At 42.6% G+C, this 144179-nt stretch overlaps 1 protein-coding gene across 3 annotated transcripts; it reads right to left on the bottom strand.

The window, feature by feature from the left end:
- Nucleotides 1-45034: 45034 nt before the first annotated feature.
- LOC148183267 (SMAD family member 2-like) lies at nucleotides 45035-132501 on the bottom strand. Of its 3 annotated transcripts, XM_088061355.1 has the most exons (11): nucleotides 132450-132501; nucleotides 120577-120869; nucleotides 78062-78151; nucleotides 76732-76925; nucleotides 76096-76230; nucleotides 64587-64661; nucleotides 62860-62913; nucleotides 53514-53726; nucleotides 51655-51792; nucleotides 51347-51491; nucleotides 45035-46926 (listed from the first exon to the last, which is right to left on the bottom strand). In XM_088061355.1, the coding sequence occupies exons 2-11, from the start codon at nucleotides 120810-120812 to the stop codon at nucleotides 46803-46805; spliced, it is 1404 nt and encodes a 467-aa protein (XP_087917481.1). In that variant the 5' UTR covers nucleotides 120813-120869; nucleotides 132450-132501; the 3' UTR covers nucleotides 45035-46802. The 3 variants fall into 3 exon arrangements, with proteins under 3 accessions (XP_087917481.1, XP_087917482.1, XP_087917483.1); XM_088061356.1 differs by lacking the exon at nucleotides 78062-78151; XM_088061357.1 differs by lacking the exons at nucleotides 120577-120869; nucleotides 132450-132501 and adding an exon at nucleotides 103364-103642.
- Nucleotides 132502-144179: the final 11678 nt, after the last annotated feature.

Below are 144179 nucleotides of genomic sequence, written 5' to 3'. Positions count from 1 at the left end.
ACCCCGGCGTTTTTCCATGTAAAGTTTTCGATAGCATTTGTAACATGGCTTTGCTGGGGTCCCAAAAGGGAAAAGGATAAGTGACAGAAGAAGGAATAATAGGGGTCCAGTATGGCTTACACCCCCACCCATCCTGCCTATGAGGTTGCAGCTCACAGCAGGTGTTTTATATTCTTCTTGGTGGCGAGTTATAGAAGCCAATCTGGTCTTGCCCCCTATTTCCTTGTCACTTCCTCTTTTGTAATTTCCAAGCAAATTTCTTTTGACACCTTTTAGCAGTAGTATCCCACCGTTCCTCAGGTATTTCCCACTCAACAGGCACCAGTAATTCCCATCCACAGAGCAGAGTTATTATTTCAGTTGCCTGCAATTCTGTTTGGATAGAGGATCTATTATGTGTTCGACACTCCCTACAACAAGAACGCCGATTGTGTGAGCTGCAATACCAATTTTTCCCACAACTTAAACACTTATATTTAACCCAGCTAGCATGTCCCGTATTGGGATGATTTATACAAGGTATATGGTGTGGCACTGATGGAAGTTGTGATTCTCCCCCTTCTTTATACAGATCACAGGCCAAAGCAAAAATATGAGGATTTCCTGACCGAAACAGCCCCGATCCTCCTGTTTGGAGAGGGAGTATTCCTCCCCAAGGTGGATATCGAAGGTGTCTCAGAACTTGTCCAGGCAGGACTTGAAACCACTGATACAGGCTTGGTCTCACTTCCCAATTAGGCGTGATTCTTTGCTCATCCCTTGGATCCTGTGGATTGTCCCAGTTCATTACCACCCAGCCCCCGCTTTAGAGTCAATTTGGTATCACCCGGTTCAGAAGTTATAATCCACTCCTCAGGTCTTTTCACAGGTCCCTTGATTCTACTGGCGTGGATCCAACCTCGCTCCCTGGTCCGGATTGCGGCCTCCGTTGTCAGCAGTACCTGAAAAGGACCTTCCCATTGAGGAGTTAAAGATTGTTCCTTCCATGTCTTTACCAGTACCCATTCTCCTGGATGAATATTATGAATTTTGAACTCCAAAGGGGTGGTTTGAGGGATCATTCCTTTTAGCCTTAGGTTTTCAAGTGTTTTAGCAATTGTGGTGACATATTTTCTGACACTTATTTCCCCTACTTCATAAGTGGCAGTTTCATGTCGGGTGGTAAGGAAGGGTAGTCCAAACATCATTTCATAGGGTGACACTCCCAGGTCTGACCTGGGTTGTGTTCGAACCCTTAATAGAGCCAGAGGTAAACATTTTACCCAGGACATCTGGGTTTCAATCATTAATTTTGTTAAGGTCTTCTTTAAAGTTTGATTCATTCTTTCCACCTGGCCTGAACTTTGTGGGTGCCAGGGGGTATGCAATTCCCATTTTATTCCCAAGGTTTGGGTTATTTGCTGTAAGACTTTAGATGTAAAATGTGTTCCTCTATCTGAGTCTATTTTATTAATCATTCCATACCTGGGAATAATCTGTTCCAAAAGAGTTTTACACACCACATTAGCTGTGGCCCTGGCAGCGGGAATAGCTTCCACCCAGTGAGTTAAGTGGTCTACTATTACCAATAGGAACTTCCATTTTTGGACTTGGGGAGGTTCAGTGAAATCCACTTGAATACTTTGGAATGGCCGTAAGGCTAATTCACGGCCACCTAATGGTGTTTTTCTCATTATTTTTCTATTTACCTTTTGGCAAGTTATGCAGTTTTCAGTTATTTGTTTTGCTACCCCAAAAATTCCAATGCATCCAAAATCCCTTAGAAAGTGATCACACAAAGCCTGAGTACCCCAATGAGTTTTCTGATGCATATCTTCTAATATTTTTCTGGTGAGTGGCTTATTAAGTAACTGTCTCCCATCAGGGAGTTTCCACTTTCCAGACTGATCCCGTTCTCCCCCTATCTTAAGCAATTCTTTTTCTTCTTTCTCACTAAATTTAGGGATTTCCAATTCTTCCCTGTCTGGGGTTAAAATTAACATTACTCGTTTGTCCCCATTTTCTGCCGCTTCTTTAGCCTCCTGATCCGCCAAGTTATTCCCTCTTATTTCAGGTGTCATTCCCTTTTGGTGTCCTTTGATATGTACTACAGCTATCTCCTCAGGCAGTTTTAACGCTTCTAAAACTTCTAAAATAAGTCCCTCATGTACTAGTCCCTTCCCTTTTGAGTTTAGTAACCCCCTTTCCTCCCAAATTTTCCCAAAGGTATGAATTACTCCAAAGGCATACTTTGAGTCAGTATAGATGGTCCCCTTTTTATGTGCTAAATGCTCCAGTGCTCTTTTTAGAGCATATAATTCACAAGATTGAGCAGACCAGTTTGAAGGTAGACTTCCTTTTTCGATGGTCTGCATATTTTCCCCATCAACTACAGCATATCCCGACATTCTTTTTCCTTGCAAGCATCTGGATGAACCATCAACATATATTTTTTTTCCCTCCAAAAGGGCTTGTTCTGCTAAATCTTCCCGAACTTTAGTTTGGCATTGTATGATTTCCAGACAATTATGTGCCAAATCATCTTTTGGTTCCCCATACAGAAATTGGGCCGGATTAAGACTCCTGCTTGTTTCTATTGTCAAATCATTATTGTCAATTAAGATTGCTTCATATTTTAACATCCTGGAGTCTGTTAACCATTTTTCAGCTTTTTGATTTAGCACATTTCGGACAGCATGGGGTGTGCATACAATTAATTTACTTCCAAAGGTGAGCTTACGGCTTTCCTCCACCAAAATAGCAGTAGCTGCTATTGCCTGAATACATACTGGCCAGCCATGGCTCACTGGATCCAATAATTTGGATAAAAAGGCTATTGGTTTCTTCACCCCCCCCCCATTCTTGAACTAAAACCCCGTGAGCTACTCCGTTTTCCACATTAACGTATAAATGAAAGGGTTTTTCAAAGGAGGGTAGGCTTAGGGCTGGTACTGAGGCTAGTTTCAATTTCAATTGTTCTAATTTATCATCATCATCTTTAGTCCATCTTATATTGTCTCCCCCTGTCAATTTCTCATACAAAAATTTTACTGCCTGTGTGTATCCTTCAATCCACAATCTACAATATCCTAACAGTCCTAGCAGTTTCTTAACCTCTTTCTTTGAAGAGGGAGGAGGAAGGGATAGGATCCCTGCAATTCTTTCAGGATTTAATTTCCTGCTACCTTTGCTTATCAGGTGACCAAGATATTTTACCTCTGATTCCACAAACTGTAGCTTTCCTTTTGATACTCTGAGTCCCTTTTCCCCAAGAAAATTCAGAAGTTTTATAGTAGCTTCTCTAACTTCAGCTTCTATTTCTCCTGATATTAGGACATCATCCACATATTGGATGATTTGTATTCCTACAGGAGTGGGGAAAGTTTGTAGTATCTCTTCTAAGGCTTGCCCGAATAGATTTGGGGACTCTGTGAATCCTTGTGGTAATTTTGTCCATCTTAATTGTTGCTTTCTCCCGGTATTTGGATCTTCCCATTCAAAGGCAAAAATATCTCGGCTTTCTTCTGCCAGTGGGCAGGCCCAGAAAGCATCTTTAAGATCCACCACACTGAACCACTGATGTTGAGGTGGGACTTTACTTAAAAGAGTATAAGGATTAGGAACCACAGGGTAACGGGCTCGTGTTCTTTTATTTACCTCCCTTAAATCTTGCACTAATCTGTAATTTCCATCAGGTTTCTTTACTGGGAGTACAGGGGTGTTATGAGGAGATTTACAAGGTTCCAATGTCCCATCCTTTATCAATTCTTCTATTACTGGCTTTAAGCCTTCTCTCCCCTCCAAAGAAATAGGATACTGGCGTACACGTATGGGACGTTCTTCCCTTTCAATAGTGACCCTTATGGGGTCAATATTCAATCCACCCCTATTTCCTTTTCCAGCCCAAACTTCTTTGTTAATTTTCTCTTCATCTTTTTGGCCAAGTTTTAACACTTTGGCTGTCATTTTCCCTTCTACTGGGATAACCCCAATTCCTAATTGTATCTGTAAATCCCTTCCCAATAAGTTGCTGCCAGCCCCAGGAACTAGTAAAACATCTCCTATTCCTGTTTTTGTTTCTCCTTCTATGACCACATTTTTAATGACAGGAACTTTAAACCCTTCCCCTTTTGCCCCTGTTACTTTTACAGTATCATTACTTATATCACATCCCTTTGGAATATTAACAACACAAGTCCTTTCTGCCCCAGTATCAACTATAAATTCTAATGTCTCCTCTTGGGGGCCCACTTTTAAAGTTATCAAAGGCTCCAGATGGTATTTGTCCCCCAAAAAATAGAGCCAGTGACTCCCCTATTCTTCCTCTGGGGGTGTCTCTTGAAATATCTTTAGATCCCTCCTTAAGTGAGGGCATTCTCGTTTAAAATGCCCTTCCTTTTTGCAATAAAAACAGGTATTCCTGGGTTGTCCCGGGAATTTTGATTGTGCTGGATTTTTATTTCTTCCCTTTTCCCCACTTCTAGCCCCTGAGTGTTTAGGAGGAATTCCTGAGGGTTTTTGATTCAGATTTTTCTGGAAAGTGTTTTCCCTCATAGTGGCTATCATAGAGGCTCACAGCCTCAGCATATCTCGCTTTTCTGATTTTAAGGTATTAATTACAATCTGCCAAGTTCGACCGAGAGACACAGTGTCCTTGCTCTTTTCCGTAATTGCCGTTTCCCATATCAGAGCCGATATATCAGTCCGTTCTTGCACCGCAAAAAGCAGTGTGGGCACTGCAAATGCCCATGACAATTAGCCCATATAATGAGCATATTCAGGTCCTTTTCCCTGGCTGCTCTGCCTCGTTTAACGAGGATGCAGAGAAGCAGTTTATCCGCCACCGCAAATTCCACATCCATGCTAGCGGCCCGCGGCAGGGGGGAAGGTTGCTACCCTTCTACAACACCCCTGCCTTCGGGCTCCACCAGTGACTCGCCCCCATTGATTCGCGAGCCGCCTATCTGGTACCCATCCAAGGCAGCATCTATCTGCACTCAGATCTGCTCCACCAACCTCGGTCCAAGGCTCCGTCCCACCGTGCGTGGATCCACTGAAGCCCCCCTGCCCGCAGGGGGTCCCGTTCAGAGCGCCAAATATTGAAAGACCGCCAGCTATTCACCAGTCTTCACAGAAGTAATCGTGAACGCAGTCTATTTCTATCTTTAGCACACCTTTTATAGGGTTCTATAGGGTCTGCAGGCAGAGTAAGCTACTATTGGCTAACACACACAGTTTACATTTTTTCTCCTACACACAAGGATATTGTTTTGCTTTACTCTCTCTTCTGCATGAAGGTTTCAAGGACTTTAGCCTTTAATATCACGACTTATTTCAAAGGCTGGTTTGTGCATACAGGCCTTTACTAATATATAAAATATATCAACACTTCTCTGTGTGCGTTTCCAGCGCAAAGGAATGGGGAACTGCCAGAACAGAGGTCAGTGCCGCCCCTGGAGGCAGAGTCGGGTACGATTCCGTGTCCTCATTGTGGCAGGGCTGTGCCGTACCCCATGGGGATTGACAGGGCGGGCCCAGGCTCCGTGCTGACTGCTACGCATGTGCGGGCGGGTGCCTTCCCGGGGGACGGGGATTTGACTGACTCTCTCTTGGTCCCTGTCCCGGTGGGCGGGGCGTCCGTACCGCTACGTGCAGAGCAGCCGGCGCTGACTTGTAGGCTTTGCGTCCCCGGTGAGACTCTGTTGGGGGCAATCCCGGACCCATCTTCACCCTCGCCAGGTTTGTTGGGTGTGGGGGGTAGTGCCGGGTGCGGCACAGACGCCTGGCTGGCTTCTGCCGTCTCTGTGCTGTGGGTCTCCCCTCCCGTGAGCCCGGGACAGCCCCTGGGCAGCAGGGCGGGGCAGTGCCACAGCTCCATGAGCTGCGCCCCTCCCTGCACCTTGCTCTTCCCCGGCGCTGGTGGAGGGCTGTGCCGAGTTGGCTCCACTGGGTCCCGTGTAGAGTTCCTGGGCATCACCTGCGCCCGCAGCTGGAGTGGGGGCGCCCGTCGTCTCCCACGGCTGAGTCGGCCGCAGCTGATACGGACCCTGCATTGTTTACTCTTGGCACAGGTGGTGATACGGCCACCAAGAAGCCAATGGCCCCCAGGGGCAAAGGGCCTCTGGCTGGTGGGGCTTCTTCAGCTGGCCTATGGACCTTATGCCCCTGCCAGATAACCGTATGGCCGCGGGACCAGGCACAGCTTTGGGAGGTGGTGAGGTCGAAAGTTGATGAGGTGGCTGGTTATGACTCTGAGCATAGCTCCCTGGAAGGCGGGGATGACACCTCTGATCCTGCTGGTGCTGCTACGGCTATGACGCCGAGCGCTGTTGTGATGTCCTCTGGCCAGGTGCCTGCCCCTGTCTCGAGGGAGTCTGTGATACAGGACGTAGCAGGCGAGGCCGTCCTTACGGATGGTTATCAGGCATTCCCTGTGCTTGAGGGTGCGGCTCAGAGGACCCATCAGTCATTATCCTGGAAAGCTTGGGCGAATCTCTGTGAGACGGCTGAGAAACATGGGTTTAGGTCAAATGAAGTTATGCAGGCCCCTTGGGGCCTTGTTGGTGATGTCCTGGTACCTTATGATATCCGAACTTTAGCCTGTGTGTTGCTATATTTTATATATTAGTAAAGGTCTGTCTGCACAAACCAGTCCTTGAAATAAGTTGTGATATTAAAGGCTAAAGTCCTTGAAACCTTCCTGCAGAAGAGAGAGTAACGCAAACCAATATCCTTGTGTACAGGAGAAAAAATGTAAACCTCTTTGCATTAGCCAATGGTAACTTGCTTAGGCCTCGGACCCTGTAAAACCCTATATAAGCTTGCTAAAGATAGAAATAAATGGCGTTCACTTTTACTTCTGTGAAGAGTGGTGAAAAAGCTGGCGGTCTCTCAATATCTGGTGCCTGAACAGGGACCCCCTGTGGGCAGGGGGCTTTGGAGCCGGCAGAGCGGATCTGGGCGAGGAAAGCCACAGACGCGGATCGGTACTGGGTAGGCAACCTGAGCGCGGTGAGATGCGGTGCGGTTAGACATGGAAATTCAGGTTACTGGGGGAGACCGAAGTGCGGAGGAGTAAGTGAGGGGTCACGACCATCCCCCCGCCATCTGCTGCCAGCATGGAAGTGGAATTTGCAGTGGCGAAAAAACTGCTTCTGAGTATTCTTGTTAAACGAGGCGAAGCAGCCAGGGAAAAGGACCTGGATATGCTCATTATATGGGCTAATTGTCATCGGCATTTAGTAGTGCCCTCTCTGCTCTTTGCAGTAGTGGTATGGACGGATATAAGGGCTCTGATGTGGGAAACAGCAATCGCGGAAAAGAGCAAGGACACTCTGTCTCTCGGTCGAACTTGGCAGATTGTAATTAATACCTTAAAGAACAGAAAAGCGAGATATGCTGAGGCTGAGAGCCCCGTAATTCTACCTGCATCACAACAGCAGACGCCTTTACCTCCCACTGCTGAACAAGCACTCCTATCTATGCTGCCCATGGAAAGAGGGAGGGAGAGTCAAAGAGAAGAAAATAATGAGAAAGAAATTCCACAGCAAACACTGAAACAACGAACAGAATCTGTTCAGCAACGGCAGGATGTGATACGTCCTGAACTATTTGCTTCACTTTTGGAGTCACTCTTAACATTACAATCTTATTTAAGTTCCAACTTTATTACCCTGGAAGAAAAGAAGCCAAATTTAGATTGGTTTCCACCCGAACCAGGGGGACATGGGAGAGCACTGAGGTGTGCGCAGAGAACAAAGGCACCCTGGGGGCAGAGGCAGTGCAGAAAAAGCTCCAAGACCACGCTGAACAATCACAGAAACAGCTGAGCAGAAACAGGTGGCTCAGACAGCTTCAAAGAGAGACAAATAGCCAAAAAATCATGAACTATATGGTACCTAGTTTGAAATTCATCACTGTAATTAAAAGTTGGTAAGTTGCAATGGTCACCGCTGGTACCACCGGGCCCTAAGAGACTTTTCGTGTAATATCGCCTGCTTTTGTAAAAATCGTGCCTTTTTTCCTCTATCAGTGAACAACAAGAGAGATTGAGAGAAACAACTGCATTTGTTAAAGTTAACTTTGTGAGGTATTTTTTTTCTTTCTCTCCATTTCTCCTCTCTGCGAGAATATGTGGGGGATGTGAAGAAAGATAACAGCAGCAGAGAGCCGCAGCAGAAGCAGGCAGTCCACCCCCCTGCTCCCTCTCTGAGAAAAAGCATCGGGATAGTACCCAGTTTGTTAAAAAGTCATGATTCATTACTTTTTAAAAATGTTTTTATATACCCTTTTAGAGTTAATTTTGTGTTTCAAGTAATTATGAGTTTATGCAGTTGCAGTTTTTAGAGTCTTAATAGAGAAATTATTGTGATTCTTTGAAAGTTTAAAAAGGCCCCTTTTCAAAAAAAGGGGTTTAAGGTGAATATTAACAGAAGTTACCTTGCAATAATTAGCCTTAAAACTTAAGGTTAAAATCTGCTATGATTTACAGCTACTAAGAAAACCTTCCAATTAATGTTATCTACAAAAGAGATTTGTGGTTTAAAAAATAATTAGTTAAGAGAACTTTACCGTACAAGACAAAGTTAAGTTAAATCATATACTATCTATTTGCTTGTTTTCTCCACAATTTTAGTAAGGTAATTTCAATGTGAGTTCTTTTGTTATATAAAACACATATAACTGCATATATACCAACTTGGATTTTGGATTTCAGTTAAGAATTGGACTTTATGTTTCTGAAAAGTGCTACAAAAGCTAAATGGCAACTTGCCAAATCCTATGTTGTTGTGGTTTTTCTCTAGAAAAACTGCACTTTAAAATCCTAACGAATTTAAGCATATACTAGTGTCTTGGTTCTAGAAGACAGGTGTCTGCTAGGGAGAGCAGGAGCCTCCCTTGGGATGAAAGGATGTAGACCCCCTCCCTCCGAATTACTATAATTTTGAAATCAAGGGGCCTTTAGGCAGAGATGTGGGGATAGGAATCTTAAAAACGAGATTCACTTAATAAATTATAAAAAGAATTTAATATAAATAAAAGACAATTAGGAGACATAAGAAATAAAGCAAAGGGTTAAAATGGCCGGGTGCCTTGGCGCGCTGCCAAGAGCACACCTGGTATCCCAGGGATCTCCTTTTTATCCCCTCCTTGCTGTGAGGGGTTAATGCATATTCAAGCATGTCCCCTCCCTGGTTCCGCCTTCTTGGATCATGCTTTTCACAGTTTTATTTTCTGCTGGTCAGCATATATTTTTTGCTGGTCATCATTATTCTTGCTGGTCAGCATTTTTCTGGAGTTTGGTTTCCTTTCTTTTTGCAAATGGTCAGGGCAGATAACAGTCCGGGGCCATCATCCTTCCCCTGCGGACAGATGGGTTTCATATCTTCCGCTGATAACAGTTTGGCCTCTATTGTTCTCTTGATAAGAGCTTGGGCCCCACTGTCCTTGCCCTCTGGGGTTTCCTTGCCTTGTACCTAGGAAATTCTTTTAAGCTTAAGACTTGTTAGCAAGAAAAAAGTACATACATAGCTAAAAAGTATTTAACATATAATATTCATCTGCGAAAGCCAATATCACAATACAAATTTATAACAAACCCCTCCTCTTCTTTTTTTTATAAATCATTTGGCTTGAGCAATAATTCTTGTTTTCTAGCTTCTAGCACTCGTTCATTTATTCACAAATCAATTTAGCTTCTTCCAACAGATTTTTCACATTATTTTGTTTTCTTAATACTATGATTTTTTTTTGTTTTTGTTTTTGCCATTCTAGATGTAGCTAATTTCAGGTCTATAGGCATTTGCTATGCTTTGAACTATATTGGTTATCAGCCAAATTAAACAGGGGATTAAACAAAGAAGAACTATTAAACCAGCTGTAGCACTGCTACAAGGGGAAGAAGGTTAGCTTCTTCTACTACTCTATCCCCAATACATTATCCCATCTATTAGTGGTCATTACTGATTTTCATTTTTGAACCGGCACATGGGCCATTTTTCTGATATCTTTGGCGATATCTAGAATGGCATTTTTATTGTCATTGAAAACAACAATCTTATGTATTAATTTCTTTTTTTTCACAGAACACCCCTTCTTTTAGCTAATAAATAGTCTAAAGCCACCTTACTCTGATATATTGCAGCTCTGGCTTTTCATTTCTGACTGGCTATTAGTTCCATAGCCCCAGCTGTTTTATTGGTTATCATTTCTACAACAGCTTGGAGTTTCATAATGCAAAAATTGGGGTTCGATATCCCCAACTTCCATCTTGTGCCCAAGAATGTTTCCAATATGCGTTCAGGGGCCATTTCTCATCTCCCCATTTTTTTAGGTGCTCAAAACCATTCTCTTTTATTTCTTTTTAGGACCTCCAAAACTAACACCCCCAACTGATTTCTGTCTCGTCACAGTACAACTCCCCTTCCATTGCGAAGGGAGCTTTGGGTATGCACTTTTCTCACATATCCAAAATAAGCCATCTGGTGCCTTCCAATAGTCATTTTTCTGTTGATTTATATTTTCTCAAAATTTAGATATTTCTGGGATTCCAGAGTAAGGATTTTTCCCTTTACCATTACATCTGAAGAGTCTGGTTCGATTATCATACACACAATTCTTTTCTTTTACTTTTCCTTGAGTCCAATACAGAGTTGGCTCCTCTGGGATCTACCATGTAGAAGTTCCATTACTAACCTTATACCTTTTACAGGGAGTTTTCCCTATTTCTTTAATAAATTCCTTACCAGTTCGCTATAAACATTCTTCCCCTATCACTGTTGAACTTAGAATCCATCTTTCTGGTCGAGTCCCCCCTCTTATATTGGTCCGGTTCCACTTAAGGAGTTCCACCGGGCCTATGCTACTACCTTTCCATGGCCATTCCTCCGTCATCAAGGCTCCTCCACAGACCCAGCAGTTCGTTAAGTTCTTTACTTATCCTCTCCCCTAAATCCACAAGCAGGTTTTTCAATAGTCTTGAGATATCTATTTCCCCTTTTAATTGCTGTTTGAGCCTTGCATACATGTCCTGACGTGAGGTTAAGTTAGGTTTAGGTTTCTGTGTTGGTTTTATCTTTTTTTCTTATCACTTGCTCTTTTATCAAATCTTGGGTCTTTCCCTTGACCGCCCCCGTGAAGCAAATCCATTTTTCCCCTTTTGGGCAAGTGCTTCTCAATCTAGTACCACTGACTCCTAAGTTTTCTGTGATCCAGTATTTTTCCCCTTTATGTATACAGGCACTTAACTTGGATGGGTTATAGCAGTGACTATTGATATTGGTGTGGGTAATAAGAAAGAAAACCCGGTGTCATTCCATGTAAAGCTTTTGATAGCATTTGTAACATGGCTTTGCTGGTGTCTCAAAAGGGAAAAGGATAAGTGACAGAAGAAGGAATAGTAGGGGTCCAGTATGACTTACACCCCCACCAATCCTGCCTATGAGGTTGCAGCTCACAGCAGGTGTTTTATATTCTTCTCGGTGGCGAGTTGTAGTGGTCAGTCTGGTCTTGCCCCCTATTTCCTTGTCACTTCCTCTTTTGTAATTTCCAAGCAAATTTCTTTTGACACCTTTTAACAGCAGTTTCCCACCATTCCTCAGGTACTTTCCACTCAACACGCACTAGTAATTTCCCATCTGTAAAAAAAGTTATCATTTAAGTTATTCTTAATAGATTTGGCACCGAACACTTCCTGCCATGAGAGGCTTAACTTTGTGAACCATAATACCTATTATTCTCTAATTTAAACACTTATATTTAATCCAGATAGCATGTCCCATATTGGGATGATTTAGACAAGGTATATGATGTGGCACTGATGGAAGTTGTGGTTCTCCCCCCCTCCTTTATACAAATCACAGGCAAAAGCAAAAATATATGAGGATTTCCCGACCAAAACAGCCCCAGTCCTCCTGTTTGGAGTGGGATTTTTCCTCCCCAAGGTGGATATTGAAAGTGTCCCAGAACTTGTCCAGGCAGGACTTGAAACTACTGATACAGGCTTGGTCTTACTTCTCAGTTAGGCGTGATTCTTAGCTCATTCCTTGGGTCATTTGGATTGTTTCAGTTCATTACCGCCGGCCTCTATCCAAGAGTCCAGTTTGTATCACTCTGTTTGGGTGTTACAGTCCAGTCCTCAGGTCTTTTGATCTTATTGGTGTGAATCCAACTTCACTCTGTGGTCCAGATTGCAGCTTCTCTGCCTTAATTATCCGTAGTACCTGAAAACAATTTCTTAATAACACAGGGAGAATGAAAACATCACATCAAAATTTTCCATCAGTATTCTTTAAAATTCTTGGGTTAAGCGAAATTTAACAGTTAACATAGGAGCCAATCTCTTTCTGCGCATTCAAATTAGTTAAACAAGAAAGGCTAGGTTAGTTTTGACTTCAAATAAATTACATTCATTACCTTTTTACCCTTTGGTTAATATTTACTTGTTTAGCTTCACAAACTTCTTTTATCGGTTTCTTAGAACAAACCCCTTCCTTTTAACAACAAGAGTAAAAGAAAGAAAGGGAAAAAAAAAAAATAAGAGAAAAAGAGATCTTATTTCAAGAAATTAAACACTTTGATGAGGTTTTCAGAACTTAACGAGCTAGACTACTTTTGCTTTGGTCTCATCATACACCGGTCTGTTTCTTCGTCCTTTGTTCCGTTCCTTCTTTCCCATTCACAGCAGTTTTTCAGGCTATTTCTCTCTCCCCCTCCTGCTGCTGCAGCTCTGGGCCGAGCAGGCTGTTTCAGCAGCTCGCTCTGCAGGGAGGGGCCCATAGGCTGTCACTTGTGTGCTGACCCTGGGGCAAAGCTCGTGTCCCCTCTTTCCGTGCTGTGCCGTCCCTTCACACACAGGACTGGCATGTTCAAACACACTCAGCTCCCACCACAGCCGAGGGGCAGAGCCCGGAGTCCACAGTGCTCTGGTCTGGGGCTCCTCTGCTGGGCCAGCTCGCTCCTCAGCAGCAAACCTCATCCAGCACCTCTGCCAGGCCGGCGATCGCTCCCGGCACCTCGCACCCCTCGAGACCCCGGCACAGACACGGCGGGTCCCGCTCCAGCAGCGCCCCTCACGAACCGCGCTCTGCACCCTTCACATCGGGTGGGAGAGGACCGGGAGCCGCCACACCGGGCCCCGCTGTTCGCCACTCACAGGGACCGGGTCCTGCTGCAGCCGCTTTACATAAAAGCAATAAAACAACACCTAAACCTAGCAACTCCTAACCCAGCGCTCCAGATACTCCTAACATTTCCTATTTTGGGCACAATTCTCACCTCTAATCACGCTTGAAAGTTTTTTCTCCTCACAAGCCAGTGCACACTCTTCGGAGCCAACAAGACACTTCTCACTCTCTTTCTAAAAATCTTTACAACTCTAATGAAAGGCATCGCAAACCTCTCTCTCTCTCTGTGCCACTATCATCTCGCACTCTTTACACCTCATCTCTCCAGAATCTCCACTACACAAATTACTTTGCTTCAGAATCAACTACAAAATCCTAACACCTCCTTTTTGGGGATCCTCCCCAAAACCCCAAAGGCGCTAGACACAGAGACCAGTCAGCTAAGCCAGCTACTTTTACCAACTAAAACAAACCTGCAATTACTATTTCTACTGCCTTGAACAGATCTTCAGTCAAGCTAGAAATGAAGACAGACATCATTCTTCTCCAAATTTTCTTCTACAGGTACAAAGGAGTCTATCCTCACACAGCTGCTTAATGTGAATAATCTCTAGTGTAACTTTTCTCATGACAAGATATGATCAGGTCTTTTATTCTTATATGCATTTAGATACATTGACAAGTTTCTGACAATACCTTTATGTTTCAACAGTACTTGCAGCTTATATACTATGAACAATCTATAGCAAGAACCAGTCTTATAATTGTTTTCAAACTCTTCTTTCACAAAATAAGACTCATCTCTAAAAACACATGTACTTATTAAAATAGACCAAGTTTAGAGTCTCCACAATTCTCTTCTCAATTCGAAACACCAACAATCTTAATTCTAATTTTTTTTTTTTTTTTTTTTTAACTGGGTCCACTTCTGCTTCTGTAATAAGCACAACTGCAAAACAACACAAGCACTCCTAGAGACATGTGCACTTTCTTGGCAAATTCAAAAGAACAAGAAATCATGGCAGTTCTGAGCCTGATCTTCACTTAAACACACCATCACAATAACTCTTTTTAGAAATCATCAGAGAGATGATCAGCATTTCATATTGTGAAAAGAGAGACAAAATAATTTTCAGCAGCAGTAAAAAGATTTACAACAATCCATAGGATTTTGCTTTTAGGCTGGTACCAGGTTCTGCTGTTAAGAACCATGGGCTGTGCTCATCAGCACGGGACACAAACAACATTAGGGTTAACCGCTCTAACACTTATTGACAACCTGATAAGTTTTCACCTTAAGAAGTGACTACTATGCAAATTACTGTAACTTGCCTTTAAAATTAAAATCAACTACAAAATTTTACGATATTCACTAAAGTAAAGAAATTAGAAGGCATACTAAGAAATGGGTTTGTTTCTCTACAAAATAAATATTGCAGTCACTCAAGAAAAAAAAACAAACAGAGCTTACTTCTTTTTCCACTTTCTCCCAGGATGCATTTCTTGGAATTTTTCTAAGCTTCTCTCCAAAACTTCTCTGCTCTTCCTGAAATCTTAAATTTTAATCACCGACACAGCTTACTGCTGCAGAAGCTTACAGCACCATCATACACGGAATTCTCTTAGAACCCGGGAAAACAAAGGCTTGCAACTTGCAGCTCCCTTGGTTTGGAGCTGATACCATACGCCAGGACTGCTCCATATCTCACTCACACATCTGGCTAAGAAAAAGCTCTCTGAGACAGTTTGACACCAGTCTTTACTCTCGGAATCACAGAACTTAATGTGCCTAAGGTCTCAGAAGACCCCGGCATAGAAAACCTGGGTCCCAGAGGGACTCACCTGGCTCTCTCACCACTGGGCATGTTCCCGGCCTGTTTCACAGCTTCAGGAGGTTCCAGGAGTCACTGAGAGCTCCTCTGATCCCCCTGTGCCTGGAGCAGGGAACCCGAACCAGCATCTGTGGTTCAATCCAGCCTGCCGGCAGCCACCTAAACACAGCTCTGCGGCTTGAGAGCTCCAAAATAAGTTTAAACAATCCAGGGGCACCAAGACTTAGACGGCCCCCTGCCCTCACTTTACTGAAAAGGGATGAGCTGAATTCATCCCCTCAGGGCACCCTCCGTGCCTGATCTTATCAGGGTTCGGCCCGACACCGCCGGCCGGAGCTCCAGGAGTTCCCTGGCACTCCCGAGTCTGACCCGCCTCACCGTCCCAATAGCTCGGCAGGGAGTAGCCCTGGGAGCACCATCTCCCAGGAAAACCTTTCACTGCCGCCACAGTGGGGCAAAAAAAACTTCTAAAAAAAACAAAAAACAAACAACTTCAAACGCTGAATCACATACCAGCTCACCAAAGCGACCCCTCCCCCTCAAGCAGCTCTTGTTGCCCCGGGGCTCCATGACAGGAGCTCGCAGGGAGGAAGCGAATCACTCCATGTGTCCCCATCGTGATCTAGTCCCTGTGGAAACATCGACCCGTGTTCACTCTTACTCCAGCACAGCACAGGAAACCTTTCCTCTTTAGCAACACAATTCCAAAAAAACACAAACAAACTTTAACGCAACAATCACACCTATTTACGCATTCTCACATCTGTTCATTCAACTCCACCCAGTCACAGCAAGACAATAAGGTGCTCTTTACTTCCCAGTTACTTGTTAATATACGCCTATGGGCACTGTAATATGTCAAATATCTCAAGTTTCTTGGATTATTCCTCAATTTGGCAGTTTTAAGTCCAAATTTCTTGGATTTAATCCTCAACTTGACAAAGTTTTAGAGAATCCACATTTTACTCTGTTTTCCCAGTGGATTGTGCCAGGAAAACCTTGGGCTCCCTTTCCCGAGGGGCTAACCCCTCCCCTGAGACCCAGTCCCAGTAACCCCGGGGGTATCTTGCAACCCCCGCTTCCCGCTCCCCCAAAGATTACTTACAATCCGTTTTCTTCTTTGGGTCTTCGTGCACAAGAATTATGGAGCAAAAATACCGCTTTTTTTTTTTTTTTTTTTTTTTAGCGAGCCTTTTCCCCTTTCCTTTGCTTTATTCCTCTCCTTCTTGTCCTCGGGGTTTTGACCTGCAGCCGCTTGGCCCACGCTAGGAGAAACGGAGCGGGGTCTGCTGAACTCAGCAGGGGCGCGCCTGTTTCCCCGTTCTGGATCTCCGGTGGTCCTAGAGGTGAGGTGCTTATCCCGGACGAGCCCCCAAAATTCTTAAAAACGAGATTCACTTAATAAATTATAAAAAGAATTTAATATAAATAAAAGACAATTAGGAGACATAAGAAATAAAGCAAAGGGTTAAAACGGCTGGGTGCCTTGGCACGCTGCCAAGAGCACACCTGGTATCCCAGGGATCTCCTTTTTATCCCCTCCTTGCTGTGAGGGGTTAATGCATATTCAAGCATGTCCCCTCCCTGGTTCCGCCTTCTTGGATCATGCTTTTCACAGTTTTATTTTCTGCTGGTCAGCATATATTTTTTGCTGGTCATCATTATTCTTGCTGGTCAGCATTTTTCTGGAGTTTGGTTTCCTTTCTTTTTGCAAATGGTCAGGGCAGATAACAGTCCGGGGCCATCATCCTTCCCCTGCGGACAGATGGGTTTCATATCTTCCGCTGATAACAGTTTGGCCTCTATTGTTCTCTTGATAAGAGCTTGGGCCCCACTGTCCTTGCCCTCTGGGGTTTCCTTGCCTTGTACCTAGGAAATTCTTTTAAGCTTAAGACTTGTTAGCAAGAAAAAAGTACATACATAGCTAAAAAGTATTTAACATATAATATTCATCTGCGAAAGCCAATATCACAATACAAATTTATAACACTATGAGCCCCTCCCTGCAGAGCGAGTGGCTGAATAGAGCCTGCTTGGCCCAAAGCTGCAGCAGCAAGTGTGGGGGAGAGCGAGAGACGGCCTGAAAAAAAAAAACTGCTGTGAATGAGAAAAACCAAAACAAAAACCGAAAAACAAACCAGTAGATGATAAGACCAAAGCAAAAGTAATCTTTCTCGCTAAGTTCTAAAAACCTCATCAAGGTGTTTAATTTCTTAAAGCAAGATTTCTTTTTCTCTTTCTTCCTTTCTTTCTTTTACTCTTATTGTTAAAAAGAGGGGGTTTGTTCTAAGAAACTGTTAGAAGAAGTTTGTGAAGCTAAACAAGTAACTAATTTATTTGAAGTCAAAACTAACCTAACCTTTCTTGTTTAACTCATTTAAACTCACAGAAAGAGATTGGCTCCTATGTTTACTGTTAAATTTTGTTTAACCAAAAAATTTAAAGAATACTAATGGAAAATTTTGATGTGACGTTTTCACTTTCCCTGTGTTGCTAAAAAATCCTTTTGAAGTACTACTGATAACTAAGGCAGCGAAGCTGCAATCTGGACCAACCTGAAGACTGGACTATAACACCCAAACCGAGTGATACCACATAGACTCTTAAGCAGAGATTGGGCGGCAATGAACTGAGCTAAAAATCACGCCAAACTAAGAAGTAAGACCAAGCCTGTATCAGTAGTTTCAAGTCCTGCCTAGACAAGTTCTGAGACACCTTCGATATCCACCTTGAGGAAGAAAAACTCCCACTCCAAACAAGAAGATTGAGGCTGTGTTGGTTAAGAGATCCTCATATATTTTTGTTTTTGCCTATAATGTGTATAAAGGAGAGGGGAAAATCACAACTTCCATCAGTGCCACATCATATACCTTGTCTAAATCATCCCAATACGAGACATGCTAGCTAAATTACTTAAATTCGAGAAAAATAAGTATTGTGGTTCACAAAGTTAAGCCTCTCATTGCAAAAAGTGTTGTGTACTAAATCTATTAAGAATAACTTAAATGATAAATTTTGCTTTACAGATGAGAAATTACTAGTGTCTGTTAAGTGAGAAATACCTGAGAAACGGTAAGAAACTACTGTTAAAAGGTGTCAAAAAAGATTTGCTTAGAAATTAGAAAAGAAGAAGTGACCAAGAAATAGGGGGCAAGACCAGATTGACCACTATAACTCACCACCGAGAAGAATATAAAACACCTGCTGTGAGCTGCAACCTCATAGGCAGAGTGTGTGGGAGTGTAAGCCATACTGGACCCCTATTATTCCTTCTTCTGTCACTTATCCTTTTCCCTTTTGAGACGCCACCAAAGCCATGTTACATGAAAAGACACCAAGCTTCTTTTTATATTAAGAAATGAAGCTGTAAAAGTAAAAAAAAAAAAAAAAAAAAGCATTGATATTGCTAAGTAAAAGAATTTGCTAATTTTCTCGAAAAGGGGGGACTGAAACAGAGAAATTAAGAATTAGGAGGAAATGCTTGACTAAAAGGGGTGTCTGACAAAAACCATACCCTGACACCCTAATCCACAAGAACAGGAAAAAGGGTCAGACTGCAAGATGAGATAAGGAGCTAAAATACACAAACAAGATGCAAAGACAAAGGCACCACAAGATAAAGGAGATTCCTCGGACCCTAAGCCAGAAGAAACAGATTTGAAGTCCCAAAATGTCGTTCTAATTAGGAACGGCCGGAAAGAATGACACAGACTCTCAAGGGAGTCACAACAGGAGAAATCTTCTAGTTTATTGCTCTAGGCTTGTTATATAGATTAGTTCGTGGAAAGTACAGAAAGGAAACTGTTATTGGTTAGTAAATCACTACATCACCATCATTGGTCAGTGGGGTTCACCACCCCCTGACTTTCTCTTGCAAGGAAAACAAGAGGACAGACAAACAGCACCTGGCAGTTGTTTTCTGTTTCTGAGGATTGTTTTGAAATCCTGTGAATTTCCCAGGCCAGCTTCTCAGGCAGGACTGAGAGGCCATGGGGCCTGCAGCCTGCTCCAAAGCTAGCATCCATACCAAAAAGTGGCCAAAGGACTGAAAGGGGCATAGAGCTAATTGTAATATGAAGTGAAGACAGGCGAGGTTAGGAAATGAATATGTATTAGGCGTATCGTGTAAACCTAGTCTGTAAAGGATAAAAAGGAAAAACCTAATCAAAAGGTGTGCATGCTTTTTGGAGGAGATATCCCCATGCACCTCAGCGCTGAATAAATTCATACCTGCTCTTATAACTACTCTGCGAGTTATAAGGTTCCTTTTATTCCGCACATCACTATGCCTCTCTACTTTTTGTGTGTTTTTTTGTAAAAAGCCAGAATTGACAGGTTTTAGTTATGAAGCCAATTCTGCAACTCCTATCTTGTGGGGAACCCCCCCCCCCCCACCAGTCTGTGGCCTGTTGTGGAGAACTAGAATTGGCGGGCTCTAATCCTGAGGCTGATTCTGCAGCTGCTGCTTTGTGGGGATGGTGTTGTCCTATGCAGACCTAGGTATTTATCATGCAGCTTCCTCTGTGGGGGCTATAGGAAAACTTGAGGGGAAAGTATTTAATATCTTTCCTTAATAAAAGTTAATTTGTTAGTCACCTCCCTATGCCTAAGATGAACTTGATGCGAAAAAATTGGGACAGGGTTACTAAAAAAAATAAAAATGTGATTTGCTTTAGGCAGTGGCATTGCTTGATGCTGAACTGGGTCATGTTTAAAAGGAAAATCAATGGAACAAAAGGAGGGGAAATGGTAAAAAAACAATTGACATAGCCAGCCCTCCTGCAGGGATATACAGTCACCTGTTTTGTTTGGGCAAGCTTTGCAGAAAATTAAGAGTTTACTCCACCCTCAGGAGTTGTTGCAGTAGGTGGATGTTAAACAAAGTCATGGTAAAGGAATTTTGGTGCAAAAGCACGGGGGAACATGGAAGCCTGTTGCCTATTTTTCTAAACTGTTAAACCTGATAGCCAGAGGCTGGCCCCATTGTCTGCAGAACCGTGAAGCCACAGCTCTGATGGTGGCTGAAGTCCGAAAGCTGACATGGGGAGGGTATCTGATTGTTAAAGTTTCACATCAGATTAAAGCTTTGTTAACTGAAAGAGCCTCTAAGTGGATGACCAGCGCTCGGTTATTGCAGTATGAGTCTTGTTTAATGGAACAGGAGGATTTGGAATTTAAAAGCGGGGAAGGGTTTAACCCAGCCTCCTGTTTGAACGGCCTTGAAGATGGAGGTCAGGAAGAAAGACATGACTGGATTCAACTGGTAGATCTCCAGACCCAGACGAGGGAAGATTTGAAATACTCCCTGGCCTGAGGGAGAAAAATGTGGTTTTTTGATAGGTCTTCAAGGGTGGTAGAAGGGAAGCAATTTACAGGATACTCTATTGTGAATGGAAAGCAATTAAAGGAAGAGGGGAGGTTACTGCTGTCCTGGTCAGTGCAGACAGCCGAGCTGTATGTGCTTGTGAGAGCCTGTGAATTATACTGAGACAAGACAGTGAATGGTTTTACTGATTCTAAATATGCATATAGGCTGATACATGCATTTGGGAAACTATGGGAAGAAAGAGGTTTATTAACTTACTGGGAAAAAGGTTGGATCATGAGAACTTAATCTCCTGCATATTGGAGGTGGTGAACTTACCAAAAAGGGTGGCAATAATACACATCAAGGGGCACCAGGCAGGGTGCTCGGAGGAGACAATAAGAAACCAACTGGCTGATGAAGAAGCTTGTAAAGCTGCATTGTTGCCAGAAATCTCTAAGATCCTCCCATTGCACCGCTGCCAGAGAAACTCTTTTCCACCAGAGGAACTTGAGATACTTAAAAAGAGTGGGGCAAAGGATAAGTGGGGATAATTGGTTTACAAGAGATGGTAGGCAGTAAATACCAAAAGCTCTGGCCTTAAAGTTGCTATAACAACTTCATGAAAAGAATCATTGGGGCACCCGAGGACTGGCAGAAGCCTTCTTCAAAATGTATGCTGCTGTGGGTCTTTTTACTCTGGCAAAGCGAGCTATTGGGTTGTTTGATTTGTGCTAAAACAATAACAGAGTTATAAAAAACTTGCCATGGGAGGAAGGCCTTGGGCTTTATATCGCTTTTAGGGATGCTAGGTGGATTTTACTGAAACGCCTCGAGTGGCAAGATTTAAATATCTTCTGAAAAGTTCGGATAATAAAGCTTTTTCCTTAGCATCTCGTTCTGGTGTGTGAGGTGAATGAATCCACTTCTACTTCATGTTCAACAGCGACATCTGGTGGCCCAACGTGGGTTCAGCATCGACAACACGACTGGCTAGACGGTAAAGCCTCCCCCATCCCCCGCCCGCCCACCCGGGAAAAAACTGAGTTTTTCAGTAGACTGTGGGTTTTTGCCTGCCGTTTTTGCTGGAGACCCTTTTCCTGTGAGCTGACAGCATGATAATTACCGTCTTTAATCGAGAAGAGGAGCTGGTCTTGGAGTTATGGTTTGATATCCTGTACAGGTGTCATGATCCACAAGGTGGGATTCGTGATGTGGTTCTTTTATTCAGTCTTAGAGTATAAAAGATTATCAGAAAACCAGGGACTTAAACAGCAAAAACACACTTTATTGAGTGCTCATCAGCACTAATATGCGATAGAGGGAAAAGAGGAGAAAGCAAAGCATAAGAAAAAGAGAGTAAGGGGATTATAACTACCAACACTGAAGTCCACTCAGCCGTCCACCGAAGCAGAGTCTTCTGTCCGTTGGGGAGATCTCAAAGTAAGTTTTGGGGTATATTTTATAGTTTTTTTACAAAGCGAGGGGCACAAGGCCAAAACCAGAGGAGATTGATGACCATTGTGATGAAATCCATTGCTCAGGGAGGCAGGTGTGGACTACAAGTCTCTACTTGCCAGCAGGAGCGAGGGCAGTGTACCGTGGCAGCACAGCAAGCACACCTGCAAACAATCACTTGGCAAGCATCCACCTCAACCAGGCCAGAGCCCCTGTATCGAGTCCCTTGTGATATTCAGGGTCTTTCCCTGCGGCGGCCGTGAGACAGATGGGAGAATCTTTGGACCGTCTCTTACAACCGGCATGACTTGAACATTCCTGAGACAGATATTAATGCCTTGTATTTATGGGGAAAGGAGCAGGACTTCTTCCCAACTACTGCGGATGCCCTGCTGAAAGGCCACTGGTGGAGCCTCAGCGATGCCTTGTTATCGGCTCGTGCTGTCGGGTGGGGTGAAGAAGCGAAGCTCCTCCTTCCGTGGAGGAAATTCATGGATATGATAGAAACCGCCAGGTCCAGAGCGTCTTTGTGGGATGTCTCAGACGCAGGCTCCGATCCGGGAGACTGGTCTGACCCAGAAGACGTTCTCCTAGACCGTGACACACGGAGAATCCCGGTGGAGGTGGTACAGGGTTGTTTGGACGGGATCTTTGCCCCATCCATATCCCTTAGTGGCTCGAGCGAGGGGCTCGCAGCCCTTTATCCTGAGTCCTCTGCGGCCAGTGACAATGGGGAGGGAGGCGGGGGAGGTTCGGACTGCGTCCCCTCTCCTCCCGCTTGGCGGGAGTCACCCCGCCCGGGGCTCGGGACTCCGTGGGAAGAGGGGGAACAAAGCATTCCTGCGGTGTTCCCCGCGGTGGGGAGTGCGACACAGGCGCCCCCCCCTCCGACCACACCAACGGAGCCGTTCAAACCCCTGTCTGTGGTATGCATGAACTGCGGAGTAGCGGCACTCATTCCCTTTCCGCAGTCGGGCGGCGCGGGCGGGATCCCATCCGCACCGTGGGGTCCGCAGGGAGCGATCCCGCTGCGCATGAGCAGGCCACGACCGGCGCCGTGGGACCACTGAGAAACTTCACAAATGCAGTGGCCCCCGCTCGCAGCGCAGGCGCGGACGCTGAACCCTGCGGCTCCGCGACACTGGACGGCGAGAACGGGGGGGTTCCTCCGCCGCCGCCGCTGCGGCGGACGCGGGGGCGGATGGGAAGAGCGCCGCCCGCAGCGGGGCAGCTGAGACCGGGGCTGGCGCCGCGCCGGCTCAGCGAGCGCCTCTGCGAAACCCCGTGGGGGGGCAAGCACCATGAACACTACCGCGGAGAGCACAAGCAGAGCAAACCGCGGGGGGGAGGCGACACTGCCCCCCCGGCTGGCGCGGGCTGGGCGGAGACGGCGCCACGGCTTCTGACAGCTAGCCCGGGGCTGTCCCAGCACTGGGAGCGGTGCCGGGAGGGGGCAGAGGCGGCTCTCAAGTGGCGCCGCCCTTCTCCCCAGGCGGGCCAGCCCCGCCTGCCGGCTCGGCATCGGAGCCGGCAGGGAACGCCCCCCTGGCTTCCGCTGCTGCAGAGGCAGGGGCAAACGAGTCTCCTTTGTTTACCATTGAGGCTCGCAGTAACTCTGGCTTGGCGGAGCGAGTGTCTGCTCTAAGTGCAGGGCACAGAGACGGCCCTCACTCGAGTACACACTGGACTTTACCCCCTTGCCAGGTTACTGTACGGCCTCGAGATCCAAGGAAATTTTGGGATGAAGTAAAGGAAAAAGCGATGGAGATGGGAGACTGGGAGCTAATGGAAAGATTTAGAGGCATTGGACACAGTTTCCTTGATTTTTCAGATTCTGACAGGAATGGACAGAATGGTGCAGGAGAAACGAGCTCCAGCTAGGGGCCTGTCTGCTCCTGTGACGTCTAAGGGGCAGGATTACAGACATGCTGTGACTTCGCAGGGAGGTCTTCAGGCTTTTCCTGTAATAAAAGGAAATCCTGGAACAGGACTGCTTAACACAGAGCCCTGACCACAAAAACGGTGATGGGTATTAGAGACAAGGTGGCACAGCATGGACTGGGGTCTCAGGAAGTAATGCACATGATTCGCGTTCTTAATTCTGAGCCATGTGGTACCATATGATATTAGGCACCTTGCTCAGGTGTTGTTTCAGCCTATTCAGTTTGAGATTTTTGAGGACAATTGGAGTCAGATGGCCACAAAAGTGGCTGGACGAAATAGTCAATTGCCTCAAGAGGACCTTAGATTTGGGGTTGGGCCTGACCTTTTGATGGGGATTGGAAATTTCTCTAACCCTGATTTCCAGGTCATGTTCCACCAGCTGATGTTAGATCAGTGCCAGAATACAGGCTTTGCAGCTCTGATGAAAACAATAGAGCTGTCTGCTCCAAATCAAAAGTTTGCTACCATCATCCAGGGACCTAGGGAGCCACACATGCAGTTTATTGAGAAACTCTCTTCCTCCTTAGAGGAGCAAGTGAACCAGGGGCATCTTGAGTCTTTGACCAGTCCCTGGAACACTCCTGTCTTTTGTATCACAAATAAATCTGGGAAATGAAGGTTATTACAAGACCTCTGGAAGGTCAATGCCGTGATTGAGAGCATGGGGGTGCTGCAACCGGGTATACTGTCACCCACTATGCTTCCTGCAGACTGGCCAGTTCTCATCATTGATTTGAAGGATTGTTTCTTTACAATTCTTCTGCATCCTGATGATAAACCTAAGTTTGCTTTCACAGTGCCAGCAATTAACAATGCTGAGCCTGCTTGGAGATATCAATGGAGAGTTTTACCACAAGGCATGCACAATTCTCTGGTCATTTGCCAATGGCATGTGGCCCTGGCCTTGTTGAAGTTCGCAAGCAATTTTCTGATGCCCATTTTTACCATTATATGGATGATATCCTGGTGGTGGCATCCACTCAGGATGAGCTGCTGAGGATACAGCCTCAGTTGCTCGATGCTTTGCACTCTCACGGGCTGCAGGTGGCTCCTGAGAAGGTTCAGCAGCAGCCTCCTTGGAGGTATTTGGGGGTGAAAATTCTGGAGCAAGCAATTCAACACCAAGGGGTGCAATTTGTGCAGTCTGTTAAGACTCTGAATGATGCACAGAAATTGGTGGGTGTCATTACCTGGTTACGTCCATATTTGGGACTGACCATGACACAACTGTCTCCATTGTATGATCTATTAACAGGGAACTCTGATTTGAAGTCGCCTCGCAAGTTGACCCCTGAGGTGCAACGAGCACTGGAGGAGGTACACAGACCCATCTCTGATTGCCAAGTTTATCGCATTGATCCCTCTGTTGTCACTGTCTTCATCACTGCTCTGGACTTGCCTCCTATAGGCATCATCAGCCAGTGGTGTGACAAATGGTCTGATTCCTTGCACGTTTTAGAATGGGTTCTTTTGCCCCATCAGCCACAAAAAACGGCCACAACGTTGCTTGAATTGATCGCTCGCCTGATAATCAAATGCCAACAACAGTGTTTGCCATTGATGGGACCAGATCCTGCAAAGGTTGTACTCCCGGTACAGTGGGAGGAATTTGACTGGGGCTTTACAAACAGTGTTTCCTTGCAGATTGCTCTGGAAAACTTTGCAGGGCACGTTGCCTACCATCTGCCCATCCACAAGCTACTGAAGGTGGCAACAACAATTAATTTTTCTTTGTGGCCAAGATGTAGTCAGGAGCCAGTGCAAGGACCCACTGTCTTTACTGACAGTTCGGGGAAGACAGGAAAGGCCATTGTCACTTGGCAGGATGGGTCTGAGTGGCAGAAGCTGGAAGGTCATAAGACTGGCTCAGCCCAATTGGTTGAATTGAGGGCTGCTGTTATGGCATTCCAAAGATTTTCCCAGGTACCTTTCAATCTGGTCATGGATTCTGCCTATGTGGCAGTCATAGCACAACAGTTAAGTTATTCACTATTGAAAAAAGTCGGCAACGCTACTTTGTTTCATTTATTGAAGACCTTGTGGTGTGCTATTGAGGCCCGAGTTCATCCGTAGTACGTTCTGCACGTTAGAAGCCATACCAATCTGCCAGGTTTCATAGCAGAAGGTAATACCAGGGCTGACAAGTTGGCTAACCCTGCCTGGGTAGCACCTCAGGCTGATGAACTAGTACAGGCCAGAGCATCGCATGAATTCTTTCATCAAAATGCACATACATTGCAAAAGCAGTTTCAGTTGACTCCAACTGAGGCTAGCGACAATGTCAGTTCCTGTGATGACTGTCACGCACTTGCTTCGCCTTTACCGGTGGGTGTAAACCCTAGAGGTCTCAAGGCCTTAGAAATTTGGCAAGCAGACGTTACCTAAATTGCCGAATTTGGAAGGGTCAAGTATGTGCATGTGTCTATTGACACTTTCTCCTCTGCAATGTGGGCTTCTGCTCACACTGGAGAAAACATGCGCAATGCCATCGCCCATTGGAGGCAGGCTTTTGCCATGCTAGGAATACCTTCTACTGTGAAAACCGATAATGGCCCTGCATACGCTTCACAGAAGGTGCGGCAGTTTATGCAGTTGAGGGGTGTCTCGCACAAATTCGGCATTCTGCATTCTCCAACTGGCCAAGCCATTGTTGAATGTGCTCATGGTACTCTGAAGCAGGTTCTCCAAAAACAAAAATGGGGAATGCAGGGTGAAACCCTGCAAAGTCGATTAGCAAAAGCTTTGTACATGATAAATCACCTCATGGTGCTGCAGAATTCAAATAACCCGGTCATCTTGAACCATCACCTTTCTTTACAGGATTCAGGCGAGACACATCAGCCCCGAGCGAAAGTTCAGGTGCGAAATTTAACCACCAAACAGTGGGAGAGCCTGTTCGAACTTATCGCTTTGAGTCGTGGGTATGTGTGTGTATCCACAGATACTGGGGTGCACTGGGTACCTACAAAGTGTGTCTGACCTGACCTGCAATCCCAAAGGCAGAACCGAGGCAACAGGCAAACCACAGGCTGTGACCCAGGAGGAAGGTCATCAAGTGGAGGAACCTTAGAGTAATGACACAGAAGATGCGAGTGATCACTCAGATGGTCCCTCTACAAGCAGGCGTTAAACATCTTGCTAATTTTTTCTTTTTTTAATAGAAAAAAAGGGTGAGATGTGGACCTGATTTTTCTGAGTCTGAGAGAATTACAGCCTGTCAGTGGCTGATCTGTTTCCAAGGGAAAATCTCTTGAGAGCATCTCTCGCTCAAGGACTATTATTGTAAATAATCGCATGTTCTCAAAACAGTTCTGTACAGCTGTGGTTAGTGTGTTTTCTCTTGTCCCACCAATGGGACAGAAAGGTGGTGTTCCCTTTACCAATCATGTTAAACCTATAGCATAATACCCTATAAAAAGCTGAAAAGTTCAGATAATAAAGCTTTTTCCTTAGCATCTCGTTCTGGTGTGTGCAGTGAATGAATCTACTTCTACTTCATGTTCAACAGCAACAGGCATCCCTTCTCTCGGATTGCCAATCATTGGAGGCAATCCTCGCTGTCATTGCTTTCTTTATGCTAAGCTGTTTCTGTGCCTTCACTCACCACAGGTGGTGCGAAAGACAGCGTGAAAGTGAAAATTAGGTTAGGAAATTAGATTATTACACTATTAGAATGTTTCTCTTAATAATCTTACCTTTATATTGCCAGTTAGGTTGGGGCCAAAAGTGGGAAAATAATTTTTTAACCTTAGGAGAAGAACTAGCAAAAACCTTTAACCTTAGCAGTTGTTGGGTCTGCAGAGGGCCAGGGGGATGTGAAAACTGGCCATGGGTGGCCAGCCCAGTCGAACCTAAATAGTGGGTTAGCAACCTGAGTGAAGTCCATAATGGAACAGGATTTTGGGACAAAGAAGGAAGTCCATGGCAGCTTCATTCTTCTGAAAGAGCATATATGTGGGAAAAAGCATTTGTGACTGGACTTTTATCTTTGGGTTTAGATTGTTGGACCCCCAACTGCCCTCGTTATGATTGTTTCAGATATTGAGGCAGATGGAATCAAACGCATGTTAAGCTCACTAATGGTAGCTGGGTAAGGTGTTCCTTCCATAATTACCTAAAGGATTTTGAAGGCTGTAAAGCAGTGGGGAAGGATAAGGTTTTTTTGACCTCTTATTTTTAAGCTGCCCCTGAGATAATTTCACAAGTAGGACACGTTATCTGGGATGGAACTGCAGGTGGAAACCTCATGTGGGAGCTTGGAAATGCAAATACTGTGATTCTTATGGCAAGGCAGCTATTGTTGGGGCACCACTAGGCCCCAGAAGCAAGCTGTATTTTGACCCACCAATTGATGATGAAAATTGGTAAGGTCCCTTTCCCAATGGGACTTGGGCTTTAAATGGGCAGTACTGGATTTGTGGCCAAAATGCTTACCACAGGCTACCCCCAAACTGGTCAGGGATATGTTATATAGGGTATATTAGACCATTGTTCTTTCTGCTACCACAAGTTCAGGGAAATCAGTTAGGAGTCAAAGTATATGATGATCTAATTAGAGAAAAGCAGTCAATTGATGCATCCCTGGCTGGAGGGAACACCCAAAAGTGGGGCAAAAATGAATGGCCACCTGAACGAATCATACAACACTGTGGACCAGCTACTTGGAACCCAAATGAATTAATATCAGGTGCCAGAGAACACATTTATAATTTAAATCGGATAATTAGGTTGCAAGCTGTCTTTGAAATAATAATCAACCAGACAGCCACAGCTCTTGACCTGCTTGCTGACCAATCTACTCAGATGAGAAATGCAATATTTCAACATCGAATGGTATTAGACTATTAGCAGAAGAAGGGGGAGTGTGTGGCAAATGAAATGACTCAAACAGCTGTTTGCAAATAGATGACAATGGAAAAGTGGTGAAACAAATAACAAAAAGAATAAGCAAGTTACCTCATGTACTGGTCCAAACATGGAAAATATAGGAATGGGACATGTTTTCATGGTTACCTAGTGGACTGTGGGTTAAAGAAATGCTTTTTTTCCTCTTATGTGTTGTAGCAATTCTAATCTTTTTACCATGCATAATACCTTGCAACTCATTCGAGATGTGATCAAAAGGGATACAGGTAGTAGCCATGCCTACTGACCCAGAGATGGCTACAAAAAGACAGAAATTGATGCCAATGCAAATAGTTGTAAAACCAAAAAAGACCCAGGAACAAGAAATTAAGTCAATGATAACTAAAGTTTGTAAAGACAATTATTAAAAATTAAAAGAGGAGGGATTGAGAGGAATGACGTGTTTGTCTTTACAAACAAGCTGTGAGTCTGCTGATAAGATGAAATTATCACTGAGAGATAAAATAAATAATGCGATGGATTCCACTGATTGAGTGAAAGATGAAAGGGACACTGGGGAAACACCATAAATTCCATAAGAATTAAAAATTAAAAAGGAGGGTTATACATTAGAGGGGAATCGTAGGTATCAGGCATTCCAGGAAGTCTGTACCTCTCAAGTACCTCAGCCAATGGGGAAAGAGAGAAAGAAATGCAGCCAGGAAATTAGGATGAAAAGGAAGCTACGCCCTCCAAAAATTTGAAAGACCCCAGGGGAATGCCCCATGGCCTCTCCATTTATTTGAATAAAGTAAAAGGACTCCTCTGTCTCCTTTTTGGACATAAACCTCTGGTGTTCATGGATTAATTTTCCTGACATTATTAACCTCTGAATTTCACACCCTCCCACTTAAACATGAAAAATCAAGTTGGACACACGAAAATCAAAAGCGTAGTGAAGTATGGTAGCTATGATTTCTAGTTTTAACTGTGTTAATTAAAGCTACTATTCCTGAACATCCAAACTGACTACTTTGATAGCACCCAAGAACCCATCAAGGCAGTTTTGATTTAGGAATGGTATTCCCCAATTTATTGTTCCCACTAAAATACTCCAAAGAATGCTGCTTGTTCACTCCCCCCTCTGCTTCCACCCTGTGACAGGATGAAGAGGAGAATTAGAAGCACAAAAGGAGAAGATCACAGATTAAGAACAATTTACTGGAAACAGCAATGACATAAGGAAATGAACGGTAACAGCAACAATATTAATAACAGGGTGTACAAGGGAGGCAAACGATTCACGTGATTTGCTCACCAGACAGAGCCTGGCAACACCTGATGGCTCACCATGCTATGCAACCCTGAAGGGACCCCTTCTCCTGTCTCTGGATGTTGGAGTCTGAGATACAGAGTGTGTGCCCTTGTTTCTAATACTTAGTTCTAAGATCCAGAAAAACACTGAATTTCATATAACATGAAATTCATGAGCATGTTTTCATGGTGATACATGAAAACAAATGTTAAAGTTAGATGGAAAAAGCTAAAAGTGTGTGTAGATTAGAAATTTTTTTTTAAATCACTGGGTGAAAAGTTAGAGAACAAGAGACAAGATGGAGGATTTAGAGTGTTGTCTCTTGTCCCTTCTTTCTTCTTCATGTTCTTCTCCTAGAGGTTTTTGGGTAATAGTAAGTGATTGGACAGATAATGTCGCAGTGCAGCACATAGGTGAAGGGTCATTAAGAAAAATAATATATGTGTCCATTGTTAATTGGGTTAAAATAGGTATAAAGATAAAAGAACTGCGTAGTTCAGGGCCATTTTGTGCATTAGACACAAAGTGAGCCACAAAGCCTTGTTGTACCATCAGAAGAAAGAAATGTACCAGATTACAAAGAATTAACCTCGTGCAGCCAGCCTAGAGAGACCTGTCAAGTTTTGTGATGACTTTTTAATAAACACGAGAAACAAGATTCTAACGAGCTCAGGAGTTTTCTTCTAATCATAAGAACTGAGATAAGCAGGGCTCCCCACGAGGGAGGATCCCAAAATAATTCCGTCCAAAGGAGGCTGAGAAATCCAGGAAGAAAAAGAAAAATACAGAAGAAATGCAGCAAAATCAGAGAAACAGAAAAAGGATTTTTTAGAGAAAAGTTACATCCGGAAAATGAAGTGTGGTGGTATAGAATAAACTCCAGGTCCTAGCCATGCCCCCCTCCTGGCTACTGCAAAAATTAACCCTGTCCTGGCTGGAACAAGTACATTATCCACCCCTTTTTCTATACTATCTACATCATGCCCAGATTCTACACTTTCCAACTATATATATACATACATACATACATACATATATATATATACACATGTACATGCATGAGTATCATTTCCATAGTCAATTGCCATCCCTCCAAAAAGTCTGTTGGGTTCATTTAGTCCATGACTACAGGTTCTATCTACCCTAGATGTCTTCATGGAAAGGAGGGCTGGTGTGCTGTCAGGTGGTTGCAAACTGCATCAGGAGCTCACAACTAGTGTATCTGGAACAGTCCATTCTCATGGTCCATGGTAGTAATGGCATACAGTGAAAGTGTCATTCAGAAACCAATATCACACAATTCAACATTGCTGACTGTTCTCACCAAAAAAATCAAAACCCATTAAGGTGCACATGGTGTTTCCCTGTCCCTCTGATTACCCACCAGGTGTACACAGGTCCTTGAACAAAAATAATCCCACGGCTGGTTTTGACTTGGCTTTAGGCAGGACTAATCCAAACTGTCTTCCTTAACATATTCCTCATAATGCACCAGAGGAACATTATCCCTTTCTACAGTATGTGGAGGTTTTGATTGGGCAGGGCCATCTTGGTTGGTAGAGCCTCTAGTGTTAACTAATTAGATGGCCTTTGTTAAATGTAGAGGCCAATGTTTGAAAATACCACCACCAATTGCTTTCAGCGTGGTTTTTGACAGTCCATAGCACCATTCAACTTTCCCAGAGGCTAGTATGTGATAGGGAATATGATGCAACCACTCAATACTGGGCTCTCTGGCCCAGGTGTCTATGAGGCTATTTTTGAAATGAGTCCTGTTGTCTAACTCAATTTTTATTGGGGTGCCACAATGCCACAGGACTTGCTTTTCATGGCCCAAGATGGTGTTCTGGGCAGTGGTGTGAGGCATAGGGTACATCTCCATCCACCCAGGGGTTGTTTCTACCATTGTAAGCATGTAGTGCTTGCCTTGGTGAGTTTGTGGGAGTGTGATGTAATTTATCTGCCAGGCCTCCCCATACTTATATTTCAACCATCATCCACCATACACAATCTTTACCCACTTGGCCTACTTGATCACAGGGCATGATTCACAGTTGTGGATAACCTGGGAGATAGTCTCCATGGTTAAGCCCCCTTCCTTGACCATGAGGCCATCTGTTGCATCTCTTCCCTGATGACCTGAGGAGTCATGGGCCCACTGAATCAGAAATAATTCATGCCTATGTTGCCAGTCCAGAAGAACACCCAAGGTTCCACTAATCGAGCAGGCCCTGACCAATCTGAGGCCTTTAGAACAACAGATGGAGATAAGGTTCCAGTGGTACATATGAGAGGTATGCTGGGAGAAACTGTTTGGGTTAATTCTGCCTCCAGCAAAGACAATCCAGTCTGTGGGGTTGTCTTCACTCAGGGACCGGGTTGCACTTGGTGGGTCATGCAAAAGGTTGGAGAGACCCGGTGCGTACCTCAAGGGGGCCTTGTTTTAGGGTGAACTACCCATGACACTGTGCTTGTATCTGTATCTGCATGTACGTATGTATATAGTTAAAGTAGTGTGTGTTTGTGTATAATTTAAAGGTTTAATATTTGATGTAACATTTTGGTATGGGAAAAAATTCGGGGTGGATAATGTTGGGGGTTAGGTATCTTTTTTTTTAGTTCTGGCTTGCCCGTGGAATTTTTACCCATTAGTTGTGGGGACAACCTAACTGTGGGTACTTGGTGGGTGCTTGAGAGAAGACAAAGAGTTCGGCTGGGCCCAGGGGGGGAAGGGGGCAGGAAAAAAGGAGGGTGGGGACAGTTTGGCGGGCTTTCTTCAGCTTTGGAGAAGGACACTTTGGGCACGGAGCTGTTGCAGAGGGGACAAGGGAATTTCGCCATCACCCAGACGGAGCTGCTGCTTCTTCGCCTTCCTCCTTCTTCCCTCTTGGTTGGTGGCCTCGCACCCCCTGTCCTACTGGGACGTGCAGCAGTGCCAGCCACTGCCGCGGAGCTGCTGATCCACCTCAGCCACCAGCCCGCGATCTCAGCTCATCCCTGCTTTTCATGCCAACTGTTCCTCAGAGCCCTGCAGGAGCACTGGGACTGACTGCCCAAGGGGGTTTGTGAAACAAAGCCTCCCCTCCATCCCTTCCCGTCTCAGCCGAGAAAGCTGTCATGGGGCCCCTGGTTCTGTTTTCTTGCTAATGCTGTAGTTATTGTTGTTTGTTTGCCTGGTTATACTTGTAAACAACTGTTATTCCTATCCCCAGATCTCTGCCTGAAAGCCCCTTGATTTCAGAATTATAATAATTCGGAGGGAGGGGATTTACATTCTTTCATTCCAAAGGAGGCTCCTGCCCTCCCTAGCAGACACCTGTCTTCTAAAACCGAGACAGACATCAATACTAATGAGTTGATGCATGGCAATGGCAATCTCTATAGGAACTACCGCTGCATAGTTTGTGTACACTTGACCATATCTGGATTTATAGGGGATTACTCATTATTTTGATCCTTAAAGAGTACCTCCAGCACAGCTAATTCTCTCAGGTGCCAGATACTTTGCTCCATGGTGTTCCACTGTCACCCTGAAAATCAGGCCTTTCAATATTGTTTTCATAATTTCTAGCCACTTATAGATGTTTATACATTCCATTAAAGATGAGAGGAATGATGAGCTTGTCTTTACAAACAAGCTGTGCGTCAGTTGATAAGATGTAGCTATCAGTGAGAGACGACGGAAACAATGGGATGGATTCCAGTAGAAGATCAGAGGCACTGAAAGAACACTATGAATTCCATAAAAGTTAAGAAGGGATTATGCACTGGGGGTGGGGGGGGGAAGGTATCGCCGCCGGTATCAGGCGTTCCGGGAAGCCTGTACCTCTCAAGTACCTCAGCCTATGGGGAAAGAGAGAAGGGACAAGCGGCCGGGAATTAGGATAAAAAGGAGGCTGCGTCCTCCAAAAATTTGAGAGACCCCAGGGGAATGCCCCATGGCCTCTCCCTTTATTCGAATAAAGTAAAAGGACTCCTCTGTCTCCTTTTTGGACATAAACCTCTGGTGTTTGTGGATTAATTGTCCTAACATATTTTTGGGGGCTCGTCCGGGATATTTCCACCGTCCGGGGCGGTGGGCAGTGAGTGGAGCTGAAGGCGTGCCTCACCCAGTTTCGGTGATCAGCTCCCCTTGGTGGCTGCCAGCACTGGGCGATCGATTGGGTTCCCGAGACTGTCCAGGAGACAGACGAGTGGCGGACCAGGGGGGTCCGTGAAGAGTCCACAGGAAAGGACCACTGAAAATCTCACCGGTGAGTAAAATGGGATCTTCGGGGAGGAAGCCTGGGAGGGCACCCAGGGAGGGTAGCACAGACAAGCCTGGGAGGGCACCCAGGGAGGGTAGCACAGACAAGCCTGGGAGGGCACCCATGGAGGGTAGCACAGGCAAGTCTGGGAGGGCACCAATGGAGGGTAGCACAGGCTAAACAGAGCACCCATGGAGGGTTGCAAGGGTACAGCCGGGAAGGGGTCTCAGCAAAAGGGATGATGATCCCATAATAGCCCCAGAGAGTCCCTTGGAGAGAATGCTAAGATCTTGGGACAGATTATGCATTCACACAGAGGTAACTATAGAGATGATGGTGAAATATTGTTATTATGTATGGCCAGAGTATAAGTTGCCAAATGGACTTATATGGCCACCTTAGAAAACAGAATTCATTTGTGTTGAGTTCTGTGAAGGTATCTAGAGGAGAATTGGAAAAAATGGATTAAAAGGGAATGTGGATTGATATGGTTTAAACAAACAACAAGAGAAATCTATGTGTTAAGAAAAAAGGAGAAGACGAAAAGGGGGGGGGGAGGGGGAAGAAGAAAACAGTGAAGATTAAAATGTTTTTCAGCACCTTCCCCCGTCTTGTCCTCTGGTGTTACCAGCTGACCTAAGGCCAGCTGCAAGCCCCTGTATCCTCACCTTCCAGAACTAGAAGGGATCAGGGAAATGCTGTTCCTACAGCTTCACCTGAAAATAACAGTGGTGTAGAGGGAAGGGAGCAGCATATCATATCAGCACCTGGAACTAGATCTCGAGAATCCACGCCCGGGGTGGGGGGGGCAATAAGGGGAGTCAAGAAAGAGTCTTTGACAGCAGGGGATGGATGAATTGTGTTGGTGTGCTGGAACAGAATTGGTTAATGCGGAGTGTGGAGAGATGTGGTTGAAGCAGGGACCAGGAGTGGAGGTGCAGGACCAGGAGCACAGGCTGGGGGCCTATGAGGCTGCTGGGACTCAGCACTGGGCAGTGCCTGACCCCACCGGCCCTGGGCAGGGGCAGCAGCAGCTGCCGGCCCTTTGAGGCTGCAGGACGCCCTGGCTGCCTGTGGTGTTGCCGGCCGTGCCCGCCGGGAGCACTGGAGCGGGGAGGAGCTGTTTAGACAATGTGGCAGGACAGGGACTGGATCTGGTATTCGGTGTGTGGTAAATAGAGTGAGCACAAAGAGGAAAGGCAAAGGTGATAGCCTTTTTCAGGCCAAAGAAGGAAAAACTGCAAGGTCCAAAGGGTCCCCCGGGACAGAGGGGATGGGATCGGGCACAAGGAATTGGCAGAGGCTTTCTCTCCCCAGCAAGGGAGACCCAACCCAAACAGCAGTTGGAAAAGGATCAGTATGTTGTCTGCAGGGCATAAGACACTGAAAACGGCAATGTCTGCAAAAAAAAGCCAAAAACAACTGGACTGCCGAGAAAGTCCAGAAGATAAGAGAAATGGATTGTTAAGAGTGTCAAAAGCTCTCATTATATCCACCAACCTAGAGCCGTTGTCAACTTTTAACATGGATCTGGATCGAGGAGAAGTGTGTGTCTTAGTAAAAACAAAGACCTCTCGATTCACCTTAATTTTTATCCCCGAGGAGGAAAATTGTCTAAAGAATTTTTTAATCGTTCAAAAGAGTTGTGAGAATTGTAGTTTCTTCTGTAGGCTCAGAAGTTTGAACACATCTTTCTCTGAAAGAATTGTAAAAATTGTAGTAAATTAATTTGAAGATTTAATTAATTTGTCTACATGAAGTTTTGTGCAGAATGGCTCCAGTTTGGAGGAGACCACACCCCTCTGCTTTTTGTATGTTTTGTTGTAAAAAGCCAGAATGGGCAAATTTCAGTTATGAAGCCAATGCTGCAAGTCATACCTTGTGAGGAACATCCCCACCAGTCTGTGGTTTGTTGTAGCCTTAAAGCAAATTCTGTAACTGCAACCTTGTGAAAATAGTGTCCTATGGAAAGCCTGAGTATTTGTCATGCACTTCCTCTGTGGAAGTTATGGGAAAACTTTAAAGGAAAGTATTTTGTTTTGTGAGAAATGAACTTGTAAAAATTCGTAGAAATCTAAATAAATGTATATAACAATAATGATATAAAATATAAAGTACAGTGTGGCCCACAAGCCCTTCCCAGATCTAGTCGCGAATTCCCACTCAAAGGATAATGATCCTAGCCGGCGCCCATCAACGAAAAAGAATAGACAGGACAAGGATCATCAGGCTGACAGGGACAGGCTCGGCGCCCATCAACGAAAAAGAATAGACAGGACAAGAATCATCAGGCTGACAGGGACAGGCTCGGCGCCCATCAACGGAAAAGAATAGACAGGACATGAATCATCAGGCTAACAGGGAAAGGCTCCGACTACTCATCACCGGACCTGAACACCCCGCCTTGCAGGCCACCGTTGGGGGAAGCCATCAGGTAGACAAAAGGAAAAAGTCCAGCCAAGATATCCATCAGCTCCAACCCGGATCCAACCATCCCATCCAGATGGCCTGAACCACAATGAAATCAAGAAACACCCAGAACTTCTTTACATATGAGGAGACTCTGTCCGGACGTCCATTTGACTCTATTCTCCAACGCCAGGAAATCAATTCATACAACAATCAAGGACCGTTGGTGAATGGTGCCTGCCTGGAATTTGGCCTCAAGGCTAAAAATCCCTATAAAAACCCCGGACAGTCTACCCTCCTTCGTGGATTTGGGAACACCTATACCTTTGGGTATAGACCCCTGTCCACCCAGCGCTGCGCTGTTTGTTTTATTGTGGTTTTTCCTCATTGTTTATTTTTTTATAGAAATTGTTTTATAATAAATTGTTTTTTTATTTAACCCAAATCTGCCTTTGCATTTATAACAGTTTCTTTCCTTAATAAAAGTTTTAAATGTTAAAAGTTATAAAATGTTATAAATATTAGAGTTTCCTTAATAGAAGTTAATTTGTTAGTCACCTCCCTATGCCTAAGATGGACTTGATGAAAAAATTGAAATAGGGAGTGGCTAGTTACTAAAAAATAAAGAAATGTAATGTAATTGGCTTGAAGCAGTGGCATTACTTGCTGCTGAACTAAATCATGTTTATACAAAGTCATGCAAAAGAAATTTTGGTTCAGGAGCATGGGGGAACACAGAGACCTATTGCCTATTTTTCTAAAATGTTAGACCTGGTGGCCAGAAGCTGGCCCCATTGTCTGCAAAACTGTACAGCCACAGCTCTGATAGCGGCTGAGACCCGAAAGCTGACAAGGGGGGGGGTTATCTGACTGTTAAAGTTTCACACCAGATTAAAGCTTTGTTAACTGAGAGAGCCTCTAAGTAGATGACCAGCTCTCAGCAGTTGCAATATGAGTCTTGTTTATTCGAACAAGAAGATTTAGAATTTAAAAGCAGAGAAGGTTTTAACCCAGCCTCCTGTTTGAATGGCCCTGAGGAGGGGAGCCAAAGCAAATTCCATGATTGTATTCAAGTAATAGATCTACAAACTAAGGCAAGGAATGATTTGCGAGACATCCCATGGCCTGAAGGGGAAAACGTGTTTATTGATAGGTCTTCAAGGGTAATAGAAAGAAGACGCAGAGCTGTATGCTCTTGTGAGTACCTGCGAGTTATACTGAGACAAGACAGTAAATATTTTTACTGATTCTAAATATGCATATGGTGTGATACACGCATTTGAATAACTGTGAGAAGAGAGAGGTTTATTAACCTGCAGATGAAAAACGTTGGCTCATGAGAACTTAATCTCCCGCCTGTTGGAGGTGGTGAATTTGCCAAAAAAGATAGCAATAATACACATCAAGGGGCACCAGGCAGGGTGCTCGGAAGAGGCAGTAGGAAATAGACTGGCTGATGAAGAAGCTCGGAAAGCTGCATTGTTGCCAGAAATCTTTAAGTTATTTCCCTTGCTCCCAGTAACTGCCCCCTTGCCAGAGAAGCTGTCTTTTCCACCAAAAGAACTTGAGATAGTTAAAAAGAGTGGGGCAGAAGAAAGAGGAGGCAATTGGTTTACAAGAGATGGTAAGCAGTGGATACCGAAAGTTTTAGCCTCACAACTGCTAAAACAGCTCCACGAAGAGAGTCATTGGGGCTCCCGAGGGATAACAGAAGCCTTCCTAAAAATGTATGCTGCTGTGGGTCTTTTTGCTCTGGCAAAACGAGCTGTTGATGGTTGTTTGATTTGTGCTAAGACAAATAACAAAGTTACAAAGAAACTGGCCAGGGGGGGTAGGCCTTGGGCTGTAAGTCCCTTCCAGAGATACCAAGTGGATTTTACTGAGATGCCCCGGGTGAAGAGATTTTTTAGTAATAGTATGTCAGTTATGAGTAGCCAGAAGTGTTCCCAGGTGTTTCCGCAACTACAAGGTCAGTTATTAAAGTCTTTTTTTAAAACAAGATCAGGTCGAGTTGAAAAGATGAATGGGGAAATAAAGAAGCATCTTCTGAAGCTGGTGATAGAAACTGATATGCCATGGGTGTGGCTCTTGACACTAGCTTTAGCAAGAGTAAGGGCCAGACCGAAGAGAGATATTCAACTATCTCCCTTTAAACTGATGTTTAGAATTCCTTATCCTTGTAATTCTCAGCCTGGGTCAGGAGTAGAGTTAAGTGATGTATATTTAGAACAATTTGTGGCCTGGATACTGTCTCTTGTGAAATTTATTCGACAGGAAACTCAGCTGGCACAGACCCTGCCTTTGGACAAGTAAAAACCAAGAGACTGAGTCCTAGTTAGAGTGGAAAGAAACACCACTGGTGGCTAAGTGGCGTGGACCTTTCCAGGTGTTGCTGACCACAGAAACAGCCGTCAAGAGAGCTGAACACGAGTCAAAGTCTCTGAGGCCCCAGAGGTTTGGACATCTCAGCTAGAGAAGGATGGGAAGCCGTGACTAACACTCCGCAGGAGTGGACTGGAGCAGTAGCTGGTGCGTCGACATCGGGGGAAGCCCTGAGTGCCTACCCACAGACTGCCTGCTGAAATAGTCTGCATCCTTACTCTCAAATCTCCAGACACTGGGAGCCAATCCATGCTGTCATTGCTTTCTTTATGCTAAGCTGTTTCTGTGCTTTCACTTGCCACAGGTGGTGTAGAAGACAACGTGAAATTGAAAATTAGAAATTAGATTATAACACTATTAGAATGTTTCTCTTAATAATTTTACCTTTATATTTTCAGTTAAGTTGGGGTCTAAAGTGGGAAAATAATTTTTTTCTTTAGGAGAACAAGTAGCAAAGACCTTTAACCTTAGAAACTGTTGGGTCTGCGGAGGGCCAGAGGGATCTGAAAGCTGGCCATGGGTGGCCAGCCCAGTCGAGCCTAAATGGTGGGTTAGCACCCTGAGTGAAGTCCATAATAGAACAAGATTTTGGGACAAAGAAGGAAGTCCATGGCAGCTTCATTCTTCTGAAAGAGGCATTTATTGCTTAAACAGAACAGGAAGCACATATGTGAGAAAGAGCGTTTGTGACTGGACTTTAGCTTTAGATTGTTGGACCCCCAACTGCCCTCCTTATGACTGTTCCAGATATCAAGGCAGATGGAATCAAACTCATGTTAAGCTCACTAATGGTAGCTGGGTAAGGTGTTCCTTCCATAATTAAAGCAGTGAGGAAAGATAAGTTTTTTGACCCTTTATTTTTAAGCTGCCCCCGGGATAATTCCACAAGTCAGACACATGTTGTCCGAGACTATCAGTGGAAATGGCAACACCGGAATGGAACTCGAACCCTTTTCAGGAAGTTCTGGTCCAGATCTAATAAAATAGATCTGGGATGTGATTGCAAGTGGAAACCTCATGTAGGAGCTTAGAAATGTAAATATTGTAATTCTTATGGCGAGGCAACTATTGTTGGTGGACCACTAAGCCCTAGAAGCAAGCTGTATTTTGGCCCACCAGTTGAAAATTGGAAAGGTCCCTTTGCTAATGGGACCTGGGCTCCAAAGGGGCATTACTGGATTTGTGGCCAAAATGCTTACCGCAGGCTACCCCCAAACTGGTCAGGAATATGTTATGTGGGGTATATTAGACCATTGTTCTTTCTGCTACCACAAGTTCAAGGAAATCAGTTAAGAATCAAAGTATATGATGATCTAATTAGAGAAAAGCAGTCCATTGATACATCTCTGGTTAGAAAGAGCACCCAAAAGTGAGGAAAAGATGAATGGCCACCTGAACGAATCATACAACACTATGGACCAGCTACCTGGAACCCAAATGAATTAATATCAGGTGCCAGAGAACCCATTTATAATCTAAATCAGATAATTAGGTTGCAAACTGTCTTTGAAATAATAATCAACCAGACAGCTACAGCTCTTGACCTTCTTGCTGACCAGTCTACTCAGATGAGAAATGCAATATTTCAACATCGAATGGTATTAGACTATTTATTAGCAGAAGAAGGGGGGGTGTGTGGAAAATTTAATGACTCAAACTGCTGTTTGCAAATAGATGACAATGGAAAGGTGATAAAACAAATAACAAAAGGAATAAGAAAGTTACCTCATGTACCGGTCCAAACATGGAAAGGATGGGAATGGGACATGTATTCATGGTTACCTGGTAGCCTATGCGTCAAACAAATGCTTTTTTTCCTCTTATGTGTTGTAGCAACTCTAATCTTTTTACCATGCATGATCCCTTGCTTAATACAACTCATTCAACATGTGATCAAAGGAATGCAGGTAGTAGCCGTGCCTACTAATCCAGAGATAGCTACAAAAGGGCAGAGAGTGATGTCACTGCAAATAATTGCAAAGCCAAAAAAGACCCAAAAACAAGAAATTAGGTCAATGATAACTAAAGTTTGTAAAGACAATTATTAACAGAAATTAAAAGAGGAGGGATTGAGAGGAATGATGAGCTTGTCTTTACAAACAAGCTGTGGGTCAGTTGATAAGATGTAGCTATCAGTGAGAGATGACAGAAACAATGGGATGGATTCCAGTAGAAGATCAAAGAGGCACTGAAAGAACACTATGAATTCCATAAAAGTTAAGAAGGGATTATGCACTGGGGGTGGGGGGGGAAGGTATCGCCGCCGGTATCAGGCGTTCCGGGAAGCCTGTACCTCTCAAGTACCTTAGCCTATGGGGAAAGAGAGAAGGGACAAGCGGCCGGGAATTAGGATAAAAAGGAGGCTGCGCCCTACAAAAATTTGAGAGACCCCAGGGGAATGCCCCATGGCCTCTCCCTTTATTCGAATAAAGTAAAAGGACTCCTCTGTCTCCTTTTTGGACATAAACCTCTGGTGTTTGTGGATTAATTTTCCTGACAAAGATATGCGTTTTGATGGACGTCTCTCACGGCCAGTGTGGTTGGGAAGGTGGTAACCTGACTATCCAATCCCTGGTCATTGTCATAAAACCTATAAATACTGAAAGAACAAATAAACTTTGCTTCTTCTTTCACCACACTTTGAGCTGCGTCCGCATGAATCATTTCATGTCCGACAGTGACATTCCACCTGTCTTAGTGCACTACTAGATCATCCTTGAAAAGATAACTTTTCCTCAAGCTAGACAGGAGTTGCCTCCAGAGGCTGAGTTTCTATTCTTTTCACAATCTCTTGGTCAATGCCCACATCCTGGAACAGGGATCCCAGTTGCTTGGCTTCACTACCATCTAGTTTCATATTGTGGGCCATGACATTCCATCATCAGAGCAACCAGGTCACCAGGGGCTCACCCAATTGGCAGTTGAAATTTTTTTGCATACCTCGCAGCTTACCCAGGAATAGGGATTGGATGATTATCTCTTGCCGTGCCTCCTCTTCCTGCTGTGAGGGCTCTACTTCATCCCTAAAAGAACTGATTTTGTCTTAGCTTTCTTCTTCTGTACAGAGGCAACTGCTACCAGCACAGGTTGTTCCTCTGATTCAGCTACAGTTTGAGTGGCCATAATGCCTGTTGGTCTGCTTTCCTCCTCCTCCTCCCCCGCAAGGGTGCTGTCTAGTAATGGGCAGTGTCCAATAAATAGTAGCCAGGGCCTAGCACCTTGCATAACTTCACGCCTCTCTAGAACTGCCACAGCATTTTTCTTTCCAATATACTGCCACTTTATCAGGGTCCTGTAGTTGTTCAGGGGTGAACTTCCAAACCACTGGAGCAGAATAGTCCTTCAAAAGCTGGCTGATTTTCTTCCACCTTCCATGTCACTCATAATTATCCATCCTCAGGGTAGATCTCTGAAAGACCCTCCTAAAAATCTCTTGTAACTCTAAACATGGTGTGGACATCACTGAGGAGACCTGGCAGACATAGCAACAAGAACATGCTTTCCTTAACACCCAAAGGGAATTCAAAATTCTCAAAACCTGTTGTAACAGACCTGAAGGACAAAAAGGGGATGAAAGGCTGGGGAAATTCACCCTCCCCTATTTCCCCCCACAGGCTGGGTACAATTATTAAAGGACTCCTAGAAGTAGCACACAAGGGAAGGGCAGAAGGGAAGCACTGAAGACACATCCCGAATGACCCTCATTGCCCTTGATGTTCTGTCATTAACTGATATCACACAGTACATCAACAAAACACTCCTGATCTCTCTCCCTGTTCTGAAAATCATCACGAGGAGCATATGTATATATGGGAATATATACAGGGTTAGGTGCCACAGCCACATGAACAGACCAAGCAACATTGTGACCAGTGGTTCTGAACCTAATATAACAAATGCTTAAATCAAATTTGGTTCCAAACTGCTCTGGTAAGATCTGTTGTTATCTCAACCCTTTGAGGCCCAAATTGGGTGCCAAATACGGCTGTCATGGTTTAGGAATGATATTCCCCAATTTAGTGTTCCCACTGAAACCCTCCAAACCATGCACTGCTAACACTCCCCCCCCCCCCCCCCCCCCGTGGCAGGCTGGAGAGGAGAATTGGAAGCACAAAAGGTAAAGATCATGGGTTGAGATAAGAACAATTTACTAGAAACAGCAATGAAATAAGGAAACAAACAGTAATAAGAACAATATTAATAACAAAAGTGTATGAGGGAGGTGAATGATTCACACAGGATTTGTTCACCACACAGAGCCTGGCAATACCTGCCCACCCACCACACTACATGACCCCAAAGGGACCCCTTCCCCTGTTCCCAGAAAATTACATGAGATTGTAAAGAATAACCTCTGTGTGCTAGCCATGCCCCCTCCTGGCTACTGCAAAAATTAACCCTGTCCTGTCCAGAACCAGGACAGGCAGATATTCCTACTTACTTTATGCATTTAAATCAAGCACCTCAGCCAACAGCCTAGGTTCTCTGCCAGAGAGCAACTCAGAGCCCCAAATTCAGACTTTGCCTTTCTGTTCTGATTATACAGGTAGTCTGAAATTAAACTATTTATGCTGCTTGCCTGCAATCAGTCTCAAGGAGGTTAAGTTCTGATTAAGCACAATGTCCTGAATAAGAGAAGGAAAACACCACAGCTCTCACTGCTCTAGATTTATATAACAGCACCTGAAAGCGAAAGCACTCTGCAAGATGCTAAAGTAACAGCAGAGAATTCCTGTTGCAGAGAGCTTACCACCTAGATAGGAAACATGCATTAAAGTAAGGGGAAAATACACAGAGAAAGTTCTTGACTATCAATTGTCACAATTTAAAGCCACAAGAATCCAGGCATTTGACATTGTTCTCAAAGCCTCAACCCTGAAACAACATCAAAATGAAATCAGGTTTTTCCTTGGAGGGAAAAGGGTTCTTAAATGTTAGCTCAGTGTACCCAAGTTGCCAAAAGGCAACTCAAAAATAATTTTTAGGCCTGGGTTTTACACCAACTATCTGATTTTTGATTACTTGGCTTTAGCAATACTATGAAAATAAAGCTCAGACAGAGCTAGTGACAAGAAAGAGATTAGAATCCGGGGTTACAGAATCACAGTCCAAACTTAAGGCACCAATTACATGCAGAGTTTTTCCAGCTTGACAATACAGATAAGCAGCTGGCTACCGATACTTTAAGCATCTCCATTTGAGTACTCCCTGCTTGGTAACTATTTTATTTTACAAAACAGCCTCACTGAAAAAAAATTTCACTTTTCATATGTACTTTGGACATCAGTACTTTGGCAGAAGAAGGATGAAATCACATTCCTTACATACCACAGGCATTCCGCATTAAGATGCTTGAGCAGGCACTGGTCAGATTTTGAAGAGTAGAACAGCAGTGGGATAAGTCAGAAAGGCACTGGATTAAGAAACAGGAGTAGGTAAAGTTACTCAAGAACTGACAAAAGAATTTAAATGAGATACAGGCAAGCAAATGTTTCAAATGAAGATAAATTCCCTTGTGCCACTAAGCTGTGGCTGAAACAGCAATCACAGGAGACAATATCTTAGTGGTACTAACAGAAGTTAAAAAAAAATGACCTACATAGACTGAGATAGCCTTGCATGCAGGCAGCAGCACAGGTCTACAGATAATGTCTGCGGTGTCCTCGTCTACTTGGAAGTGCCCACCAAAAAAAGGGTACGGTCAAGGTTATTAATTACAATATTCAAGGCAAAGCAAAATAATATTGCCATAACTGAAAGAACACATACAGAAATCCACAGTAAGGGGACTACAGAATTAGGTCATCCAACTGATTCAAGATGCAAACTGCTCATAAATGCAATGGAAGTCTTTCACCCAGACAAGTCGCTCTTATTTGTTTCACAGGTGAAAGTAATCATCTGAGCTAGTAGGATGCAATTTGATTGTAGTAGGAAAAAGCAACATCTTTAATAAAATTGATTGAGAGTAGAAATCTGTATCACTAAACACACATAAATTCAGAACCTGCACAACAGCTGTATGAGAAGTGATTTTAACATCTACACTATACCTTTCCAGCCACAACATGCAGGACAGTTGTGCCATTTATTTGGGTGGGTTAAAATGACTCCTAACCTTCAACAGAAAATACAGACAGCAATTAATAAAAAAAACAACCATCATGAGAATTAAAAGTTTTATTAGTGTACTCACATATTAGGCAAATGCAACACACATGAAGCTTATTTCTTAGGTTCACAAGTTCTACCAATACATTAGTCTAGTAGTAAAACTAGCATAAATTGGTAACTTCTTTGCCAATTTTGGAAAGGTGTCTGTCCCACTTTTTCAAGGCTTGATTTTTGGTATTGCTTCTATGTCCTAGTCATTATGGCATAAAACTATCCATCTCTATTGTCAATTCAGTTAACAGATTAAAAGCTGTAACACTGGCCCCATTTTTGTTCTAAAAGCTATCACTAGCTGTACTTACAAAGTACAGTACTAGTGTAATGGATGAAACAATGGGAAAAACAGACAATCCCGCTACTGCCACAATAACAAAAGAATGACAGACAGCTAGATCACAAGCTTGTTAGTAAGATATATATTTTTCAAGTCAGAATAACCCTTCTATATAGCTTCCCAACCCATCCCCAACCCAGACTTATTTGTAGAATATATTTCTGAATATTTTTATTATGGTGTAGCTGTAGTGTCCAAGGGTTCACAATAACATGCACGGTCACAAAGAACCTAGAAGTCCTCCTTTCTGGTCATACCTCAGCAACCACTTTCCTAGAGGTTTTGCAAAAGCAACTACTTTTAATAACAAGACCCATTATGACATAATGAATGTGTATGGTGTATGATCTGGTATGCAAGTAAGCTATACAAAGCCACACAGATCAGAAATTTAAAATCTGTTACTGAAATATATTAAGAAGATCTATTAAAAACCTATATGATCTATTTAAAACCTATATGAAAGAGTAGTTTACCTTGGGAAAGAGTTTTTCAAGGTATTTAGCTCCAAAAACTAAAACCCACGATTTTTAGTGACATCTGTTCAATGAAAAAATACAGGGGTATTTTTTGTAAGGGGTAAGCCAATAACCTTGTGTACTTAATCCAGTATCCAATGCTACAATAAATTCTCATTCCATGAGAAAAAAAACAGCGACTTCAATGATTCAAGGTAAACAAAAAAGTCCCAAATTACACTATTGCCAGCAATAATGCCGGCACCAGATTCATCAACTCAGATGAGTAGGGAAAAGTAGATTCTTAGTGTGATGGATACTTGGAATTTATAATATGAATGGATTTAGGCCCCATTAAATGGACAGTGTCTTAAAATTTCACAGATGAATCTCAAGACATTTTTTTCCCTTCAAATTGAGGTATTTTATTTTTCTTTCAGAAGGCAGCAAGAAGTTGAGCTTTTTATATTTAGGACAACTCAAAAATCTGCTTATATAAAAAATTATAAAAGAATAAGGGAGTAGTGGCTTGGAATTTTATAAGAGATTTACCCAAATCAAAAAAACCCAAGCAACTATTTATGGGAACTAAAATGTAGAACAGCACAATATGGTGATATTTGAGATCATGATGCATTACCTGTACATATACTTAGTTATTCATGTTATTGATAAACCATTAGGACACTCAATTATATACCCAGTAAAAACACCATTAAGAGTCTTGAGAACAGTCCCATCTTCTTTCTGAAGAAGGCATTTCTATACACTAAATTTTCATCTAGTAGCAGAGTATAGGAAACAGAATCCACAAGGTGCTTTAATTGATGAGACCTCAAGTGCTGTTTTTTGGTTTTTTTTTTTCTTTTTTAAAAACCTTTTTAGACAGTAAATAGTTCATGGGGACCACACACAAATACTATGGCAGACGAGGTGTTATATTAAGTCTGTTGATTAGACTTGATATTTAGCCCACTGGTAACAGAGGAAGGAATTTTACGACATGCTGGAGCAGCGTACTGAAGGGGAGCCCATCTGAGTCAATACTTTGTCCAACCACTGTAGAGGTCCATTCAGATGAAGTTCAATCCAGCAAGGAGTGCTTGTTACTGTTTGCCGCCTAGAAAATAAAGAATAGGGAAGTCAGAAAGCAGCTTTAGCTACCATAAAGTTCTCCACCATATGATCAAATCTGTTTCCATCTATATCTCATATACAGAAAGATAAAAATCCACAACCATTACCATAACTGTTACTAAACTTTTTTCAGATAGTCTTTGAAGGAAGAAAACCCAACAAAAACTCCAAAACACTCCACATCTGTAAGACACATCAATAATTACATGCTTGTCCATAATACATCGAGAGTATTCCACTCTGGAGAATAAGAGCTTCAGCATTTGCTTCAAGTACCACACAAAGATCTTTACATCTAAAAAGAAGTTCAAAACTGAAGATTGTCCAACCAGTGTGGTGTTCACATCACAGATAGCTGTGTGCAGATGCATTGCAACCTTCAAAGAGTCTGCATGCATAACTAGGTTTGAATTTTGTAGACAATTACTGAGAAACCCAAACTAGAAGCCCTTGATTCTGCACTATTAGCATGGCCAAACAGCACAATGCTATGATGATCATAAGGTCTGTCTTTTTTGGAGCAACTGACAAGATAAATGTATAAGGAAACTGCTAGATGTTGTCAGAAACACTATGTCAAAACACAGTGTGTGGCTATACTGTGCTAACTGATGCTATCTCAAAGGAACACTAAACTCTTATCTCAAACTTTCTGTAATCTTACACTTCTACATGTGTTTTGTACTGCAACATCCTCACAGAAACAACCAAAGTAATGTAAGTTGTGTTTCCATTGTCTTCTATATAAACTCACCCATAATTTTTCACAATAGAAGCCCTTAATTAAACACCATATTGCAAGTCTCAGTAAGGCTGAAGGGCTGACAAGCAAAAAAGCTTCATTCATTCTCCCATATATCCTTGTTTCAGATAGCTGTTGTTCAAAAATTTTCCTTATCTCCAAAGTAAAAAATCAGTATCAGACATACTCTGCCTGAAAAATTCTGGTTTTTTCACTATACCTGCTCCAGGCATGGGAATTTTCCCAAATTAGACTGCCAAGACTACTGTTGCTAAGCCAGTTTTTCCTAGTAATTCTAGCTATCCCAAAGTCAAAGCAAGAAGCCATCAAGATTCAAAGGCAGCAGATTAGTCAGATACAAACCCAGCCCCTCCATTTTTACTGTTGGCACTGGATCCCTTCGCTTTAAGGAAATCTGTTTATATAAACAGAGGAACTGAAAAGAGAGAAAAATTAAGCCAAAGAGAAGATGAATTTCCAAAGTTGTCAGTGATTTCACATTTTCTAAGAAAAGAAAGCAGCTGAGGTCTGTGCACACTCAGCACTCTAAAAAACATTGTTTATCTTAGCCCCAAATGCCTATGCCAAAATAAAGTGATCCAATAGAACAACCTAAATCACAGGAAATATAATTCCATTTAGTCTCAAATCCTTTCCCAAAGAAGTAAGTTCATTATTCCAATGCTGTTAACTCCCCTACAATGTGTTCCACAACACACTTCCTCAGAATTTTATAACTGGTTCTGTTCAACAACCCTAGCTTGGCACTACACTGGCAGAAGTTGATAAAATAGTAACAGTTGCTTAGCAGCTGTCTCAAAACTAAAACTCAGCCTCTTCTAGCCACAAATTTCTAGCTCACATGTCACTAAGTCTGTTTGCTGCAGTTACGTCTCTACTGAACTCTTTTCAGAAGATGATCCTAGACCTGGATAGTCCTTGTGATAACGTGAACACTTGACTGCTGATCTGAATTTCTACCACAATCCTTAATTCTAGCCAACATGTGTTGAGCAAAAAGTTGTAAACTATTTTGTTTATCAAGCTTATAAGTTTAGTAAATAAACAAAATGTACCACTTTGCCATGCCTGTGCATTTACCCACATAGCATAAAATGTAAGTAATGCTTTGGCTTTGCCCAAGCCCGTTCTATAAGAAACCTTTTTGACATAATAATGAAGCACGGAAGTTTTAGCAAGAATGATGGATTTTACAGTGCCTCCTGGTCTATTTTGACAATTCAGACTACATTTGTTTAAATTCAAGGTTGTGCTTGCAGGAGCAACCTTGTCTTGCTTTAATCACAACTGCAGCATAACTTACAGGCTTTGTGCATCAATATTAACATCATCTTAAATAGAGATGCAAAGAAACTAGTTCAGCATTATGCCAGTTTCTGTGGTGTTCTGGCAGTGTTTTCACTGCAGCTTTTTTAATCCTATGATCTCTCAGCAGTTTATAGACTAACAACCAACATTTTCCCTCCTTAGAAACAAATTTACCAAAAGGCTCCTCACTGTTTTAATTCAGCACTTATGCTCCATTCACTTCAAGTTGTCTCCATATAATCTGACTTATTAAGCCTCTTCTGTTCCGATTTGAATGTTGTATTTAACTATGTGTAAGTGTATACATACTTCTTTTGAGACAAATCCAATAGTTCTTTAAACTTGAGACACATTCTTTTTTGTGTATCTCTTACTAACAAAGAGGTACCAATTTATTCCATTACTCAAATTTATCATTTAATCTAATTAGACTTCTACAAAATTGGCTTCATTTATCTGAGAAGCCTCCCCCACATATTTGTGTGTTGGAGTCAGAGGCACAGAATGTGTGCCCTTATCTCTGATACCTGGCTCTGACATCCAAGAAAGCACTGAATTTCATATAACACCATAGAAACAACTGTTAAATAGAAAAACTAAGAGTGTGTGTGTAAATTACAGAGTTTTCTTAAGTCACTGAGCGAAAAAGTTAAAGTCTAAGGTTTAAGCTAGTTTAGAGAACAAAAGACAAGATGGAGGATTTAGGGTGTTGTCTCTTCTTCCTTTTTCTTTCTTCATTTTTTTCTGTGGGATTTTGGGTAGTATTAAGTGATTGGATTAAAAAGTGCCGCAGTGCAGCACACAGGTGTCGGGTCATTGGGTCACTAAGAAAAATAACTTACTTGGCATTTGTTAATTGGGTAAATAAGACATATAAAAGACCTTGAAAAAGTTCTTTGTTAGCCATTTTGCACCTTTCTATCTTAGTGCATGTAGCTCCTTGTACCTTGTATATATATAATATAGACAAGAAAAGAATAAACAACCAAGTCCGAATGAGAGAGAACTGCCTCTCTCATCAATCTCAGTCCAAGGGGGAAAAAGAACCCAGCCACAAGTGTCCCATCAGGACATTTGTGCTGCTATTTACATGTGCATATTTCAAGAGCAGATAAAAAAAAAACAAACCCCCAAGATTCACAGTGGAACCTACACACCATTATTCAACTTCAGAAATTATATGGATTTTTTAAAAAGTCATTATGTATTACAATAAGATATTGATATGTGAGACTTCATTCTTTCAGGGGAAAATTTCTAGAGAGGTTTAAGGAATTTGTTTAAATAAAGAATAAAATTGGAATCTATTCAGAAAGCAGATAAAAGGCTATTTTTCCACTAAAAAAAAAGTTATCCGTTTTACTACATAAACACAGTCATCTTACTCCCACAAAGTTTTTTCCATTACAAGTTTTGAAATATTTGTCATCTCTTAAATGCATGTTCTCCAGCTGTTTCATTCTGCAGAATGCACTCCAAATTTCTTCAGTTCTTTCTGTCAGATACTGTCAACTGCATCCCCCACCATAACCTAATGAACTCATGATACTCCACACAGAACAGGACAAAGACCAAAATGACTGTACATCTAACAAACAGCAAATAATCTCACAGCACAAACTGAAACTTCTAGATATTGTCAGTGATTTTGCCACAATAAGCAAGCAAGACAAACCAAACGAGGAAACAGCTTTGACAATATTCCTTGCTCAACAGCTGACTGTAATACTAAAATCAATTTCTGATCTTTATAACTTAAAACCTCAATAGCTGAGGAGGGAGAAAAAGGAAAATAGGGGGTTCTGTTGCTAAAGGACATGAAATGATTCACATGAATGCCTCTCAGTGTCAGAACAGAAAAAGCTCCCTTTATTCTCTGACTCCAGTATTTATAGATTCTCAGCAATGACCAGGGATTGGATAATTAAGTTACCACCTTCCCAAGCACACTGGTCATGCAAAATGTCCATCAAAAGACGTTTCTTAGAAGGAATGTGATAAACAACTTATGTTTATAGAACTTTCATGGGAAAGTAACTAAAACTATGAAAACATTATCAGAAGGCTTTAATTTTCAGGGCGACATCTCACCCTTTCTCTTTTAAAAAAGAAAAAAGAAAAATTAACAATATTCTAAACAATCAAAAGGAAAATAAACAATGTTTTAAACAATCAGAAGGTTCTAGTTTCAGGGTGATAGAGTTCAACTTGTAGACAGCATGTCTACAGTAGCAGTAAGAAGCCTGTAGGTACAGCTTTCAAACCAGACAGAAATAGTACATTAGTGAAAGAAGAAAAATGCACTCTAAAATTAAAAACAAAGTTTTTTTACCTGTATTCAGCTCCCCATCCTTTAACAAAACTCATTCTTATGGTACACATTCTAGTAAGCTGATAAACTGCTTCAAAACCCTGATTCACAGATTGAGCCAGAAGAGCAGCAAATTCTTGGTTATTAAAGATTTTTAGGTTGCATCCTATAAAGAAAAATAAAAGTCCAAAGAATACAATCAATCAATGAATACTTGTGTTTGCTATCCAGAAGCCCAAAACTATGAAGAAACTATGAAAAGGAAAGCAAATGTCCAGTGAATACATTCAATGAATATTTTTACACAAGACCTTTGGTAAGCTACTAACCTGGTGGAATTTTGCACACAGTTGCAGGATGCCAGCCATATCTTTGATTACAGTTGGGGCTCTGAACAAAAATCGCGCTATCGCTTAAGCACTCAGCAAAAACTTCTCCACCAATGTAATAGAGACGGACTCCCCTTCCTGTAGCAAAATTGAAAAGAACTCTAGTTATGATATGACCCAAGAAGATTAAGAAACGAGAGTATTTGTTTCAGAGAAGGCCAAGGTTTTTCTTTATAACAGAAACAAAAATCAATTATCTACAGGACAACACTGCTGGGCTGACAGCTGTAGCAGGAGCAGAACACAATTAACTTGCATTTTTCCTCCCACAAACTCAAAATATTTGAAGGAGAAGCAGAATAATTTTTGGTCAAGAGTGAGATAGAATTTTTTAGCCATGTAATGGCTTGTAACCAAATCAAAATTAGAAAGCAGTGTTCATTACCAAATAACTTTTTACTTAAAGAAATACCAGAATCAAAATAAAAATATTAGGTTCAACAGAGTTAAAACTTGTGCTAGTATTTAAGTGTTATATATGAAGCAGCACAGGCCACTATGGCAAAAAAAGGAAAACACAGTGTACCACTTCAACACTCTGATTACATGCACCCATACTATTTCACAACCCACTGCATACCCCTTTCTCTGTACTACTTGAACAAAACCAACAGGACTTCATTTAGCCCTATTACAAAAAAAATCCCATAATAAATATTATTGTTCACTTTTAAACTGTGGTTTTGTTCTCTCTGTCTGAGTGGAAAAAAAGCCTGTATGGCTAATTTCTAGCAGAAGATAAGTAATGTACAATTGAGCTCTCAAAGAAAGCTATTTATAGTTAACAGGTACTTTAAAGGTCATAGTTTCTATTCTCCCTTTTCTTTAAAACAATTTTTCAAACAAGATGTGAATTCGTCTATTAAAAAATGAAAGTTCCTTACATTTTTGCTTTTCCTCATCATTGATCATTTTCATTACTTGGCACAGGTGTAGCCATCTAAATCTTTATTAGACAAGCATTTGGATTTGGCATAGAGGCAATCAAAAGGTTCTATTAAATAGGTTGAATTTTTTACTAAAAATCAAACCAAAAAACGTCATGAATGTTGCTAAATAAAAGAATCCAGAAAAAAAAGGATAGTTTATTGGAGAACCTGAAGCCAAGACACTGCATTGCAGTAAACAATATTTTTTTACTAACCATTACAAAGAAAATCTTAATCATGTCAAAACAGCATGTTATCTCAACTGCAGCTTTTCCCATTTCAGAAAAGCATTCAAGTACTACCAATGTTCATTCTGCATTTTATAAATTAGAATAAGCTAAGCAACATGCTAATATTTTGCAATTAAAGCTTAAATTTCAATTATAAGCAACTCTGAATATAAATGCTACCTAGGGCAGAACAGTCCAGTGAGGAGCCTGAAAGCCAAAAACCTGCCTTTCAGGATATTTTGGTGTGTCATCTTTGTCCAGAAGGCAGAGAACAGCAACATGAGCAACAGAAATCCCCTGCAATTCAGTGGCTTCCTCCTGCCATCAGCTTAGTGACTACTGATCGAGGAAAGGGAACTCCTTTCAGCTCTAGACATCACTATATCTTTTCCCAATTGCAACAGGCTATGGTAACAGAAGCAGCTATATTTCTCCTCAGTTTCAGAAGCAGCAACCTCTCTATCTTTCCACTTCTGTCCTTAGCAAGAGATCAAGCTTTTCTTGGCAAGCCCCAAGAGAGAAGTTCTATGGCTGGCTGCACAAGGGTGAAAGGAACCCAAAACACAGATCTGACCATCCTACCTGGATCATTCCAGATAATTTCATGTCTAAAATGAAAGTAAAGATCAGATATCGTTACCTATGTGTCGCCTTGTCATTTCCACTGTAGCATTTCTGTTTACGTTGGAAAGCAAACCTAGACAAAATCGTTCTGAATTTGATGGATCTGTAAAGCCATCTACAGTCAGGGAAGGCTGGGATGCATGGAAGGTTTCTCCCACTCTCTGATTCAATTCATAATATGCTATTGAACACCAAAACGCAGGCTCCGAGTAAGTAACTGGTTGCAAGTCTATAAAAAAAAAATTTAAAGCAAGCTTAATACAAAATTTGAGGCTGAAAAGAAATCTATCTGCCCTGCTATTTGTCTCTCCCAGAAACAACAGCTGTAGTCTCCTCAAATGATATTTTACTTGCTATCATTTTTACCTACTTCAGTAAACAGAATGGAATTTAGACTTCATACAAAGGAAGAAGGAGGGGAAGAGGGGGTGATCTAATCTGACCACAGCTCATTTAGTTCAGTACTTGCATTTTGCTTGGCAAAATGATTAAGCTAATGCTGCTGTGAGCGCCAGATGTTGGGACATTTCTGTTGCTTTTCTTTAACTTGCAAACATTTTGGCAGTGTTAAAGAAAAGATTAAACTATCAAACACTGAACCACACAAGGGAAAAATATTAATATGAAAATTATGTTTCCTTATATTACACTAGATCTTATACCACCTCTTTATCAAAAAGCAGTTCTAACTTCCTTTTACTCTCCCCTATGAGATCTCATTATCTTCCCTGTGCATCTTCAGCTTTTCCTGAGCTGCTTCCCCTTTTTACTTACCCTCATTACTTACTAAGTGTTCTGAAAAGCATTTTTCTGTCATCATTTCTTAAACAAACTCAGGGGAATCTGATCTTCCTGAGGCATTTATACAAATACACAGCAATGGAACCTGATCAAAGCAGGTGGGCAACTAATGTGGGAGCAATGATTGTGTTGCAGTTATAGGTGAAACAGTACATGACAAGAGTAGCAGAACATATATACAAGGGAGTCAGCAATTCTGGGCAGCACTATGGATTGGCTAACGTTCTGTATATAGAGAGTTTTTTAGCAGATGGGGGGCACGATATATTAGTAAAAGCCTGTCTGCACAAACCAGCCTCTGCATTAAGTCGTAATATTAAGGGCCAAAATCCTTGAAACTTGCCTGCGGAAAGTAAAACAATATTCCTGTGTACAAGGATAAGAATGTAAACTTGTGTGTACTAGCCAATAGTAGCTTGCTCTGCCCGCAAACCCTGTAGAACCCTATAAAAGGTGTGTTAATAATAGAAATAAATGGCATTCACAATTACTTCTGTGAAGACTGGTGAATAGCTCGGGGGTCCTTCAACATCTGGCGCCCGAACAGGGACACCCCTGCGGGCAGAGGGGCTTTGGAGTCAGCGGAGTGGATCTGGGCATTAGACGTCGCGGGCTTGGATCGGCACCGGATAGGCAGCCTGAGCGTGGTGAGACGCGGAGCGGTTGGACGTGGAAGTAGGGCTGCTGGGGGGGGCCCAGGCAGGCAAGGGCGTAGTAGAAGGGTCGCAACCTTCCCCCTTGCGGGTTGCCGTCAGCATGGAGGCATAGTTTGCGGCGGCGAAAAAACTGCTTCTTGGTATCCTCGTCAAACGAGGTGAAGCAGCCAGGGAAAAGGACCTGGATAAGCTCATTATATGGGCAAAAAATCGTGGGCATTTTCCAGTGCCCTCACTGCTTTTTGCAGTGGAAGAATGGATGGATGTCGGGAATTTGATGTGGGATACGGCAATTACGGGAAAGAGTAAAGACGTAGTGGCCCTCGGTTCAGTTTGGAAACTTGTGTTAAATGCCCTGCGGGATATGAAGGCAGAGTCCTCAGTAGCAGCAGCTGCCATAGACGCCATGGCGCCGCCCGAGACGGACGCGCCGCAATCACCCCCTGCTGAGCCCACTAGCCGTTTGAGTGCATTTTTCGGGGTGGGGCATGTCCGGCCAGCGAAGGGGCTTACCGGGAAGCAGTGTAGCACCGTGTCGGAACTTTTAAAATCTCAAGGGTGCGCCGATGCGGCTCCGGCCGCGCTGGCGGGGCACTCTGCGGCTCCGGCCGCGCAGGCGGAACCCTCCGCGGCTCCGGCCACGCCGGCAGAGCCTAAGCCGGAAGTTACCCTGCCAAATGCGGATGTAGAAATGACGGCTCCCCCGGAAGGAGCGGGCGCCAGCCCCAGCCAGGTGGAGCCTGATACGTCAGCAGAAACGAGAGCCGCAAAGTGCAAATCGAAGATCTACCCTTCGATGCCATCTACCGTTCACTGGGGAAGACCGCAGGACATCCCTCTCCCCTCCGATGACGACGTCTCTATGCATTCCGATGACGGACGGCTTGCAGCGGGAGCAGAGCCAATTGATGACAGCGCAATGGCAAAGAAGGAGCTACTGGGGTGGCAACATCAAATGGAGCAGCTCGTGCAACAGCTCCAAGCTCGAATTGAACAAACCTTATGTGCAAATAAGACACAGCCTCAGCAAGAGAAAGCAGCTCTGCAGCAAACACCGAGACAACGAGCAGAGTCAGTTCAACAACTACAGGATATGCTGTGTCCTGAACCATCTGCTCCACCTTTGGAAATACTGTCAACACCACAGCCTTGTTCTAGCTCTATCACCCTGGAGGAAGAGAACAGAAAACACAGAGCACAGCAGAGGTGGTCCGGCATCATTCGAGATGCAATCCTGGAGGGAGAATGGCAAGCAGCAGGGACAGTTGCTTGTCCCATTTTATATGATCAGCAGAATCCATGTTATGAACAGCATGACTGGAAGATCTTGCAGCAAGCTAAAAAGACAGTTACTGAGAATGGCATCAAATCCGAAGCTGCAAACACTGCATTGGACTGGCTGTTCACTTCTGATGTTAACAGTCCCATAGACAGCCAGAATCTTGCACGTCTGCTTTTAACTCCATCACAGCTTATGGTGTGGGAGAAGGAATGGAAGAGGTTAGCAGTTCTAGAAGCCAACCGACCTCAAGATCAAAATGATGTATTGTATGGACTTAATCCTGACATGCTCACCGGTTCAGGAGTTTACAGTCACATGGCTGTACAGCTAAACTACCCTCTTGCAATGCATCATTTGTCTGCACAGCTCGCTCGTCAAGCCTTTAATGCTGTGCCTGACTCCAAACCTCATCCTTCCTTCACAACAATACGGCAAGGCCTCACGGAACCATACCCTCATTTCATCGATCGTCTGTCAGCAGCCCTTAATGCTCAGAATGACATGACTGAAGAGGCAAAACAGAACATGTTCAAGCTGTTAGCTTTTGAGAACGCCAACTCGAAGATAAAGCCTATTCTTGCCACACTCCCAAAGCAAGCAGACATAGGAGACATGCTAGATATTGCCCTGCGAGTAAATCAAACGCAACAAGGACAGCTAGTAGCCAATGCTGTTGCAGAAGCCATCAAGCCAACCACAAGTCTGATTGCTGCTGCTGTCAGCAAGCTGGGAAGTGGATGCAAACCCTTCCTTACACCTCCAGGCATCTGTTTTCGATGTGGCAACAGAGGGCACTCGCAAAGATTCTGCCCAGCCACTGTGTGGTGTGATCACTGCCAATCAGACAAACATGCTACCTCGGTATGTCGCCTTGAAAAAAACATGATCAAGAGTGCGAGGAGCCGCCGCGCGAGGACACAAGTTGCCGGCCCAACTCTATTCAGCAGCTCAACCCACCAGCAACCCGAGGAAGCCTGGGAATCGATTTGGCAGCATCAGTAGACATCACACTCATCGACACCAGTGTCTGCAAAATCCCAACTGGAGTTACAGGACCTGTTTATTCTGCTACCAGTGCACTTGGTGCTTTGTTGATTGGGAGATCATCTGCTGGAATTGCAGGACTTACTGTTCTCCCAGGAGTCATCGATGCTGATTACATTGGTGAAATCCAAGTGTGTGCCTACACTATAGCTCCTCCACTTACAATCAAAAGGGGAACAAGAATTGCTCAATTGGTGTTGCTTCAAAAGGTGGCAACTGAGAAAGATATTTTTCGAAGCGCTCCTGAACGCGGAGCCAAAGGATTTGGGTCAACGGGAGACACAGTGGTGAATCTCATTCAACAAATGAGTCATCGACCAGTAATTGAAATCACCCTGTGCCACGGATCAAAGCAGCAAAGAGTCAAGATGATGCTAGACACGGGAGCTGATGTCACCATCATCAGCCGAGACTGGTGGCCAAGAGAATGGCCTCTCCACAGAGCCGTAAGCTCGGTACAAGGTGTAGGAGGATACTCCACGCCGCTGAGAAGTGTACACCCAATCCAGTTTCGATTTCCTGAAGGACAGGCTACCACCTTATGCCCATACGTCATGCCTTTACCTGGAACCCTTGGAGGGCTCGTTGGCCGAGACGTTCTCAGCCAGCTCGGAGCAACACTAACTCTCCCCAATCAATCGCCTTTTCAGTAGTCGCCACTGCTGACAGGCCGCCAACCCCAAGGATTCAGTGGAAATCTAATGAGCCTGTGTGGGTTGAGCAGTGGCCTCTATCCCAGGAGCGGCTAGCAATTGCGCATGAACTTGTCAAGGAACAGCTACAAGCAAAGCATATCCAACCATCGCTCAGCCCATGGAATACTCCAATTTTTGTCATCCCAAAGAAGTCTGGAAAATGGCGATTGCTGCATGACCTACGCAAGGTAAATGACCAAATGTGGGCCATGGGAGCGTTACAACCAGGGATGCCCTCTCCCACAATGCTGCCACAAGAATGGCATCTTCTAGTCATAGATCTGAAAGACTGTTTCTTCACGATACCCCTGCAGAAGGAAGACACAGTGAGATTTGCCTTCACTTTGCCGTCAATCAACAAAGAAAGTCCGTCTCAGAGATTTGAGTGGGTAGTCCTTCCACAGGGGATGAAAAATTCTCCAACAATGTGCCAAATGTTTGTGCACTGGGCACTGACACCTGTGCGAGCCAAGCTCTCCCAGACAATTATTTATCACTACATGGATGACATCTTGTTTTGTCAACGTGATCCATTCCAAGATGAAGATCTCGCATTTATCACCACCCAGCTCGCAGCAAAAGGCTTGGTGGTTGCCCCAGAAAAAATTCAAAGACAAGCCCCATGGAAGTACCTAGGGTGGATTTTGACATCTTCATCAGTCCACCCACAAAAATTTGAGTTAACCACTGAGATCCATACACTTAATGATGTACAGAAACTTGTTGGAGATCTGCAATGGGTACGATCCATTGCTGGTATCCGAAATGATGAGATAGCACCCTTAATGAGCCTTTTGAAAGGTACAGACCCACAAGCTCCGATTACCCTTTCGGCAAATCAAAAGAGCTGTCTCATTTATCTGGGGAAGAAACTGCTTTCAACACTAGCAGACAGAAGATTGCCAGATGTGCCTTTGGGACTTCTGATTTGTAACCACCCTGTTGCACCATGTGCCATCATATTTCAGTGGCCTGCTTGGCAAAAAGGAAAAGGGGGAGAAGGCCCACCCAAGAGCCGTCGAGGTGCCAAGCAGCCTGCCAAGAAGCCAATGTTAGTGCAATTAGCGAAGAAAGGTGCAGAGCCTCTAGCGATCCTTGAGTGGATTTTCACACCATATACGCCACCAATGAGTATCTGGCAGAGGACAGAAGCAATTGCTTATCTTATCAAGAAGGCGAGAACACGAATTGTGGAAATTAGTGGTGCTGAGCCGGAACATATCAGTTTGCCAATAACAATAGAAAATCTTGAGTGGATGCTGAGACACTCAGAGCCAATTCAATTAGCGTTGCTCAGCTATCCAGGGACTGTACACAACAGACAACCTAGCGACCCACGCCTGCAGATTATCTTAAAACAGCGGTGGTTGCAACAGCCCAAAGTCGTGAAGCAGCCAGTAAAAGGCCTTACAGTGTACACGGACGCAGGAAGTCGGCGGAAAAAGGCAGCCTGTACCTGGCAAGAAGACTCGAGTTGGAGAAGGAAAACTATAGATGGAGATGCACACGACTCACTGCAGACATTAGAACTTACAGCCGTCGCATGGGCACTGTCTCATTGGCGAGACAGCAAGCTGAACATTGTATCAGATTCATTGTATGTGGTAGGAGTGGTACAACGTATTGAAGACGCTCTCATCAAACCACCAGATAATAAGCGATTGTGTCAACTATTCTTTCAAATCAAAAGAGCTATAGAGGACAGGAACGAGCCCTGTTGCATCATTCACATCCGCAGTCATCAAACAGAATTAGGTCTCGGAGAAGGCAGTGCAAAAGCTGACACACTTGTCAGTCCTGTTGTAGCAGCACCAAGAGACTCCTTCACAGCTGCAAGAGAGAGTCATGCTCTCTTTCATCAAGCCGCAAAAGCCTTACAGAGACAATTTAACATCAGCTTAACAGATGCACAAGGCATTGTAAAATCCTGTCCACAATGCAGTCAATATGGAACCACTCTAGGTTTAGGCGTTAACCCTAGGGGTCTTCAAGCCTGTGAGATTTGGCAAATGGACGTAACACATGTGCCTGAATTTGGTCGCCTCAAATATGTACATGTTACAATAGATACCTTTTCAAAAATGGTTTGGGCCACTGCACAAGTAGGAGAAAAAAGCATACATGTAATTCGACATTTGGTAGTGTGCTTTGCCGTAATGGGGGTTCTGAAAGAATTAAAAACAGACAATGGGCCTGCATATGTAGGAACACGAGTTTCTCGCTTCTTACAAAAATGGGGAGTCAAACATGTAACTGGAATTCCCCATGTGTCATCTGGACAAGCCATTCTAGAGAGAGCCCATAGGACCCTAAAAGAGTACTTGAATAAGCAAAAAACACCAGAACAGTTAGACCCTACCATTCGATTGCAGCAAGTGTTATTCACTCTAAATTTCCTCAGTTTAGTTGGAGATTTAGAGCAACCCCCAGTGGTCATTCACAATAGTCAAGTAAAGATGCAAGCTACCCCAGAAGTTAAGTTATATTACAAAAACCCAAAAACAGGTATCTGGGAGGGACCAAGTCCATTGCTATTTAACGGGCATGGTTACAGTTGTGTTTCCACAGATACTGGACTGCTGTGGGTGCCTAGCCGATGGACCAAACCAGCCACGAAAGATCTGAGGAACAGTCAGAACGTTGATGCCCTCAGTCAATCCCTGATTGGCTGTCAGCTGGCACCACGAGAACAACAAATGTTTCAGGACTGAACTGTGTCAAACCATAGTCTGTTCGTGAGAAATTCCTGTGCAGATCTGAGAAGCGTGCAGAGACTCTATCTAATTGTACACGAAACAAATTCTAGTTGTGTGTTTACCCCTTTTGCAAATTGCTTTCACGCTTAGACTACATATATACCAAAGCACGTGTGTTAGAATAGATAAGAGTTAAGATAAGTTTAGTGTGTGTAGTGATTGTTATATTAATATAAGGTATAAGTATTCCCCCTTCAAGAGCTAGCATAAGCATCTTTGAAAGTTCACTTAACGATCAGAGTTTTAGCCATGAGTTTGCAAACATGACGCCATTTGCATGGGACAAACTGCTTGTGGTAATTGCGCTGTGTGTAACCCCAACCAGCTGTCTGCTGACTGATATCCAAAAGCGACAGAACATATGGGTCACCTTAGCACACCTGACCGGTCAAAAATCAATGTGTTTGAGCCTAGCTACCCCTGGAGATCCTTTTCGCACCTGTCTCGTGGGAGTCCCTGAATGGGATCCTTCAGCCTTTAAAGGTTTAGTTAGCAACGAGACTCGACTAAATCAATCGATAATGCTGCAGGAGTGCCACCGCACCATTGGCCTCACATCTAGGCAACTTGAAGCCTGCTGGCAAACGAAAATTATTGAGGTTCTCAATGTTACCATGAGACCCCCAGAAGAGTTAGATCTGCTAGGTTCTACCAATACCTCAGGTGGATGGATGATGTTTGAGCCCCCAACAAAAAATCATCTTGACAAAGCAACACAGCGCTGGGCTACAGTCAACCCCATAGTTGATCTCGTTACTGCCACTGAGAGTAAAGCCTTTTACTCGCGATGCAATCTCACAGGACAATTACCAAAGCGCTTACCTAGTTCCATCTTCCTAGTCTGTGGGGATAGGGCATGGAATGGAATTCCTGCTAGTCCACATGGAGGGCCATGTTATCTTGGGAAACTTACTTTGTTCCATCCAAGCTTACACCAATTGCTGAGTGTGGCTGACAAAATGAAAATCAATAGGCGGTCCAAGCGAAGCCTAAATGAGTTACAGTGTACTGATGTTAGAAACCCAGACTTTTGGAATCGCGGTATAATCTGGGCAACCTCCTTCTTCATTCCAGGAGCAGCTGCCGCCAAAAGTCTAGCCACCCTAAAAAGGATCGCTTGCTGGACTAGAAAAGAATTAAACTTAACATCTACAATGCTAAGTGAACTTTCAGCCGATGTGAGTAGTGTACGTCATGCAGTATTACAAAACCGAGCTGCAATTGACTTTTTGCTCTTAGCGCAAGGACATGGTTGTGAGGAGTTTGAAGGCATGTGCTGCTTGAATCTTTCTGATCATTGTTTCCATCCACAAACAACTACGCCAGCTACAGGATGGGTTACATGCCTTGAAGGAAGTTAGTAACCCCATTGAGAGTTGGTTCGCCAACTGGGGCATTACTGGGTGGTTGAAGTCTCTTGTGCTAGAGGGGGGACGAATATTATTTATAATGATAATGGTGATAATGCTTGTAGGTTGTATGTTATCTTGTGTTCGTAAAAGTATAGAACAAGCCACATCCAAGGCCTGGTTTGTGCAAAAAGGAAACGGGGGAATTATAGAGATTTTTTTAGCAGATGGGGGGCACGATATATTAGTAAAAGCCTGTCTGCACAAACCAGCCTCTGCGTTAAGTCGTAATATTAAGGGCCAAAATCCTTGAAACTTGCCTGCGGAAAGTAAAACAATATTCCTGTGTACAAGGATAAGAATGTAAACTTGTGTGTACTAGCCAATAGTAGCTTGCTCTGCCCGCAAACCCTGTAGAACCCTATAAAAGGTGTGTTAATAATAGAAATAAATGGCATTCACAATTACTTCTGTGAAGACTGGTGAATAGCTCGGGGGTCCTTCAACATCTTTAAAATATTTATTTTATAAATGCTAGTCCTGCACACACAACCATATTATTCTTTTGCTTTGCTAGGAACTCAACAGTTACAGAAATAGAGTAGTAATTAAGAAGTTATTTACCCAGCCCTATTTTGTTTATCATCAGGAAGTCAACCCAATATTCTCCTTCTAATACAGGTCTTATTTTTTTTAACGTACATTTTCAGTTTTAATGTAATATATACATAAAGAAGAGTCATCACACGGAGAAACAATTACAAGTATTTCCAGCTTACCCAGGCTATGATTAACCGGAGAAAGACTACTAGGAGACAGCTCTGCTGGAGATCCTGTTGAAGCAATACAGATTGTTTCAGAGCAAATGACTCTCGTTATTTCAGATAAGTAGGAATAACCATTATCTAGATATAGTTTTACATTGAAATTCTTCGGAATAAGAAACCTCAGAAATACTAACACCACTTTTCCAGCATATCACACACTTATTGTGAATTAAGGCTGCATTTAATTTTCCAGACTCATGGGACCCTATCCCTCCTCACAAACTTAATTAACATCTTAGTGTTGTATTTGGCAGAACTTTCACTTCATGCACACTCTGTGAACATAACTTTATGTGTCACAGAATCATAGAATGGTTTGGATTGGAAGGGACATTCAAGATCATCTAGTTCCCACCCCCCTGCCATGGGCAGGGACACTTTCCACTAGACCAGGTTACTTAAAGCCCCGTCCAACCTGACCTTGAACACTTCCAGGTATGGGGCAGATACAGCTTCTCTGGACAACCTGTGCCAGTGCCTAACCACCTTCACAGGAAAGAATTTCTTCCCAATATCTAATCTAACCCTACTCTCTGTCAGTCTGAAGCCTTCCCCCTTATCCTATCACTCCATGCCCTTGTCCAAAGTCCCTCTCCAGCTCTCTTGTAGCCCCTTTAGGTACTGGAAGGTGCTCTAAGGTCTCCCTGGAGCCTTCTCTTCTCCAGGCTGGACAACCCCAACTCTCTCAGCCTGTCTTCATAAGAGAGGTGCTTCAGCCCAGTGAGAAGGTAGTGACTTCTTCCCAAAATTCAGTGGAAAAAAAGCTAAGAAAAAGTGGACGAGACAAGCAAGATATTGCCTCTATTCTCAAAGAAGAGGGTTTATCTCTAGAAGAACAAGCTGGATTTCCTCATTTGAGATTATTCTTTCCTGGAAGGAGGAAGGAAAAATATAGAAAAACATGAACTCTCCAACACAATTTGTGCACTTGTAGACAAAATACAAAGAGGCTTTGCACAGAATCATTCCTACAATGATTGCTGATATCAGGCTTTTTAAATTAAGATAGCCATTATCACATAGTGGGAAAATATTGCAGTTCTTTTGGAAACTGGTGCAGTTGATTCCGATTAACTGAAAAAGATTGCTAACATTAGCTAACCAAATACACTCAAGCCTGCCAGCAGATAGCAGGATGTTCTTATCCAGCACATTAACTGTTCTTTGCCAAGTCTAAAGCCAACCACATTATCTAGAAACTCTTTCATACAAAGGCATGGATGCTTAATATTTCTACTACTCTTTCCATAGAGCCTTCCATACAAGAATTGATTTGAAACATGGCAGAAGTGATAAGGTACCAGAGGTAAGAGACAGGTTCTCAAAATTCAGAGTCTGTAACTTGTTTAGGCCAACAGACACATTGCTTCAATGAACTTGTCTCCAGAGGGTAAAGCTGGGGATGGTTAAAACAAATCTGCTATTAAAATCTGATGAAGACTTAATTAGACCTGTATGCTTTTGTTACAAAACAAATGTAATGTACTTAATATGGCACAGAATGTTTTAAAAGCATTCCCCTAACAAAATATTAATTTGTTCATTAAAGACTGAAAATTATATTTTAAACAGAAAACACCAGGTTGTACAGAGGAAAACTGCCATCATCTTTTAGGCTGAATTGATTCTTCTATGCAGAGGGATCACAGCTAGTGATCCCAAGTTTTGAAAGTAGTTACCTGTATCCATGCTTTGGTTCAACTGCTGGTCATTTGTTTCTCCATCTTCACTGATATATCCTGGAGGTGGTGTTTCTGTAAAAAAAACCCACAAAAAACAAAAGAAAACACCTAATGGTTCAATGACTGGGGAAATTTTTAAGATTTAGCATTTGAGGTTTTGGTTCTCAAGTCCTCATGAGCTCCATTCAATACCTAAATACTTTATTAGAATCTCATTTTGCCATCCCTTTCTCCTTCCAGTGGGTCTTCAAACACACTAACTGCCTTAATTGTCTATGCAAAATGTATCCTCTCTTGTATGCCAGTCAACTGTTCAAATACGTTATATAATTAACAGATTATCTTTTCCATTTAAAACAAGATACTCTCACTAGAATAAGTAACAGTTTTGCAATTGTGATCGACAGCTTTCACATTGAGTAGAATTATAAATGAAAAAAACCCCACATCTGGTGACTTGCATGAAAAAAATAAAATTATGTGAGCTGTCTTAATGTACTATAATCATCAGATCAGATACACTCCCATTCCTTATAGATGTGAAGGTTACTTTTCAGTTCAACCCCCAAATCCATTTTTCTTCTTTACCTAAAAGTTGATTTTACTCAATAACTGTATTATTTAAATAGTTACACTGCACAAACTCCATTATCATTATTACTTCCAAGATCTATTAAAACAATCATCTATTCTTTTAACTGGCTTTCATTAAAGATGTGTTGTAGTGCATCTAAAAATCATGGTATGTCCCAAGGGTAAAACTCACCCTCAGTCTCTGGAAAGTTAGTTCCTACCTGAGAACCTTATCCCTTCCCCCTTCCCATTGGCTGTTAACTTCCCTGTGTCCCCTGATCACCCCCGCCCCCTAGTATAAGAGATAAGACCCAGGGCATTTTCGGTCTCTTTTCTTACCCCGGATGGACGGCATGAAATAAACCCGGGATTATTCCAGCAAGTTTGGGCCTCCTGTGTCTAGATACTTTGAGTCCGTGTTGTATCCACTCCAGGACCTCTCCACCACCCGTGTTCCATAAAGAGCGGGGCTCTCACTACGGGGGGTAGGACAGAGGGGTCCCCCGGGAGCAGATTGCAACAGAGTGGCGCCCATCGTAGGGCTGAACAAGCCCACGTTCAAAGGCTTATCATAGCCAGGGCCAGCCATTCTTTGGAGACTCTTGGACGCCGTTTAAAATACAGCAAAAAAAAAGTTTCCAAAAGGGAGTCGAAAATCCTCCGGCACCAGGGGACCGACTCCAGGGCAACGGGTATCTTTCCACCGCCAGAAACGACAGAACAAGGTAAGATTAACTCCAAAAATGGGCTGGGGGGTGGGGGGGGGGAGAGCGAAACAGACCCCGGGGGACTGTGTTCCTGTGAAACCCCTTCCGAGCGGCAGCCGTGCGGGGCTCCGCCATGTGCAAAGCGGCGGGGTTCCCCCAGCCGAGGGCAGAGACGGGGGGAGAGGGAATTCTCCCGGTTGCCTGTACTAGTGTGAGTTCAATTGTATCCCTTGTGGTGCCAGTTTGTTTTCTGCGGTAAGGAAAATAGACAGATTGTGTGCAGAGCTGCCTTAACTTCCAGAATAGGTTCACAGCTCTCCATACAAGAAAGGAGTCATACACAAAAAATACAGGATTTTTTAAAAACCACAAATGTAAAAATTTCAAAAAATAAGATAAAACAGTTTGTATCATATTTGACTCAGCAAAGTGAACATATCAAATTGTTGCAATTAGACTCAGTAACTGCCTGGGATGAAATTGGAAATTTATTAACCTTAAAAATAGAAGGAGGAGACAAATCAGCTCTGAAATTCCTCCCATTTTTTCTTTTAATTCAAAAAGAATTGGTTAACAGAGAAATAAAAACTAAAGACAAACAGGCACTGTAATATCCACCTAATTCCCATAACTTTTCTCCCAAAACCTCTGCTCCTACACTGGAAGAGATAGCCGGGACAAAAAATATAAGTTCTAGTCCTGTGTGTCTCTCTCAGCTACCCAGTTCTGGTTCAAAAGCCATCAGGACTCCCCTCTCTACACCCTTCTTTTCCCAATGTTAAAGAAAATGTACCTTCCTATCCCCACGTGGCTGAGAGCCAAGATGGCACTGGCCACGTGTTACCTGGCCACATGGTGAATTCCCCTGTGTATCCCCTTTCTCCTACCCATAATCCCTTCTACCCACCAGTTCACACCCCTAACCCTTATCAAAATCCCTTTGTTCCCCCTGACATTCCTCTACCCTGCACCACCCCCCAGCCCTGCTTGGCCCCACCCTATGACCCTGCCCCCCGAGGCTGTAACCCTATTCCCTATCCCTCTGCCCTGTGCCCTGCAGGGAGGAGGGGTGGGGAGAGAGAGATACACCCCTTGCTCGTGCAGAGGGGCAGGGGGAGGGGCGCGCCCTCACCCAGCTCCAGCAGGGGAGGAGCTGGGTCTCTCCACAGGTCCGGGGAGGGAATGGGGCCCCTAGAACCTGGTGTGGGGGGGTGCGGGCAGAGAAACCCAGGGAATACCAGCCCTGGGGAAGATGAAATTATGCTAACAGCTGCACCTGTAATATACAATAACAGCAGAGGAGCAATGTGATTACAACATCAACCTTTCAATTACCAAGTAATCAAGGATATTTGTAAAATTAAGAATGATTTTGGTCGTGATAGCGAGGTCTTGAGGGGAATAATAAAAACTACATTGAAATCACAGGATTTAATTCCTGCAGATATTAAAGATTTATTTTGGTGTCTACTAACTCCCTCTGAATATGATCTTTGGGAAAGCTTATGGAAAAAATCGTTAACAAAACTCCTAGCTGAACTCAAACAAAGTAATCAAAATGCATATGATACAGAGAACAATGAAATCACTTTAGAACATTTATGTGGGGAGGGAAACTGGATTAATCCTGCTGATGAAGTGAGAGTATTAACAAAGTTTATTGCAGATAAAGTTTGTGATGTAGCTGAAAACATTTTTAACCAATTACCAACAGTTGATATTCAAGTCAGTTATGTTAATATTAATCAGCTTCCATCTGAGAGTTTCTTGCAGTTTGTAGATCATCTTAGGCTACAGATACAGAGACAAGTTAAAGAACCAGTGGCCCAGACGGAACTGCTTAAAGAAATGGCCCAAAGGAATGCCAACGAGGCTTGTCGTAGAGTAATTCTGAGTCTACCTATTAATCCTCCACCCACCATAGCAGATATGATTGAAGCGTGTGCCCAGAAAGCAGATTTGTACTTTGTACACGACAAGAAACCAGGCAACCCAAGGACAGTGGCAGCAGTGACACCAGGAATGAACAAGCCACAGATGTCACCAGAACAGCTGCAGCACATCATCTGTTTCCAGTGCAAGAGGCCAGGACATTTTGCAAGGAACTGTCCTCAAACCCAGCAACAAGGAAAACACCATAAAGAAACTGTAGCCATTCAACAAAAAAACTAAAATTGAAGCGCCTTGCTGCCAGGTGTGAGAACATAAATATGACAGACCTAAAACAGGAAAAAGACTCTATTTTAATGGGAAAAGGGGAGGAAAGGGAGCAGGGTGGGAGACTGCAGAAATATAATTGTGAAAAACGTTTGCCTAATAAGGTCTGGCAACCGCAAAAGCGATTCAGACTTGTAACTGCTAAAGCTTTTTGTTTCAGATCTGATCGTTGGACTGTCGTTGGAGTAGACTTGCAGGATAATTCACAAGACCTGGCTGGACTGGATAGTAGGTATTTTGTTATTGGAGACACAGCACACACACCAATAGAGATTGAGGTAGCTCCCATGACAATTAAGGGAGACCTAACACCTCATTCTCTTAGCAAGATGTCTTCAACCACCCTTCTATGTAGCCAAAGGGCAGATAATAGCCCAAGTGATCCCTGTTCCAACAGAAGTCCCAGAAGATGACAAAGCACCAGGGGTATACTGGGCAGAAGTGGTGGGTGAAGACAAACCCACTGTGGGGTGTAACCTGACACATAAATCAGAACATCTCCATGTAGAAGGGTTAATTGACACTGGGGCAGATGTGACTATCATACCTGAAAAGGTGTGGCCTTCACAGTGGGAACTGCAACCCGTGGCAGGCAAAATACAGGGTATCGGAGGGATGAAACTGGCAAAGATCTCTAAAGCTGTTGTTCAGATTGAAGGCCCGGATGGAAGATTGACTAGTGTCCGACCTTTTGTCACTGATTACAAGTGCCCCCTGTGGTGAAGAGACACCATGTCCCAGTGGGGCGTGAAATTAACAATTCTGGAAACCCCCCAAGATTTTTGATGGAGGCCAGTGCAGAGCATCCGGTCCAAAAGTTATCTTGGCTAGATAATAATCCAATTTGAGTGAACCAGTGGCCTCTCAGCAGACTAAAATCTCGGGGTGCTAGAAAAATTGGTGGAAGAAGAATTGGACAAGGGACACATAGTAGAAACAACCAGCCCTTGGAATTCCCCAGTGTTTGTGATAAAAAAGCCAGGGAAGGATAAGTGGCGCCTCCTTCAGGATTTGAGACAAATAAACAAAAAAATAGAGGACATGGGGTCTCTTCAACCAGGTATGCCATCCCTGACTATGTTACCACAAAATTGGCTACTAGCAGTGCTAGACATGAAAGACTGTTTTTTCCAAATTCCCCTGCACCCAGAAGATGCACCACGATTTGCCTTTTCCATTCCCACAATTAACAGGGAAGCTCCAATGAAATGGTACCACTGGACAGTACTACCTCAGGGGATGAAAGCAAGCCCCTTCATCTGCCAGTGGTATGTGGGGTCCTTGCTGTCCTCAGTGTGTGCTGAAAAAAGAGATACCATCATTTTGCATTATATGGATGATGTGCTAGTGTGATGTCCCAATAACAACATGCTGCAAGACACCCTTGGCCTAGTGGTTAAAGTTTTAACCTCTGCTGGATTCCAATTGCAGGAAGACAAGGTTCAAATTATGCCACCTTGGAAATACCTGGGCCTGGAAATTACTGCACGGACTGTTGTTCCACTAAAATTGGAAATTATTGGTAATCCTAAAACTCTAGCAGATCTCCATTCCCTATGCAGGTCACTAAACTGGGTCAGACCCTGGCTAGGTCTCACTAATGAAGACCTGAGCCCCCTGCTCAATTTATTGAAAGGAGAGAGAGAGCTGCTGTCTCCCAGGGAGCTGACTCCAGAAGCAAAAACTGTGATTGAAAAAGCACAAAGGGCCTTGACAGAAAGGCACATCGCTTCAAACCTGAGCTGCCTTTCAAATTTATTGTCCTGGGGAAATTACCACATCTACATGGGTTAATATTCCAGTGGGCCGAAGGGCAGAGAGATCCACTCTTAATAATAGAATGGGTCTTCCTCTCCCATCAACGACCCAAAACTATCACCAAGCCACAAAAGCTGATGGCTCAGCTGATTCAAAAGGCCAGGGTAAGGCTGCGGGAACTGGCAGGTTGTGACTTTGTGTGTATTCACCTCCCGGTCAGGCTCTCTGGAAAAGGCAAACACTCCCCTGAGAGACTGACCAAAGAGATGTTTGAGCATCTGCTGCAGAGCAATGCTAACCTCCAGTTAGATCTGGACAGCTATAGTGGGCAAATTTCAGTTCATGCACCATCACACAAATTGTTTCATGAGGAATTCCACCTCATTCCTTATGAGAATAGGAGCCGAAGGCTACTCAAAGCTCTCACAGTGTTCACTGATGCATCTGGAACCTCTCACAAGTCGGTGATGACTTGAAGAGATCCTCAGACTCAGCATTGGGAAGCTGATGTTGATTTTGTGGAGGGGTCAGCCCAGATAGCCGAACTGGCTGCGGCCGTGAGAGCCTTTGAGAAGTTTTCAGAACTGATTAATTTGGTTACTGACTCAGCCTACGTAACAGGAGTGGTGTCCAGAGCAGAGCAGGCAGTTCTCAAGGACATTGAGAACGAACATCTCTTTAGATTGCTTTCAAAACTGATTTATTTGGTTTCAAATCAAGAACATGCTTTCTATGTGATGCATATAAGGTCACATACCCCGTTGCCAGGTGAAATCGCTGAGGGGAACCGGAAGGCTGATTCCCTTGCTGCCCCAGCTGAAAAGGAACGTCTCTCAGATGTGTTTCAACAGGCAAAGATAAGTCACCAGCAATACCATCAAAATGTGCCAGGACTGATTCGTCAGTTCCACCTGACACGGAATCAGGCTAAAGCCATTGTGGCCACCTGTCCCAATTGCCAGCTCCAGGCAGTGCCATCATTAGGCATCGGGGTTAATCCCCAAGGCCTTGGAAGCGGTGAATTGTGGCAAATAGACATTACACATATCCCCAGTTTTGGTAGCCTTAAGTATGTACATGTGAGCACTGATACATACTCAGGAGCAGTGCATGCCTCTGCTCATGCAGGAGAAAAATCTGTACACACCAAACAACACTTAGTACAGGCCTTTTCTGTATTGGGAATCCCTAAAGAAATTAAAACTGATAATGGCCCAGCGTATCAATCCAAAAAGTTCCTAGAATTTGTCCAGCAGTGCGGAGTGGAACATAAAACTGGCATCCCCCACTCCCCCACAGGTCAAGGGGTGATTGAGCGTACACACCAGACGCTCAGACAAGTCCTAGCCAGGCAAGGTAGTGAAGCAGTGTGGATGTCTCCACAACAGAAACTCTGTAATGCTCTGTTTACCATTAATTTCCTAAACTGCTCATTTGAAAACATGAATCCTCCTGTGACTCGGCATTTTAACAGTGGTGATCGGTTTAAATTGTCACAGCATCCACCGGTTTTAATCAGGGACCCTGAAACTTGGCAAACCAAGAGCCCCTCTGAACTTGTCATCTGGGGGCGTGGCTACACGTGTGTATCCACCCCTACAGGCCCCCGATGGATTCCTCAGAAATGGGTAAAACCTTTTGTTCCAAAGAATCCAGCCCCAGCGAGAAGAGAAGCAAGTGGCTGTTGCTTCAAAGAGAAGACGCCGCCAGAGAGAGAAAGAAGAAACCTTTCTAGCCTCAGACCTGCATACTTGGTCTGTAAATATGTTTTAAAAAATGTCTGTGTCCTTTTTTTTAGAAATAACCTACCTCTCACTCAAATCCATGATGAGCCTTAACCCTGCTGTTATCCTGCTCGCACTGAGCAGCCTGACAGCGGCCTGGATCGTCCCTCAGCCACGACAGAACATCTGGGTGACCCTGGCACAAACACTCCAACAAGAGAGCATCTGCCTGTCCACTGCAGCAGCAAAAGACCCTATGTCTTCCTGTCTGGTAGGAATCCCATTACAGGCTGAAGAATTTTCAGCCAGCTTTAGTGGTCCCAAGTTCAATACAGATCCCAAAACACACAGCACACAGCCACTCGAAAACCATAAGCAGAGAACGGTAACAGTTAAAAACCCTGTAGAAGAGTGGCTACCAAAATTGCCCAGAGCAGAAAAGGAACCCCAAGAATTAGAGCTATTAAGTTCTGCTCCTGCACCCTTTTGTATCCACCTTATGTATAACACACTGACAGACCCTAAATTATATCACCACGTAGTTCAATATCAAAACAAATTTAAGGCAAGGCAATGGTGTAGTGTGCAGAGTCACGTCACAGCAGATGATCCTCTCCGTTCACATCCAAGAACCCTCCCTAAAAGCATATTTCTGATTTGTGGAGATAGAGCGTGGGCAGGGATCCCATCTCGCCTTCGAGGAGGACCGTGTACCTTTGGGAGGCTGTCCCTGTTGGCACCTAACAAGAACCAAATTAAAAAATGGATTTGAAAAGAAAATTCAACCCACAACATTTAAAAAAGAAACACTGACATTTTAGATACAAATTGTGATTCTGACATTTTTCATTGGGCAAAATCAAAAAGAATTGCTGTATCCATATTTCTTCCATGGGTTGCAGATGCCCAGGCATTAGGTGAATTAGGACAGTTAGAATACGGGGTCGTGAAACAGGCCAGCTTAACATCCACCGCCCTCAGCTCCCCCCTCGAAGATGGAGAAATTACCAGACAAGCTACCCTCCAGAACAGGGCGGCTATAGATTTTCTTTTGTTTCTGCATGGACAGGAATACCAGGAGTTTGAAGGACTTTGCTGTTTGAACTTGACCTCAAAAGCTCCCAATGTCCATGGAGCCCTCCGAGAGATGGAAAACTTGATTGTCAAGTGAAACAAGAATCAGAGGACTGGTTTAGTGAGCTGTTCAAAGGCTGGAGACTCACAGGATGGTGGACTTCAATAATCAAAACAATCTTGTTGTTTTTTGTTGTTTTGTTTTTGATTGTGTTACCATTTGGAATTGTCCGTTGTTTAATTTTAGAGGCCCTTAGTAGTGCAATTTTTACTACCTCAGAAGCTAACCACATGGAACTAGCCAACAGAAACGAATCTAATCGGCCCACCAATTGTGAGTGGTGGGCAAGCTCACGGTAAAGCAAAAAATAAGCTAAAGTGGTTTTTTTCTTCTTCTTTCTCATTTTTGTCTAACAGAAAAGGGTGAGGTGTTGTAGTGCATCTAAAAATCATGGTATGTCCCAAGGGTAAAACTCACCCTCAGTCTCTGGAAAGTTAGTTCCTATGTGAGAACCTTATCCCTTCCCCCTTCCCATTGGCTGTTAACTTCCCTGTGTCCCCTGATCACCCCCGCCCCCTAGTATAAGAGATAAGACCCAGGGCATTTTCAATCTCTTTTCTTGCCCCGGATGGACAACATACAACAAACCCGGGATTATTCCAGCAAGTTTGGGCCTCCTGTGTCTAGATACTTTGAGTCCGTGTTGTATCCACTCCAGGACCTCTCCACCACCCGTGTTACATGAAGAGCGGGGCTCTCACCACGGGGGGTAGGACGGAGGGGTCCCCCCGGGAGAGGATTGTAACAAAGATGGAGTTTCACTAACCAAAGCAAACTCAGTAACAAGTTTGAAGCATTCTGATACAAGAAACTTTGCTTAATTCAACAGAAATATCTTCAAAACCCAGAAGAATATGCATGTTGCTTTTCTCCATTCAAATGGTACTTTGTAATCCAGATAAGTTAACCAACTGCTTTTCAGGAAATATTTTTCCTTGAACTGGGCAAATGTCTTTTCCCATATGGAGTTGGACTTCGATGATCCTTGTGGGTTAAAGGTAAAATCTGGATTGCTTTAGTGAAAGTGTTTGAAGCTAACTATGTCTACAATTGCCTTAAAATTGTTTCTGAGACATCTGAGGGATTAAATACATTTAATTACATTATTATCAAACAGCAGAAATTTAAAGCTTTTTGCCTAAGAATTAAAATCAAATTATATCAAATATCATGTCTGAGATTTACAGCAATATATTAAGGTCAGAAGGAAGTCAGCAAGAGGAAACTAGATTAAGTCAGTTGATTAAAAACATTAACCACAAGAATTATATCTTTGGTTCACTCTGTAAAACTAGTGAGCTAAATATAGATGTGACAAAATTCAAATGAGAATTTAAAAAGATGATTAAGGGAAATCTTCACTATCAAGAATTATGATAACAAAACTCATACTAATTTTGAACATTTTTACTGAATTCATTGTCATAAAGTGGACTCCCCTCTTCTCCAAATCATTTATTATAGTTAAGCCCACAGCCATGGTAAAAGGTCAATAACCATTTCCAATCCAACACACACCTCTTGTTTCCAGTTGCTAATCTAGTCTCTGGCACAGGTTATTTTCCATAACTAATCTCTGTCTGAATAGTGATTTCTTCCAAGTAGTAGTATTAATGGGACATACAGCCCTAACAGCCATCCTGAACCTTAACAACTGCCATCTTCCCAGCTGAAAATGAAACCAACCTCTCTGTAGACCATGTACTGAGATAGTATTGTGGTGAAAAGCTACCACGGTCTTAGTCGGGCCGACTGCTAAAGAAAATGGTTCTCTTAAGCAGGCTGTCAATACACACAAGACTTATCAGAAACTAGTTAAGTGTTCAAGATTAAGTTAGCAAGGACAAATAAAGTAAGATGCCATGAATACAACAGGAGGGTGTCAGTGACAAAGATAAGGAGGCAAGGTATGGTTAGCTGCATAAACATTTGAAAATCATGTGAATACCCACAATCACTTTGAACATACTTCCTGCAAATAACTACCTAGATGCTTTAGCTCATTTCCATAGCACAGGATTTGCAAATGGTAGCTTTCCAGTAAGTTGTTAGCAAATGGTATCAAAAGCCCTCAGATTGAGTCAAAGAAGGCATATATCAGTTAGGAAAGCAGCACCAATTTCTATCCCCTTAAATTGCTCTTTAAAGATCTGCTGTCCCTAGGTGGCAACAAACATGGCCCAGATTAAACAGATGAGAACAAATTTATTGCATTTTTTAATGCCATTTCAATCCTTGGATACATTTAAAGAAAACACAAGCAACGACCTGTTTAAGACACATAGATACAACTTCTACATTGCACATATTTGAGTTTCAAGTAATTTTATTCTTCAAAAGAGTCCAGATCTGAATTTTCAGCTTCTTAACATAGCTATATTAAACATTTATGAGAAAACTTCAGCTTGACTTGCTTTTACACTCCAGGCAACTTCCTGAAGGGATAGGAAACACAAAGTTGGGGCAGAAAAGAAAGTTCACTGATATTATGTTTCACTAATAGTACCAGCTTTTGGGCGCACTGTAGCAAGTTATTCTTGGGGTAGGGAAGGGGTGTTGATATATTTTATATATTAGTAACGGCCTGTCTGCACAAACCAGTCTTTGAAATAAGTCGTGATATTAAAGGCTAAAGTCCTTGAAACCTTCCTGCAGAAGAGAGAGTAAAGCAAAACAATATCCTTGTGTATAAGAGAAAGAATGTAAACCTGTGTGCATTAGCCAATGGTAACTTGCTTAGCCCGCGGACCCTGTAAAACCCTATATAAGTGTGCTAAAGATAGAAATAAACAGCGTTCACTTTTACTTCTGTGAAGAGTGGTGAAAAAGCTGGCAGTCTCTCAAGAAAGGGGCAAAGAAGGGGAAGAAGGAATTTTTTGATTTCAGTATTGTTAGGTTGTTCTTTCATACTAAAAAGACAAAACTGCGCACACAATAGTAACAAATACACAAAGCAGACCTTGATCAATTGTTGACTACAGATCAAAACACTAAGTCACTGATTTGCAACTTAAAGTTTTCTCCACTAACTACACGTGGTAAGACTGAGTAGTAAACTGCTGCTCAATCTCCAATACACAACATTTGGGAACTCCTATATGCTTGTAAAACAGATTGAAAGCATAAGACAAAGGTCTATTTTTCACTCATTAGCATTCTGAATCTTAAATAAGCTACTGAAACCAAGTAAGCAATATAGTTTCACACAGGATCGTGTTCTGAAAACAGCAATGTTCAGGTATTTCCATTAGAACTAATACACAAAATTTACTAGATCTAATTTATTGTCACATCTTGCAATTAATTTGAGCACTTAGGAGCATAAAATTACTGTCTTTGTTTCAGCAGCATAATGTTAAACATACTGTTTAGAGCCAAAGTTAAGAAAATACCTGGTATGTAATTGCTCTGTGGTTCAATTCCAGCTGGAAAGTTAGTGTTTTCAGGAATGGAATGTGTATAGTCATCGAGAGGCGGCAGTTCTGATAGAATCTCAGTGTGCCGTGGCACTAATACAGGAGGCAAGACTGGAAAAGCAAAATTCAAAGCATTAGTAAGACCTTCAAAATGCACACTTCTGTGAGCTAAAAGGAAAAAATATATATCTAAACCACCTAACAATTTCTTCAGATGTTTTGAAATTTTCTGACTCTCAGTACTGCTAGCACTATGATTGCACTGCTAGTGGTAAAAATAGATTCCTGAAGTGCCTCTTGAGTAAGACTATTCCACATTAGCAAAGGTGAATAATCTCTGTTCTCCTTTTAAGTCTGGTCTGTATTTAGCCATCTGGAAACTACTAGCGGTCCTGGAAATGTTTATCAGGGGTAAAGGTATCTTCACATTCATAAAGATTTTTCAGTAATTTTACTATTAAAAACTATCAGGGGTGGTTTTCTCAAAAGCTGTATCTCTAAGAATCTTGTACTTTTGGCAAGAGAAAGCATAATCTTTCTCTTTCTTACTTATAACATTATGCTGATCAAGTACATACAGATGCTATACAAAGTCAGAAGTAGTCTTCCTACCTGGTGTCTCCACCCTCTGGTAGTGGTAAGGGTTTACACATACTTCATCCTTTTTAAGATTAAAAGCATATTCACAGTTTTCAATTGCTTTAAGTTCATGGTGACTGTGAAGATCTGGCCAGCGCCACAAACGACAGTAAATAACATGCGGCAATCCTTTACGATGAGATACCTGTAGACGGCCATCGAGAGATCTGGAGGGGAAAGATGTTAAAAAGTTTTTACAGACTGCATGCTCTTAGTCACTCAAGCAAGAGTATATACACATGGGATGGGTACTTTATTCATTCTCAGAATTCAGTGGATTGATACTGCTAGTGACATTTATACTCTTGTTTTAAGGCTTCAAATATGATAGGAATTACCATATGAGTACTCTCAACTTATATTTGAGTTGCTCAAATCATTGCCAGTAAATTTAGAATTCATTAAATGCTACTTTACCTCCAACCAAGTATTTAGGATGATTGTTTCATATATTTTTTTAAATGTAGAAGAGAGTTGTTAAAAAAAAATAATAAAATCACACACTTAATGGTCCCTTCCACTACTAAACCTCAAAGCTTTGCTATGGCATAGATGCTTTATGGCTTTAAGTTTAAGAATTCCCACAGGACTGCAAATAAGACTATAAGTATTCAGCTGCCCAAATGATCCACATGGCAGTATAACTGTAATGCAAAAAGTATGAATACACATCTTTTAAGGACTGTACAGTTTATCTTCTTGACTTCGTCTGCCTTACAAGCTGAAATCATTTTGCTAGTTTTAAGACAGACCGCATATGCTTACACAAATGCAGATGTTTATGATTGTTATGGGATGGGAGACAAACCTCAATAAACAAATCAAGTAATGTGACATGAAAAAATAAAGACCCTGTTTAGAATTTGCCTGCCATTAACTACTGAAGAATTTCCAAACAATTATTTAGTAGCTCATATCTGAGCCAATTAGCAAGATTTAACTGAAAGCTTGTGACATACAAAGCAGTTTAAATACTTTGTAAGATTAGGCCTAAAGAATCAAGCTTCCCAACTTTGTTAATATAAATACCAAATCATTAAAGCTTGCATTTAACAAGTCTTCCCATTCTTTCAATAGCACTGTCATGAAAAATCAGTATTGCAGAATTAGAGTTTCATTGGTCAAAACATCAGCTGATAGCACTTGGATTTCTACACTGGCAAGCAAATATCTTAAAATGCTATACCATGAGAGGCCTAGGAGGCATTTTAGTCTATTTTACAGCTAAAGTATCCCATTACAGACCCTTCAAAGCCAATCCCTCCCACAAGATTTCTATGATGCAAGAGGGCAGAATATTCACCTGGTTTGTTCAGAGAAGCTGTAAAGGCCTGTTGTATCCCACTGATCTATCGTGTTTGGTGTACTCAGTCCCCAAATTTCAGAACAAGTGCTGTGCATAATAAATTGAAAACAAAAACAAAAACTTGATATGAATATGGAACATGGTTATTCAAAACACTGGTGTCAAACATGGAAAAACATACAGAATACTTCCTTTCACATAGAAGATAGAGCATTGTTAGACTTGCATTTAGACTGACACTGCATGCTATATTTTCTATATGAAGGAGGCTATCAAAATGGAACAAGTGATTCAAGGTAAATGATAAATGTTTTTAAAAGTTGAACAAGTTCTCTGCTTTTAAGTAGTCATACAGTTTTAACGTTACTTAAAACAGGCAAAACTTCTTCAGCCTAGCTCTTAAAAAAATCCAGTTTTAAAGGGTAATTTCTGGGGTTTTTTTGTTTGTTTTTTAACATAAGCTTCCCTAAGACTTCAAGTAAATGCCATGTATATCTGAAACTGACCATCACAATCGAACTTTCAGGTACCATCACTTAAGCATTAATCTCATTCTCCATGCACATACTAATTTGCTGCTTTCCCTAAAAGAGGAAAATTCAGACTTTAAAGAAAACCACATTGTAGCTAATAGTTCTCACTGTTTTCAGTACTCTCCTTGATTAAAGAACTAAATATTTTTTTCCACAGTATACAAAACAGAATGTTTAACACAGTTTTACAGTATAGCATTTTAGGATTCAACTACAGGATAACAAACCTTTAATTGCTAAATCAAGGAGGAGGAAAAGAGAGACAACTAATTTTTTACCAAACTGCTTCAAGGACAAGATCACAACAATAAAGAAAAAGGAGCCTTCAATCATAGGCACAAACTAAAAGCATCATCAGATGTAAACAAAGCAAGAAAACAGCATGGGTTTGTAAACAGAAAGCAGACTCAGAAGCATAAATCCAGCTCAGCTCTATCACAGACTTGCTCTGTGTCCTGGGGTGACTTTATGATGCTTGTATCCCCAATCATGTGTTCTGTTTATGCTGGATGTTAAGTTCTGCACCTTTAAGACTGGTTCCAAGAGCGAAGGGGGGGGAAAGAAGAAGAACGAAGCTTGTTTTCAAAAACTGCACTCACTCCCCTGCATCCCTCTCCAGACTGTTGTTGTCTGCAACACAGACAGTGGAAGAGAGTTCTCCTTTACTTTTTAGTTTTTAGCTAGCTGAGGCAGAGAAGTTCCCTAGACTGTTTTTTTCTTCCTTTTTTCTTGGAACTGTTCAAACCTGCTCTGAGCCAAAACCCCAGAAAAACACTGGGAGCTTATGCCTGTGGCCCACCGGGGCCTGGGCCTCAGCATTTTCCACCGCCGAAGAGACTGATACGAGACTAAGAGAGCCAAGATACACTCCATGACAAGGACTTTCTGAATTTGCCATCTCTTCGAACAGTGAGAGGTTTTATTGTTTAATATTATTCAATATTTTTTTATGCTTGTAGATATTTTGCTTGTTAAATAAACAGGTTTTTCCACTTTTTCTCCAAGGAAATCTTTTCCTGAACCAGTTGGGAGATGGGCCACTTGAATTTGCTTTCTGAAGGGACCCCATTCAGAGTTTTCTTCACAAATTTGCCTTAAACCAAGACATTCTGTGACCACTAAAAATGGACAGTTTATTTTTTATATAAGTGACATACAACTAGACTTTGCACCTCAGAAATTATGAGAATTTGGTTCATAAGAAACTTACATCTCTACTTCCTAATTACAGAGCCTGAATTTTGACTGTCTGCTACAGTCCCTTTAAAATTAATAGCTTCTGAAAAGTTGCAACAGAAAGAATACAAGTTCACCAAACTCCTGGTTTTAAATATAGGTGTTGCAATTTAAACTACTAAACTTATCTGATACAGTCACAAGTTTGGATTGAGTGCTTAAGGGAAGAAAAGTAGGTATTTTTATTTCTCCTCCCTACACAGGGAAAATTCATTAGTGTTATGAAACAAGAAGACATAAATATGTGTGGGATACTGATGAAGGGAATTAATGGTTCTTGTCCCCTCCTTGCCTGTCCCAAATATCTAATTTTTAGTGTCATTCCAGGGAGGCTGAAATGTTCATGCAGTTGAGCGGCAACCCCAATCTATCAACTGGCTATCTGACCACAGAACATACATGGCAGAAAATGTAACTTTTGAGAGTTACTTTTCATCTAGATCACTTCTATTCACTGTAGAGCTACATGAGCACTACAAATGAGGAATAAGACTATAATTGTGGACAGCAGCCTGCATTTATCACAAATAAAATTGTTACATAAAGTATGGTCTTTGACATTTTACTGATTATGGACACAAGTAAAATCTTGTAGTAGGGAACGTTTGTCTAGTAGAGAGCAGCAGAGTTTCAGACGAGAAGGCCCATTCTCTGATTTAGATCCAGCTCTTCAAAAGAGCCAACTCTCCTGAGCAAGTTACATCTATCTCAGACACAGGCAGCACCACGTATCTCTAGAAAGTGGGAAAAGAGGGATCCTGAGCATCACTATATCAGCAGAGCATACAGACTCTTTTTCATGTTCCTAAGATGTCTCTAGGATGGTAGACTGCTAGAAGCTGCATAATGATTGAAATAGTTGCCCTGAAGACACATAGGGAGCCTGTGGAATGCCAGGGAGCATTCCAACACTACTGTGTCCTTAAATATTCACCACTGCTGCTTGTAAGAGACCATCACATCAAATCGGAAGAATAATCAGCAGACACAAAGCCTGCTGCATATTAATTGACACATTCAGCTCATTACCTTTGAGAAATGGATCCTTTATACAAAGCAGTGCTCCAAAGCTGACACTGTTACAGATTACACATTCCCAAAATTGTGTGGTGCATCACTGGTGTAAGAATGGCATGCCACACATTTGCTGCACAAGTCTTAAGATAGCACATGCAAAAGTAAAATTTCACAGATCCTTACAAAAAATAATGAATAGGAAAAATATTTTATATTGCTAACCTCTTCTCTCTATAAATATTCAAACTATCAAAGCTGACAGCATATTTCATAACCTACAGAAAGACAAACCATATCCTGAAGTGACTGCAACAGAGTCATAGGTTACAATGAAGCTCAGGACACCATGGAGGGAAGGCAGGCCAGGAGGTACAGAAAAAGTGAACAGTTAGAAGTTAGAGCAAAACTGTTCTAATATACACCAGCTTACATGACATGCTGTCTTCCAGGATGTATGTTTTCTTAGAGTTATGATTAATAGAAATGTTTTACTGGTTCATCTACACTATGACTGTACTCAACTCAAATAATCCACAGTCAAACACACAAGAGCCTGCAGAACATCAACCCATATGATCAATGAAGTCAGCTCAAAATAGCTTTTACTGTTCACTGGAAGAAACATCTGAGTAAATAAAGTGGTCTCTCCACTCTCCTGCTCACATGAAAGATCCATTGCCTGAGATGCAAGACAGTCCCCCCCATTACATCACCCACACAGTAAACAAGGCCTCTTAATATTCACACACATACACAACTAAATAAGAATTAAATTCTTCACAACCCTAAAAAGCATACTTCATGCACAGCACTTCCATGAAAGACCACAATATGTTCATTCATATGCAAGCAATAGCCTGACAGAGGGCAGACACATCTATTAATCCCAGAAAGGTGGTGATGGAAAGATGACTGCATTCTGAAAGATGCTTCAACAACCACTGTAAACAACCACTAAAACCCTCTGAAAGGGAAACAGGAGTACAGAATTACTCTCCTAAAATAAATAGGATGCATTCTCTCCTAAATCTACCATTCTGAAGCATCCAAAACCCCTTGTGAAGAGTCTTTTCTGTGCCTTATTCCATAAAGAATTTAGGAGACTCGAGGATTAACATTTGTATTCATAAGTCTTGTCTGGAAACATGCCCTGGAACGTGATCAATGGCGAGAAGTACGTCACAGACTCTCTTGTGGGTTGTACAAGAGAGCAAAGTTTATTATCCCTGATCTTCATTTATAGAGAGATCCAAGAAGGCCTGAGAGGTAAAACTCTCATAAACTTACACATCACTATCATTGGTCAAGTGGAACACCACCCCTTGACTGTTTCTTGCAAGTAAACAACAAGGATCCTAAACAACACCTGCAAAGATTGTTGTCTTTCTCCAAGGACTGTTTGGATTCTTCCTTATGCTTTCTCAGGCCAGAGTAAGAAGCATGTGTGACTTAGTTTCACACAGGTTCTGTGTTCCCTGCTTGCTTTTTGCATTTAGCATCTACAATCATTTATGCTAGAAAGCAGCTAGGACATTCCCCAGCACTGGGCCATGCCAATTAATGTTCTTCCACACCATTCCCAGGTTTGTGAATGGCACATCATCAGAACCACTTCAGAGATATTTACATATGAAGTATCAGAAACTATACAGAAGTTGATAAATATAATTTTCTTCTTCTTCAGTCTCAGAAAGCAGAACTGTAAAGGAGCTTGAAAGATATCGAGTTCAGTTGATAGCCTCCTCTTTACCTGAAGTGGTAGCACTAGAAAAATGGCAAATAAAACCTGAAATGCAAATAGCATCACCCTAGTCAAAGCCAACATTATACAGAAATCATTACAGAATGGTATTGGACATTTACCTTGCTTATTTGTGAAATATTACACTGAGCCACTAACATTTCTACTGAATCTTTCATAACTTTTAGAATCTATAGCCACTAACAAGTTTGCCAAATCCACATTCAAGGCAATCATCTCCATTTGGTTTTCTTCCTGCATCTTATAATCACAATAATTTCTTCCATTTAATCTATCTACCCCTACATTTTCTGAGGCATTTGTAGCACTTGAGCTGTGACTGAAACAAAAAATAATTTCAGTAAACCATGACAGTACCCTATTTATCTGTTTTAAAGTAGGAGATGAAAGTTTTAAAATTCTAGAATTGTTATGCAGTCTTCCCTATAGATGTGACCTTGACATTCGTTTTTACTCACATTTTCACTGAAAGACTAAACAAGTGTAGTGGTTTAGATTTGCCAGTTTGAGTTCCCAGCCAATGCCCCAAATAATGTGGTGGACTTCAGCGCTGGCCAAAAATCACCAGTGCACTTACTCATTTCTTGCTGTGAGATATGGATTAGGAGAAGGGCAAAACAGACTCAAACCTTAAAAGGTAAAAAGAAACTTTCTTAACAGGACTACAAGAATAAGAAGCATCAGAATAAAACCTCCAGAACCTTTTTCCTCCCCCTGCCCAACTTCTTTCCTTTCCCAACTGACAATGTAGAGACAAAACTGTCGTACTATTGGGAATGACGAGAAGCATGACACAGACACTCTTGTGAGTTGATCAGGAGAGCCTAAGGTTTATTACCTCAGATATTCTTTTATAGACCAATACACGAAAGTACAGAAAGGTAAAACTCTTATTGATTAGTAAACTAACACATTACCATCATTGGTCAGTGGGGTACACTACTTCTTGACCTTCTCTCGCAAGAAAACAAGAAACTGACAAACAACACCTGCAAGGCTGTTTTCTATTTCTGAGGATTGTTTTAATTCCTCCTTATGATTTCCCTGGCCACTTTCTCAGGTGAGACTGAGAAAATTATGTGGCCTGCTTTTCCACAGACACTGTGCTCCCTGCTTTTGCTCATATTTAGCATCCATACAAAACCTGGGATTTAAAATCAGTTACCAACTGTATAGTAGTCTTTCATCAGTTCTTGTAGGGAGAGGAGTTTTCTCTTGCCATACTATGGAGACCTCTCCACAAGAAACAGTTCTCTTGTGGCTTTTCATTTCCACAAATAGCAGCTGCCCAGGGAAAAAATTCTGCAATTGTAAAATCCCTCCCATTTTCACAGCCCTCCTACAGCTGTGTCCATGGGCCATGAACTCATGGGGTATTATTTTAAGGATGAGTTGTTCAAAGGCAAAGGTTCTCTTCACCTGTCTCTGTGATCATCTTCATCTCTGGGAACAGAGGTTTTCTTCTTCTCTCCCTGGGGGCAAAGGGTCTTCATCACTCTCATCCTTTTCTCTCACTCTGTTCAAGCTTCTCATGGGATCACAGGTACTCCAATATCTGCTTGGCTTTATCAGTGGATGCCTCTACTCAGATCTACAGTTTGAACATTTCATCCCCCCATACTCTCTCACTAATTAAAGGAGATATTCCAGTGTATCACTGTCCATCACCATGGCCTTATCAAAATAATTTTTCAGCCCAACACTAAGGCATCTCCTCATTCACCTTCCATCTAGGGCTTGACTCTTTCTTTACTGACCTGTGTCCTCACGTTGTCTTGTACGTGTCCTCACTTTGTCCTTTTGTCTCACCCGAGGGGAGAATCATGGTCTGCAGGTCTCATCTGTACACTGAAAGGGTTAAATCTTGCCAGGCCTACAGATGGTCATGGGCAGAGGCTGCAGCAGTCATGATGATGGGTTTCAGGCCGCACTGGGCCCCTCCCTCCACCTGGCAGGCACTTAGGGGGGCAGATAGGATGGCCCAGAGCTGGTCCCGAGGCTTGGTGGGGGCTGGTAGGGGGGGGCTTAGTGTCCGTAAGATGTGAGCAGCAGTGGCCTGGCCCAGCCTGGGCCAGGGCCCACAGCCTCCATCCCCTGCCCAGGAACCGCTGGGGTCTGACCCATCCCCCCCAGACTGCACAGGCCATGAGGGAGTATCCTGGGGTGACTTTATGATGCTTGTGTCCCCAATCGCCTTGTTTATGTTACATATTAAGTTCTGCACCTTTAAGACTGGCTCTGAGAGAGAAGAGGGGGAAGAAACGCACAGTTTGTGTTGAGAAAGAGCATTCACTCCCTTGCATGCTGCTCCAGACTGTGTTGTCTGCAGCACAGACAGACAGAGGACAGAGGTCTCCTTTGCTTTTAGTTGGTTTTTAGCTAACTGAGGTAGAGACATTCCCAGGACTGGTTTTTTTTCCCTTTCTCTTGGATCTATGCAAACCTACTCTGGACTGAAAACCCAGACAAACCCCGGGAGCTCATGCCTGTGGCCCACCGGGGCCTGGGCCTCGACACTTTCCAGCACCGGAGGGACTAATAAGAACCTGAGTTAGCCGAGCTACATCACATGAAAAGGACTTTTTATGGATTTCCCATCTCATCAAACAGCGAGAGGTTTTGTTGTTTAATATTATTCAATTTCTGTTAAATAAACACTTTTTTTTCCACTTTTCTCCAAGGAAATCTTTTTTCCCGAACCAGTTGGGGGAGGGGCCACTTGAATTTCTTTTCTGGAGGGACCCCATTCGGAGGTTCTCTCCCAAATTTGCCCTAAACCAGGACAAGGAGCAGGGCTGGCCCCACCAGAGCTCAGCTATCTTCTGAGGCCAGAAACAAAGAGAGAGCTTTCCCAGGCTTGCTGTTTTTAAAATGTGGAATTCACAGAGGCGGATCTAGTTTCTAAATGGTTCAAAATGTTGTCAGTTCTTAGAACTAGCCATCTATTGGCCTTTTCCAGGCACTTAGGAAGCTCTTAGCAGCTTCTCTCAGAAAACTCATTTCCGTGGGTGGTTTCTTACTTCTTTCCCAAATGTCAATCAATGCAAAACCAGCACAAGAAAAATGCAACAAAAAATATGATCAGGTTTTCACTTGAACTGGAGAAGTTACTTAGCACAGGGACACAAACACCTTTATACCAGCCTAACATTTACAGGACTTATTACCTTTGTTGAGGGGTAGAAAAGAGCTGCAGAATTTGCTTTGAGAGCTACACCAAGCTATCCAAACAAGAGTCAGAGCAGTAAGAAACAACCACTAGATTTATAGAATCCCATCTTCTCACAACAAATGGGCAATGCCAATGCATTAACATTGCTCATTGCTGATTGTGTAAAATTTGCCTGAGAAAACAGGTTGAAGTCTGCAGATTGAAGATCTGTACCTTGCATACGAATTGGTTTTTGGTTGGTTGGGGTTTTTTGTGGGGTTTTTTTTGGTTCATCACTGGTGAAGCTCCTGAGAAGACAGTCCCATTACACTCCACTGATACTAAGTTTAAGGACCAACAAATTGATGGATGAAAGAAGAGAATCCTTCCTCTCATACTAGTTATCTTCCTCCTGATGCACCTAAGGTTCAAGAACAGCTGGGAGGGAAACATACCAAACCTTTGGACCTAGTTCAGAGAGGGTTTCAAAGACAACAGTAATAGGAAAGCCTGATTTGACAAGCTTAGGTATAATATAGATGAAACAAAGTCAGCTATTAAAAAAGTTCATTGGCTTACATACAATATTGTATTCAGCACAGATAGTTCCTATCAAGTCTGTCAAATTCCACCTTGGACTTCTGGCAGTCAGTCTTTGGCCTGTTTAGGACATTTATTGACAGAGTACCTGGGGAGTTAGTCCTGAAGGGAAAAGGTGTCCAGGAAGGCTAGATGTGCTTTAAAAAGGAATTGTTAAATATCCAGGAGCAGGCTGTCCCCATTTGTAAAAAGACAAGTTGTTGGGGAAAGATAAGCCTGGTTAAACAGAAAATTTAGGCTGGAACTTAGGGGGGAAAAAAAAGAATCTGTCATCTCTGGAAGGAGGGTCAGACAACTTGGGAGGACTATAAGGATGTCACAAGGGACATATATAGGGAGAAGATGAGAAAGGAAAAAGTCCAGCTAGAACTTGATTTGGCCACTGCAGTTAAAGACAACAAAATGTTTCTATAAATACATTTGCAGCAAAAAGAGGATCAAGGAGAGTCTCCATTTATTGAATGCAGAGGGTAGTGTAGTGTCAGGGTATGAAGAAAAGGCAGAGGTATTTAATGCCTTCTTTGCCTCAGTCTTTAATACCAAGACAAGTTGTCCTCAGGATAACCAGCTCCCTGAGCTGGAAGATAGGGACCGGGAGCTAAGTGAAGCCCCCATAATACAGGAGGAGATGGTTAGTGACCTGCTATGCCAATTAGATACACACAGCTCTATGGGCGTAGAGGGGATCCACCCCAGAATAATGAGGAAACTAGCAAAAGAACTTGCCAAACCACTCTCCATCATATACCAGCAGTCCTGGTTAACCAGAGAAGTTCCAGCTAACTGGAAATTAGTAAACATAATGCCCATCTACAAGAAGGATTTGAGGGATGATCCAGGGAACTACAGGCCTGTCAGCCTTACTTCAGGGCACATGCAGGACAATCAGTGGATCAGGCCCTGGCCAACATGGATTTACAAAAGGAAGGTCCTGCTTCACCAACCTGATCTCTGTCCTGGGTAACTCAAAATGATATCATATGTCATATCTGTGCCCAAAATTGTTACTGTCTCTTTATGACCCTGCAATGCAGCCAGAAACACAATGGTGGGGCAGGAGGTGCCTAGGACTTTTAAAAGTGGGAGCATGCAGGGAGCCCTCTCTCTCTTGCCATATAGCTCTTGCTCAAGGCAGAGGCTCCCTTTTGTGGTTTATTTCCTGTTTCTCTCTGACCTCTGGAGGGGGTTGTTTCAGGCAGGTTTCTGGACTCATAATAGCAACTCAAGAACCTGCATTTCATGATCAAAAACTGTTACAGAGTAAAATTTGCAACACCTGTCAGCAGTGCGAAGCCTGAGCCAGTCTGGGGTTGGGCTGCCATTCATGAGTACCTGACAGTCCATTTTCTACCTACCCCCCTGTCTTGGTTCTAGAAGACAGGTGTCTGCTAGGGAGATCAGAAGCTTCCCTTGGGATGAAAGAATGTAGACCCCCCTCCCTCCGAATTATTATAATTTTGAAATCAAGGGGCTTTCAGGCAGAGATCTGGGGATAGGAATAACAGTTCTTTACTAGTATAACCAGGCAAACAAACAACAATAACTACAGCATTAATAAGAAAACAGAAACAGGGACCCTGTGACAGCTTTCTCGGCTGAGATGGGATGGGGGAGAGGCTTTGTTTTCACAAACCCCCTCGGGCGGGCAGTCCCGGTGCTCCTGCGGGGCTCTGTGGAACGGTCGGCTGGAACAGCAGGGATGAGCTGAGATCCTGGGCTGGTGGATGAGGTGTACCAGCAGCTCCGCGGCGGTGCCTGGCACTGCCACACGTCCCGGCAGGACAGGGCGTGCGAGGCCACCAAAGAAGAGGGAAGAAGGAGAAGAAGCAGCAGCTCTGTCTGGGTGATGGCGAAAATTCCCTTCTCCCCACCGCAGCAGCTCCACGACCCAGCAAAAACGAATGTCTTTTCCCGAAGCCGAAGAAAGCCAGCCAAAAACTGTCCCCACCCTCCTTTCCTGCCCCCTTCCCCCCCTGGGCCCGGCCACTCTGTCCTTTATCAGTCACCCACTAAATACCCACAGTTAGGTTCTCTCCGCAGCTAATGGGTAAAAATTCCACGGGCAGGCCAGAACGACAAAACAAAAAAAAAAAAAAGGACACCTAACCCTCAACACACCCCCCCCCCCGCCCCATGAAAACAGGGACCCAAGACAGCAGTGCCACCATTGACAAAGTCCAGTGGGTGACAGGCAGCAACAAGCGGTAGCACTGACCCCCACAAACATCAGCAATTACCATCTGCCAGTAAACTGCTTCATAAGCTTCTACCGTCCTGTTTTTTTTCTTCCAGGGGCAAGGGTCAACCAAGCAAAGTTGGTCTGCCATCTCCCTTTTGTCTCACATACCACACAGTCATTTGAAGAGCACACCATCTTGGAGGGAGGGCTGCTGTTGTCTTTTCCCTTTGTCTCCCTATGCACGTGGCGGGCACCCTCTTGGGTGAGGAGACACTGCCATTTTGGGTTTCTCTGTTCACAGGGAGTCTGTGGGATTTCAGCAACTTTGAAACTAGTGTCTACAACTTATTTTTTCACTTATATCTACTTGTATTAGTTTCTCTTTATTGGTGGAAAGAGATTCATTAAAACTAAAGAGGTAACTCATTTCAGTGTCCACCTTAAATTGTATTAAACCAAGACACCTTCTATGACAAAGTGACCCACTTAGTAGATGAGGGAAAGGCTGTGGATGTAGTCTATATAGAGTTCAGTAAAGCATCTGACACCATCTCCCACAGCACCTTCTTAGAAAAACTGGCTGCTTGTGGCTTGCACGGGTGGACTCTTAGATAAGTAAAAAAACAGCTGGATGAACAGGCCCAGAAAGTTATGGGATATGGAGCTAAATCCAGTTGGTGGCCGGTCACTAGCTGTGTTCCCCAGGACTAAGTTTTGGGGCTGGTCCTGTTTAACATCTTTATTGATGATCTGAATAAGGGGATCAAGTGAATCCTCAGTAAATTTGCAGACAACACCAAATTGGGTGGGAGTGCTGATCTGCTCAAGGGTAGGAAGGCTCTGCAGAGACATCTGGATAGACACAATCAATGGGCTGAGGATGACTGCATGAGGTTCAATAAGGCAAAGTGCCGGGTCCTGCACTTGGGTCACAGGAACCCCATGCAGCACTACAGGCTGGGGAAGGAGTGGCTTGAGGGCTGTTTGGCAGAAAGGGACCTGGGGGTGCTGGTTGACACTTGGTTCAATATGAACCAGCAGTGTGGCCAAGAAGGCCAATGGCATCTTGGCCTGTATCAGAAATAGTGTAGGCATCAGGAGTAGGGCAGTGATTGTCCCCCTGTACTTGGCACTGGTGAGGCTGCACCTTGATTACTGCATTCAGTTTTGGACCCCTCACTTCAAAAAGGACATTGAGGTGCTGGACCATGTCCAGAGAAGAGCAACAAGGCTTGTGAAGGGTCTAGAAAACATGTCTTATGAGGAATGGCTGAGGGAGCTGGGTTTTAGTCTAGAGAAGAGGAATCTCAGGGGGACCTCATCTCTCTACAATTACATGAAAGAAGGTTGTAGTGAAGTGGGGGCCAGTCTCTTCTGTCATACCTGCAGTGAGAGGACCAGAGAAAATGGCCTTAAGCTGAGACAGGTGAGATTCAGATTAGATATTAGAAAAAAATTGTCACTGTTAGGGTAGTCAGGCATTAGAGTAGGTTGCCCAGGGAAGTGGAAGAGTCACCACATCCCTGGAGGTGTTCAAGAAGCATCTAGATGTGGCACTGGGAGATATAACTTAGGGGTTACATTGGTAGTTCTAGGTGGTATAAGGACTTGAAAGGCACAGTTGCCCATCTCAAACACTGTCAAGGCCATGGAAATAACTTGCCAAAAGAACAGGAACTTGAGCTAAGCACAGAGGGGAGGAATTTGTAACAATGTGCTAATTCCAGGCCAGGCAGAAGTGAGATCTGGCTAGCACATGCTGGTTAATGCATCTGGACAAAAATTCCAACCATGACAAACTGTGGAAAAGGAAGCAACTGCTCATACACATGTTGGTTTTGCATTGATTGACATTTCGGGAAGAGGTAAGGAACTACCCACAGAAGTGACTTCTCTGAGAGAAGCTGCTGGGAGCTTCCTCTGTGCCTGGGAAAGGCCAATAGCTGTCTAATTCTGAGAACTGACAACATTTTGAACCATTTAGAAACTAGATCCACCTCTGTGAGATCCACATTTTAAAAACAGCAAGCCCAGGAAATCTCTCTCTTTGCATCTGGCCTCGAAGGGTAATGGAGCTCTGGCTTGCCCCGCTCCCCCATGGCCTGTGTGACCTGTGAGGGGGGCCGGGCCGGACCCCAGTGGCTCCTGAGCAGGGGACAGGAGGCCAGGGGGCCCCGGCCCAGACTGGGCCGGGGCCACGGCTGCTAATATTTTGCTGACACTAAGATCCGCCCCGCGCCCGGCCCCCACCGAGCCAGGACCCGCCAGGCCCCAGGAGTGGCTACAGGCCATCCCATCCTCTCCCCGCTCCAGCAGCTGCTGGGGAGGGGCCCAGCACAGCCTGAAATCCATCATCATGACTACTGCAGCCACTGGGCAAGATTTAACCCTTTCAGTGCACAGATGAGACCTGCAGACCATGATCCTCCCTTCAGGGAGAAAAAAAGAGTGTTGACACATAGAAAGACAACACAGACACCAGGGTCAGTAAAGGAGTAAAGCCTCAGATGAAAGGAGAATGAGGAGATGCCGAATGGGGCTGAAAACTCTTTTGGTAGAGCCATGGTGATGGACAGTGATACACTGGAATATCTCCTTTAATTAGTGAGAGAGTATGGGGGGATGAAATGTTCAAACTGTAGATCTGAGTAGAGGCATCCACTGATAAAGCCAAGCAGATATTGGAGTACCTGTGATCCCATGAGAAGCTTGAACAGAGTGAGAGAAAAGGATGAGAGTGATGAAGACCCTTTGCCCCCAGGGAGAGAAGAAGAAAACCTCTGTTCCCAGAGATGAAGATGATCACAGAGACAGGTGAAGAGAACCTTTGCCTTTGAACAACTCATCCTTAAAATAATACCCCATGAGTTCATGGCCCATGGACACAGCTGTAGGAGGGCTGTGAAAATGGGAGGGATTTTACAATTGCAGAATTTTTTCCCTGGGCAGCTGCTATTTGTGGAAATGAAAAGCCACAAGAGAACTGTTTCTTGTGGAGAGGTCTCCATAGTATGGCAAGAGAAAACTCCTCTCCCTACAAGAACTGATGAAAGACTACTATACAGTTGGTAACTGATTTTAAATCCCAGGTTTTGTCTCTACGTTGTCAGTTGGGAAAGAAAAGAAGTTGGGCAGGGGGAGGAAAAAGGTTCTGGAGGTTTTATTCTGATGCTTCTTATTCTTGCAGTCCTGTTAAGTTTCTTTATACCTTTTAAGGTTTAAGCTTGTTTTGCCCTTCTCCTAATCCATATCTCACAACAAGAAATGAGTAAGTGCACTGGTGATTTTAGCCAGCACTAAACCCACCACATTATTTGGGGCATTGTCTGGGAAATGAATAATTGGAAAATCTAAACCACTACAACATATCACCCCAAGTTATAGGAACATCATTGTGATCACTCCATAGATACCCAAAACTTGGACTGTGTAAAGTTGGTACCCCCAGAAGAATGACTTTGCAATCCCCACAACAAAGAAGTCCAGGGTGAAGGAGAACCCAGAGGGTGTTGTTGGATCCACCGGTGGTAACTGTCTTCTGCTCTCTCCTCTTTTCTCTCCCTCTCTCCAAGCATCCTTCTTTGTCTCTCTTTTCCCTCTCTCCTCTTTTCTCTTGCCTCCTTTCTCTCCTGCTCCCTCTCTCTTCCTTTCTCACTCCCTTCTCTCTCTCCATCCTTTCTGTCCCCCCCTTTCTCTCTCTCCTTTCCCATGAAAGACCTTTTGTTGCCCAAGGCCCCACTTGAAGTGGTTTGTTGTAGTGCATCTAAAAATCTTGGTATCTCCCAAGGGTAAAACTCACCTCTGGTTTGTGTAATGTTAGTTCCTACCTGAAAACCTTCTTTCCCTTCCCCCTTCCCATTGGCTGTGACCTCCCTGCATCCCCTAATCACCCCCGCCCCCTGGTATAAGAGATAAGACCCAGAGCATTTCGGTCTCTCTCTTGCCCCGGATGGACGACAGACAATAAACCCGGGATTATTCCAGCAAGTTTGAGCCTCCTGTGTCTAGATACTTTGAGTCCGTGTTGTATCCACTCCAGGACCCCCTCGGCCGCCTGTGCCCCGAGACGAGCAGGCTCTCACCACGGGGGGTGGGACAGAGGGGTCCCATCGGGGAGAAGGATTGCAACAGTGGTTCATCTTTCAGGTCATTCAATAGAGGGGGCTCAGAGGCAAACTATAACCTAGAACATGTGTTCTCCAAAACCCCACGAGGACTAGAAAAGTTTGTGTTTCCTTCTTGATAGTGGGTGGACAAAGTTGCAATTTTCTTAATAATCTCTCTAGGCACATGACAGTGTCCACCCTGCCATTTTATTCCCAAGGTCCCTTGACCTTCCTTTTCTTTTTGGCAAACTCAGTTTTCCAAAGAATCTGAATTATTTTCTTCCCTTTCTCAAACACTTCTTCTGCCTTATTGCCCCACACAATGTCATTAATATATTGTAGATGTTCAGGGGCATCACTTTTTTCCAGTTCAGTTTGGATCAGTCCATGACAAATAGAGCTGTGCTTCCACCCTTGGGGCATTCAATTCCAGGTGTATTGGACACGTCTCCAAATGAAAGCAAACTGTGGCCTGCACTCTGCATCCAAAGGAATTGAGAAAAATGTATTGGCAATATCAATTGTAGCATACCGCCTGGCTGCCTTCGACTCCAGTTCATATTGGAACTCTAATGTCTGTTACAGCAGCACTCAGTGGCGGCATCACTTCATTTAGGCCACAATAGCCTACTGTTAACCTACACCCTGCATCAGACTGGCACTAGCCATATAGACTATTAAAAAATAAGTGAGTCTTGCTGATCACTCCTTGGCTCTCCAGCTGATGAATCAGGTCACAGATGCGAACCAGGGTGTCTCAGTTTGTGCAATATTGCTGCCAGTGCAATGTCCTAGTAGCAACTGGCTCTTGCTGGTCTTCAACCTGCAGCAATCCTAAGATGAAGGGATCTTCTGAGAGGCCTGACAGGGTGGATAATTGTTTGACCTTCTCTGTATTCACTGTAGCTACACCAAAAGCCCATCAATACCCTTTTGGATCCTTGAAGTACCCTCTCCTGAGTTAGTCCATGCCAAGGAGACAAGGGGCCTCTGGGCCAGTCACAATGGGGTGATTTTGCCATCTTCCCCCTGTCAAGCTCACCTCAGCCTCCAATAGACAATTTTTAGCATCCCCCTGTCACTCCAGAGATCCAGATGGGTTCTGTGCCCCTGTACCGTGATGGCACCATTGTACACTGTGCACTGGTATCAACTAAAGCTTTATACTTCTGTGGATCTGATGTGCCAGGCTATCAAATCCACACAGTCCAGTATGCCCAGTCATCCCTTTCCTCCTCCTGGTCGAAGGCAGGGATCCTCTATTCCTGTTCCTGGTCAGAGTACTCACTGTCTGACCTTTGCAATGCCACACCACATGTCCCCTCACCAGGGTCAAAGGAAGTAATTTTAGTTGTGTCTTGGAGATCGCTGATTGTCTTCTTGTCTCTTTGCAGCAACTACACTGACAGCCTTCTTGGGTGACCCCTTCTTAACAACTCTCTCCCCTCTCAGTTCACCAACATGGGCTTCCAGCTTAGAAGTGGGTTCAACATCCGACTTCCTCATGTCCTCCCTCTGGTCACGAAGAACCAGTTCATTATGTGGCCTGCACTTGGGGCTTTCCTCTGACTGGGGCAGGAGAGAACTGATCTCTTGGGCTGCCTCTAAAAGCTGAGGTGCTGGTCTGTATGGATGTGGAAGTACCCAGAGTTTCTTCTAAGTTTCGGTGTCTTCCTGGCTCCATCTCTACAGCTGACATACATTTTCAGGTAATACATTGCTACCAAGCTGCTGGAATATGATGCAGAAGAACTTTGAACCACCTTCTTCCACAGGGCCCTTGAGCAAGAGACATCCTCTGGATCTTTAGGGACATAATTTTTTAGATCACTATAGACAACATCCAGCACTGCTAATTCTCTCAAGAACTGGATATCTTCATTTGCAGTGGTCCACTTCCCTGGGGAGTTAATAAGATCTTCCTTAAATGGATATCTTATCCTCACACTTGAGAGAAGCTGTTTACAAAGGTTGCAAATTGTTCCTTCCTTTCCAATTCCTCTTTCAATTTCCTGATCTTTAGCAAGGGATCCCAGCTGTTTGGTTTCATGACCTTCTAACTGCTGACTGTTGACCCCATTATCCCAGAATCAAAGCAGCCATGCATAAATCCTCTCACGTGGCTGGTGGCTGTAATCTTTGCGCAAGTCTCGAAGTTCTGATGAGGTCAGAGACCGAGTAACTTTGGTTTCCTGTTTGATTTGACTCACTCCTCTCAATTTCTCTGTTGAAGGAGCAGCTTCTTGATCTAACTCCTCCTTTGCTGATTCTCCTTCTTCCTCCTTGGTTGGATAGATGGGCAGAATCCAGTAAGATGGAGTTTAATAAGTCCAAATGATGAGTCCTGCATTTTGGCTACAATAACCCCCTGCAATAGGCTGGGGACGGTGTGGCTGGACAGTGCCCAGGCAGAAAGGGACCTAGTGGTACTGGTGAATAGCCAGCTGAACATGAGCCAGCAGCATGCCCTGATGGCCAAGAAGGCCAATGGCATTCTGGCCTGTATCAGGAATAGTGTGACCAGCAAAACCAGGGAAGTCATTCTTCCCCTGTACTTGGCACTGGTGAGGTCGCACCTTGAGTACCGTGTCCAGTTCTGGGCCTCTCAATTTAGGAAGGATGTTGAGATGCTGGAGCATGTCCAGAGAAGGGCAACAAGGCTGGTGAAAGACCTGGAACACAAGCCCTATGAAGAATGGCTGAGGGAGCTGGGGTTGTTTAGCCTGGAGAAAAGGCAACTCAGAGGTGACCTTATCACTCTCTACAACTTCCTGAATGATGGTTGTAGTCAGGTGGGGGTTGGTCTCTTTTTCCAAGCAGCAACCGATAGAACAAGAGAACATTCTTAAGCAGCACCAAGGGAAATTTAGGTTGGATGTAAGGGAAAAGTTTTTTACTGAAAGAATGATAAAGTACTGGAATCGTCTGCCCAGGGAGGTGGTAGTCACCATCCCTGGATATGTTTAAAAAAGATTAGATGTGGCACTCAGTGTCATGGTCTAGTTGAAGTGTTAGGGCATGAGTTGGACTCGATTTTAAAGGTCTCTTCCAACCTAGTGATTCTGTGTGTGATTCTCCCATTCTAATTGATGATATGGACCTGTAGCTCTCCTTATCCATATTTCTTTTTCACTACTTGAGCAATTACTGTAGTTGCTGTAGTTTGAGTCCCTGTCTCAGGTATGGTGTCCTCAAATGCAGTTTGGGTTCCTGTCTCAACTACAGTCCTCTGAAAGTACTGAACAGTGGCTCTGTAGGCACAGACCAGGCCCCAGTACAGGGAAAGAAGCTTCTGGTTTTCATTGGGGTAGGCAAGGCACCCTTCTATCAGTTAATAGGTCAGTTTGTTAAAGTTGTTTACCTGTTCAGGAGTAAAGTCTCAGGCAATGGCAGGTGATAATCACCCTAGGAAGCTTCTCAAATCCTTCCATGCACACTGCCACCCAGGAACTGGACGGCTCAGGGCAGATTTCAATAGCTCCTCACCTAAAGTGTTTTCCCTTACACCAGAATGACACCAGATTCCAAAAAACAATAGGATATGTTAACCGTATTAATTAATAGTAATAAACAGCTCACATAAGGACAAACATGGACCACAGGAGTCTGCATTATAAAACCATTCACATCAATCTAGGGCAAGCAGAGGGAGGTGTATTCCCTCATTGTCCACAGAAGATAGTTCCCCCAGCACAAGACCATCAACATAAGGACAAAGCACCACTGTCGTGGGTTACAATGCAAGATGCAACCAAAAGTATGTATTCTATTACTATCTGTTAAAACCAGGTGGGGCAGTGTTCCTTATCTCTTCCACAACCCATTCTCCCTCCAGGGGGATATCTTCTGTTAATGGGCCATTGAGTCTCATTACATGACTGATAAAATTACATCATCCCATTGTGAGATGCTCCACGCAGGGGGAGGAGCCAAGCATCTAAACATGTATATCTTTGGAGACTCAGAACACCACAGCAGCCTTTCTCCACTGAATTCCTAGAGAGAGACCGGACCCATCTACACCACCAGACCTTCAGAGGAAAACTACGTCCTTCTATGGAATCATTACTTCAACAGAACCATATCTGTCACTCCAGGAGAACTACAGCTACCATTTAATCGGACTGCTACCAACACCCTGACCAACAGGGTGTCAGGTTGTATTCTGACTCTGTCAGTGTGTTGGTTTTTGTTGGGTTCTTTTTGTACTACTGTATTTTTATTTTAATTTTCCTAGTAAAGAACTGTTATTCCTATTCCCATATCTTTCCCTAAGAGCCCCTTGATTTCAAGATTATAATAATTCGGGGGGGGGTTGGTTTCCATTTTTCCATTTCAAGGGAGGTTTCTGCCTTCTTTAGCAGACACCTGTCTTTTCAAACCAAGACAACCACAGAAACATTGCTTATATTAACATGTTCCCAAACTCAGCAAAAGATAAGCAGTGCAGCTGACAAACTCCGTGTTCCACACATGAGCTTGAACTTGGTAACTTCTATTACTATAGCATGCAATATACATATAAATATTACATGCCAGTTGTGAGTTGGGAGACAGAATCTATGACTCGAATCCTCTTCCTCATCACACAAAACATCCTGGTTTATTGTTCAGAACTCTTATATAGTCAATTCAAAACTCCCAGGCTTAGATAGCTCATTGGCAGGGATCTCTCTCCGCCCAGATCTCTGGCCAGTGGTGTGCTTGCAACTAAGCTTGAATGGGGATGGCTGAGGGTCCCCTGTAACTTACCCAGACACTTGTTCTGGCATGAACTAGGCTAGCTGAATTGGATTTGTGTTATGGTCAGATTTACCTTGTCCAGTACAGACCGAGTGTACTGTGACAGTACTGTGACAACTCTCCTTTTCCTTTTAATTAAAAAAATGTAAAGTGTTCTGTTATCCTATCTGCAAGGGCCCTTTGCAGACAGGGTGACAGGAGAAAGCATGGGTCTAATTTGAATGAGGTTTTCCACACAATTTGACAAACCTAGCTCCCCTCAGCCATCAAGGTGTCCCATGTACCAATGAAGTTTGTAGCAATCACTTCCAGGAACTACTAGGCAAGATCACAATCCTTCAGGCTAACATGCCACAGGTTAACTACTTATTGTTACAAGTTACAACTTAACACTAAAAAACAAAAAACCATTTAGAACACAAATGATACCTTAACTCTATAAATAAAAAACATTCAACCTTTAGAACTGAGAAAAAAAACCCAACTTAACAGAAAAAAGCAATTTGTAAACAAATAGAGTTTTTAAATGAACTGTCATTTCAAGAGTCCAGATTTTCATGAGGTAGGTGTATAGGCTGTTCTGGTCACTCTTCTTCAATGCATCTGTTGGGGCACCATCAGAAGGATGCTCCTTGTGGTCCCAGGCAGGATGTAGGGCAGGATGGACACATCTGGAAGGTACCAAATGAATTCCAGTGTCCGTGGAAGCACAGGCATATCCCCATCCCCAGGTAATGAGGTTCCATGGGCCTCCCCACCTATTGGTGAGAAGGTTTTTCACCATTACCTTGGGCTTGGGTAACTGTTCATCACCGCATGATTGTAGTGATAGAAAGTGATTAAAAATGACTGGGTTCTGTGACTTTTCTGATAATGTTAAATGATTTAGCGTATAATTAGCTTTAGCTACCCTGCTCTGTGGGGTCTCACCAGACATTCCTCCCTTTTGTTTTTCAAGAATATGTTTTAAAGTGCCATGTGCTCTTTCCACAATGACTTGTCCTGTTGCTAATCAGGGAATATCAGTGTGGTCTGCTACACCCCAGAGCTGTAGGAAATGTCTTGCTTTCTGTGAAATGTATGCAGGGCCACTGTCTGTTTTGATGGCGTGAGGGATGCCCAAAGCTGCAAAAGCTGATCACCAATGTGAGATGGCATTTGTCGTGGTTTTAGAGCATTAGCTAAAAAATCACTAGAAAACCTACTCATTTCTTGCTGTGAGATATGGATTAGAACAAGAGCAAAACAGGCTTAAAACTTAAAAGGAATAAAGAAAATTTATTAATAAAACTACAAGAATAAGAAACTAGAATAAAAATTCCAGAAACCCTTTTTTCTTACTACTCAACTATACTTTTGTTCACATGACAACATAGAGACAAAAAAACTTGGTGGTTAAAACAGTCTCAACTTTGTTATAGTCTTTTCATCAGTCTTTGTAGGGAAAAAGAAGTTCTCTTCTGCTAATCTATGGAGCTTTTAAAAAGAAAACCATTTTTCTCATGGTTTTTTATTTTTTATGCTAGCTGTCCAGAAAACTCTGTCATTAATTCTCTCCTCCCATTTCACACCACTCTGAGGTGTGTTATGGGTCATAAGTCTAGGGGTGTGTCATGGGGTGATTTTGCCTTTAAGATAGCTTTGGGAGCTAAGGAAGTTGAAGTTGCTGGTGGCTGATGGGAGTATTTTCTCCTGACCAATTATCGGTCATTTCTAAGAATTGACAGCAGTTTTGACCATTGAAAAGTGAGATCAACTTGTGAACACCACCTTAAGATGTAAAGCCAGAGCTTTCTTGCTCTCTTTGGTTTCCGGCTTCTGAAAAGGTAACAAGGCTCTGTCTTGGCCTCCTCCCCCCCGCTCCAGGCCGGACAAGGCCACAGAGGGAGGGGGCGGGAGAGAAACGGAGCTGGCCGGCCTGGCTTAGTTTGCAGTTTCTGCTGCTGGACTGAAACCTGACACCATGAACACTTGTTCCAAGACTTTAATTCTTTTACTACCTAGATAAAACATACAGATTACTCCTTTTATCCAGAGAGAGACAGAGAGAGACAATCAACATGAAGAAGACAGTAAAGAAAAGAGTTAAGTTTTAGATGGGGAAGAGAGAATAAGGAGATGCTTTATAAGCTAAAATATTTTTCTGTTAAAGCTATGGAGATGGACAATAGTGTCCTGAAAAAACTCCTTTAATTCATGACAGAGTATATTGGGAGGAATGGAGTGTTCAAAGTGTGGATTTTGAGCAAAAGGTAGAGTAATTGTGATACAGTGAGGTGCTGGAACAGAGTGAAGCGAAGATTTGAGGCCTTGAGGGCAATGAGAAAAATGTTTCCAGAGAAGCTCACAGAGACAGATGAAGAGAACTTTTGCCTTTGAATAACTCATCCTTAAAAATGACATCCCTAGACTCATTTGACCCATGACACACCTCAGAGTGATGTGAAATGGGAGGAGTGGACTGATGACAGATTTTTTTTCTGGGCAGCTGGCATCAGAGAAATAGAAAACTATAATAGAAATAGTTTTCTTGTGAGAAACTCCATAGATTAGCAGAAGAAGACTTCTGTTTCTCTACAAAGGCTGATGAAAAGACTCTAGCAGGAACTGGGACTGTTTTAAACACCAAAGTTCCAAAGTTTTTTGTCTCTATGTTGTCATCTGAACAAGGGAATGGTGGGTAGTGGGGGATAAAAGGGTTTTCTGAAGTGTTTATTCTGGTGTTGTTATTCTTGTAGTTTTGTTAATAAACTTTCTTTATTCCTTTTAAGTTTTAAGCCTGTTTTGCTCTTGTTCTAATCCATATCTCACAGCAAGAAATAAGTAAGTTTTCTAGTAATTTTTTTTAGTTACTGCTTTAAAACCACGACATTTATTTGGTGCGTTGGCCAGGAAAACGAAATTGGCAAATCTAAACCACTACAGGGTGTTATTTTAAGGATGAGTTATTCAAAGGCAAAAAGTTCTCTTCATCTGTCTCTGTGAGCATTTTTGGAAACAGAAGTTTTCTCTTCGTCTCTTAAGGGCCACAAATCTTCAACAACTATCACTTCTCTTTTTCTGTTCCAGCATCTCATAGGATTACAACTACTTCACTATTTGCTTAAATCCACACTTTGAAATACTCTATTCTCCTTAAAATACTCTATCATGAATTAAAGGAGTTTTTTTAGAACACTATTGTCTATCTCTATAGTTTTAGCAAAAGAATATTTCAGCTTGTTTAAGCATTTCCTTATTTTTCTCTGTCATCTGAAGCTTAATTCTTTTCTTCACTGTCTTTGATAGCTTATGTTGTCTTTTTACTTGTTGATAACTCTCTCTTGCCCTCTTCTTGGGAAAAAAAAGATTAATCTGTAAGTCTCATCTGGGTAGTAAAATATTAAAATTTTGCTCAAGCCGCAGCTGTTCATGGTGCCAGGTTTTAGCTCAGTGGTGCTCAGAGCTGGGAGTTTCTCGAGAAAAGTTTCAGCCACTCCGGGAGCTTCTCAGGAGGCTGCAGCCGAGCCCGGCTTTGGCTTGGGCTCGGGAGAAGGCCCGCAGGCTCTATCTCTCGGCTTGGGAACCGCGGCAGGCTCAGCCCAGCCCCTTGCCCAGGCCGCATGGCCTGGGGAGGGGAGCTAGCTAGAGTTCTGTTACTTTTCAAAGCCGGAAACTAAATAGAGACAAAGAAATTTCTGGGCTTAGGTCTTAAGGTGGTGTTCACAGGTTGATATCACTTTTTAATGGTCAAAACTACTGTCAATTTTCAGAAATGGCCAGTTATTGGCCAGGAGAAAAACTCCCATCAGCCTCCAGCAGCCTAAACTTCTTTAGGTGTTTCTTTTTGTTTCTTAAATGGTTATTTATCACAGCATTGTGACCCTTTTCTCCTGTGTGTACTGTAGCCCATATTGCTGATGAAAACGTATCAATGGGTAAGTGTACATATTTTAGATATCCAAATTCAGGGACATGTATGACATCAGTTTGCCAGATTTGCAAAGCATGCAATCCACAAGAGTTTACTCCCATCTGCAGTGGTGCAGTGTGGTCTTGGCAGTCAGCACAGGTGATAACAATATTACAAGCCTCTGTCAGCTGGAATTGCCATTGTAAGGCCCAAACACCTTGGTGGAAGAAATCGTGTAATGCCTTTGCTTGTGCCAGCATGTCTGACTGTGGTGCTGTCCAGGCAGGGCTAGCTAGCATATCTGCTCTAGTGTTGCCCTCTGTGATGAAACCTGGTAGACTTGTGTGACTCCTGATGTGTAAGATATAATAAGGGTAGCTTCTGGCTTTGATGCTATGGCATAAAGTTTGTAGCAAATTAAATAATTCTGCATTGTCAATTTCCTTTAACAGTGCTTGGTCTAATCTCTGTGTGATGTCAGCTACGTATGCAGAATCAGTTACTATATTTAGAGGAATGTGGGGAAAATGTTGGAAAGCCATAGCCACAGCATGCAGCTCCACTAACTGGGGTGATCCAACTTTTCAACGTTTGCCACTCACCTTCCTCTTTCCACGTTACAATAGCTTTTTCTGTTTTCCCAGAACCATCAGTAAACACTGTAACACCCTTTAAAGGTGTTCGGCTATTCAGAGGTTTAAGAGACAGTGTAGTTTCCCCACTTAACTTCAGCAATCTATAGCTTGGTAAATGATAAGTGATTTGTCCTGTGAAGTTTTGCAGGGCACTTTGTAAGGCTGTGCTGTTAGCAAAACATCATTCAAAGTGTCCTTGTGTTACAGTTATCATAATTTGTGAAGGATCCCTAGCATTCAATTGTAAACACCTGTGATGACATTTGATAATTAATTGTGCAATTAGATCAAATACTGTAGGTTCTGTCTTTTTTGGCTGATGAGGTAAAAACATCCACTCTAGGATGTGCAGAGGATCGGGCCAGTGAGTATTCCACTGCCCAATAATACCAGTAGGGTGGAGATTGACAATGAGAACAAATACAGTGATACACACCTCTGGGCATATCCAGTAGACTTGTCTGTTTGTGATAGTTTGCTCTACTGTTTCAAGAGTGGCTTTTGCCTCCGGGGTTAATTTTCTGGGGGAAGTTAACTCCAGATCACCTTTTAAGAGGTCAAATAAAGGTGCCAATAGTGAGTTGGTCAATCCTAAATAAGGTTTGACCTATTTGATGATACCCAAAAGTTTTTGTGCATCGTTTAGTGTCTGAATTTTTGTTGAAAACTGAGTTGTTTTTGGCTGTATAGTCTGGTTCATTATTTTGAGTCCCAAATATTTCCAGGGTGCTTGCTGCTGCACCTTCTCTGGTGCTACCTGCAGCCCAAATGTTTTTAATGCTTACAGAAGGCTTGGCTGAATCTGTGAGAGCTCTTTTGTGGTTTGGGTTGCAATCAAAATGTCATCCATGCAATGATAACAGTATGTCCCTGGAAATTTTTCTCTCACTGATGAAAATGCCTGTGCAATATACCACTGGCAAATTGTGGTGCTATTTTTCATGCCTTGAGGCAAAACACGCCCTAGATAATGTTGCACTGATGCCACATTATTAATGGAAGGCACTGTAAAAGCAAACTTTGGGGTATCATCTGGGTGCAGTGGAATAGTGAAAAAACAGTTTTTTAAGTCCACTATCAGAATGTCCCAGGAGGCAGGTATCATTGTAGGAGATGGCATACCAGCTTGCAATGTGCCCATGCTCTCCATCACAGAATTAATTTTTCTTAGGTCATGAAGCAACCCTCATTTACCAGAATTATTTTTTATGACAAATACTGGCGTGTACCAAGGGCTCATAGATGGCTCTATGTGTCCTTGAGCTAGCTGTTCTTGTACTAATGATTTTAGGGCATCTAGCTTCTCTTTTTCAAGGGACCACTGTGGTATCCACAGACTAATAATTCTTGTAGTATGCAAATTAACAATGATAATAAACACTCTAATACAGATTAGAAGCTCTTGTACTTATATATATAAAAGTTTTTGTTTCAAGTTAGAGTACCTGTGGGTTGGAGTACACATGTTTGCAGCTTTCATTAGGGCTCGTAGTCTGAAGTTAATATGTGATGGGATGGTGTTTGATAGAAGTGGTGATGGAGCTGGAGCTGGTTTTGTCAGGACTGCAGGGGCTTCTTCTTTGGGGCTGGTAGTAAGATGAAGATTTTGGTTCCCTCCATGGGGATCTCATGTTTCCATCAGCGATGTGGTTCCTTGGGGCTGTTGGAGCCTTGACTGGAGCTGCACTGAAGCTGCAGGGCTGGGACCAGTGCTGGAATGTTACTTCCTGCTTCCGGTGTACTTCTGGGTATGACACAGGGACAAAATCTAGGGACTCAAAGTGATGTCATCTCAGGCCCCACCCCCATGCTGCAGCGGCAGGCAGGCATGGCCAGCAGAGGCAGGACTGTGGGTGGGGTTTCTGGGCTGAGCCAATTAGCTCGGGGCAGGGTTGGCCTGGGCATTTCCATGGTGATGAGGGGCATGAGCAGTTCCAGTGATGGGGAGGGGGTCCCGGGAGCTGCACAGGGCTGCATCATGGCCACAGACTGCGGCGCCAAAATAGCGGCATTCTCCAACCTGGGACAGCAGTTCCAAACAGCACAAGAGTTCAGGGCAGCTGGAGGGCATTCTGGCACCACACCGCAGCTCATTGGTGCAGCCGCGCCTTTGCTGCTTGTTGTGGTTCACCCAGCTGTGGTGGTGTCGGCGCAGCTCGGGGCTCAGCCGCCCTGCCGTTTGGCAGGATCCAGCCACATGGCAGGATTGTGCCATTTGGCTCATTGTCGCACGCCGCAGTCTGTCCACCTGCCATGATGCTGCCAGCCGCCTGTGCTCTGCGGCACGGCGGGCTTGTGGGAAATGGCTCGCTTAAAAGCAGTCCCAAGGCGAGAGGCGCATTCAGGGCAGCATGGCTGTGCACGGCAGCCATTTTGTTCTTCCATCCCCTCCACAGGCTTGGAAGGGTGCCCAAACCTCCCTCTATCAGTTCTCACCCTGTAGCCCGCTGTTTAACCGTCTCATTAAGTCCAAAATAAATTTCCAAGGCTTTATAACCTTTATCACGCTTTCGTTCCCTCTGGAGGCTGCCCTAAGTATTTACTGATCAGTTCATTCCCATATATTTATATCAAGGGCAGCCTCTCTGGCTGTGTCCAAACCATGGTTCTTTGCCCATGTTATTAAAGCTAACAATGCATCTTTATCATATTCTGCCTGCTATTCTTGTAAAAGAAGCAACCATACATTCAAAACTGGATGAGGTTGTACTGAGAGCCATCCTCCCATAGCTCTTGCGATTGTTCTATTTTTAAGGGTAAGTCCAAAAAAATTACGGATTTTGGGTGGTTTTTCCCCACAAATCACTCTCCTTGCTGTAAATTTTAGACGGCTTTTTCCGCACGCCTCTTATTTCTGGCTTTCTACTGTAGATCAGGCTCTACTCACCTGTTTTTTCCAGCTTTCTTCTGTTCTGGACAGGCTCTACATGCTCTGTCTCTGCTCTGCTTATGGAAATGGCTGCGTCCTCACATGGCTTCACTACGCATTATGTACCGGTTGTGAGTTGGGAGACAGAATCTATGACTCGAATCCTCTTGCTCATCAGACGAAATATCCTGGTTTATTGTTTGGAACTTTCTTATATAGTCAGTTCAAAACTCCCGGACTTAGATAGCTCATTGGCTGGGATCTCCCTCCGCCCAGATCTCTGGCCAGTGGCATGCTTGCAACTAAGCTTGAATGGGGATGGCTGAAGGTGCCCTGTAACTTATCCAGACACTTGTTCTGTCATGAACTAGGCTAGCTGAATTGGATTTATGTTGTGGTCAGATTTACCTTGTCCAGTAAAGCCAGATGGACTGTGACAATACTGAGACATAAAAATATATATGTATATATATATAAAATAGCCTTTGTCTTGCCCCAATTGGGTGCCAAAAAGGACTGCAGTGGGCTGATCTCAGCTGGACACCAGGTGCCCACTAAGCTGCTCTCACTCCCCAGCTGGACAGGGGAGACAAAATAAGAAGGAAAACAACTCATAGGTTTAGATTAAGCCATTTACTAAAGCAAAAGCAAAAGTTTGCACATGTGCAAGCAAAGACAAAAAAAAAAATATTTTATTCTCTACTTCTCATCAGCAAGTTATGTCTAGCCACTTCCCAGGAAGCAGGGCTTCAGCACAGGTAGCAGCTGCTCTGGAAGACAAATAACAAATGCCCCCTGCTTCCTCAGCTTTTATATGTGACTTGACAACATATGGTATGGAATATCCCATTGGTCAATTTGGGTCAGCATTATATTTTTAAAACTAACATAGCATGTTTGCTGACTATATTATATATATTATATATATAATATATATATATATAAAATATAATATATATGCATTATATACATTATATGCAATATATACTATATACATATACTATATACACTGTATATTATATTACATTGCATTATATTACATTGCATTATATTACATTATGTGTTTTTGCTAAGGCAAGAATCAAGAAAGCAACTTAGTAGCCAAGGTGTTTAACTACAGGACCCTGCTCTCCTCAGGCGCAGAACAGAACACAGGACCCCATATTTGATACTGCTGAGAGAAAATTGACTATGCAGGGGACACCTGTAGAACAAGAATCAAAATATATTTCCTGAGCTTCACTGCCTAGAGGTAGACAGAAAGGACGTATTAAGATTACAGACAAGCCCTGGAGTCTTCAAGAATCTTGCTCACAATCCACACCCAGAGCATGCATCTGAAGATGATACCCACAAGTGCTCTTGCCTCACATGCAAGTGCTTAACAGTTAAAGCAGTTTCCCAGGACATCGAACAATTTCTTTTCCTCACTCTACCTAGTAGGAGTTATTTGCCCTCTGCTGAGGTGGCAGTCACCCTGCTCTCTCTGTCCTATTGCAGCCAAAAAGATGAGTTTCAAAGGCTTGAGGAATATTAGCATTTAAATAAACAGTTATATATCTTCTTGCTGGAAGGAGAACTGTTTAAATCCTTATTGTAATTTCTGTGGTTGTTGGTCAAAACACTGAAGGTTTCCCACATGATGAAAGACACACTGACACTGGGCTCGAGTACAAACTTATCATTAAACAGACTATTACAGCATTTTTAAAATGGCTGCCACCAATGCAGCCTACGACAGGTACAAAGCCTTCTATTCTCTTACCACATTCACCTAATTTGAGATACAGAGGTGACAACAAAACATTGATTTTTCATTACTAACTGTGTTTAGACAAAGCATCAGTCTGCAAGAGGTACATGGGACAAGCAGAACATTAGACACTCAAAATTTAAATACAAAGGTGTGGACAGGATTTCTTAGCCTGAGAGAGTTTTGGCCTGTCAGGGGCTCATCTGTTCCCAGGGGAAAAGTTCCTGGGAACAGTTTCTCTCCAGGATTGTGTTACTGTAAATAGATAATATTTCTCAAAACAATACTGAACAGATGTTCTTGGTGTGTTTTCTCTGGTCCCACCAATGGGACCCAAGAGGATGTTGTTTCATCTACCAATTGGTAACCTGGCTGGAAAAACTTTATAAGGGTTGAGAAAACACCAAAATAAAGGCTTTAGCCTCACGAAGCAGCTGGTGTATGTGTCAGATTATCTGAAGAACCCTCAATACATCATGTCCATCAGTGACACAAAGGAACTAAAAAGGTATTCTCATTATTAACTTTGTGGAATTCATCAGAATGGACACACTTGAATTCTTTCCATGATATGGCTGTTAAGTTTATATTCAAGTTCCCCCCCCCCCCCCCATCACAGAAGAGATTTATTACAGAAAGACAGTAAAGAACTATCAATAAGCTTTGGTGATTAGTATGGATGCTAAATATGAGCAAAAGCAGGGAGCACAGTGCTTGTGGAAAAGCAGGCAGCATAATGTTCTCAGTCTCGCCTGAGAAAGTGGCCTGGGAAATCATAAGGAGGAATTAAAACAATCCTCAGAGATAGAAGACAGCCTTGCAGGTGTTGTTTGTCAGTTTCTTTTTTTCTTGCAAGAGAAGGTCAAGGGGTGGTGTACCCCACTGACCAATGATGGTGATGTGCTAGTTTACTAACCAATAAGAGTTTTACCTTTCTGTACTCTCACATATCGGTCTATAAAAGAAGATCTGAGGTAATAAACCTTGGAGGAACTCTCCTGTTCAACTCACAAGAGAGTCTGTGTCATTCTTCTCACCGTTCCCAATAGAGCAACAGATTAGAGGCTGCACTGCTGTAGTCTTACACTAATACAACAAGGTTCACAAGCCAATCTTGGAAAACGTAGTTGAAGTCCATGAAATCAACATTTGAGTTATCTATTAAATGGAAAAGACTTCAACCAAACACCTGAGAGTCAAACACTGTTTCAAACACAACTTTCCACGGCACAAAGCGGCAGGATTCCATGCCAGTTGTCAGCCTTTTTCCTGTTCAAAATTGCAAAACTACAGCATGAGGTACAATTATTTCAAATACCAGAGGAACATGATTTGTACCTTCCCACAAAACTAAGAGGAAGTGAAGACCAGCTCTGGGATGTAATTTGCCAGTTCAACTAAACAGTAACTTTAAAATTGCACATTTAAGCAAAACCTAGAGTATGCTTCTTGTTGCCCTGAAAACTCAGTTTTTCGATCTTGTTGACATAGTTGCTAAAGACTTTCCCAGGACAGTAACTGTAAACATAGATATGTATATATTCTTTCTAATACACATCTTTTGATGGAGATCTCTCATGGCCAGTATGGTTGGGAAGGTGTTATCCTGACTATCCAATCCCTGGCCATGGTCAGAAACCTATAAATTCTGAGAGAAAAAAGAAATCTCTCTCCTTCCTTCACCACACCTCGAGCTGTATCCGGGTGACTCATTTCATATCCACTAGCAACATCTGGTGACCCCCAATGTGTGTTGCAGGTGACGGTTGTAGGGCACTCTCTGGCCCTGGGCCATAGCTACTTTTGGGGTTTCTCCTGCAGAGGCCCTGCTTCTGGGGGTGTGACGTGCTGTCTTTGATTAGAAATGGATTGATGTTTTGGATGCTGACTTTCAGCAGTTGTATGCTTATGGGAGAGATGAAGGTTTTTTTCCTGTGGTTGAGGCGGTTTTTTTGAAGCCAGTTTGAGACGCGTTAGGCAATTGCCTCATCTGGGCTATGGTGGTGGTGGCTTACGACCCCACCTAGCCCTGCTGCTGCAGATCTGGTGGCAGTGTGACTGTGCTCTTGTTACTATGGGGTTAAATTAGTTTCTGAAAATGTTTCTTAAAATCTTGTAGAGGTAGGCCAAAAGAATGCTTGGTATTAGGGATGGTCTAGCAAGCTGAAATTTTTTATGGTAAAGGGAGCTGGTACTTGGGGTCTCCAAGATACCCACCCAGAGATAAGATCCGTACACGTTCGTACAAGGATGAGCTAACTCTCATGAAACAATATTGATAAAGTTAATGAAGATTTATTAATGAAGCAATATTGATAAGGTTGTTATAGTGATTACTGCTACAGCTGAAATTGCATAAATATGTGCACTTTGGACAAAGCTGATGGAGCTAGATTTGGGTTGCTGATACCCCTAGTTCCCGCGCGCTTCAATAAAGCACCTGCATATAATCAGTCTGTGATTATGTGTGTTCCTGAACGCTAACACTCTGAATAGCTGCGCATCCCCTTCTGCCGGATCGGTAGCCACTTTCTCCAACCTGGATGAGAGGGATGGCTCTGACTCCAGTTGTGGGAGCGGGGCGGAGCTCTCCCTCTCCCCCGGTGACGCGGAGCCGGGGGGCAGCTGTGTCTCGGGTTCCGAGGTCGGCTCCCCCAAGGTTGCCGGGGGCCTCGGTGGGTTGGATCCCGGCCAGCAGGCCGTCAGGGGCACCGCAGAGCCGATGGGCATGACCCCACGTCGCCTGGCATCCCGGCTGCGTAAGCCTGGGTCAGGGTCGCTGCCTTTGTGTGCCTTCCCGGCGTAGACCGATGAGGGGCTGCCTGAACGGGGGGCGGCGCCATCCCTGAGGGAGGCGTCGGGGACGGTCCCATGTCCCTGTTGCGGCTGGGCTGTGCCGTACCCTGCGGTGGGGGACAGGACGGGCCCAGGCTCCGCGCCGGTGGCCGCGCACGCACACACTGTTCCAATGGAGGAGGGCTCGGCGCCGCTCTGCACGGAGCGGCCGGTGCCGATTCTTGGGTTTTGCGCCCCCAAGGAAACTCTGTTAGGGGCAATTCCGAGCGCTGCTCCTCCCGCGTCAGATTTGTGGGGTGTGGGGACGGGTGCTGCGAGTGGTACAGACGCCAGGCCAGCTTCTTTACCTGCCCCTTGGTCCCCTCCGCGCAGGGGGTGGGCCGCACCGAGCTGGCTCCACCCCACCCCGCCTCGGGTTCCTGGATGTTGCCCAAGCCTGCGGCTAGAGGGGGCGCCCCTGCCACCTCCTACGGCTGCGGCGGATTGGGGTCCTGCGCTGTTTGCTATTGGCTCGGGTGGTGATGCCGCGGGGGCGAAGCCGGTGGTCTCCACGGGAAAAGGGTCCCAGGCTGCAGGAGCCTCTTCGGCTGGCCTGTGGACTTTGCCCTCCTGTCAGATGACTGTGCAGCCACAGGATAAGGCACGATTTTGGGGCACTGTGAAGGCTAAGGTTGATGAGGTAGCTGGCTGTGATTCTGGGCACAGCCCCCTGGACAGCGGGGATGGGTCCTCTGGTTCTGCTGGTGTTACGGCGGCTGTGGCGCCGGACGCTGTTGTGGGGTCTTCTGGCCAGGTGCCTGGCTCTGTCTTGGGGGACTCCGTGAGACAGGATGCAGCAAACAAATCCAACATCAGGAGGTTCAATTTGTGCATTCAGTGAAGACACTGAATGATGTCCAGAAATTGGTGGGTGTCGTTACATGGTTGCGTCCCTATTTGGGACTGACCACGTCACAGCTGTCTCCCTTGTTTGGTCTGTTAAAGGGAGACTGATTTAAAGACACCTCAGACACTGACCCAAGAGGCACAGCAGGTGCTGGAGGAGGTTCAGCAAGCAGTTTCTGCTCGTCAGGTTTATCGCATTGATCCTTCCATTGATGTTGCTGTTTTCATTACCACTCCAGATTTGCATCCCACAGGTATCATCGGACTTTGAAATGATGAGTGGTCCAATCCCTTGCATGTCCTGGGATAGGTTTTCCTGCCCCGTCAGCCGCAGAAGACGGCAACTGCACTGTTTGAGCTGATAGGTCATTTTGATAATCAAATGCTGCAACGGTGTTTGCAATTGAGGGGTGCGGATCCTGCAAAGATTGTGCTCCCGGTAACGCGGGGGGACTTTGACTGGAGCTTTGCGAACACTATTTCCATGCAAAGTGCTCTGGAGAATTTTTCTGGGGAGATCACCTATCATCTGCCCAGTCACAAGCTATTGCAAGTGGCACTTCACTGACCTTTCTTTGCGGCCCAAACATAGTCAGGAGCCTGCGCAAGGACCCACTGCCTTTACTGACGGTTCAGGGAGGACTGGAAAGGTCATTGCTACCTGGAAGGATGGATCTGATTGGCAGGTTTTGGAGAGTCGTGAGGTTGGGTCAGCCCAATTGGTGGAATTACGGGCTGCCGTCATGGCATTTCAGAAGTTTTCCCAGGCACCTTTCAATTTGGTCACGGATTCTGCCTCCGTGACCAAATTGAGAGTCATCGAATGGATAGGCCATTGGATGATAACTCAGATGCAGATGACATGGGTGATCACCCCGATGGCTCATCCACAAGCAGGTTTTGATGCTAGACACATTTTCACTTTTATTTTTTTTGTAATAACAAAAGGGTGAGATTTCACCCTGAAATTACAGCCTTCTGATTGTATGAAGCAGTTTATTTTTCCTATTATTTTTCCTTTTGATTGTTTAGAATGTTAGCTTCTTTGTTCATATTCTTTTCTTTTTCTTTTTTTAAAAAAAAAAAGGGTGACATGTCACCCTGAAAACTCAGTTTTTCGATCTTGTTGACATAGTTGCTAAAGACTTTCCCAGGACAGTAACTGTAAACATAGATATGTATATATTCTTTCTAATACACATCTTTTGATGGAGATCTCTCACAGCCAGTATGGTTGGGAAGGTGTTATCCTGACTATCCAATCCCTGGTCATGGTCAGAAACCTATAAATTCTGAGAGAAAAAAGAAATCTCTCTCCTTCCTTCACCACACCTCGAGCTGTGTCCATGTGACTCATTTCGTGTCCAGCAGCAACAGCTTCTTCTGCATCAGGCTTTTCTCCATCCAAGACCCAAGAAAAGGCAACCCAAGCATCCAAAGAAACGGTCAGTTTATCTACAATTACAGGCAAATTCTAAGTGAAAACTTTCAATTCCTGACCTACTAAAATTTGCTTGTAGATTTCAGAATAAAAAGCCACAATTTATGGAATCTTTAAACAAGTATTAAACAAGACATGGGAAGGTACTTTTTATTAAAATAGCAAGTATAGATTACAAGCAGGATTAAATCAGTAAGGGAGCCTATTAACTAGCTATTTGTGTTCAAAGCTGCAGCAGTAAAAGAACTGTAATATGTTGTTTATCCTAGAAAATCTTTGTAAGCTAACTGCCTGAGCAATACAACCAGGAAGGGTTGTTTTCTGTAAAATTGCTCTGGTTGTCATAAAACACTCACACCAGTAAAAACAGCACTCAGGTGTTTTGTTACAGTACCAAGTAAACTAAATTGGGTAACTTCTACAGAAGAAAAATATGAGGAAATGAATCTTTGTCACACTGAATAGCTGGCCTGATATAAAGGCAAATTACCACAGTAAACCAGGGAATAGTTTAGAATTGGCTGAAGCCAACTAAGGCCTTCATTTCATTACTGGAGGGAAAATAAGTACTATTTATGAGATAATTTGGGGCTCGGTATTGACAATAAAGCACAGTCAACATTTTTCTTGAGTGACTAATACGTCTTCTTAATGACAGCATGAAGTGCCAGATACAGATATTATTCTAACAAGTTAGAGCTTTATACCAGGATTCACTGAGCAGGTAAGTCACTAAAGTAATCACAAGTATCTCTTTTTCATTTGCTTAAAACTCAACAGTCCTAGCATCAATTGTTAATCTGACAAACAATAAATGACATATAAAAATCAAGCAAGCTTTAACACTTCTTTTTGATTCTGATTCTTCTTGCTTACTATTAAGACAATCCTCATGAGGAGCAACAGTAACTTGAACTTGCACAAATTCCAACATATTTTCACCCATAAACTTGCTTTCCACATCACTGATACTCCAATGGGAATAATACCTTAAACTTACTCCCTAAATAAATAATACAGCTTATATCACTGAGGTGAAGAAATTGCATTATCCTACACCTTACAAAAAATCATCTCAATTTATAGACTGGAAAATGACAGCAAATTAAAAACTTGTAAGGTTACCTGAGGAAAAGCAGCAGAGCCAAGGCCAGAATCCACATTCCCTGAACCTTTATCCAGTGCTCCAGTTAGTATACAATATAGTCTCCAAAATTCAATGGCTTTTTTTCCTCCTGACTTGAGAGACAAGCTCCTTTGAACTATACAGCATTTTGCTATTGGCTAAGTATCTTGTACATTTATATTTTTACATGTTGACCTACCTCAAAAGACATGCTGATACTTTCTGCTTGGCACACCAACTCTAACAAATTATGTGGCTAAGTCACATGGCTTCCTGAATTGCACAAGTTTAAAACTGGTAGCCCTAAGTATCTTTAATACTCTAAGACTTCCTTTTTCAGGATGACATAATTTTAAGATGCTGTAACCTGAACTATGTCTACACTAAAGCTTAAACCTTAGTTATAGAATTCAGTCCTCATCACGAGCTGTGCAACAAACCAAGTTATCAGCTATATTTTAGTATTTATAATTAAAATTCAATTACACTTAAACACAATTTCTATTTTTAACTTCAATCAACAGTGTTAGAAGGCTAGAAAACTTAAATCTTCAAATTAATCTTCTAAAGAATGACTGATTTGCAAGGTCCTAACTGCTGTAATACACAGTGTCTGGGCAGTGCCCTACTGATGCACATACATTTTTCTGTATATAGATATCAAAATTATTTGGGTTGAAAAGGACCTTAAGACCATCTAGCCCCAACCCCCCCTGCCATGGGCAGGGACACTTTCACTAGACCAGGTTGCTCAAAGCCCCATCCAACCTGGCCTTGAACACTTACAGTGAGGGTACAGACACAACTTCTCTGGGCAACCTGTGCCAGTGCCTCACTACCCTCACAGTCAACAATTTCTTTCCAGTATCTAATCTAACCCCACCCTCTGTCAGTTTGAAGCCATTCCCCCTTGCTCTATCACTCCATGCCCTTGTCCAAGGTCTCTCTCCAGCTCTCATGTAGCCCCTTGAGGTACTGGAAAGTTGCTATAATGTCTCCCCAGAGAGAGGGAGATATATCAGAATATATCAGAAGGGTCCTGCTGCTAATCAGCCGTTCAAGTAGGAAGTGTTGGTAGAAGAAAAATATGCTATTAAAAATCCTGCATCCTACACTACATATGAAATACACTGAAACTATGAAACAAATAGGAGAAAGCAAACCATTTAACTTTAGGCTATAATGTGGAAGTTATGTAGAAAGGGTTAAGGGAAAAACAAAATTTAACTTCTTAGCTTGTTCTGCTTTGACCATTCACTGCACTCTGTTACACCCCCATCCATGATGTCTCCTCTCAACGAACAAGGACCTCAAGACTGTTGACCAGTTCACAAAAAAATTTTACTAAAAAATGCTTTTTACTAAGAAATTACTGTTTTCACAAAAGGCTTCAAAAAGGCATTTTTTTCAAGTCTGTTTCTGAAGACAAGCACCACAGACATACAGTTAGTTATCTAACTCCTTCCCTGAATAAGCATTTAAAAAAAAACTAACAAATCGGGAATACTAATGCCAGAAAAGGTGATATTTCCATGTGGTTAGTTTGTCTGAACAGATTTTTTTTTTCACCAGCTCAAAAGAATTTGAGAAATTTGTGAGTGACCACCAGTTCTCATTTTTAAGTTTAATTTGGTAATGAAACATCAACTAAATTGATTTTTAAGATAGTTTTTTAGTTAAAAGAAATGCATAAGAGTAGTTTGCAAACAGATGCAGGAAATCTCACAACACTGTCTTATTGATTGCTAATATCGAGCTTAGAAATTAAGTTTCATAGAGACTTGAAATCAAACCTGACATGATTTTTTATTTCCCATTGTATGTTCATATAGCATCTAAAAATGTTCTGCAACCTAGAGTTTGAATATGTCATTTTACACATATGTAATTAGGGCCAGAGGAAGTCAGGAAGTTACACAGTAAGCTGCCATAGGAGTACATACACATAAGGCCAACTCCAAGATGAAGAAATGTCACACACAACAGGAAGCTACTGCAAAGCACACCATCACTCTGTCCTTACTGCCCTGTGGAGACCAGAGCCTGGTGCAACACACTTAGAAAGCACCAAGAACTTTCTTTAGTCTTTTACAGAGAACACAGAGACAATATTGAACTCCCACCATAATTACAGATCTGAGAAAAGGAAGGACAATTTGATCCTCCTGCTATACCTTTCCAGTTAACACAGCCAAAGTCTTCACAGCACCAGCTATCATAAGGATGATGAGGGGATTTTGAAACTTATTTTGGCCAACACTCCCCAAAATATCAACTATCTCTTGCCACATTTCCAGGAAAGATCTCTCTGGCTTTCTTCTAAAGCATTATTTAAATTGAAATTTCAATAAGAGAAAAATCACAGGGAGCTCTGCTTCATCCTCAATAATCCTGTCATAAAAAGGAGTCAGTTTATAAACAAACTATTTACAAGCACATTCTTCTTGTAACCTCAGCAATAAAAATAGTATATTCTGATGCACTGTTTAAATAACTATACTTGTTTTAGAAAGCTTAAGATGTTCAACTATGATCTTCAAAAATTCACAGAACCAATTTACAGCTAAGTGAATGCATCCAGACTGAGATATGGTATATGCCATGAGAACGTTCTTCATACATAGCAACACTCAACTTGTGAGCTATGATTAAGAATCAGTGTCCATCCCCAACTTGAATAGTGAATTATCTCAGCTCTGCTACAAACTAGCAGGCAGTGCCAAGTTCTGCTTCTGGGAAAATAGACTTCACCTCTGTCTGGATAGCAATGTTATTTTAGGATCTACTGTGTCAATCCAACTGTCTGCTGTTGTCCCCTTACCTAACACACTCATAGCTTAGCAGCAGATGTTGGGAACTTTCCTAAAACAGTTTCCAGAGGAACTTTCCCTTCCTCCCAGTGTAATTGTTGAAACCATCCGTTTCCTATGGCTTTAACCTGTATTGCTATACTCTGAAGCAACCTATTCTGAGGAAAGACATTAAAACTTGAAAACAAACTATTCTAAAAGCCACATTAGCTTGACACCTCTGCCCTACTGGTGATCAAAAGCATCCCTAAAACTAGGTTATTGCATGCAGCTATGTGATCACTTTCCTGATGTGAGAAACAATGCTCACTTTTAAAATTTTAAAAGTTTATTAAACCTTAACAAAATACAACAAAAGACTGAATAAAGAGAAAGAGTAGCGCTAGGAGTCTCTGTGACCAGCAGCCACATGCTAGTCTACAAAATGGATGCTTTACCTTTTATACTCCTTGCCCCTCCCAAAGTCCTGTCAGTCAACTCCTTCTTTGCCATCTATTGGTGGAGATCACTGTCTTACATCTTGATTTGAGGTCAGGTGTTGCCATAGCAACAAGCCAGCCCTCCCCAAATGCCCCTACCAAGGCCATGTGTGACAACAATACAAGGGGGAGGGGAAAGAGGACTATGGGAGGACATATCACAATAACATAACTATACATGAATAAAACTTCTCTTAACATACACATAATATTCATTCCTTAATTGTGAGAGCCAACTATCGCATTGCTCATCGATAACACTGACAAATATTCCCAAGGAATTAAAGAAAACATGGTAACAAGTAGCACAGGTTATATTAAAGAAAAACTGTGCCCTATACACCTAAATTACAAATTTATTTTTTTTTTCAGTTATGAGAAGAAAAGGCCTCAAAATGTTATAATTTTTAAAAAATTTTTTGTTCTGAAACAGCAGTTCCAAGTTTTCCCATCTTTGCCTAATTTACTTCTGCTGTTAACTCCTTTGTAGACGCTGTGATCAGCACTAAAGTTCCATGTATGGAGGCTCATATTAACTAATAAAGAGAGTGAGCATTCAGAAAACAATTTTAACATGTACCATAAGCTATGCCTAGGCTGCTTATCTTATCCTTAGTGCCAACTCACTGCAGGGAATGAAAAAAAGGGCTGCAGGACAAGCAAGCAAAGGAATAACATTAGTATACTAGAGAAATTCATAATTTCTTTAGAAAATCTTGACCATGTAAAATGGTCTTGCTTTCACATGTTTGATGAACTTTCACCAGATTCTGCAGTTTTAGTAGTAATACTTCATATAAAATAAATCCCTAATACAGTCATCACATTATACAAATGTTTGCATGGAAGCAGAACTCAACCTGTGATATGGATGTACCCAGTTACAGCTCAGGAAGGACACAGTCGGTTCTGCACTAGGTTTCAGACATATGCTCTAGAGAAACACAGGACATCACGAAGGAGTCTAAACTCAATGCTTCCCTTCGACTAATTTTTTTTCAGTTTTAAAAGCATAGGAGCTACAACATTCCAGGCCAACATTATCCCAAACCTGCCCCAACTAAACTCTTATTAGTTGTATGTTATCAGGCATTTTACAAAAGCAACTGCATTTGGCAAGTCTATTTAAAAGAAGCAAGAAGACATGAAGTATATCTATACTCTTTTAATGACAGAAAAGCCTCACAGCTGATCACACCAAAATACCGAGATGATGAAACCAGCTATTTGTTTGCCTGCTTTGGATTCCTATACTCTGTACTGTCATCACTGAAAGAACTTTTAAATAATGAAGATAGACTGTGAATATGCCATTTGACTATTCACTACGTGGCATGGTTTGGTTTGTTAAAGGCTTGGATTTCAGCTACCACTAATTACAAAATATTTATGGACAGGGCTTTGAGCAACCTTGCTTAGTTCGTGGAAGGTATCCCTGCCCATGTCAGGGAGGTTCAAACTAGGTGATCTTTAAGGTCCCTTCCAACTTAAACCATTCTATGATTCTGTGATTCTATTTCAACAGAACAATCCATGATAATAAGGAAGAAACTGCTCCATTAGAAGACTCGTATAAATGGTGAACTCACATGCCAACATTTAGTTTCAAGATACTCAGGGATTATGTGATTAAAATCCCACTGGCTTGTTGGGAGGATTCAGCAAGATAACTACAAATTACTTAGAGGGCTAGTGTCAAAAGGTCCTCTGTACTTATTTAGCCTCTGCTCTAGATTACTGACCCACTTATGAAGAACTAAGCACCCCTGCTGTGCAATGCCAACACCCACTCCATCTGTTTGCTTCTGCTTTCTCAGAACCTCTATTAGTCTGAATAAGAAGTTCTGTTAATTACCACATGAGCAGCTTTTGCATAGCACACAGTAACAGCCTCAGTATGTAGTCATCTTGACAAACAGCATAGGAACAGAGCAATCCTAATTCAACAGAATTATCAATGACATACAGTAATATATAAAATGCAGATTTCTGAAGAGGCAATTTAATACAACCTTTGTCTAAGCTGCTCTCAGTTTTTAAAAAAAGGCTTGTAGGTGTTTAGTTGCTTTAGGTTTCAATGATGAAAAAGTATACTAGAATTAAGTACTGTATCAAACTCTCTGGAAATCTCCAAGGGGACCAGAAATTTGTGAAATCACAAAAGAAACTTCTGTTGAGGAAATAATGCAACAGGGGCAAACAGGAACATCCCACATTTGTCAATATCTACACTGAGTATTAGTAAGTAAATCTAAAGGAAGTTTAAAAAACCCACACAAAACCAAAAATACCCCTCCCCAAGCAAAACAAGGTTTGGAAAGTTAGCCCAGCTGCCACATCACAACTACATCACAGCATCTTGGCACCTCAAACTTTTTGTTGACTAGGAAGGAAAAAAGTTCCAAATTCAGCATTTTATTATTTATCCCGACTGATCTGCAGATCTTTAAGACATTCATTAAATAGGTCTCAATCAGCAGTGTTGTTAACTTACTAAATCCAAGAGCAAGAATCTCCAGAAGTCATTACAGTACTGAGTTGACATTTGTTATTTCCTGGGAACCCAGACTCCTGCTATCAAAGTGAAATAATATCAATAGTCCAAAACCTAACAATGAAACTCAAGAATTCTGGCAACCCTGATATACTCTCACTCCTTAATACCAAAGCCATTTCTTAGTTTAAAATTAAACCTTGTACAATTGCCAACATCACTTCAAGAGCTCTCTAGCTACTAGCTTACTCCTAAGGTAGTTAAGAAAAGTAAAACCTAGGTCCAGTACTTCTTACAGCTTACTGGAAGATAGAGAACAGTATATCACAGCCCAGCAAGAACTGCTGGTCACAACATGGAGGCTATACAGAGTATCACAGAGCTTTGTATTCTGTTTTAAAGAATTATTTAGTATGTCACACAAAAGGTCAGGCAAGCAGAAGAACATACTCAATGTAGGAAAACAATATATTAGCATAGTTTGTATCCTCTAGAAAAATTAGACAACTGTTCTTCTCAAATACCAATATTTACTGCCCCAGTACCCTTGCAGGAGAGCTCTAGAAGATAGATACACATTTTGTATCAAGTGAATCTCTATATGGGATATTTAGCTTCTGTCATATGAAACACCTCACAATTAAAGCATTTTGTCTTTATCATGGTAAAGACTTGCTAAATACATAGTCATCTTATGTCAAGTCAAGAAATACATACCCCTACAGGTTCCAATATTAGTCTACTGATACACACCAAGACAAGAAAGAGCTAATATTTTATTTCCGATTGTTTTCCAGCCAGCAAAAGGAAGAAAGCAGAAGGGAAACCCAGAGAATTTTGGAACTGCTCTAGGGAAGAAAATACAAGCAGAGGGCAGCATTAGAAACAAAAGGTGGATAGAAAAGAGAAAACACAAAGTAGTCATTTATTCAGAGTACACTCATGATTTTCCCAAACAGCTGTGTCAAATCTAAAAGAGAACACCAGAACCATTTTAAGAGCTATAACTTATTTGATATATAGAAATCATTAATGACATCAGTCAAACCTAGTTTGTGCTATGATTAATACAAAGTTTAAAAGTAGTTGGGATGAATATGCTAATACAGAAATTACAATCATAAACCAGATGCAGTTTCTCTCCCCCAGAAATTATTTTAAGTGTCAAGGCACTAAATGCCCAAAATATTCCCATGTCACCAGATCCTCTTTTTCATAGAAAAACACACCTGTGAAGTGATTTGATACTTGTGTTGCACATAATGAACTTGCACAGGGCACCTTAGTGGTATTTCTGTACAACATGAATGGAAAATACCGCATTATACTTACAAACATAACCCTTGCCCCTCGCACAGCAGTTGCTATGAATTAAGTTGAGAAAGACAAAGGGATAGAATGCAAGTTATTTACCTAAATGTATATACATAGCAGGAGTGGAAGACCAGTTCTAGAAATACTCCAAGTTATTAAATAAAAAAGCATTTACATTAACCAATAGCAAATAATTAAAATGGTCTTCAGACAGTGTGCCTCCAAAGATAAAAACTTCAAAAGGGAGAATGGACACAGTTTGTACAATTTAACTGAAATTACCAGACAAAACAGAAAACAAATAGATGACTGAAGTGTTGACCAAGGAAAAACTAGTCTTACTTTTAAAATGAAAGTTCAAATATGCCCCTCTGATTATAGACAGTGTTATTAAATAAAACCATAAGGCAGTGCTATAAACTAAGAACTGTGCTAGGCACCACCAGAATACACAGAATTTGAATCTAAGTAGCAATGAAAATTGAAACAAAGATATTATTAGAAATTATAACTTTACAAAGCATGTGATTCAGTTATAAGCAGGCACTATATAAAACCAAAATAGGTCTTAAAGAATTTGTAAAGAATCAAAGCATGCAACTGATTTTTTAGTCATTTGTTCAGACAGCCTAAACATCCATTTACTTATTTCCTAAGTGGTTGTAACAATTTCATACACAACAGCACTTACCTTGGAATTGTCACACATTTTGTACTGCAATTCTGAGTGGTAATTGCCTTCTCAAGCTCATCCAGCTGTCCTGTTTTCTTTAGCTTCTTGACCAAGCTTTTCACTGCTTTTTCACACCACTTTTCATCCTGACCATTCTGCTCACTACCAGCAGCCCCTCCAGAGCCACCAGCAGATTTTTTCCATCCCAGAAGTCTCTTCACAACTGGTGGAGTGAATGGCAATATGGATGACATGACTTTCACCAGACAGAAGACTCAGCAAGCAATAAATTAGAGATTCCCTTCCAATCCCTAAAAACACAAACCAAAACAGACATTAGCATTGAGGTTTCACATGAAACAAATACCTTGCTTTGGACTTTTTATTACCAAATGCCATAGGACGCTGCATCCTAAAATAAGTCAGATAAATCTGCATAAAGGTTAGGTACTTCAACAATAAAATTCAAATGCAAGTTTGCTGCAGACTCTTCAACAGTTAGCACAGACTAAGGTTACTGTTGGATTGGACATTTAATTTTTCCTCAAGTCTTTCCTGGCTAAATCAACTCCAGAAAAAAAACCCAAAAAAACAGGTTAACTTTAGGCTAGCTTTGCACCTAGGCTGGCTGGGTCTATTAATTTATTAAAATTTTCCACAAGAGATATGTACATTCTGCCCATCTCCAAATTAATTTACCAAGCAAATTTGTGTTTGAAATGTTATTTAGTCATGACAGCTTGACAGAAGTCTTCCAACAGCCAGCCATTTCACAAGCCTTTTCTCCTTGTTTTTCATGCTTTAAATAACTAACAACTTTTGTTCCACTGGGGACACCAATTTGAAATTCACTTATAAATCTGCTAATAAGCTTATTCCCATCTTTCAGTCTAGAGTTTAATGGCTTACAGATAATTAATCTTCTCAACTGGCAGTGCTCAAAATCATCAAGTCTTTCAAAATTTATTAAAGGATAGTTAAAAATCTTAGTTTGCAGATACATGGGTAGTAGAACTGTCCATTTTCAATTTTGATAGCCTTTCAGTATCAACTACCTGATCAGGATGTTTATGTGAAATGAAATATTAAAAGATATGCTAAAAGTTGAACTATGTTTAACATTCACTACGACTTGCACTTCAAACAATTTAAAAGAAAAATTATGGCAATTTAGAAAAAAAATCTTAGTTTTGGAGCTTCTATTAGACTAGTTTGATGTATTACAATGTAAGCCCCAAACCAACCACATTATTTCAGGCAGACAGCTGTTAGAAATTGCTCAAGTACATAATGGTCTTATGGATAGAAGCATGGCATTGAAGTAAAAAACAATCTTATTTCCAGGCAACGAACTCCAGAAAGTTCCCTTACTTCCAAGCTGTATAAATTACTTGTCAGCTGAAAAAACCTTGTTTTAGCTAAAACTTAACACTAGATTCAGTCTACTCAATTTGAGCTTTCAAGGCAGCTTACATGTCTCTACATCCTGTACAGGTACACACCTCACTTCTATCCAAAATACACCAACTTAATCTTACTGAAGTTTCCCATCCGCAAAAGAGCATGGTTGATTTGGGATACTTCAGGCAACAGTATTTATGGCTAATTTATGTCTTGTCACATCTTTGCAGTTTCACTGAGAACCAAGTCAATAGACACTAGATTATATTCTACAAGTAACTTTAAATCATAACTTTTCAACTTCCGCAAAACAGAACACTCAGTAGGCATGACATTTCAGTTTCAACTAAATTATACCTCCATAAACCAGCTTCTGAGAGCACCTCAAAACACAGGTGAAGCAAGAAATGTAGTTTTCTTGGATCTGGTAGAAACAGGTTCCAACAGGGACTCAAGATTAAGACTGGGAATGTTATACAAGCCATTCAAAATAATCTATCCTAAATAAGAGAATCATAGAAATTTTCAATTTAAACACTAACTAGGACACTCAGGGTATAGATTCATAGGGAGGCAAGCCAACCCAACAGCTTCCTGTCACAGGAAGCACAGCCCTCCTTTTCTTCCCTGTGGTACCATCACCACTACCACCTCTGAATCTGTACTAATACCTTTCCACAAAGACTCAGCTAGATAACCAAGTAAAAACTGATCCATTTAGGGGTGGTTTTTGTTTTCTCTTTTGCTGAGTTAGTTTTCTTTTAGGTAAACAAGTTGCAGCAGCTCACACAGAGTACTGTAAGTACTCCAGCTGATGTCAGGGGAGTTACAGGAATATGCATGGAGGACTCCAGTCCCAGCCTTCAGCAGCCATTGTAGCATTGACTGTTTTGCTGGAAATGCAAATCTGGGCATATACTTTTAACTTAGATCATTTATTTTGGTGGCAATGCCAAATAGGCAGTCTTACACTCCCTTTTTCGCATGTTCTTAACTGTTCACAAGCCGGGAAGTGAAACATGTTAGTCCCCCAATGCAGTACACTGAGTAACTCCAGAGATGAAACAGAAGGCTTGCATGGCCTTTACTGTTTTAACACTCACACACTAGGTTTCTGAAACAGGGAATAGCAGTCACTCTGAGTGTTATAAAGACTTCAACATTTGAGCGAGGCCAACATTAGATCCTCCAGAGGCATACGCAAGAAATTGAAAAAGACCAAATCAAAGAAGATAACCTCTTCTGCTTTAAGGATTCCATTTTAAATACTAGCAATTGATGGTATAATACTTGAACATTAAATTCAGTGTTGAAAGGTGTGGGCAACCAAGTTCCACTATCACTGCTTATCCAGACACCATTTTTTCTCCCCTTCTATGGAGTTCGCTGAGATATAATATACATATTTCTTGTTTAGCTTCAAAATTCTTACCTTTCATTGCCCCAGAATACTCCTTTGATTGTCAGTCTTATAAAACACTTCAGTACAGTCTCATTTACCACCAAGGTAAATTGCCTATTCTTCCAGACCCTCTAAACATTCTCAATGCTTTTATCCAATTTTTCAGCTTTACAATACTCCTTGTCATGAGGTGTCCAATTTTGCAGTCTTTTTTCCTTTAAGAGTGATCTATGTATCATTTTCTGTATTCCCTGGTGCTCTTTTTTTTTTTTTTTATCCAAGATTTGCCTTTCTGCTTCAAATGCACATTTAAATAATTTAATTCTTGCAGCAGGAAAGAATTTAGAAGCCCCATACATTTCAGTTTTTCTGTATATTTGAACTCTCACACTATTTTGAAATACTCAAGAGGGGAAAAAAAAAAAATCATTCTTTTCCCACTTCCAAAAGACTCTAAGCTCAGATCTAACTAATTGTAAATTTCCAGATACTATACTTAGTTTTAACCAGTTCCCTTATAGACGTGTGCTCATCCAGCTTCTCAAGAAGCTGTCAGTGTTTGATCTGCTACCCGAGTGAAAAGTAGCTTTAAAAAAATATAAGCCACAAAGGAATACACTTAAAGAGCTCTTTATTACAATGACTATTACAGCTTAGCATCTATTAAAAAAAAAAAAAACACAACAAAAAACCCCCACAACATACACCACAGCTGCAGACTAAGTCTGGGAGGTTTAAATGAGCTTCTTTCTAGCTATTGTTTTGCCGTGTCAGGGATTTGCCAGAAATATCAATAAGAATTTCACTAAGTTACTTCAGTAGTGGTCCTGTATCTTTCAAAGGGTAAGCAGAGAAAATATGACACAAGTAGGAAAGGACTTCATTCATCTTAATACTTCAGCCAATTGTGATGACTACTCACAGGAGAGCAGCACTGCTCCAAGCCTAGAAGAGATGGTGTAAAGTGCAAGGCACAGTTAGGTTGAATTATGAGCAATTTAGATAAATGCAAATTATGCAAGGGCAAAGTAGCAATAAAGAAATTAATAAAAAATACCCTACTCTGCCAGGAGTACATCCAGCCTAGCACTCCATCTCCAAAGGTGGCAAAAGGACATGCTACTCAAGGAAAGCACAAGAACCTGGCTCTTTTCTGAGCCTGTTCTCATAATTCTTCAGCATCTTAAACTGTTACAGCAGTAAATTAAAAGCTACATGCCTACCCATTCCCTTTAGCAGCCATTTACGTACCTCCTGCCCAAAAATTCATCTAACCACTTTTTGAACCTGTCTCTACAACCTCGTGGCAGACTGCACCAGAATTTAACGGCTCACTGTTTAAAGAACTACTTTTAGCTATTTTCTTTATCATCATTTTAGTTTCACAAAATGTCTCTTGTTCTACTGTTGCAAAATGTGGAATATGTAAAATTTTCTTAAGAAGGGATGTTCTTTGATCTTTATATACTTTCAAGCCTAATCAACAAGAAGGGACATTTAATCCATGAAACAGGGAGCAACTAACAAGCTCTAAGTGATGTCCAGGTGTTACAAAAACAAACTACTTCTTGGTAGATTTGCCTTGTTAAGGTTTAGGGCTCGACATGTTTCAATCATCTCAGACCTAGGGGGAGGTTAATAAAGCTTGGTAAGAAAGATGTACCACTGATAGCGGACACAAAGAATGCAGAATTTACAGGCCACAAGGACATTTGGCAGACCTCCCAAGATAAGGGAGAAACTAATAAAGCCAACTCAGCAACTATGCTGAATCAGCTCCGATTGGGTAAAAGGTAATTCTGGCAGGGGGAGAGCACAACCACAGACTCACGAACCACTGACCCAGGAAACCCACTGACTCAAAAGAAGAGAACGACTGAGTATGCAGAATAATTACCGATAGAAGCAAGGGAATCATTAACCAATAGAAGATAGAATATTAATTAATAAGAGAACTATCTAACTTGTAGCCAATGAACACTAATTCCTTTGTTTGCTAAAATGTATAAATAGTAAAAAGTTTTAATAGTTGCTATGCTTGATTTGTAGAATACCACTGAGCACCCAGGCTTGTGCAACTCTGAAATAAATAATCAATGTCTCCCTTGGGTGTGTAATTATTGGCTTGTTTCACGACAGGTAACAAATCTGAATTTTGTGGACAACACTACCACTGCAAGCTTTGCTGAAGAACTGTTTGTATTCATCTTGTCTGCAAGCTTCATGATTCTGTACATTTGAATCACAACCCTCCCTCAAATGGAGGGCTGTCATCAGCCTTTTGTCACAAAGAAAGTATCATACACAGCTCGTACAGTTTGGGATGCTGCTCTAGAGAGATGCCAAGCCTGAAAGCTTTACTACTTCAATTAAATTACAAATACTCAAATACACTGCCTAAGGACTGACCTAAAGACCACAGAAAAATTGTACCAGTTTATGGTTATCTTCTCACTTATCTTTTTTGTCATATTATCCTAAAGCTCTCAACATTATAATTTAAATAAAAAGTACAAAGACAGAGATCTACACCTCATGAGGAACTGGACATAGAAGGCAGAGTGCATATCTGGTGCCAAATATCTGGCAGGAGCTCAAATAAAAATGAGGAGCCCTACACCTGTGTTGTGTTCTAAATATCTATCCCATCTCAGACACCATGTTTATGGTAACAGATTTAGGACTCACTGTTGCAGCTCATTTTTGAGCAGCAAATCCCATTTCAATTAATCAACTGTAACTTTTGCCTTCAAATTGATACAGTAATATAGGTTTTGATCTTTCTTCCTAAAGAATCATCCTCTTATACACTGGCACTGTTCATACTAGCCTGTTGCTAAAAACATTCTAGTTCTTTTGTCTTGTAATTTTCTTCATTCCCCCAAAAAAATAAAATGCTTTTTCCCCAAACACACCCAGAAAACAATCTTTGCCAACAATACAAACAACATTTCCACATTGCTAAATTGGCTGCAAATTAAATACATGCTAAATATCTAATATCCCCTCTTCCTTGCCATGTTTTTTGTGATTTCCTTGTAGTCTACAATCAACCATCTCAAAAAAAATGAGTACTCATTTACACCCTTTGCTTTTAAGGATTTTAAGTGTGCTTCACAATCATTCTTTTCACTGCCTCTTCCTTTGCTCACTCTCTTCTACTGAGGCCAAACACCACAGCCCAAATCTAATTTTTAATTCCCATGTACTATTTCAAATTTCCACTACAACACACCAACATACAGGGACTCTGAGTGACTGCAGAGAGATTTTTAAGACCCCTTTCTGAGCTCAACTATAGGTGAACTATTACTATCAAGGCAGCAGTGCAATAAATAGCAGAAAACTTCCACTGTTTTATCCCTTTCCACATTCTCTGGATTGTGCCTTAAAATTGCAGTTTTGAATACTCAAGGTGCACTCACTGTTAGCCAAAGAGGTACAAGAGTTTCTTTAGACTGATGGAACACATGCTGTTATTCCAAACAGATTAATACTGGAAAAGCTACAAACTGCCTAACTCTGCTGATATTTATTTCATCTCTGCCCCCATAGTATTTCTGCCTCTTGATGCACACATTTCTATAGTGTGTCAAAAAGTGTCATAGTTGGCAGCTTCTAAAGTCACAGCTTGAGTCATCTGCTATTTATTACATTCTACTGTGGTTCTCTGGAACAAGTATTAAATATTAAGCCCATTATCTCAGCAATAACTAAGCATAAAATACAAAGTAAACCTTAAAGACAGCATGCTATCAGACTAACATCTTCAAGATAAATTTTCCTTTCCTGAGTATCTGGAACATACTATAAACACACTGGTGCTACCAAAAGTATCAAGTGCTTTCTGGCTAATTTATTCTAAAACCTTATGCAACATATTTCATATCAGCATGCTTATTCATCTTAAACTTGAAAATAAAGAAATCTGATCTTAGTTTTACTAGAAGAACTCTGTCTTAGAGGAATTTCATTTGCAAGAGCTATTCTGAAATAAAAAGGACAGATATTAAGCTCCTAAGGAAAGAAGATCAAGGAAAATAATTAGTGGCATTTGAGAGAGAGTCTACAAGCTCATTTCCTCACAAATTTAGTACCATTTTGGATATTTTTAAGGCAATTTTTCTTCATTACTCCTGGAATTTGGACAAGATTTTTTATCAATTTCACCAACTGCACAATGTTTCAGATCTTTCAGAAGACAAGGGTATATCCACCCTTTCCCTTCACATGTGCCCCTGTGATATTACTGGTTTCACAATAAAGTGACATTAATTGAAGCATAGTCTATTTAAGGCAGAATCAAGACCTTAGGTTAAACAATAGTGGGAGTTGAAGTTTTAAAAGGCATAGCTTATGCAGTACTTGCATGTCTCCTATATTAAAGCAAAGTCATTAAGACTTAGAAAAACAATATAACAAGTATTTCACCTTGCATTAAACAGAATAAAAACCAAAACTAATTTATTGTCTGCTTCTCAATCCTTCAGGCTGTGTTATTCCATCCAAGGAGACAGTTTATTCTCTGTGGAATCTGAGAAAGTTCTCCTCCATGTTAATGATCTCAACTTGCAGAAAACCTGAATTCTGCATGAACTTCAAACTAAAATCAAAGCCAGTTTTTTCCCTTTCAGATAGAATACACTCCAGTTAAATTACACAGTGTAACAGACAAGAGAAGACATTTCACTTTTATTGCAGCCACAATCCCTCCAAAAACCACCTTTCGCAATTCCATAAGGGCTAATTCTCTTTCTACAAATGAATATTAGACACCTGGTTTTGTCATTCTGGAGAAGCCCAAGCCTACTGTTACATACATACCTTTCTGAAAAACAACCACACAAGAAAATGAGATGGTGCTCATCTTCTCTCATATTTCAGTCCTAGTAGGACAGCTTCAAGCATTCCCTTACTGGCTTTGGGGTGTTAGGGTTTTAGGTTTTTTTGGTTTGGAGGAAGGGGAATGCAGCCCTACTGAGCAATGCCCTCAAATCTAACTCCCAGTTTAACTTTTCAGCCAATTAGACCAGCAGTGGGGAGTGGCTCTGAAGAGCTTCCTCCCAAGGGGCGCCATCTGGCCAGCTCACAGCCCAAAGTTCCAAGGAGTAAAAAGCCAAGGTCCTGGTTGAGCTTGGACATGAGCCAATGAGGCAGGCTGCTTGGGATCTGGGGGGACAGGAGCAAGGAAAATTCTTGCTCGGGGTCAGCTTTAGAATGAGAATTTCAAACATGCCTACAGAGACTCAATATGCACAATTTTTAAGTATACTATGGTCTAGCATTACAGTGCATCTTGAAACTGGATAATTGTAGTACCTTTATATAGCTCACTGAAAACAGAATTACCCACCTACTTTGAAAGCAGACTTTTTTCCTCTCGCTCTCTTCATGAAGTTTGGTTATGAATCAAATGAGAAAACTCATATTTCTCATACACAGAACTAAAATAAGCACAATCATGACATTAGGAAAGCTTCGAAGTTGGATTTTTTTAAAATTACTAAGAACTACTACAAATGACATTGAAATGTAGTAATGAAAAGCTATATTGCTATTAGAAAATTGCACTCTATGTAACACATTTATTCATGGTATACTAAAATTGCATGAAACTGGAGACACAAGAAAGATGTTAATTTTACTAACCTTTGATGAAATCACTAATAGGACTGAGGTATTTTAGCAACTCCCCTAGAATTGCAAATGAGGAAAATTGCAACTAGTCAGCCAATTCACCTGTCTCTGCAAAGCAGCAAACTTCTTCCACTTAGTGTTATTCATAACCTAACAGTATTGCTCCTTAAAAGTAAAAGGCCATAATAGCCCCACAAAAGCACCACTCCAAACCACAGCAGCTTAAGCCCTTACCTCATTAATTTTGACTAAAATTTTTCATGTGTAACAAAGTGTCAACTTCATTATTTTAGAAAATAAATATTCCTGGGCTAAATTGGACAGGAATATTCACAGAACTGATTATCAGGTACCTAGGTACTTGTTTCAGATTTTATCTGTATAGCTTAGCAGCTTCTCTACTTCAGTAAACCCCAAACAATTGCATTTAACAATTAGTTAATGCAAGATCACTATCAATACAGGCCAAACAAACATTTCTCAAACAATCCCCCTTGTTAAGCAGAGTTCACTTTGCACAAGCTCATATTGTTCCTGTGTAATTAAATCTAGCTTGAGCCCCAGACTAAACTGATAGGACACCCAGGAACTGCTCTCTCAGTCTCTTCTTGGTCTAACTTGACCACTTATGGCTGCCACCCATCATAATAATAAAAAGTCACATGGAACGATGCCTTACTGTTTGTAACAGTTTCTCTATTGAAAGTGGAGAGGAATGTTTAGGAAGGTTTTCTGCAGTAGCCCAGAGTACTGAACACAGGGCTGCCTGTACTTCCCATTCTATTACAAAAAAAACTAATCCCTATCACATGATCTGCAGCAATTCAGTTTAACAAATCAACAGTTATAAATATTTTGGCAAAGTAAGCTTAGGTATTTTTTGCCTCTCAGCACACTTCACAATCATTTAATGGCTTTTATCATAAAGTCATTAAATCCAATCTGAAAAGCAGAATTTACAGCTCGCTAAGCAAGTCAGTCCCATAAATGGATGCTTTAAATTACAGGACATTTGTATGCACAATCATTAAGGCAACACTGAATACATTTGAAAGCTCAAAAATACTTCTGATAATAATTAAAACTTTTGTGCACTGTTCTTTATACAAACAAAACTTAGGAATTCATTTCAGTCTCAAGCAGAGATCAGATTTGTTATCCAGGCCTGTTCTCACAGTACTTTTATGGGAAAGGGATTGAAGTGGAAACAAGTTTTTTTAAGTTGTGTTTAGTAGCAGAGATTTTTTTGGAGCTCAAATAAACTCAATGATATCAACTGGTGCTCAACACTTCTGAAAGATCAAGTAGAACAGGAAAACAGAGGACCCAGAAGGGGCTTTCATTTGGAGATTCACTGTAATTATTTGATTTTGTTCATGAATCTAGCTTCTGGGTGGAATAAAATAGAGATTGGTTAAGAGACCAATGATTTTAACCTAATTTTTCCAATTGTGGTACTCTTTTTAATCATCAAGCAGAACCTCAGGAAAGTTGACAAATTCTTCTTCAAGATTATACTACACAAACTCAGCTTCTTTCGTAAAGAAAACTGGATCTTCAAACACTCATTCCTTTTCGTGACTGTCAGTGTAGTCTGAGTCTGACCCACACAAGTGCAGAACAACAATCAACTACCAGGTTACTCTATTAAAATCACAATATGCTCTTAAATATGTGCTTAGACTTGTCTTTGAGTTAAATTTAAGCCACTTTAAATGAGACCCTCCACTTTCTCTTTTTAAAGGCATTTGCAACTAATGCTATCTTTCATCATGATAATGCTAAATAAACAGGGGGACTTCACAAACCTCCTGTTTACTTACATTCTCATTCTCCTCTAATTCACTAGTTTGTAAACATTAAAGTTTTAAAGCTATACCTCAGAACAAACACACGGTCAATATACTCACACAATGTAAGCTCCAACACTGCAGTGAAGCATAGGAAAGAAGAATGATATTGCTATATAGACTAAGGGAAGCCTTTCACTTTAACAAGAGGGGATTTTTTCGGTCTGGGGTTTTTTTTCCAGTTTGGAGAACAGAGCAAAGACTAATCAGTCTCTCACTAGAGAGTCCAGTCTCCACAGAAATAATGTCACAAATCATTCTGAAAGTACAGCTATCCAGGCTAAGAGGAGCACTTAAGAAAAGACAAATTTGCTGTTATTATAAACTTCCTGTTACGTATGGAATCTGACTCATTTATAACCATGAACTGTGATAACATGAGCCCTACACAGGTTGCAGCATTCACTAGCACTATTTTCAGAAATAGTTTGATGGTAAACCCAGTAAGCAAAACTTTTTCTTAATGCTATCCACTTGTTTGCAATGGATTTGAAAAGAGCACAACACCCCCATTGGGTTTTTTTTTTAGTCAAAAACTGTGACAGACAAACAAAAATACATGGGACTAGGCTGCAGTATGAATTCCAGCTGTTCAATTCAACAGCTTTCCAAGACTATCACAAGAGCTCTTCACTCACCCACTTTTTAGCCATCTTTTATTTCCCCAGAATGAAGACTAAAAGACTAGTGTCACACTTTTTCTCTTCCCCTCCACCTCCTACAAAAAAATTACAAATAGGAATTCCACAAAATTACAAAAAGGAACTCTGCAGTAACACCAACTACTTGCATTTATCACAACACAACTTTTCCCATGTCCTTATCTAGGTAAATGACATACTTAACAGATTATGTTTGTTTACATCTTACAATGCATGGATAGCCACAGCACTAAAACTAATATAATGAAGAAAATCAGTAATCAATTCGCATATACATGTCTCATGTAGACTGTATATATATCACCTCCACGGCTCTGGAATACACAAAAGAACACTAGCTGAAGTGAAACCTTGCAATCCTAAACACTTCTTTCCAATTTGCCTCTAGCTTTCTCCATCACCCCGGCACGAAGTCTTGCACACCTAACCTCTGTAAGAAAAAAAGTCCAGGCAAGAGAGGGAGGAGAAAAAAAGCATATATTCTTTTTTTCCCCCCTCCCCTCATACACACAATGAGAGCGCAGGCCAACCCTTCCCACCTTTCAACACCCCACGCCGAGGGCTATTTCGGCGTGTGAAAGGCGGAGGGGGTGACATCAACACTCCCCGCCCCGGCCCTACTTCCTAGGAGCAGACCCTGAGGGCAGCCAGCAGAACCCGCCACCGCCCCCCCCCCCCCCCCCAGTTTCCTTCCGCCAGGAGAGGCAGCTTCCCGAGCCGCCGCCGCCACTGGGGCCCACCGCGTCTGTTTGCCGCCCTCAGCGCCAGCAGCGCCCGACCAAAACAAAGGGGGAAGAGGTGTGCGGGGAAGCGGGAGTGGGGAGGAGCCCCCGTCTCCCGCCGGGGCCAGACCGGGCCTAGTCAGCCCATACTCCGCCGACGGGGCACTCCTTCCCACAGCGCAGCCGAGCCGCTCGTCGAAACCACCCCAAAACCAACCTCCTCCTTAGCAAGCAGCCCAGCAGCCCTGCTCCCTCAGCGTTGCTCTCCCTGGGCGCCTGCCCTCCCCCCACCCATTGGCTCCTGCCCAGACCCGCCTACAGCAGTAGGCGGGGAGGCGGTGCACTGGCTCGGCCATTCGTCACTTGAGAAACAGTGGTCTAGGATTGGACAACAGTTGCCAAGGCCCGACCCCAGCCTCCGATTGGCGGATTGAGCCGCCAATCGAATGCACGCGGCCCGAAAAAAATAAGGAAAGAGAAAAAAAAAAAGACGCGAGGCGAAGAGAGATGGATCCGGCTGGGCGGGGCGGTGCTTATTGATCACTTCGTTCCACGTGCCCATTAGGGGTGGTTGATCAAGAAAGGACAATCGGAGCGGAAGGTCGAGTTACTCGTAGGCGCGCAGCCGCCGCTGCCGTAACATTCCGCGCCGGGAGCAGGTGAGAACTGAAAAAAGTAGTTCGCTGTTTCCCGACAGAAATTACCTCAGGAACCGCAGCGGGCCCGGCACGGTGACACCACCCCCCGCTCCGTTTATCCGGACCTCCTGCCTTCAAGCGGTCAACAAAGCCGTAACTAAATCGAGGTTTAAATGTTCCTTGGATGAGGGCAAAACCTCTTTCCTCAGAGTTCGGGTACGGATGGGAACCACGGTGACCCCTCAGGGGCACAATACTATACAGTACCTGCAGCTAAGGTGAGGACAAAATGGCCTGCACCCCAGCCCTCACCAGGCCCCTTTTCCCTGATCGTATCCTGAATCTTTTGGTTGACAGTAGCCGAATATGAGCCAGCATGTGCCCAGGTGGCCAAGAAAGCCAAGGGCATCTTGACTTGTATCAGCAATAGTGTGGCCAGCAAGACGAGGGCAGTGATCGTGCCCCTGTACTGGTGGGGCTGCACCTCGAGTACTGTGTTCAGTTTTGGGCCCCTCACTCCAAGAAAGACATTAGGGTGCTGGAGTGTGTCCAGAGAAGGACAATGGAGCTTGAGGAAGGGGCTGAAAAAGTCCTATGAGGAATGACTGAGGGAGATGGGGGTGTTTAATCTCGATAAGAGGAGGCTGATGGGAGACCTTCTCACTCTCTATAACTGCCTGAAAGGAGGTTGTAGCCAGATAGGGGTCGGTCATCTCTCCCGTGTAACAAGTGACAGTGTCACTGAAATAGCTGGGATGAGACTCCCTAACACTGTCTTTTTAATGTTGGTGAATAAGATATTGCTTTATTCTTGGCCAGGGGGTGTGTGTGGGGCTGACAAAGTTCTGTCCTCCACATAGACACCAATACAAAATTTTTTCACTTATTTATGCTTTTTCAGCAAACAAAGAAATTAATATTCATTGGTTCTAAGTTACATCATTCTTTTTGTTAATTAGTATTCTATCCTCTATCTATTAGTATTCTGTCCTCTATTGATTTCTCCCTCTTCATGCTAATCTGGTCCACATGCTTTAGTCCTTTTGCTATCTTTTTCTCAGGCGGGGAGTCTTCAATTTTCCAGGCCTTAAACTCCTCTGTGTCTTCTGGTATTTTGCCAGTAGGCAGAGTTGGCACCAAAGATGCAGACACAAACTTAAGGAACAAGTGTAATTTACTATAATGCAAAACTGCTAGGAATTACAAAAGGATAAGCTAAGCAATGCACATAATCATCACTACAAAACATTGCCTACAGTGATTAAGATCCATTACCAGTTACCCTAAGACTTTACTCCTTCATCCAGGTCTGTGCAACAGCTGGGGAAGCCACTGTCACAGTGAAAGACTGAAGAGCCACTCCCAGCAACTGGGAAATCCTGAGTGGTGCATCCACTCACAGGCAAGGCTTCCAACTTTGCTATGAGAAGGCCCAGCTTTTATACTGTTGAATAAACAAGCTGACGTAACTTCTAGTGTGGGAACATCTGGTTTCATCCTCCTCTTGGGTTCCTCACAAAGCCTGGCCAGGGCTCAAGGATGAAATACGGGAGTTGTCTTTGATCATACACCTCCAAACAAAGCCAGATGTCTGATTTCATGGCCTTGTCTGGCTTCTAAATACAGAAAGGTAAATACATGTTTCACTAATGATATATATATCATATTGCTTATAATATTTCATTAATGAGTGGATACATATAACATTTGGTTGGAAGGTTCATCCAGAGGTCAACTTTGGCTCAAGGCCTGTTGTTCATGCCTTAGTACTTCATCTGATTACTCCAACGTCCTTGAAGTGCCATACATTTAAGATCCCAGATGCCCAGTATTCAAATCCTTTTGGCTTTGTTTATTGAAACTTCTCGGGGTTAGTTTTTAAAAACTTAAGGTTTCAGTTATTTAATGTTAAAACAATAAGAGTCTGTGAAGAAACTTAACTAGTGCTGGCTAAAAGTGGACACTGCTTACAGTTAATTAAAACAAAAATTAAAAATTAGTTAGGAAACATCTATCATTTCCAACAATTCCCCCCTTTGGAAGTGATCTTCATTACTTTTTTTAAGATTACTTCCACTTAAATCATTGAGTGTTTAGCAAGACTTAAGACACTAGAATGCAATAATCACTATTAATAAAACTTATTAGGTAAAACATTTAAATTATCTAGTACCTTGTCTCAGTTTTAGAAGACGGGTGTCTGCTAGGGAGGGCAGGAGCCTCCTTTGGAATGAAACTGTAGATCCCCTCCCTCTGAATTATTATAATTGGAGCTCTCAGGCAGAGATCTGGGGATAGGAATAACAGTTCTTTACTAGTATGTATAACGAGGCACACAAACAACAATAACTACAGCATTAGCAACAAAACAGAACCAGGGACCCTCTGACAGCCTTCTCTGCTGAGACGGGAAAGGATGGAGGAAAGGCTTTGCTTCCCAAACCCCCTTGGACAGTCAGTCCCAGTGTTCCTGCAAGGCTCTGAGGAACACTTAGCTGGAACGGCAGGAATGAGCAGAGATCCCAGGCTGGTGGATGAGGTGTACCAGCAGCTCTGCAGCGGTGGCTGGCACTGCCGCATGTTCTGGTGGGACAAGGGGTGCAAGGCTCACCAACAAAGAGGGAAGAAGGAGAAGAAGAAGCAGCAGCTCCATCTGGGTGATGGCGAATTCCCTTCTCTCCACAGCAACATCTCCCAGCAAAGTGTCCTTCTCTGAAGCGGAAGAAACCTGCCAGAACTGCCCCCGCCCTTCCTTTTTCCTGCCCCCCTTCCCCCCTGGGCCCAGCGGAACTCTGTGTTTCTCAAGCACTCACTAAGTACCAGCAGTCAGGTTTTCCCAGCAACTAATGGGTAAAAATTCCACAGGTGAGCCAGAACTAAAGGAAGGACACCTAACCCCCAACATACCTTAATGATATGAATCAAGATTCTTAACACTAAATAAACAATTAATTTTCAAAAAATATCCATTATACAGAGTAGCCAGCCATCTTTTTGAGATCTTTTTCAGTTTTAGAAAAGATAGTTTTTGTTGGATCTATACATTCTATTACATCCCATTTTGCAAATTTGGAATAAAATCCATAAACCAACAATTAATATCAAAACTATGATAATTATGCCAATCAGTTTTCTTGTGATTGCTCTTAAATTTGAGGTTCATGATTATATTCAATTAAAGACATCTTCCACTTTATCACTTGATATGGTCCCTTCCACCTTTCTCAGAGAAGTTCTTTGTCATGAATAAAATCTGTCAAGAAATCCACCCCGGTTTAAATACTGTAAGTGTTTGGTTGTGTACAGTTAATGTTCTTGCCCCATTTGTAAACCTTGTTTGTTGTACCCCTTGTTTACCCCAATAGTTGTTAGTAATGTTAATTACTTACCGGTTATTGAAGTGTTTTAAGAGTTCTCTTATAAGATGTACCTCTACCCCCTTTCCCTTACTTCCCTGTTATTATGTAACAACCCTGTTCCCTACACGCCTACCTCCCTTCCTCCATTGGGAATCACTACTGCTGCTCCCAAGAGGCTGTGTGCCCTGAGGCATATGCAAACTAAGGCACGCCAGACACCAAAACAATGAGCTAACAAAGGAATAAAAGGTCAAAGAGACATATCCTAGCAAGCTATGATGGAAGACCATCTTCCTGCATCACCTGAGCCTGCTTAAAAGGTGTCATCATGGCCTAAAGAGGACTGGAAAGGAGTGACCCCCCTGGACCTCCTCCTTGGAGCTGCCAGTGTGGGAGTAGCAGTGATGTAAGCAACCCCTCGGGCCCCCACCCCAAGGCTGAGTCCTAATAAAGGCATAAAACAGGAGTCTGTCTCCTGACCAATTTATTTCATTCTTCAACTGAGGTTTTGAGGTATACCCAGTCTCTGAGTTGGTATGGATGGGCGGTGATGTCCAGCATTGTGGGTGCTGCCAGTACAACATATCTGTGAAGAGAAAATACCACCTTCCCTAAGGATGTAACATACTCAGACTCTGATTCATTATTTCTACTTTCCTGCTCAACTGAGATCTCCATGGGGTGTGCAAGTCCCATTTCACCCTTAACATTTTAGCTGGGCTTTACATAATTTTAGTTGTGAAGTATGAACCTGTGATAGATTTGTGTCGCCCTGAAAACTCAGCTTCTGAGCTTGCTAAGATAGTTTTCTAAAGACTTTCCCAGGACAATAACTGTAAACATAGATATGTGTACATTCTTTCTGTTACATGTCTTGTGATGGGCATCTCTCATGGCCAGTGCAGTGAGAAAGTGTTATCCTGACCATCCAATCCCTGGCCGTGGTCAGAAGCTTATAAATCCTGGGAGGAAAAATAAACTCTCTCTTCTTTTCACCACAACTGTGTCCGTGTGATCTATTCATCTTCAGCGGCAACAGATTGGTATTTAAGAAAACAAAGAGAAACACCTAAGGAAGTTAAAACCGCTGGAGGCTGATGGGAGTTTTTCTCTTAGCCAACAGCTGGCCATTTCTAAGAATTGACAGCAGTTTTAACCATTGAAAAGTGAGATCAACCTGTGAACACCACCTTAAGACCTAAGCCTGGGAATTTGTCTCTTTGTTTCCTGGTGGTGAAAGGTAACTGAGCTTTAGCTGGCTCCCCGTCTCCTGCCCAGGCCATGCGGCCCGGGCGGGGGCTGGGCTGAGCCTGCCGCGGCTCCCGGCCAGGAGATGGGGCCTGTGGGGCTTTCCCCAGGCTCTGGCTGGGCCAGGCCGGTCCCTGGCTCAGCTGCAGATTTTTGCCGTGACTGAATTCACCAGAGACTGTCAAGTAAAGAAAGAAAAAAAGCTCTTGACCTGCAGCAGGCTGAGACAGTGACCACACTCTCCAGAACAGCCATGAAGAATCTTCCATCGCAGACAGCTCCAGCTGCTGCTCCGGCAGAGATCACAGAACAATCTACAAAGCCTGGGCAAGATTTTAACCCTTTCATTACCCAGATGAGACTTGCAGATTAATCCTTTTTTCCAGAAAAAGAAAAAGAGAGTAATCAACATGTAAAGAGACTTTATAAACTATTAGAGACAGTAAAGAAAAGAATTAAGCTTCAGAAGAGGTAGAGAATAAGGAGATGCTTTAATTAAGCTGAAATATTTTTCTGTTAAAGCTATGGAGATGGACAGTAGTGTCCTGAAAAAGAGCTCCTTTAATTCATGACAGAGTATATTGGGAGGAATGGAGTGTTCAAAGTGTGGATTTTGAGCAAATAATGAAGTGATTGTGATGCTGTGAGATACTGAAACAGAGGGTGAGAAGTAATAGTTGAAGATTTGTGGCCTTTTGAGAGGCAAAGAGAAAACTTCTGTTTCCAGAGAAGCTCACAGAGACAGATGAAGAGAACTTTTGCCTTTGAATAACTCATCCTTAAAAATTACATCCCTAGACTCATTTGACCCATGACACACCTCAGAGTGATGTGAAATGGGAGGAGTGGACTGATGACAGATTTTTTTTCTGGGCAGCTGGCATCAGAGAAATAGAAAGCTATAAGAGAAATAGTTTTCTTGTAAAAAACTCCATAGATTAGCAGAAGAAGACTTCTGTTTCTCTACAAAGACTGATGAAAAGACTCTAACAGGAATTGAGACTGATTTAAACACCAAAGTTCCAAGTTTTTTGTCTCTATGTTGTCATGTGAACAAGGAAATGGTTGGGTAGTGGGGGAGAAAGAGGTTTTCTGGAAGTTATTCTGGTTTTCTTATTCTTGTAGTTTTGTTAATAAACTTTCTTTATTCCTTTTAAGTTTTAAGCCTGTTTTGCTCTTGTTCTAATCTATATCTAATAGCAAGAAATAAGTAAGTTTTCTAGTAATTTTTTTTTGTTACTGCTTTAAAACCACGACAGAACCTCTGACTGGTGACATTCCCACTGGCACTCCAAACTTCAGAATAATTTCTTTCAATGATACCAGTCATTCATATGCTCAAAACTTGAGTCTTCAATGTTTGTTTCTACTATAGACTCTATTCCCCCACGAGTTACTTTATGTTGTTGCCCTGCAATTTTCCGCATAAGGTGTTGGGGAATTATTACCTCTTTGCTGGGTGTAATCCACTATCCTTCAGGACTCTTTTCAGTATCTAACAATTTTGCCCATTTCTCATCTTCAGCCTGATAATCGGCAGCCTCCTTGTCCAAATGCCAGTATTTCTCAGGTAAGACCAACAGGATGTCTCCACCAGTATCCTCCTTGGCTGCTTTGTCAGCCAGGCTATTTCCAACATTCACTGGGGTCTCTCTTAATTGATGAGCTTTAAAATGCATTATTGTCATCTTTTGAGGTAGCTATACCCCCTCTAACAATCTCTTTATAGTCCATGTTTCATGAGGGATCCCTGAGAGGTTTACAGCCCTCTCTGTTTCCAAATGGCTCCATGGGCATGGACCACTCCAAAAGTAAATTTCAAGACTGTCCATATATTTACAGTATTATCCTGTCAGAGTTCTAACGCTCTCATCAGTGCAATCAATTCTGCTTTCTAAACTGATGTTTGGGGGATTAGAGCTTTGGCTTCTATTACCTCATGCTGAGTTACCACTGCATATCCAGCTTTTCAGATTCCATTTTCACAAAGCTGCTCCTATTCATGAAGAGTTCCCAATCCACTTCTTCCAAGGGAGTGTCCTTGTAGATCATCTTGACTGGAGTATGCCTGTTCAATAGTCTGCCAACAATCGGGGACCAGTTCCCCTTTTTCCTGGGTCAGCTGTTAAGAACACTGCTGGATTCAGAAGGGCAGTTACTTTTAACACCACATCATCTAGTTCTAACAATATTGCCTGGTATATTAACATCCTGCTTGGTCATAACCAGTGTACTTATTTTTGTTACAACACCACTGTAACTGTATGGGGCACAAGACCAGTCAATTTCTGTCCCAGGGTTAATTTTCTTGCTTCCTGGATTAGGAGGACTGTTGTGGCAGACTGGCCATCCTTTGCTCTTCCAGGATCCCAGTTATGTCAATGCCCCCAGTGTCAAATGGGACCTTTCATGCACAAACAATTCAAAAGGTGCTTCTAAGTCCAGTAGTCCCAATGCAGGAGCAGTTATTAAAGCATGTTTCAATTCCTGAAAGGCTTTCCTGCATTCAGGCTCAGTTCTCTTTTAGAAAGGGGCTCAGGAGTTTGACAGAAAGCCTCTTGTCTTTCCTGGCCCAGACTCCTTTCTCCATGTGAGACAGTAAATCTCCTAAAGTGCAAGTAACCTTCCAGTTCAGAGGTAAAGCCTTTCCACACAACAGTTAATCTGAGCAGGCCAAGGCCTGTGTAGTGCTGCACCAATCCCTTGGCCACATAACAAACTAAGCCTGCTCATTGTATCAGAGAAACCTGAAGAAGCAGTGGCCTGCTCAGTCCATCCTGACCTTGATGAGAGCTCTGTGTAGAAGCAGCAGCCTGTCACATTTATCTCAACTTTGATAAAGGTTCTCTGTTCTCTTGGGAAAGGTGTGTACGAAAGTATTGCCTCCAGCCATAAACACCGCGTGTGAATGTTTTCCTTTACTACCAGGAACGCTGGGAGGTGGCATGTTTAAGAGAATGACTGATAAGGGCAGAAACGTCTGCTCTACGGGTGCTTGGTGGTGTGGCTGTTTTGTCTTTGCTTCTGTACCTTCCTATAACTTTCCCATAGTAGAAACATATAAATATTGAAGTGTGTGTAATAAAGATGGATCCTGCTAGAAGCAGCAGTGGTCTCTGCTTGGTTTTTTCCAAGCTGCTGCAGAGCCTGCAGCCAGAAACTTGCTACTGGTGATGAGGCTCCAGAACATTTCCAGTACATTGATGACATCATTGTGTGGGGGAACATGTCAATGGAAGTATTTGAGAAAGGAGAAAAGATCATTCAGATTCTCCTAGAAGTGGACTTAACCATCAAAAAGAGCAAAGTCAAGGGACCTGCTCGAGAGATCCAGTTCCTGGGGGTAAAGTGGCAAGACAGATGGCATCAGGTTCCCACCAATGCCATCAACAAGATCACAGCAATGTCTCCATTGACCAGCAAAAAGGAAATGCAAGCTTTCTTAGGTGCCATAGGTTTTTGAGAATGCACATTCCTGAGTACAGCCAGAGCGTGAGCCCTCTCTACCTGGTTACCTGCAAGATGAATGATTTCCACTGGAGCCCTGAAAAGCAACAAGCTTTCTCCCAGATCAAGCAGGAAATCACTCATGTGGTAGCACTTGGCCCAGTCAGGACGGGACCAGATGTGAAGAACGTGCTCTACTCTGCAGCCGGGAGCCATGGTCTTTCCTGGAGCCTTTGGCAGAAAGTGCCTGCTGAGACTCAGGGTCAACTGTTACTATATTTTATATATCAGTAAAAGCCTGTCTGCACAAACCAGTCTTTGAAATAAGTCATGATATTAAAGGCTAAAGTCCTTGAAACCTTCCTGCAGAAGAGAGAGTAAAGCAAAACAATATCCTTGTGTGTAGGAGAAAAAATGTAAACCTGTGTGTATTAGCCAATAGTAACTTGCTTAGCCCGTGGACCCTGTAGAACCCTATAAAAGGTGTGTTAATAATAGAAATAAACGGCATTCGCGTTTACTTCTGTGAAGGGTCGTGAATAGCTGGCGGTCTCTCAATACATAGGAGTGTCAAAGCTGGCTGGAAATTCTCCAGCCTGCAATGGAACCCTTACCAGGCAAGTGGACATAGGGTCCTTTGCTTTTGCAGTGGACAGGCATATATTTTCTTGCTGGAGTGTCTGTGCCATGGTCACCCAGATGTTCTGGCTTGGCTGAGGGCCGATCCACACAGCTGTCAGACGGCTCAGTGCAAGCAGGATGACAGCTGGGATAGGGCTCATCATGGGGTTGAGTGGGAGGTAGGTTTTCTCTAAAAGAAAAAACATTTTTAAGCATAATCACAGTCAGTGGGGGTCGGCCAGAGAGTAACCAGATGTCGGGAAGGTTTTCTCTCCCTCTTTCCTGCGGCATCTTCTTTTGGAAGCGACTGCCACTTGTCTTCCATCTCTTTCTGCTGGAGCTGGATTTTTGGGAACGAAAGGCTTTACCCACTTTTGGGGTATCCAACGCGGGCCTGCAGGGGTGGACACACATGCATAGCCACACCCCCAGGTAACAAGATCATAGGGGCTCTTGGTCTGCCAGGTTTCTGGGTCCCTGATTAAGACCGGCAGACGCTGCGACAACTTAAATTGATCATAGCTGTTAAAATGCCAAACCACCGGGGGACTCATGTTTTCAAATGATAATTGAAAATTATCAAGGAAATTGATAGTAAACATGGCTTTGCAGAACTTTTGTTGTGGTGACATCCACACAGTTCCACTGCCCTGCCTGGCCAGGACTTGAGTGTCTGGTGGGTACGCTCAATCACAGCTTGACCTGTGGGGGGTCGGGGAGGCCAGTCATGTTCCACCCCCCGCTGCTGGACAAACTCTAGGAACTCCTTGGATTTATACGCTGGGCCATCATCAGTTTTTAATTTCCCTAGGGATCCCCAGCACTGAAAAGGCCTGCACCATGTGTTGTTTTGCATGCACAGCCTTTTTTCCTGCATGGGCAGAGGCATAAACTGCACCTGAGTATGTGTCAATGCTTATGTGTACATACTTGAGGTGGCCAAAGCTGGGAATGTTCGAGATGTCTGTGTGCCACACCTCACAGCTCCCAAGACCTCAGGGGTTAACCCCGATATACAGCGATGGCACAGCCTGCAGCTGGCAACTGGGACAGGTGACCACAATGGCTTTAGCCTGACTCCGTGTTAGTTGGAACTGATAGATCAGACCTGGCACATTCTGATGATATTGCTGGTGGGTCAGCTTAGTGTCCTGGGGGGACTTTATGGTGTTTGTATCCCAAATCACCTTGGTTATGTTGCATATTAAGTACTGCACCTTTAAGACTGGCTCTGAGAGCGAAGCGGGGGGACGAAGCAGCGCACAGTTTGTGTTGAAGAAAAACATCACTGCCCCGCATCCTGCTCCTGGACTGTGGTGTCTGCAACATGGACAGACAGCAGGACAGAGCTTCTCTTTTACCGTTAGTTAGTTTTTAGCTAGCTGAAGCAGAGGAGTTCCCTGGACTTTTTTTCCCTTTTTCTTGGATCTGTGCAAACCTGCTCTGGACTGAAAAAAAAAACCCCAGCAAAACCCAGGGAGCTCACGCCTGTGGCCCACCGGGGCCTGGGCCTCGGTACTTTCCAGCGCCGGAGGGACTGATAAGAACCTGAGCGAGCTGAGCTACACCACATGAAAAGTACTTTTTCCTGGATTTGCCATCTCATCGAACAGCAAGAGGTTTTATTGTTTAATATTATTCAATTTCTGTTAAATAAACAGTTTTTCCACTTTTCTCCAAATAAATGTCTTTTCCCAAACCAGTTGGGGGGAGGGGCTTTTTGAATTTGCTTTTCTAGAGGAACCCCATTTAAGAAGTTTTCTCCCAAATTTTCCCTAAAATAGAAGAAATACAATTCTTGGCGCCCAATGTGAGGCTTGAGATAGTTGAAAAAACCTGTACTGATTACTAATTGTATTTTGGTTGTACTTACTCTGTATTGAGATAAAGCAGTCAATAGCCGTGTTGTTTGAATGCATTATGTCTCTCGGGGTGGAGGCCTTCATGTGGTTCTGGTCCCTAGACTTTTCTGAGGTTTTAATACCTTTCTTTTACCTCTTTTACAGTAGAGAGGCACAGATTAGAATAGTTATTGTGCTGGGCTCAGTGATAATGATTTATAGGAAGTTCATAAAAGTACTGAAGTCTGTGCCAGGTATGTTTGGCTTATGGCTTCTTCGTCCGACCCTGCCTCCCAGTCTGAGTAGCACGTTTTGGGAGTTTATTGGAAATTGCACACAGTTTGTCAGAGGAGGAGCAGGGGATAAAGCTTTCCAGCTTTTCCTTTCCTTCTTCTCCTTTGAATCTGTTCAGTCCCTTTTTGAGAATATTCAGTTTCCCCTGAGTGTTAAGGATACCACTTTCCTGGTAGTTCAGGTGTTAAGGTTCCTCTATATGGTCTGCAACTTCTCTAGAATGAGGGCTGAGATATCCTGAAGAGCCGATGAGACCCCTGCCCCAGAAGTAGACCCAGGTGTGGAAAATCCTGAGTGGTTTTGAGAATGGGAGAGAATGGGCCAGACCCTGAAGAAATTTTCTGATCCCCCAGCCTGTGAATTTTCATGTGTACAAATTCAGAACCCAGACAAAGTGGGGAAATATCTGGAAGAGAATTGCCATGATGATTCTAAAGAGAAAAATATCATTACAATAAGCTGGGCCCTAGCATACGCTTATCGCTCGGTGCTAGATACT

The sequence above is a fragment of the Pseudopodoces humilis genome, chromosome 12, assembly GCF_049639895.1.
Source record: "Pseudopodoces humilis isolate 2021_Gansu_Grassland_sample_001 chromosome 12, ASM4963989v1, whole genome shotgun sequence".
NCBI classification, from domain to species: Eukaryota; Metazoa; Chordata; class Aves; order Passeriformes; family Paridae; genus Pseudopodoces; species Pseudopodoces humilis.
This window is presented reverse-complemented; position numbering and strand designations above follow the sequence as displayed.

Coding starts and splice junctions, on each gene's coding strand:
- LOC148183267 (XM_088061355.1), bottom strand. CDS start 120,812: ATGTCATCCATATTGCCATTCACTCCACCAGTTGTGAAGAGACTTCTG. Junction 76,231..76,731: donor CCAGAGGGTGGAGACACCAG/GTAGGAAGACTA, acceptor TTGCTTTTCCAG/TCTTGCCTCCTGTATTAGTG. Junction 46,927..51,346: donor GGATGGGGAGCTGAATACAG/GTAAAAAAACTT, acceptor TTTATTTTCTAG/GCGGCAAACAGTAACAAGCA.